This window comes from Molothrus ater, chromosome Z (assembly GCF_012460135.2).
Source record: "Molothrus ater isolate BHLD 08-10-18 breed brown headed cowbird chromosome Z, BPBGC_Mater_1.1, whole genome shotgun sequence".
Lineage (NCBI taxonomy): Eukaryota > Metazoa > Chordata > Aves > Passeriformes > Icteridae > Molothrus > Molothrus ater.
In genome coordinates this window covers 325,168-468,565 of record NC_050511.2, presented here as the reverse complement: position 1 = coordinate 468,565, position 143,398 = coordinate 325,168, and the positions used below count along the sequence as shown (strand labels likewise).

Below are 143,398 nucleotides of genomic sequence, written 5' to 3'. Positions count from 1 at the left end.
GGGTGAGCCACTGTGGCATTATCAATGTCATTCCCCAGTGTTCTGCTGAGATATCCCCTGTGTGGGCTCACTCAGCCTCTCCGTTCCCTCTCCTCTCGCTGGGTGGGCATGAGGCAGCTCCTTGGCAGGGCCTGCTCTGAGTGGGAGCTTTGGGGGTCACAGCTTGGCTCCATCGAGGGTGGGCATTGGCCAGGTACTCACCGTGCCATGGGAACGCGTGGGACGGGCCCTGAGCCCAGGGCTGGGGCTGCACAGATAACGGGAGCTGGTCATCAAGGTCAGGGACCAGAGAGTGCTGCTGAAAGATAGGAGGGAATCCTACTGAAAAGGGTGTGGGCCAAGGAGGGCCTGCACACAAAACAGAGATTACTCCGTGAATAGGTCTTAAATAAAAGTGCTTCAGAGAGGTCATAAAGGGTGTTTTCCCACTGACTCTAGAGGACATGAACCTCACAGAAAGGCACAAATTCACTTCTGGGTTGCTAAAATGCATAAGCTTCCTGTAGAAAGAATTTCTGTGATTATAAAATCGCTTACAAAGAACGTGAAAAACAGAGATCACTGCTTAGAGTTTTTAAAAGTTTAATGATAATAATAATAATGATAGTAATAGTAATGGGATAAAAAAGGACAATATTTCCAGTGCTGCGGGGGGGGGGGGGGGGGGGGCATACAGACAATGTTATCTTTATACAGTTACATCAGTAAGATACATGCATATTCTTGTGTTTCATGCATTATTCAAATGTTCTTTTGAACTTTCTGATGTTTTGAGAACTCCTTTGTTTGACTTCTTCATACTCCAGCTTATCTGCATGACATGCTGGGTGTCAGGTCAATATATTTTATTTCTTTTTGTGTCTCCATCCTGCTGTTTCACATCCTCTGATAAGATTTTAGTATGTCCTCCTTAATTTTAACATGGTATTCTCTAATTGTCCTCCGGTGCTCCGGTTTGTGTCATGGTTATCTTATCACTTGGACAGGTTGGTCAGTGGATGACCTTGCACTGTTTTTGGTTACACAAAAGCCTTTTTTTCCCACATCTTATGTTTTGCTAAGGTCTATAACACAGTACATTCATCACACTATTATTTCCGTAAGTGATACATAACTATTATATTCATTACACTACTATTTCTATGAGCAACACAGTGCATACTTTAGCTGATAGATTATATTATATTAACATGCAGCTAAAACCAGTTATAATTGATACTATTTCTAAATAGTTATAATCACTAACAGCATGCATAGGCTAATACTTAAATGCAAAAGCCAGTATTGTCTAGTCATTTTTCACAGGAGGATTTTCATTTTGGTAATAATTTAATAAAGTAGGTAAAATGTGATGCAAGAGAGAAAATTTAATGGCCACTTTTTAAGTTTAATCAAGTTTATATTTTTCGTTCGTTAATTTTTTTTCTGACATTAGGAATAATCCCTCTGAAATCACTAGAAGTGGCTTTGTCACCAGAACTACCTAAAAAATATAAAATAATTTAATTTTTTTTCCTTCCATGTTGAAGTGTAATTCAAAACTGTTTTGATCTCAATTGAAATAAATTATCAAATATTGAACATATTTAATAATGTATAAAAAATAAGGTTCAATTGGGAGTGATGTCATTTCAAGGAAGATAATATTGAACAGTCAAATTTTATATTTAGAATTGGAATTTCAGACAATACTTTCAATATGAATAGTGAATAGGCTTTTCACAACCAATGTGGAATTATGACAAAGTATGAATTTTAAATGAAAAATCTCTTCTGGAAATTGACTTGAATTTGTTTTATTATATATATGCCTTACAGAAATGTTGGTGATTGTTTTATCCATTTTGATGCTTTTCCCAGCCATTCTTTTGTTAAATACTATTTGAAATGGATTATTTTTCACAAATCCTGATAACTTCCTGCCATCAAAGGGTTTTGGTGAAGCAGCTCCATCTGCCTCTTGCTGCCTTGTTAATCTGACTGTTGCAGGTTTGCATCAGTTCAATATTTCTCCTCAATCACACCCAAGCACAGTTGTCAGGTTGCTGTTCTCATGCTGCTCCCAGCTTTGTTCTCCCTTAATCTCAGTTCCCAGGCACTGAGCTCAGGCAGGAGCAGACCCTGCTGAGCATGAACTTGTGTTTCATTTGCCTCAAGGGCTACCATAAAAATTCCCCATGGTTCTGATCAGAAATGGAAAATCTGTTTACAGAAGATTCGAGAGCCAAACCAGGCATATTTCCTGCCATGACCTGCTCAACCTTGTGTGTGAATTCCTCCTGTGTGGCTGTGCTTCAAGTGCCTCCTGTTGTGAGCCAGGGCCTGATCATCACTGTAACATCACTGGTTTTCAGAGTGAGAGTGGGGACAAGCAGACACAACACCCTGACATGTTCTCGTGTCTTCTGCCAGCAAGCGTTCAACTCCCAGTTTATCAGGAAGTGAGTTAATTTCAGGTTACTGGTCAATAGTTGATGGTAAATTACCATGGTCTCTCCCATTCCTCTTCCCTTTGGGAATTTCACTGTGCATCCTCTGTCACAAGTTTTCCTGATGAGCTGAGAGGGTATCGTACTAGAAGTTCTCTTTCCAGTTTCTGTCTAAATTCAGTAATTGGATTTTTAAAAAATCTTAATACTTTCTACTTTCCTCCTAGATTTAAAAAATAGTATCTCTTTGTCTTGGGTGGAAACACATGCAGTTTTCTCCTGGAATGTTATTTTGCTTTCATTTATGTGGTTGTGTCTGACAGTGCATGGAAACCCAATGTAATTTTCATATGGAGAAATCTTGACAGCTCTTTTCCCCTCAATGTCAGAGTGCAGCCAAACTGAGACAATGATAACTGTCTAGTACAATGGCCTTTAGGAAAGGCTCTGCATTAGTCAATCTGCTTTAAGAACATGTTGCCAGAGCTCTTTTCAGCTGGGGAAATTACCTGCTTTTAAAATAATTTGCAACCTCCAAAAGAGAGGAGAGAGCCATCTGGTCTTCTGAAAAGGAAAAATGAGAGAAGCATTGAAACAATGCAACAGGAAACATTAAGCAAATGCATATTTACTTAATGAGGAGAGGCTGAACTCTGAAGGGTATTTCCATGGTACTGTAATAAATGGATGAGGAAAAGATTAATCCCTACTGCTCTGGTTTTGTCCTGTTAAATATATTCCTTGGAGTTGAAAAGGAAGGCAGTTTGATCAGAAAGGCTGCTCTGGTTGCCCCATGTGCTGTTTGTCTGGGCTCCTTGCTGTACATGGACTCAAACTGTTTGTCACACATCTAATGTTGTGCCCTTCCTGTTAACCACTTTTGTTCCCCACTTTTCACCACGCAGGTGACTGTGGAAGAGGTGCTGGTGGCAGGTTTGCCCAAAGGGAACTAAGGTATCTCTGGCTGCTTAGTGCTCTTTAGGGAGAGGCAGACTGCAGCCGGCTGTGCAGCTGCTGCTGTGTCACCAGCAGGCTTCAGCCCAGCTCCATCTCTCTCCCTCCTGTGGCACCGAGCTGGGCCCTGCTCTGGAGGCAGTGCTGGGGGCTGAGGGGCCAGGGCAGGGACATCGGCTGGAAGCATCATTCCAGCAGAAGCAGGGAGAAGGAAAAGGAGAATGAATAGAGGTGTCTTTAAATGGCTTCATTGGATTACACAGCAAGAAAGCTTTTCCTACTGCTCTTCACCGATTCTGGAATAAATGTAGTCACTTTTTTTCAGAGCCCTTAGTCTGGCATCGTCCAGGAGGTCAAATTGACTCAAAACTGCTACAGTACTTTTCCAGTGCTACCATGTCACACCTTTTTCAAGGTGACTGATGAACCAGAGTGCTCCTAGCAGTGTACAAAAGCATCTCAAGTATCTAAAATCCTAACATTTGGGAATGCTAGGGAAACAGGGGCTTTGTTACAGGAAGAGAGAAATTATTCCACATTTCTTTGGATTCAGCTGGTGGAAGCCTTTTGGTGTATCTCACTTGGATTTTATGTGAATTCAGCATTGCCACACCACCGTGCTGCTGCACACCTGCTTGAGGGGAAAACTTGATATGAGCAGGAAATTGAAGCAAGCCTGCCTCATTTCATGTTCTTTCAGCACAGGAATGACAAATATCAAGCCAGAGCACAAGAGAATTTCTTTAAACAGAAATTGCCCTATAAAGTCTAAGCAGGCTGGTCGTTCTGGGTATTTCTACAAACAGAGTTTGGGATTTACGTCCCTATGATGCCAATCCAAGGAATAGCCTGCTGTTGTGCCAATGTGACCACCAAAGCAGTAGGTAGCTGTAGCAGTGGTGTCTATGTGGAAATGTACATTGTCTGCAGGTTCCTCTTTGCATTTAGAAAAGTTGAAAGGCTGTGTACTAGAGCCCCTGTCGAGGTGCCACACGGATGTGTGGGTGTGCTCAAGGTTTTGTCCTCCTAGCACAGATCGGTCCAGACACTTGGCAGTGTGCTGCCAGTGTCATTGCATAGACAGCCAGGTTAGGGTTACTGCCCTAATGTCTGATCTTGGGTCTTAAATAATGATTTCTTATTTTGAAAGTGCTTGCAAATATGTGTCAACTGACCACCTTTTAGAAAATATCTATAGCCATTTCAGAAGTAATTTTAAGCTTTGCGTTTCTTTTACTTGCAGGTACACAGAACAAGATCTGCACTTCATTGAGAGCTAGAATGACTTTTCTTGACCCAGAACCACATACAAAGAACAAAACTTGTGCAGAATTTGTTGTTGTCCTAAATGAACTTGTGACAGTCTTCAGGGTAGAATGAGGAAAATGGGAAACATTTTGCACAATGCAAGAGTTTGCCCTGTGAGGGTGAGACTGTGTTGATTTCATCAGGTTCTGACTCTTCAAAAATTATTCATTTACTGCTTGAGAAACTCAGCAAAGCAGGAGTTTTGTCTCCACTTGAGAAATCCCTCAAGACACTTGCCTAAAACAGAAGACAACATGGATGTTAAGAATGTAGTTAAATCCCAGGCAACTTTTTCCTGCCTGAGGGCTTTGTCAGAGGATAGTGATGACCTGCTTCATTTTAACGGTGTGGTTGATGTCACTGCTGGAAGAGCAGAGGAGTACTGCAGCAGACAGGTGCCTTCCCACCCCACAGATGTAACCTCTTGTCACACAGGCAACTGTTGCCTTAACACACAAGACTCTGGATCTCCTCAGTCTCTGGCCGATGTCCAGGCATGTAAAAGGACTGGGCTGGGCAGACCTCTAAGCACCCTGCTGGGTGAGCAGGCAGACACTTCCCTAGGTAATCTCACTGATTTTGGAAAATATGGCTCTGAAAATTCTGCTGCTCTTCTGGAGATTTATGCAGAGAAAGTAACAAGCATAAGTGATGACTTTTCTGATGATGACCTGGAGTACTTTGAATGTTCAGATGTGCTTACAGTGCATGAAGATGAAATCTGGAGAAAGAAATTAGAATTTTTATTGGAAAGTGATGAAGATGATCTAAAACTGGGTAAGGATTGTGATGGGTGTGCTTACTTCCTCAGTGAAATGCCTTGTGTGTTCCAAGTGTCAGATAACACTACGCCTATGGATACCCCCATTGGCTTCTGTGAGCATCAGTCAAAAATCAAAGGAGTAAACGTAAGGAGAGACCCCTCTATGTACAGCCAGTCATCTCTGCAGACAGAGATGACTCTCACTGTTGGACAGCACCGAGATAAAAGTGCCATTTTGAAAGACAAAGAGAAGAATCAAGTGCCTGTTGCTTCTGCAGCCACTGGAAATGAACATCCCAGAAGTGAAGAAGAGACTAATGGAAGTGACCATCTGGCTGCAGGTTCCTCAAGGGACGGACCAAAGCCCACGGACACTGTCCCTGCCCAGGTAGATTCCTCTGCCCATGGCATAGGTGCTGCTTGCACTGATCAGGCTTTCAGGACAAGGACAGAAACCAGCCCCGATGGGGACATGCTGGGGGAAAGCTCACTGCTGCTGGAGGAGGGGAGAAGGAATGTGCCAGAGGGAAATGCACGGCACGCTGTCTGTACCTTAACAGAAAGTCTGAAGAGAAACCTTTTCAAGCTGTTAAACCCTATAGAACTTTGCAGATATGTAAGTAGTATAGGACAGCCTTTCCAGGCTGCAGCAGCAGGTAGGGAATCCAGAGCTCCGTCTCCCAGTCAGGAAGGTGTCTGTGCAGCACAGATTCCCGAGAAAGCAGAGAGTGTGCAAATGCAGGCTGCTCTGTGTCCGACAGAAGAGGCAGATAAAGACAGTCACTGGGAAAGGAAAAGGACTCAGGGGCCGTCTGAGCAAAACCAGATGCCAGATGAGAACATCTCGTTTGGGGTAAGTAACGTCTTTATCATTTAACACAAAGAGCTGCTCTGCTGAACTCAATGCAATTTATTCCTGCTTGTCACAAAATAATGTAAAATCAAAATTACTTTGAAAGATACTATTAATGTACTTCTGAATGACAGCTACGGCTGGGAGGGAAATCTGGGTTTAGAAAAGGCCCAAGTAAAGCCTAAGCTGTTCTAATTATAGAGTGAGCCTGATAATGGTGAGAGGCACTAATGGGCCTCTGGACAGCTGGATAGAGAAATCTGATATGGAGGGTATTGCACAGGTCTTAGCAAAGTAATGCTTCTTTCAACCCAGAAAGTTTCTCAAATACCTGTTGGTATTTGAGCAGAGAATGCTTTGATTTACTTTCTTTTCAATCTATATGCAACAAACAAAACCATTCTCCACTAATGGTGCTGGAAACCTAAACCAAATCAGCAGGGGTTTGCTCTGGTTTTGTAACAACGAAGGGAATTCAATGCAGAGAGTTCATGTTACAGAGGTGAATGGAGCTCTGTGATTTTTAAAAATAAAACAATGAAAGAATTGGATATTACAGTTGAAACATACACACAAACCAATTAAAAGTTCAAACCCCTGTGGTACTGTCCATGTACTTGCATATTTTATGCTGTTGGTAGAAAATGAGCTGGAGAAATCGCCACAGTTGTAGAGACTGGTATGATGCTCTACCAGTTTTCCTAAGTAGGAAAATTGAATCATCATTTTTATTTCACACTGTAAGGACTCAAGATATATAAATACTATTAAATCATGAATAATCTTATTGTCACCAGTTTTTCTAGCTTGAAGCTGTGTAGCTAATTGCACAGAAAAAACCTCATTTGTCTCAAAAAAAATTTTTCCAGTTGCACATGCTTTTCTTTGTCTGATCATTTGGGAAAAATATCTCCCAGTTCTGTAGTGTCACAGTAGAGTGACTTTAATCTCATCACTGGGTGATCTTCAGCAGTCAGAAATCACTGAATTCTTCTTCCTGAAAAATGCTCATAGGTTTCTCTGGTTTTATGGTACATAAAATTCCAATCCCATCTGAGGACCACATGATGTCCTTATGATGGGGAATACCTCTCACTGGAATTAACCTCCTCAGAGCTTCCTGACAGGGTGTATGGCCGTGGTTTGCCAGAGGCTGTGTTTGCTTTCTTTTCCCCAAGTCCAGTGCAATAATTTAAATCCCAGAAGCCTCTTAGTCAAGAGCAGCTGTCAGGTGCCTGGCATAAATTTCAGAGCAGCCCCTTAAAGTCTTGTTGTGCCTAGTCAGTATGTCTGCATTTCCATGGCCAAAATTTTTCACTGGATAAAAAATGAGTATTGTTGTACACAAAAGGATGAGAGCTGGGCACAGACCAAACCCTATTTTTAAACATGTGTGTATGACAGTGAAATTCAGGTGTAGCTTCAAAATTATGTGGTCTTGAAAATGAGCCAAGCAAAAGCATCCCGCCTGAATACTGCTCCCTTTTTTGGAGCGCTAGAAAAACGTGGACAGCTTCTCACAGTACCCATATAGTAAGCCAGAAACTCCTCAGAAATCTGCCTGTGTAATCTAAGAGAGGTAAGAGCGAATCTATTGCTGCACACGGGTTTCTGTAGAAGTACCCTTGGGCGTTTGCTGGAGCCCAGAGTGAGAGTGCTCTGCGGGAGCAAGGGGAGGGGCTCACAGCAAACCCCGCAGCTGACTGCTTTGGAAGGGTGTGATATTTTCCCTGTCCATGTGGGAATCAGGTCTGCTGAGGGGTACTGAGCAGCCACGGGATCACAGCACTAATGACCCAAGGATTTACACTTCCCCTTGGCGCCAAGAGTTCAAACTGGAACAACCTTTGCAGTGTGTCTTGTGCAGCACCTGCTGTGCTGAGTGACTTCTCCTTCCATTAGGCAGTTAAAGTGGGAGCCTCCTCACTCCTTTCACGACCTCATGGCCTAGCCTCAGGTGAAATTCTTTATTTACCTGCTGCTTCAGAGCAACTTCATTAATAATAGGTCCAAGACACCAAAGGTGCCAGCTGTGTGATGTTACATAGTGTACAGAGAGCCCAGGAGGCTTTTCTGGCTGTCATTGGGAATCTGGTTCTGTTAGCAGTCACCCAGCACCCTGTTCCTGTCAGTGTTCAGCCAGAGCCCTGTTCCTGTCAGAGTTCAGTGTTCAGCCAGAGCCCTGTTCCTGTCAGTGGTCAGCACCCTTGGGTCCCTGTCAGTGGTCAATGTTAGCACTCTTGGCACAAGGTGCTCCTGTCACTCCTGGGTTACAGAGCCATTATTCTCTTTTTTTCCATATCAGAACAGCCTGTTCACATAAAATCTGAGATCTTTGGTTTGACCTTGCCAAGACAGATTTCTGTCACTTTTAGATAATTTTGAATTTTGTTATCCAAAGGGGGGAGAAGCAGAACTGACACAGGTAATTGGGCATCTGGCTGAGATGAGAGCTCGGTGCTGCGAGGCAATGGTCCGGGCCTGAGCCGTGCCAGAGCGGCTGCAGCTCTGTGTCAGAGCAAGCAGGGGAGTCCTGAGTGGAGTCACTGCAGCTCATGACACCAGCCCTGCTCATTCAGTAGGATCTACCCTAGGAATGACAGTGAACATCCCATTTTGTTGCCCATGTCTTAAGTTGGCTCCAGTCTTTCCTGGAAGACACACCAAGAAAAAATCCCTTAGAAAATCTATACTGCTTTAGAGCATGGACTCCTGACAGCTGTGCATGGTCAGCCTGTTGCTCTGTGTTGTTGGCCTTTAAAATATTATAGTTCTTCACTTTCTGGCCTTTAAAATATTATAGTTCTTCCTCTTTTTCTTCCTTTGAGCAGGAATAGCAGGAGGCTGGCAGGATGTGCCTGTCACTCTTCAGGATAAAGCACAGCTCAGGTCTTTTGTTTCACCTGTCTAAAGCAGTTGAAATAACTACAGATATTGAGGTATTTCAGCTGCTCCAGGGCAGGTGTGCCATTTAAAAGAGAGTGTCATTTTAGGAAAGGGGAATTTGAGTGGTATTGCATGAAACAGGGAAGTGGTAAGATCCACTAAGGCAGATTGCTGGAGAACAATATAAAGTAAAAGCAGTCCCAAATCTAGTGGATTTGAGGGAGCTGAGATCCAGAGACAGTGGGTCTGTATTCTAGTCTGTATTCTGGGGATTGTTTGTTACACTCCATTTGTACAAACAGAGGGATATAAATATAACATGGGGACTTTGCTTGCAAAGGAAAATTACCTTGCAAAACTATTTCTGCTTAAAAAACAGTGAGAAACTGTGAGGTAGAATTGATTAGCTTCATTACAAATCCTTCTCTAAGGAGCAACACTTTCAGACTCAGACCCAGGAGGTTGATTTCAATCCATTATGTTGATAGTTACAAGTCAGAAATTTGACTATTGACAAATATATTAAAAAAAAAAAGTTAAAAAATGCAAGTCTTTAGGCCTGTGTCAAGCTGTAGTTCTAATTTTTAATTACGTTGCTCTATTTTCCTTCTTTGAAGAGTCAAGGTGCTAATCTTAAAAGCGTTACCCAGAATTGTGAGAACCTCTGTATGGAGCCCAGCACAGAAAAGGAAGGCATCCTCAGCACTTGTGAGAGTGCAGGAACCAGCCAGCTCTCTGCTGAAAACACACTGCAAGTGAGGAATGCAGATTTACAGATCTCTTCTCTTCACTGTGCTCCTTGTGAAAAGAGAGAAGGTTGTCACCAACAGGTCTTCTCCGGACAACATATTATTAGGAATGGCAAAATGTCAAAGAATAACATTTCTCCTTCTCGTCTATGGGATATGGACTCTCTTCCTGATAAACAGGAATGCTTGTGTGCTGTTCTCTCTTCTGCAAAGCTGTGTGATGAGCCAGGGGAGGGAGAGCAGAGGCCTGGGCTTGACATACATGAGAGCAGTAACCCAGATATTCTCTGCAGCGCATCAGCCGATGAGGCTGTGTCTGAAGCTAATCCCAAGTCAGTCCTGGAATCTGGAGAACCTGAGTGCAAAGGAGATGCTGATATATCTGCAGTGCATGACAAGCTGTGGAAACTTCTTCATGAAGATGACTCAGACTATCAAATCCCATTTGAAAACAGAGGCATCCCAAGTTTAGGTACGAGGCTGACAGATATCAAAGTCACAGAACTGAACTTTGTGCAGGAGACCTGTTCCAATCATCCTTTGCCAATGGATTTGATAGAAGAGCAGGGGCCCATCACAGAACCAGCTCATAACCCCAGAGCTGAGAAGGCTGACTGCAATGTTTCTGATATCCTCCTGCAGAGAGCTGCAGCATGCGAGAGTGCATCCATAGGACACATTTGTCTTGCACAAGTGGTAGGAACAGATGGTGTCTGTCTAAATTCTGGCATCGGGAATGAGAGGGAAACACCATCCATTTGTGTTTCAGCAAGCAGTGTCCTCCTAAGTACCCAGGAGTGCTTGGAGCCAAAGCCAATGGCCACGGGCAGGAATGGATCCACTGTGGCTTGGGAAGGGAAGCCTGCTGTTAATAGTGCTGCCCAAACATGTGAAGCAGATTCTCTTCAAGGGTTACAAAGTACTCAGAGTGGTAATTTAGCATGTCCCAAAGCTGACATACCAGATATGTCACATGGGACAGTTGGACAGTTCCTTCACACTGAATACAACGCAGCCATGACAAATGAGTCTATACCTGGAGAAGGCTGTCATTTTACAGACTGCTATCCAGTGAGAGGAGAACGGGCGTATTTCCCTGAAGAGGAAGATATTTTCCCCAGTGAAAATACCAGCCAGTTTACACATGCAGAACACTCTTCTGTTAACTCCATCCATAAAAGTTGTGTAGTGAATTTACAAGAAAAAGGAAATCATTCAGGCTTGAGTGCACCAAATTTCACTAATTCTGACGGCTACCATCTTTCAAAAAATAATGGCTGTCAGGATTTTCAAATTGTTTCTAATACACAGAAATACAGTAATGTAATGCAATCGCCTAATTTAATTCAGATTCACAAAACCATAACACATAAGAATCTACCCCAAAATACAGACCAACTGACAGAAATAGCAAAACAAGAAGGGGCAGTCTCTCCCTCTTCTGGGGAGCCATTTTTAAGAGATTTTTATCTAGAAGTTCCCAGCTGTGAGCCATGTAAACCAGGAGGAGAACAGAGAGAGATTTGCATACCTGAGGAACACAGGGCTGAAGCTTCCTGTGACTCAGGAGTTAGTCAGGTTTCAGAGAGTCAGATTGCAGCTTCCCCTTGTAATACAGCAGAACAGCATTCATTTTCTGTAGACAGCACCTTCAGGTCTGATGAAGGGTTAAAAATAGATTCTTCAAAAAATCCCACCTATGCAGCTGGAAGTGTAACATCAGCCAGTGCCCCGCTGCCCAGGGAGGCTCCAAGTGAGCACCACAGCACAGCAAGTGGGGACGATGGAGGTGCCCGGGATTGGCTACATTCCCAACAGCTGCTTGGAAACAAAACCCTGCCCTTCCCCACATCTGTAAGCCACTCAGAGAGCCTTCCCAGTGGATCTGCAGTGGCGTGTCCTGCCACAAGAAATGAGGGAAAAACTGGATCCATACAAACTGGAGTCAAAGTAAACAGAAATTTAACTACATTGGAAATTTCCTGCAAGTCATTGAAGGGTCTGTTCCAGAGGGTCCCTGGAGAAACCAAAGGAGAAGCAGCCTTGTGTGAAAATGACCATGAGATTCCAAGAGCTATTGAAGATAACCCAGATGAAGCTGAAGCAAAGGCTCCTTTGCACACTTTGACTGGCTCCCAGGCTCCGAAACAGATTATGAATATTAACACAGAGCAGACTTGTCCTGACTTGATCCCTTCCAGCAAGATAGCCAAGGCTGAGAATTCAGTTAAATCCACTGAGTATGATAAAATGGAGGAAGTCAGGACAGAAGAGAGTGTGGTAAGTGGTTTAGTTAATTTGCCACCAGTTGATTCAGGGAACAACCAGCGTTTTCAAGAACAACCACCCCGCAGAAGAACTCCATCATTCTCTTTGGCGTGGACCACGCTTGATCCATTCCCAGTCAACACAGAAAGTCAAAGAAATCAGGAAGGGTCAAAATCCTGCCAGATACCAGTGGCTGCAGAGCCTGAGCCCATCAAATGTAAAGAGGACACAACAAAGAGCGGGCATGTAGCTGCTGGAGCTAAGAAGAAATTACCACCAGCAACTCTGTCCAAAAAACCCAGGCTGGAGGAGAGGGGAAGTGTCAGCAAGGATACCAGCTGCGTTAAAAAGTCTGGCAAGAGCGAGGGAGGTGTGATTCATAAAGAGGATAGAAAAGAGCAAAGGAAACTCATTTTGAAAAAAGATAGCAAAGGTAAGAGAAAATGGATTTTCTTTTCTGTCCTTTGCCATCATTCTGGCTACAGTAGAAAATTAAGATTATTGAAAGGCACTGCAAGCCTCTTTCAGACTGACTCAGTCAGCTAAAGGTGTCCTGCCCTCATGGAGCTTTATTTCCAGATTTGTGCACTTAGTAATGAGTGCTGTGCCCATGCCACAGAGATAAACCCTTTTCCCAGCTGGCAAGTATATTCAATTCATGAGCTTTGTAGCCTATTTAAAATAATCACTGCCTCATTGGCCTCTTGGAGTAACTTTGCATGGAGGAACAGCATAATGGTGCCACATAACTACACACCACGTAGCAGCTGCAAGCCCACTACTTGTTCTCTTCCCACAGGGCTGTGTTCCCAGTTATGCTCCTGCATTGCAGCTCCCAGCTGCAATTCCCCCCTCTTGGCTACCAAAGGATTTATTACTAGCAAAGTATTATTGTTAGCAGTAGGGTACCACTGATAAACAATGTTTTGAGGTCCTGTGTGCTGACTTCTGACTGGTTCTGCATTTCTTTGCCCTGCTGCAAAAATGACACGGATGAAATGAGTAATATTAAACTGACAGAGGAAACATATAATGGAAAGGAGATCCAGGTTGCTGCCAGAGTTTCTAGAAGGTTGCTAACACTGTAGCAGGGTTGTGACTGCTGGGCAGATGAGGGATTCATTGTTTCTATGGGTAGTTTGCAAGGACCAAGGTCTTATTTTTACCTTCTGACATGACATTTCATGTTCACATCGTAAAATGATTTAATAGTTCAGAGCAAGACTGAACAGTGACTAAAGGTAAGCTACACATTTGTGGAGCTTTTCACACACTCTAATTACTGTGCGGTCTCATGAGACTTCTACTTTTTCTAATCACATTTTAAAAAACCCCAGACTTGTCTCTGTTCAAAGATGCATCCCTTTTCCAGATGTGTGGGAGGAGAGACACATTCCTTCAAAGCAGGGCAAGCAAACTGCAGTGACTGTGTAATGCCTGACCTGTTTCCATTGCTTGAGGCTGCACTTGCAAAATGTTTTAAACATTCAGGCTGCATGTGAATGCAGTGAATTTTATTCACCTGTTTCTGCTCTGCCTCAGTCTTGACTGAAGTATGTCTGTGGTCTAGAGCACAGTTGTGGCCCTTTCCCTGGCATTATGGGAAGGCTGGTTTGGTTGCTGTGGAATATACTCAGTGTTCTTTTGCATTATTTCAGCTGCAGGAGAGAAGGCGGGCCAGGCCAGGAACCTGGAGCCATTAGTTCTATTTCCAGAGCTGTCAGGTCCTGTCTGTGTCACTTTAGCCCTGATACAGCGAGGTTCACATGCCCCAGGACTCAGGGACTGCTAGTCCAGTGGGGAGACCTGGACTGGATGGGGCCTGGAACTGGGAATGGGGAAAACCATGGCAGTGTGCCTGACCCTTTAAGTTGCGTGTTACTGGAGTAACACCAGTACACAGCAATCTGCAGGAATGGGATCCCCGAGGGGCACATGCCATGCTACCTTGTTTAGAGTGCAACAGCTCAGAATTAACACAGTTGGAAACGAAACATCTTGCATTTTACATCTCTTGCATCGAGCAGGGATGTGCCACTTGAGGCGGGGCTCTGTTGTGATCCCAAAACCTTTCTCTAAGTCCATGTCAATTCCTTTTCTTTCCAAGTCCCCTCCAGCCCCCTGCCCTGCACCATGACCATGTGCAAAGACACTGGAGTGTTCTGTGAGGCCGTGAAAAGTCCTAGCAGAGGTCCAGGCTGGCAGGACCTTTTGGGACTTTTCCCCAGGCTGTGATCAGCCTAAAAAATTCTACTAGTTATTAGTATTGAGACACAAGAAGTCATAATTACTTACCGAGGATTTCAGCATTTGTGTTCTTAACGTGAAATGTTAAAATGCCAAAACAATGTAATTGTCTTCAAATCCTAAACTGTGGTTCTTCTGTTTCAAGCCCCCAGGCTGCTGAAGAAGATCCAAGCAGAGTTATTCCCCGACTGCTCTGGAAGTATTAAGCTGTGCTGTCAGTTTGGTGACATTCATGGTGATTCCACCATCACATGGACTAAAGATTCCCAGGTACTGGCTCGGCTGCAGAGAAGGTAAGGGAATGCTTCTGAAGGACTGGGAGATTCGGGGTAACTGCTATCCATAGGAGGCAGATCTTCTCACAGTGCATTGAAACTGCTCACAGTTTGTGCTACATCACCTCTCAGCTTGTTCATAGCCAGTGTCATCAAGATTAAAAAAAAATATCAAAGAGGTTTGAACCTCATTTAACCTAGAGAAGGGTGGAAATAAAAACTTCTTAAGGGCATTAACAGCATCTACCCTTTCCATTTTAATGAAATTAGTTATTTTCCTTGTAATTCGGATATTTTCCTTGTAATTCTGTATTCTGATCTAAAAAACTCTTTAGAATGTTTCAAAAATACAAAATTAACATTATCCAGGAAAAAAAAAAGAAAGAAAATACATTTCCATCAAAATGCTCACTTCTGAGAAAATGAAAAATTTTGTAGGAAGGATTCTTCTTAGATGTTCTTTTAAGTGGAGAGAAAAAGTTGCATGAATTGCTTAAACTTTCTATTCTGATTCTTCTTGTTTTAACTCTTCTGATTTTGATTGTTGTATTGCAATATTAATTGCAGTATTAATACATGTCATTATCTGCTAAATAATTGTGCTGTGTCTTAACAAATAGTGCAGAGAGATCAAATTTATCAGTTTTTCCAGTGGAAACAGGTAAAATATGTGATAGCACAAAATGCTCTGTTGCAGTGCCCAGGATGACTCTCCCGTCTCTCTGGAAATAGCTGAAGCCAGTTACCAAGACCAGGGGATGTATTATTGCTGCTTGAATAACATGTATGGAAAGGTGACTGCTGAATTTCATCTGACTGCTGCAGGTAAGCCCCACTTTAGAGTTTTGATTAATAATAATGACAATGACAGTTTCCATTCAGAGTTTTTTACTACAAAATTCTTTTTTTTTTTAATTTTGTTTCCTCCTAGTACTGGAACGTCTTTCAAGTTTTCTGAGTTATGAAGGTAAATATAAAGTGAAGTAGCATTGCATGGCATCATACAGAGACACACACATCCACACACTGGCAGCTCTTTGGCACAAACACATGGTTCTTGCAGGTCACCTGCTGTGTAACTGTATCCAGGAGCAAGGCGGGCATGGAGCTTTGGAATGCTTTCCCTGTGTGTTAACTGGTATTCAGTGACACCGGGCATGTGGCCTGTGCTGCAGCTAAAGATAGTGCCTTGCCAGTGGGGTTGTCATTCCTGAACAGCCTGCAGAGATCCAGACCTTCAGTTGGCATGATGACTTTTCTTTCTTTTCCTTGAAGAATTAAAATTAAGCATTTATTCTGTTGTGCAAAATAAAGACAGGACTTTTCATGTAGCAGCACTGTATAACTTTTAATCAGAGAATTTTAGGTGGAATTAAGGAGTGTTCTAATTCTGGCCTTATCTGTGCAGTGTTTCCTTTGTGCTTTGAAGAGAAGCAATAGTGTACAGAGGCTAAACCAGAGGTAACTGCAAGGGACAGCTGGAAGGAATTCTTTGTTGTGTAGTTCAGTTCTCCTATTTATCCTCTTTACTGATGGTCCTTGAAATGTTATTATTAGAGACACTTGAAGTGCAGTTAGGATGTTTTAGTTTCTCTCAGTGCTTAACTTTTTTCCCCCTTGTGAATTTTTTTGCATTTGGATTCCAATGATCATTTAAAGGGGTGAAGTCCAGAGTCTTCCTTGATTTCATCTGTAACAGATTTGCTCGCTGCACTCTGGCTTCTCTCCTTATGATCCTGAGCTGCCACCTTTCTCCATGCTGGCTTTAGATACAGGCAAGCAGCTGCCTCTCAGGAGCTGCTTGGGGTCCCAGCCCTTAGGAACACAATTTGTGCTTCCACTGAGCATTTTTTCCTCCTCTCTGGAGAGATGCATCTGCTGTCCCATGCCCACCCCTCCACGTGCCTGCAGAGATTCCTGTTCTTTTTTAGGTGTGGAAGAAATCGAATTCATGCAGCTGATGTTCAGAGAAGACCCCCTCAGCTCCAGCTACTTTGGTGGGACACTGCATGGAGCAATAATGACAGAGGGGCTGCACTTCGGTGAGGGGATGCACCGCAGAGCCTTCCGCAGCCGCGTGCTGCAGGGGCTGGCGCCCGCCTTCGCCCCCGGCCACCCCTGCGTGCTGAAGGTGCACAGCGCCCTCACCTACGGCACCAAGAGCAGGGACGAGCTGCTGCAGAAGAACTACAGCCTGGCACTGCAGGTGAGCTGCCTTGGCCTCTGTCATCCAGACTTGTGGGCCAAAGCTGCCCTCAGATTCAGACAGATGATCTGTTGAATGTTTTGAGCAATATTCGCATAGGCATGTCTGTTGTAATACAGGAATGCTATGTCCAAAATACTGCGAGAGAGTATGCAAAGTTATATGCAGCTGAAGCTGAACCCTTGGAAGGCTTTGGAGAAGTACCAGAGTGAGTATAAATATATATTTTATATACATATATGCTTATGTATACCACCCTGTGCCATGGCAACCCACTGATTGCTAGGACTAAAGAGGAAAGAGGAAACCTGGGACCAGTGTTACAGCTCTTCCAGCTTGGTTTAGAGTTGGTAGCTGTTCATTCACTCTCTGAGATCACTGGCCACTTTTGTCTGTTTCTTATCCTTTTACTGAAAGAATTCTCAGGATTTTATTAGTTTCTATCCCTTGATTTCAGAATCATTCAGATTTTTCTTATTCATCGCCCTGCTAATAACATCCCCTATGCCACAGTGGAGGAGGAGCTGGTTGGGGAGTTTGTGAAATACTCTGTCAAGGATGGCAAGGAAGTGAATTTCCTGAGAAGAGACTCAGAGGCTGGCCAGAAGTGTTGCACCTTTCAGCACTGGGTGTATGAGAAGACCAATGGGAACTTGCTTGTCACTGACCTGCAAGGTGAGTTGTCTGAGTAGGGGCAATTTTTATCAAGCTTGTGTTCTTGTAAGAGGGCAGTTTGGAAAAGGAAACTAAATCTTACACTCTTAATGGAGGAGTTGTTCTTTTGCATGTACCTTAGTGAATCTGGGCACTCAGTATGAGCCAAATCCGCCTTTTTCTCTCACTACCCAGAGATTAATGAAATAGCTGCTGAGCGAAAGACTTCAGGTGTTAATGACACCCTAGTCCTTCCCCTTTCTTTGCTTGTATTTGAATACTCACCAACAATCGCTCAGCAGTGGAATGCTCCACATTTGGGTTCTGGCTAGTTTTGAAGAAATATGTTCCTTCAAAAAGAATAGTGAAGAAACATCCTCATGTTTGCTAAGCTCCCATGGGTGTGACTCCTCTTCAGTCCTGCAATATATTTGGAACAGGGGAAGAAAAACAGAAAAAGCTGGAATCTTAGGAAACATCCTATATTCTTTTACATGTGAAGGCAGAAAAAATAGCAAAAAGGCATCTAAACAAGATCCCTGAAGTAATTTAAAGGAAGGAGAAAGAACAAAATCCTAGCACAGGAAACAAGCTGTGCTGTTGATCACCCTGACAACTGTAAAATAGTGGCATGAGCCTGACTTCTAGAAACTGCTGGTGACACAGAGAGCATCCTCTTCTTGACTGGGGTGCTTTAAAATGCTTTGAAAAAAAAAGTGACAAATAATTAAAGTGAAAAATGTGACTCACTCAATAAATAATATTTAACGCCTCCATATGTGAATATTGTCCTAGAAATTCCAGTATAAGCTAAGCTCTGTGTTTTCCTTGCTGTCTTGCAGGTGTAGGGATGAAGTTAACGGATGTTGGCATAGCAACCCTGGCCAAAGGGTGAGTGAACGCGATTTCTCAGCAGCATGCTTGTGCTTTACTCCTCTGTCTCTTCACAGTTAAATGTGGATGGGGGAGGGTGCACTGGAAATTCATTCTTGCTTTAACTTTAGAAGAAAACAGTCCTTATCTAAGTGTTTTAACTTCTTCGTATTCATATTTATGGAAAACCCGCCTGTAAAGGTGTAAAGGAAACACTTTTATTTTGTTATGAAAGAATTGGGCTACCCTGTAGATTGAGCTTTGTTTTTCCTGCATGCCTCCCTTGAAACGGGCTTGTCCAAAGGGCATTTCACAAGTGACACGAAGGGTTCTGATGACAGCAGGTAAGGCTCCTGGTGGTCCATCAGCTGGAGGAAGGTAGGGCTGAACACACGAGGCCAGCACTGGCTGCAGTCCAGCGTAAAAGGCGCCCCGGAATCACTCCCGCAGCCAGCAAAAGTGCCAGAACTTTGGGATATGTATTTGTGACACAAGCTTTTATAAAGACTCTTCTCAGTGGGATGCTGTGTTTTGGCCACTTCCCTGATAAACAAGGACAATTGTGAAGGGATTTGATGGTATCTCTCCCCTTTCTCTCTCAAAAACAGCAGTTCTGAGCCTTAACAAAAGATTATTCAGGGCATTGCTAGAGCCTATTTTCTAGTGGTGTTGCAAAGGCTTCAGCTCTTTTGGGGAAACTTAAGTGTATGTGTAAAGATGTAGACCTGTAATATTCTAACTTTAGTCCACTTCTCTTAAGTTAATTAAGGCTTCTAGTTGTAACACAGGCCAGCAGAGCTGTGGATAGGAGTAGGCAGTGGCTGCTGGACAGGGAAAGGGGATGGGGGTAAGTGCTTTAATTTCATATTCTCCTTTGAGAATCTGGCAGGAGAAAGAAGATCTGATCATGTGTTCAGCCTTTGTTCTAAGGACCTTGTTGGTATACCTGGGATACAAGAAGAAACCTCACAATATCATCTAAATTATTAGAGTGTTATTAATATTATATTATATAACAACATTATTAAAAATGTGACTCTAGAATATTCTGGGAGAATCTTGAACATTTTCAGGCTGGCATCCATTCAATTAGACTGATTTACTGATTTACTCTTGCAGCTGTAGATCCAAAGTAAAAGCAGTTGAAATGAACATACATCATCCTGTTACAAACCAAAAGAGTAATAAATGTTTTATTTAGGCAACACCGTTCTCAGGAATCAGAAGATTTATAAAAATGCTTCAGTGAATGTTGTCCAGCTCACTGTGGGAAGTGATTCCTATAAAAACACACATTGTGTTGGGGAGGATGAAGTGAGCACACAATGCAAGCTGTAGTAAGGATCACCTCAGGCATATAGAAAGGAAAACAATTTCTCTAAATGAACAACCTCCTGAAAATGTTGAGTATAATTTTGTTTGTTATTTAGCTAATGGTATCCCTGCAAGATGACAGATTTTTCCTGGTCCTGTATTTTGTTTGCATGCTCCTTTTCTGGAAAGAAGATCTCTGTATTAATGTCTGCAGTTGGATTTTTAATTCTGTGAACATGGGTGGGGAAAATCAACTCAGTGCCCAGAACTCCTGTGTGTTGCTGGGTCTTGCTGCTTTGGGTGTGTTCAGCCGAGCTGCTGAACACACCCAACCTGGTCCCATGAAGGGGGAACACATGGTTCTACTGAGCCAGAAATGCAGAGTGGGACTGGTGTGTCTTGCACCGTGCTGGCAGAGGGGACATAGAACATATCTCTTCTGTACTCCAAAACAGAGTCCACGATGTGTGGAGGAAGGAATTTTGATCTATTGTCCTCGCTCTGTGTGTTTTGCCAGGGAACTGAAAAGCAGAGGAGCCCAAAGCAGTGGTGTGGTGAATGTGCTGCAGGAGCTGCACTGCAGTTCTGTCAGGAGAGGGCGAAGTGGATCTAGGAACGCGAGGGAAGCATTTTTAATGCGGCCACAGTGCTGCTCCTGAGCCTTAAAATCAGCTGCTCTGTAGCCTCTCTGGCGAATGGAAACAAAAATGTCACAGCACGGTGCCTGGCTCTGTGCACGCAGTGTGCATTAGGGCCCAGAGATTTACCCAGGAATAGTGCACAGAAAGGAGGGAATCAGGAGCACAGTAACCCATGGTCATGGTCATTAACTGGAGTGCTGGTTGCCAAGTCTGGATCTGAAACTCTGCCTGGTTCCAGGGCACTGACAAGTTTAGATTTACTCCACATGGTAACAAGAGGCACTGGGGAGTTTAAGCCTGAGGGCAAATCCAACATTTCCCCTTCAGATTTGAGGAAGATTTAGTTTGGTTTGGTGCTGGATAGAAGAAATTCTCTTGATGAGAGCAGGTTTGTTTGCCTGTGGAATTCCTGTTCTGTGGGTGTGTCTGGTGCATCCACCAACACAACACATATCTGTGAGCTCTTGAGAGCAGCTCAGTGAAGTCTGAAGTCTCTGATTTCTCCAAGGCAGCAAGAAAACCATTGATGACCCTGCTGGACTCCAGGATACAGTCTTGGGGTAACAATGACATGGCTCTTCAACCTGCTTTGGTTAAACAAACACAGAGAGGAGAGGAGGGGAAAATCCCTTCAAGGTTCACCTGCTGTTCAGGGCCAGCTGAGTGGGGTCTCCAGAGCAGGGTCTGTCTGTCAGCAGGAGCCTGACTTCTCAGAGCAGCAGTATTCTCTCTAGCACTGTGTAGTCTGCCTGAGGAAGGATGTTCTCTGGATGCTGGGAATGAGCATCCTCTGTTCATTTAAGAACCAAATCTTATTTGGTTGGCTTTGTGCAGTCACAACTCACAGTTCACCTCTGAGGACACTGGATGTCCAGCAAGCCAAGAGAACAGGGTAAAACAGGCTCTGATTAAGGTTAAAAAAGGAGAGGAGCCCCCTGGCCTTTCTTTTTCCTTCTCCATCCTGAGAATTTAACCAAAAAGCCTCCTTTGAAGAGCAGGTGCACCTTTTAAAATAAGCTGATGCAGCTTAAAAAGCAGGCCCTGGGAGGACTGTCAGCATCCAGAGCAGGGTGAGGAGAAGAGGGATACATGTGCCCTGTTCTTCTCATGGTGGGAGGTACAGTGGGGGGTGGATGAAACTGCCTTCCTCAGGAACATTCCTTCATCTTCCCTGAGGGGCTTGGCTCCTTGAGATCCTGTAGGCAGCCAGGGGAAGGGGAGCAGCATAGCCTGGAAATGATGTGCATGTTTAAATGGAAACAGCTTCTAGTTCTGAAACTCCTTGTACAGCAACCTTGTTTCTTCATGGTGGCCACCAGAGCTGTTCATAGAGAATGATGTAGCATGGATTTCCTGTGTGTGTGTGTTACTGAGAAAGGTAGCCAGCAGACAATTTTATTCCCAACTTAATGCCATGAAAGACAGTGCCAGGACCCAGCCCAGAGAGCTTTGCTTCTAATGCTTTTCCCTCTTGTGTCACCATTTGTTATCTGGTTCCTCTCACCTCCCAATGACCCAGTCTGAGTTTCTTTGGCAGTTGATGCTTCTCAAGCCAGCATGGGTAAAAGAGACTTGCTTATTGCTTTCAAGTTGCTTATGAGTCAGCAGTCATGCTCTGCCTCCCTGTGCTGAAAATGAATCTTGAATTCCCATTTGGTTTGTTGTTTTTTTTTTGTTTTCCCTTTGTTACTACAGATACAAGGGGTTTAAAGGCAACTGCTCCTTTTCCTTCATTGAGCAGTTCAGAGCCCTTCACCAGTGCAATGAGTACTGTGAGATGCTGGGGCTGAAATCTCTCCGAACCACTCATCAAAAACAGAGGAAAGCAACACCCACTAAAAGCAAAAATCTGCCAAACTCATCAACAGTAAAGAAAATGGTGCCCAAGAAGGCAAGAGAACCTAGAGACTTCATTTCTTCAGAGCACTGAGTCTCACTATCCCACTTATGAAACTACTCTTGAGGACATGGAGCAGTGATATGCACCAGTGACCTGAGGGGATAACTTTAGTCTTTTGCCTTTTGACATTGTTTTGGAATCATCCTGATGCTGATGCCAGCAACCAAGGAAGAAGCTGATCCTCTGCTCTTGGTGCCTGAGATTTAACACTGGACAAGGTTTTGGAAACAAATTAAGCCATCTCCTGGATTTCCTTACAGACTTCTGTAGACTGGTGTTGGAGAAGAACATCTCGGTGTCTACATCCATGGCCCTGTGGTTCAGCTGCTATGGAAGCATCAATATATTTAAGATGCCAAGTACAAGGTTTGCACAGTATTGCATATGCATGCATGCTGGGTTATTTAGAACTAGAAGTCAGGAAAGGTGAAATTTGGAACACACTGATGAATATTAAAGTTACCACTTCCATTGCAAATCAGAGCATAACAAATCTTGGACTGTTCAGTGGGATTGAGGCTTCTCAGTGCACTGCTGGTACCTGGCTTTTGGAAGTTCCTACAGATGATGCCTATTCTTTACAATAGCGTTCAGAAGAATTTCTGTGAGGACATTGTGACTGTTTCCAAAACAGGAGGTTTAGAGCATAAGGCAAGGGGCTTGAGCATGGTGGGACGGGAACAAAGCTGAAAGCATTGGATAAATGGTGTTTCAAGTTAGAGGCAATAGATTTTTATCAGAATTTTGGGAAGTGTTCTGTTTGAAAAATGCCATGAGCATCTCAGCCAATTAATATTCCAAATGTATTTTGTAGTTTGGTCCCAAAGTCAGAGATGGAGTTTCATTCTATTGGCTAATTGCCTTCAGCTTTATTGTCCTGGTCAGTTCAATGAAAATCACAAGCTGACCTCTCAGAGGGAAACACAGCCCTATTAATGCCAAGGAAATCCACATTCCTAATGATGACAGAATAGTGATGATTCCTTAAGATGTCTGGTGTGCTTTACAGTTGGGATCTGGAAGTGCATGTGTGAGAATATGGATTTCTCCCATATTCTGGTGCTTTTGCCTCTAAAAGAAGGAGCGGAGTCATCCTCCTGTGCATGTACCGCGGTTATTTATTCCTCAGCACGGTGGGAAGATGGACTGCAAGAGGTCCCAAACCTTCCTGACCCGATGCCTTGTCTGCCAGGAACTATTTAGTGTGATAATGGCGTTTGATAGACTGGACACAAACACCATTGTCACACTCCACAGCTCTGGGAGCAGGTCCTTAGCCTGGGGAAGGAGTGTTGGAGGCACACTGCAGATTTCAGCAGAGGGGGTTTCAAAGACCTGCAAAACAGACACAAGACCAGGTTTGTGCATATTTAGATGTGGCACAACAGGGCCCTCACAAGGAGGCAGGACACAGGATCCTGAATTGGTTCGAGGTGAATATTGTGTGTCTGCTAGCTGTGAGAATGTAAAAGCTAAGTGGCTTTGAGTGCCCTTACAGACAAGGGAGATGGACAGCACCTGAGAAAGTAATCTGTACTATTCTAGAGGCAAATTCCTGAGGAGAGGGATGAGTCATTTCTGCAAGGGCCTGTGTCTTCCTCTAAGTGGTGGAGTCAGCCCAGAATCAGCATCAGACTTTTATAGCTGTGTCAGACCTGAGGAATCACAATGCTGGGGATTATATTTGATTTTCATATACTTGTTTTTAGCAGCATTTTTGAGTAGCCCACATGCAAGACAGCCAAGTTGGTCTATAGTCCTGGTCCTACTGCCCCTGTGCTATTCCATGATGTTCTTCTGGGACACATCAGCACCTGTACATCAGAGAATTAAACCCTAGTGTCCATAGCTGCGGTGCTCATCTCTGCACAGGCTGGGTGTTTCAGAGTGTTTCTCTTGTTATTTAGTGTGCTAGCCAAATAACATTTCTGCACACTCCCAGTCTGAGAGTAGAAAACATCCCATAAAAGATTATGTGGACTAAGGAGTGGATTAAGAGCGTACAAGTATGCTGCACAGGGATTTGTAACCCATGGAAATTCAGTTATATGCCATCATCATATCTGAATGCTGCAGAGAGGCAGAGAAAACAGAGAAGGAGGAGCACGTGGAAGGGGGGAGGTTAGAAACCAGGGCTGGGGTGAACAGCAGTAGCCTTTATTTTTTCTAAGTACTGAAAATTGAACTTTCTGGCTCAAAAGATAATCCCCTGTGGACTGGTTAGAAGCCTCTTGGGAGAGCAGAGAAATGGACCTTCAGTGTCTGGTTACCAGATCAGGCTGTTTCATTTCTCCATGTGATTATTACAACAGTAATAATCTGGCATTCCCATCCCTGCCATGAAAGCAAGCCTAGAAATGCTCAGGCATGGCTGACATCCAAGGGGTTTTCATGTCCCACTGGTTCTGTCTGTGTTTTGAGTCTGTAGTGCTGCAGTGGGACAGTGCTGAGCATTTGAACACACATACAAAACAGGCAGATGTGCAGATCCACAGGTCAGGCTCCTATGCAGTCCCAGCTATGAAGGAGATATCTCTGAAAGAAGGAGACGAGCTGCAGCACACCCTGAGCATCACATGGCACTGGGTCTTTGGAATTAATGATGGCAAAAAGCCAGTCATGCCAGAACATTCTGTCAGTAAGGGTGGAGCTGTGGCCCTGAGGTCCACAGGGCTGGTTTTGGTAAATGTGCCTATGCTGCAGCTGGTGAGAGTGAGAAATGAATGCCAAAGGGACAGAGGTGCTGTACCTGGCTTTCTAATTCACCTCAGTGTTGCTGTTTTCCCTTTCCTCAAACACATTTTACTCAGCTTTCTCTCTGGAGCAGAGGGGAAGGATCATGCAAATTCCTACTAATAAAGCTCCCTGAGGAAAAGGCTGGCAATCCTGTGCAGAGCAGGAAAGCCCAGAAATCCAGGCAGAAGGACTTAACTTCACTGCAGAACATGTAAGGAGAAAGCAAGGCAGCTGATGCCACTGCAAATAGCAATTTTTAGTCCCTCAGCTACGTGGAAGCTTCCAGCAAATCAACAGGAATACTTCCAAGACAAAATAGCATGCAAGAAAGAGAAATGGCCACGAGTTTTTAGTACTGCAAGGGGAAAAAACCCAAAAATAATAGGAAAGTTACAGGGAGAAAACAAAGCGTAAACATCAGAGAAAAATCCCCCTTTTGCTTCTCTTCTGCTGGGCATCTGTGTAAAGAACATCATTGGGATGTTCCAATGCAGAGGGCATTGTGAAGAACAAATGTGTTTTCAAGAGGGTTTTTGAGATGGGTCACAGAACCTGTCCTTCCCACGTGGCCAGACCTGGAAGCATTCCTGGTCCCCCAGAAAGTCTGTCAGCTTCCCCACCACCTCGTTTCTTAAAAACAATAAACAGGGTGGCTTACACTACCCTAACAAAAGCCTAATCTCTGTCCAAGTGCAGATAGAGATCACTAGGTCCAAGACATTAAATCTTGTTAAATTACACAGTTGAGCCCTGGGTATGTGTCGATATTTTAGTATGCCAAAGTGCTTAGTGTTGGAAATCCACCTGCACTATTTTATTTTTGTTAATCTCTTTCAGCATTTCCTCACATGAATTTCGCTCAGGAAGGCACTTACCATCAGAGACAACAGCCAAAGGATCCTCTGGTGTGTTGTTAGGGCTTGGCAGAACTGGGATTCTCTCGCTGGACGTTTTGCTGACTGTCTGTACTCGAATCTTTGGAGTCGTGGTTTCTTTTCTGAGTTCCCAGCAGTGGGCAGCTGCTGCAAGCCTCTGCTTCCAGTGGACACCTTTCCCTCTCCCTTTATGGGATCCTGAGGTTTTAAAGTAAACAATTCATTCTTGTTCTGATAAGTCATATTAAAATATTGATCTGGGGGAGGGAGATGACCCTTGCTGCACTGAGCCGGAGTCACCTTTAGTCAGACTAAAGAATGGAAAAAAGCTCAGAGACTTCAATTTTCTCTGTTCCTTCAGAGAGCACATGTGGGGAGGGAAAAATGCAAAAGATAAGGGGGTTTCAGCTCTTTGTTTTGCTGAACCCTGAGATGAAGAGTGTTTACTCTGGCTGCATATTAATTGCTTACTTCTGCCAGTGAGACTGATTTCGTCAGTTTCTCAGTGCTCATCTCATGTTCACTGCTGAGGCTTGCCAATCTTTTTTCTTTCTTACATTTTGATGTACTGTCTGCTTTGCTTGGTAATTTTCAGGTTTTACTTTTTCCGGCACACCTGGGAGGTAGGGGAAAAAGCCTGGCTTCAGTTGAGCCTGTCTGAACAGCACTGGCAAACCCAGGAATGGTACACACCACCCAGAACCTCATCCAACAAAGAGACCATTGCATAAACCTCCAGTTTAGGGCCTGATGAATTTCACTTTTTAGGCTAAAATAGGATTTGAACCTGAGATTTTCTCTGAACATAAATTAAAGTCACATTTTGGGTGTGAGAACATTTGCTAGTTAACTAACAGTTGTTTCATCACTTACTTCCATTACCACTTGTGTTCCATTAGAACGTTTTGGAAAAGTCTGAAGTAATAGTTTGGGGGTTTAGGAAGCAAAGTTTTCAATATAAATACTTCACAAAAGTGAGGAACCAGGTAATTTTACTGATTTTGGCTGGATGTTCCATCCAGCAGCAGAAAACCACCATGAAATCAAATTTGGAAAACATTCTGTGTCTTGCCCTCTCCTCCTTACACCCTCTTGGTTACCAGCTGATGACACATCTTTTTTGCTTAACTCTGTCTTGGACTGCAAATTTGTCATGGCATGAATAATCTGTGGTTTCCTAAAATGCTGATTTCTAATCCCAGTCCTGTTATGTAAATAGTAATTCCTTGTTTGGGACTGGTACATGCACACAGTGTAAAGATGACAAAAATACTACTTCTACTAGTTCAGAGTCTGCCCTAGTAGTAGAACATGTTTTGGGAAAAGTAGGTATCTAAAAATGACCTGTAAAATTATATCAGCATCCTGTGTGCAAACTCCTTATGCTACTCGGAGCTGCTCTGAAAGTACAGATGTGCATTTGAAGTCTACAGAAGATATATGACAATATGCTTAATCAGAAAAAACGAGGACAATATTAGGTCAAGAAGACCTCATATTAAAAAGAAAACAACCAACCCAAAACCAAAATGCCACATGTTGTCCAAAACTAGCAGAAAAAACCCTCAAATGTGCTACTTTTAATCACAGCAGAAACACCACTTATTTGGTGTCTGTGAGTTGAGTTTCTGGGGGAAAATAAAATCCAGTTTCCCTCAAAATGGGGCTCTGTAACTGTAGGTGAAGCACTGGTCACTCCACAGGGAGCCTGGGGAAAGTCTGGAACTGCATTGCAACATCCAGTACTGCTGCAGACTGGTTGGGGTCCAGTTCTCTGAAATGAAATGCCAAAGTATTGGGAAATTCCTGGAAAAAGAAAAGGAACTGGTTTGTTTAAATGTTACTAAAGGTGACACAGGGGCAGATAATGCAACATACATTGCACACAGACCTGAGGGCCAGATTCTTCCCTTGGAAATATGTACCTATGACCCCAAGCAAAATCATCTAACTTTGAAGTGCAGTCTAACTGTGAGGCTGGCACTGCTCAGAGCAGAGGACTGAGTCCTGTGAGCTCCAAAAGTCCCTTCCAGCCTAAATGATTCTGTGCTTCCATTTTATATGCAGAGTTCCTGGTGAGTAAGGTGTCACTAGACAAAGGACATGATTTGACCCCTAAAAAAGCTCCTTCCTCTCATTTATCTTATATACAATATGAAAGATATGTTGAGGGAAATGGAAATCACAGGGATGGTGTGTTTTCTGTGCAGAAACAGTGGAAGAACAGCTTCAAAGCTGAAGGAATAACTGCAGGGGCAAAAACCTGAGCTGTATCTTTGTGGCTTTACTCCAGCACATAATACTCTTTAACTGATCTGGGGCTGGCTATTATCATCTTTGGAAAAATCCTGCCACTGTCCCACCAGCTGTGGGCATGGCTCCCTTGGCCTAAACTTCCAGACAAATCTGGGTCAAAGATTTAGGCCAGAATCTTTTATGGAGAAAAATTACACATATCCAACAGTGGAACTTAATTTATCCCTTTGCTTTCTGAATGTCAGTGACTGTGCTGACTCACATCACTTTTGGATATGGCCATGTAATTTTTGAGAGGACATTGCTACAGGAATTCTTGGGCTCAGAGTAGGCAAAGGTGGTGTTTATCAGCTTATCCCAGAGTACTGCAGCATTCAAAGGGCATATTTACCACAATCTCATGGACAGAGGTAAGGGCTACAAGTGCTGGGACAGCTCAGATCCCAGAGGAGAAATGCTGTGATCCTTGTCAGTCAATGGCCAGAGGTTAAAGATTACCTGTGCTGGTCACTCCGATGGCTGGGTGGAGAAAGATTAACTCAGAGTAGCAGAAAGTTGAGCAAAGGTCTTTAACCTGGAAGCCATGATCTCTTCTGATTTCTGCTGGGGATCAGTAAACGAAATTGATTTGAGTTTCCCAATCATCAAACTCATTACATCAGTTCTGGATCACCCTGGCATTTCCTGTAACCATTTACCCTCTGACAGAGATGGGTTGGGAATTATCTTCAGATTAGGAGAGTAAGGTCTGGCTGACAATGTACCCTCCATGACATTGCTTCTTCCCCAGCAAAATAGTTGTGAGCAGAATTTAAGCAATTTTGCTGTAAACAAAAGGCTAACACAAAAACCTTGTATTTACCAGTCCCTCAGGGTGACTCTCCTTCTCCCAGAAGATCTGCTGGCTCTGCAGACAGGGCACACCAGTGTACAAAGGATGCCCTAGGATGGGTTTGAGGGAGCACTTCCAGCTCTGTTAGTCCCCTGTCCCCTGAGCCACACAGGAAGATAAGCAGCTTTATTAATTTTTTTGTCTCTGCAAGTAAAAATTCTGTTTCAATCCACTTCTCAGAACTTGAGGAGACTTTGGTGCCCTGACCTCTGTCAGTCCCTAGCGCAGTCTGTGCCCGGGGCTGAGGGCGGCTCTGCTGAGGGCTGCTGTGCCCTGCCCCTGTCCCTCCACGAGCCCAGCCCCAGCAGCCAGGCCTGGGGCAGGTCTGAGGCAGAGTTTGGGGCAGCGTGGACAAGGCTCTTGGTGCCCTTGGCTTGCTGCAGCCAGCTGTAATTGACTGCTGCTTGTTTGAATGGCAGCGCTGCAGGACAGCCAGGAGCAGGGTGACTCCCATGGCTCAGGAGATGCCTGAGCGAGTTTTGCTCTTTTGAGAAAAGCAAAAGAATCAGTTTGGCCCCTTGAAAAATTGCAAAGACAAAGTTTTTACAGTGGTTTTATAACTCCGTGCAATGTTCTGCCTGGGTCCAGTGGTGACTGGAGGAGCTCCCTACAGCTAGTCTGGCCACCAGAAGGACTTAAAGTCAGGGGCCCAGAAGTAGCCAAGGAGCCTCAGCTTAGCACGGGCTGGACTTGGCTTTCCTTTTCTGTACTCATCTGCTCCTAATTCCCCAGCTACACAGAAAAACAGTGTAGCTGTGATGGTGGAAGAAGGACTAAAGTGGGGAGGAAAGTGAGGCAGCAGCTTTTGTGAGAGAGTTAAAGTGTTCTCTTTCCACAATGAAAAATATTTCTAGCATTGGTAACTGGAGAATGCTCCAGAAAGGATTTGCTCCCAGTGGGCAGAGGCCGGTTGCCAGTGGCAGCCTGAGCCCCTGTGACCTGGCCAGGGATAACTGGAAGTTCCCGTGTCAAAGCTAGAGAATCCCAGAATGGTTTGGGTGGGAAGGGACCTTAAAGATCATCTCCTTCCACCCTCATGGGCAGGGATGTCTTCCACTCTCCCAGGTTGCTCCAAGCTCTGTCCAATGCGGCCTGAGACACTCCCAGGTATGGGGCAGCCACAGCTTCTCTGGGCACCTATGCCAGGGCCTCATCACCCTCACAGCTGAGAATTTCTTCCCAATATCCCATCTAATCTTGCCCTCTGGAAGTGTGAAGCCATTCCTTGTGTCCTGTGAGTCCAGGCCCTTGTCCCAGTTCCCTCCTCATCCCTCCTGTGAGCCCCTTAGGTGCTGCAAGGTTGCTGTGTTGCAGGGAGCTTGCACACAGAAACAGCAGGGGGATGAAATACAGATCTTGAGCTCAAAATAAAGTGAGCATTGGCAGTTCCTGACCTAGCACTGGGAATTGCAACATTATGTATCAAAGGAACGGAAAGAAGAATTATTAATGTCTAGTACAGGCTGCAGAAGCAGGCGTGGGAATTTGCACAGGTGTTCAGGCATGCTGGAAGTCAATTAGTCCTGATTAGGATCAGGTGTGGCTCAGGGACCTTCTAACAGTTTTTTAGTCTAAAGTGATTGTCAGTGTGGTGAGGGCTTAGAAGTGCTTCTGCCAAATTGGAGAAGCTTATCCATTGCATTGGATATTAAATTTACTGGATAACAACAGCTCTGGAGCTCCTGAGACTGCTCTTCTAGACTGACTTGCCTGGAGAGACTTAAAACTGACAAGTAAGTGGACTTCTATTTTTTGTGGTTGGAATGGGGTGACTGAGGTTCCTGTACTCAGCAATTAAAATAGGTGGTGGTGTGCCTTGGTATGTATTAGATTTGGTGAGCTTTATAGAATGATTATCTGTGGGAAATGTGCTGGATCAGAAAGAAATTACCAGAAAACTTTTTGCCTGCCTGCCAGCATCTTCATGCTCTCCGAGGATAGCTTAGTAAGAGAAAAACTGAAATAAAACAGGGTGTGGTTAGGGAATCAGAGGTGCCCTTGTGTATCAGCCTCTGGATAATCAAGGGTGATGGTGTCTTGATCCTGGACACTTCTGCCTGTTTTCTGAAGCCTTTTTCACAAAATCCTGATTTCAAGACCTCAGAGAAAAAGAAGTTGCTATGTTTTCCCAGTCTGTCCCTGTGGGTAATCCAAACCAACAGGTTTGAGGGGCAGGCTGTGGCTGCGCAGGTGCAGCTGGTCTGTAATTACTTAGGTTGGTGCAGGTGCTGACCATCAAACATCGTCAGGTGTTCAAAGATAGTTTTGAATGAAAAGAAGGACTAAAGTGGGGAGGAAAGTGAGGCAGCAGTTTTTGTTCCAGGGAATTGCTTTTTCCGGATCAGCTCTTGGAAATCAGTGGGCTTGTACTGTGCTCGCAGAGCTCCCAAAGGTATTTAGCTGAAGTGTAATCCCAAATACTGTGTGATGGACTAGGCTGAGGTATTCATGTGCCTGCACTTCAGAACCCCCATGTGAAGTTTGGACCCGGCATCTGCCTCAGTGTGTGAGAAACAGGAGCAGTGTGGGCCCTGGAGTCCCAGTCCCTGGGACAGGTGGTCACTTCCTCCCTGTTTGGGAGCCCTGGGCTGGAGCTCAGTGACATGGGCATGGCCTGAGGGTGGCTGCAGAGTGCCGGCTGTCCCCAGGCACCCGCTCAGGTGCGCTGTGGGGCTGCGGGAGGGCCGCAGGCCGTGCTGTGTTTCCAGGCGGTCGCAGGGCGCTCGGGGGCTCAGAGCAGCGAGGGCAGGGCCCCTTGTGCTGCCCCGGGGATTGTGGCACCTGCCTGCTCCACGGGGCCAGGGTGACCTGGAGGCTGCTGCCTCTGGCCCCCGGGCACTGGATGCTCCTGCGGGTGAAGGGCTGATGCGTCTGCTGGCACTAGAGAACAAAGAACAGCCTCTCCTCTCCCTCGCTGTGAAAACAGACACAGTCACTAACCTGCTGCTCCGTGTCCGCCTTTGTCCCGCACACCGTGGAGATGTCACTGGGCAAACGGGGCTGGCCGGCGCCGAGCTGGGCTTAAAAGGACACGGGTTCTTGTTGGGTGGGGAGGGGAGGAGTGCCCAGCTCTGTAAGGAAACATCTGGCTGTCTTTAACCACTAGGAACTGCGTGCACGACCTGCCTGTGTAATCACATACCAGTTCAGCTCACCAGAGCTTGAAATCTATTGCCATAGCCTCACAAGGTTTCCCAGTTACACAATGTTGTCCTCAGAATACAGTTAAAGAAAAATTATTTTGAGAATTCCTTTTTATGTGTTTCATTTCTTACTGTTTCACAGGGTTAGTAGTATTGGTGTTTAAGAAAGGAACTAGTTTGCTGGTTAAATTAATTTTTTTTTTAATGGAGAAATGAGATCCATCAGTGAAAAGTGACCTTTTTTAAAAGAAACACAAAATAAGGGGGAAGGGAGGAAAATTCTGTTTGATTTCCAGCAAATGCCCACTTTAAATATCAATGTATTGATATTCTTATTTGGAGATACTGCTAAGGTGTTTCAGTAAATTTTTTTTGGACCAAAGGTACCTGCTCTGTCAATCTGTATCAGTCTCACCAGGGATTATATGGCACAGCCACTGTAGAACCTGTTAATGCTGTATGGGACCCCTCTTTTGCTGAATCATTGGTATCAGTTTGCTGTATTTAGGAGTGTTTTTTATTTTAAAAGCTAAAACTTTCTACTGGCTCTAAAACAAAACATTTTCCAGCCTGCTGGAATTTTCAGTTGTATTGGAGAACAATTCAACACATGCAATTCTTGTTTTAGTGATCTTAGTGAATGAATCTTTATTTTCATTAAATAGGAGTAGAATGTGCCCATTTAAAAATCAAGAAACAATTAGTGAATTTCATGTCCAAGTGAAGACTCTTAAACTATGTAATTTGCAGTTGTTTCAACATTATTTGCTTCCAAGACTTATTCAGGGATTCAGATATTATTCTCTCTGCTTACCAAGAAAAACCCCCAAGTTTTAATTAATGCTTGCAGGATTAATTCTGTATGAACTGAAGTTTAGAACTCACCTGCTGTTCCTAGAATACTCCTGAAAACTTGGTTTTCTTCCTCAGAAGTTTATTATGACTAGAAAAAACCAAAACACCACATATACAAATCGGAATCTTTATCCCCAGTGGGAAGTGGGTTATTTCCTCCAGATATCAGCTGACACTTTTCCAACTTAGGTGAGAGCTTTCTGCCCCTGCCCAGGCTGTGGAGGTGTCTTTGGCGTGGGATGGGGTGGCCCTGGTCCCTGCCAGAGCCTCCAGCTGCGCGTGTGGCTGGAGCTGGGCTCTGGGAATGGTCCCAGAGAGTGCCCTGGCTCTGGCTGTACCGAGGGCACTGTTCCCAGGCTGGCACCTGGGCTGCTCTGTGCCCCAGACGGGCTGTGCCAGGGGGCACCTGGGCTGCTCTGTGCCCCAGACGGGCTGTGCCAGGGGGCACCTGGGCTGCTCTGTGCCCCGGGATGGGCTGTGCCAGGGGGCACCTGGGCTGCTCTGTGCCCCAGACGGGCTGTGCCAGGGGGCACCTGGGCTGCTCTGTGCCCCGGGATGGGCTGTGCCAGGGGGCACCTGGGCTGCTCTGTGCCCCGGGATGGGCTGTGCCAGGGGGCACCTGGGCTGCTCTGTGCCCTGAGATGGGCTGTGCCAGGGGGCACCTGGGCTGCTCTGTGCCCTGAGATGGGCTGTGCCAGGGGGCACCTGGGCTGCTCTGTGCCCCGGGATGGGCTGTGCCAGGGGGCACCTGGGCTGCTCTGTGCCCTGGGATGGGCTGTGCCAGGGGGCACCTGGGCTGCTCTGTGCCCCGGGATGGGCTGTGCCAGGGGGCACCTGGGCTGCTCTGTGCCCTGGGATGGGCTGTGCCAGGGGGCACCTGGGCTGCTCTGTGCCCCAGACGGGCTGTGCCAGGGGGCACCTGGGCTGCTCTGTGCCCCGGGATGGGCTGTGCCCCGGGATGGGCTGTGCCAGGGGGCACCTGGGCTGCTCTGTGCCCCGGGATGGGCTGTGCCAGGGGGCACCTGGGCTGCTCTGTGCCCTGGGATGGGCTGTGCCAGGGGGCACCTGGGCTGCTCTGTGCCCTGGGATGGGCTGTGCCAGGGGGCACCTGGGCTGCTCTGTGCCCTGGGATGGGCTGTGCCAGGGGGCACCTGGGCTGCTCTGTGCCCCCAGACGGGCTGTGCCAGGGGACATGTGGATGGAGATCTTTGGGGCCTGGCTGAGAGGGGCTCTGGGGTGGCAGGGACACGGGGGTGTGGGTGTGGTGACACCTGCTGCTGGTGGCACAGCTCATGTGTTCCCAGTGTGCCTGGTGAATTAAGGTACCATCTGCCCATGGCTGGCATGTTGGAGCTATTTCACATGTATGAGCTGGAGCATGTTAAACATTAATCATTCCTCTTGAGCCTCTGTGGGCGTGGGCCAGGGCTCTGCTTTACCCAGGTCAATGAACAAGGCTCTGGGGCCATGTTTGAAGCTAAGTGGTTGCGTGGCAAGATTATGCATGTTTCACAATTCTTAAATGCTAGTAGAACATTCCTGAGTGCTAGTGGAGTGTAAAGTCCAATTTTAATTTAGGATCAGTGAGTAACTTAACTAGACATGAGTTCCATACTGCTGTGACAAGCAGTTGGGAATTCCTGAAGTTTGTTGAGGATAATTTCTCATCACAAGTGCTCAGCGAGCCAACTAGAAAGGTGCTCTGCCACAGGGGTTTGTGAATAGAGGACTCATGGCAGGAGTGATGGTTCTGGTCACAGTGACCATGAAATGGTTTGATTTAAATTTTCTGGTGTAGTTATAAAAAAACAGTTGTTGCCCTGGATTTCAAATTTAAGCTGCCAGGGGAGCAGTTGGCCACATCCTCTGAGGAGCTGGTCAGGAGGCCCTGAGTGCTGGTCAGGTTTGACTGAAACGTGCAGGAGGCAATGCCATTCAGGCAGAAGCCAGGTGGGTGGGGGGGATGCCAGCTTGGCTCAACAGGGCATGCTGCTCTTGGCTCTCTGGAAGCCAGGCCAGTTGCCACAGGAAGAGGAGAGCTGTGGTTTGCCAGCAGAGTGCTTGGGTCTCAATCCAAGGGCTCACACTGTTCAACGCTGTTATCCAGGGTCTGGGTGCAGGAGTGAGGTTGCTGAGGATGCTGAAGTGGGAGGGCTGTGGGCTCAAGGGACCAGAGGCCTTGCAGAGGGATCTAGAGAGGTGGAACATGGGGCAGTCATCAGTGGCAGGAAATCGAACAGAAACAGCAGCGCTGCTGGCAGGAGAATTCCTGGTGGTTTCTGCAGGGGCTGGATTTCACCCAGTATGTAGTAGTGCAGCGCTTACTGTGTGAATTATAGGATTTTGCTCAAAAGCATAAAGATTAATGACTGTACCTGCTGGGAGCATGGGATGGAGTTCTCTCGAAGTCAGGCAGTGGCAGCCACAGGTTTGTGAGAACTGGCTGACTCACCTTTATCCCAAACTGGGAATTTTTCATCAAATTAAGTTTTCCTGAAATGCATCATTTGACAAAATATTCCTACTCTACTGAAATGGTAACTTAATAAAGCTTCTATTTAATTTGTAACTGTATTTTTATTTAACTCCTGAAAGCTGGCATGAATATGGCAGTTTGAATTAATGTTGCTTTTTAAGTGTTGTTTAAAGTTGTGCTTTTATTTACATTAAGTCTTGGGGGTTTCATGGTTGGGTTTTTTTTAAAAGTGAGCTTTAGACAGTACAGTTTGAACATAAGAACAGGAGCAAGCTGAGTGAGGGTTGCTATGTATTGCTTATGTGTGTTTGCTGAACCAGCACCTAGTGAAGTAACGGTGCCGGATTAAGTTTTTGGGGTTTTTTTCCCCAGCACTTTCTAAAGGCACCCAGTTATTTTCAGTACCAGATAAATAATAATTTTGGTGCTGTGCTACATGTCTGAACTATGCTTTACTGACAGAGAAGTTTCCACAGCCATGCTAGTAAACGGAGAGCTGTCCTGGCCTCTGTGGGGCGGCCCCCTCTGTGCAGGCAGGAGCTGTAGGAAGGCCTTGCATTGCCTTGTGCCTCTCCCAGGCTGTTTCCCCAGCAGTCCCTTGCCCTGCTGAGCTGAAAGGAGCTCAGGAGTTGATGTGGCACTTTCTTGGTGCCTTTCTTCTCTCGTGGTGCCAGGTGAAAGCTCTGAAAGGTGTTGTTAAGCAAACTGAGTCCAAAATGTGTGTGTTGTACCCAGCCATTGATAAAACATAGAAGCACAATTTATACTTGCGTTATTATTACATAATTGGAGATGGTGAACCAGCTGCTTGCTTGCTGAGGAAGAGGAACTGTTTCAAACTTGACAATTTTCTTAAAAGCTGCTGTTCACAAAAGTAATGCACTAGGGCAAAGGAAATTACTGGTGTGGTAGGGAAAATGTTGTCACTTGTGCAAACAGGTGGCCCTCAGTTCCCTGAACTCTAGGTGGGCTGTGGAGGAAAGGTAATTACTGGACTTACACTATGTTACCTCACTTTTAGGCAGCTAGAAGTTATTTAATGGTTGTGCTCTGTGAATAACCCCTTAAAACTAAATATCTGTGCTGCACCAGCACACTAAAACATGTAGAGGTACACAAGCAGAGATGTATCTGCCCGTGGCATGCAACTAATATTTGCCAAGTATTATCTAGTGTGCATCTCTTATCTTTTAGCCGTAGTCCAAGGTTCAAAGTTTACCTTTTGTTTAAAAACTGATTTCACAGGGAGGTCATGTCCCAATCCAGCAGCAATAGAGGTCTGTAAAATGGAAATTGGGTTTACCACGACTTGGAGGAGAGCCCTGAAGCCCGCATGGAAAGCCCCTGTGGCATAGAGGTGTATCCACTGACATGGCAGTATGCAGAGAGCCTGGACAAGTGACAAAGTGGAGGAAATAATTAGTCTGCTTTGGAATGTTGTGGTGTTGCCAGCCTCAAACCAGGAGAAGATAAGCCCTGACCATTTGCTCCTGACCCAGGCACACCCACAGCCCTTCCCAGGGTACTGGTCACTCATCCCCACCTTCATATTTTCACTGCAAAGAGTCAGTTGAAATTATTCCCAAATAGCTGAAACCCCCAAGCACACTGGGAAAGGCAGGTTCATCACAAAATAAATGGCCACAAGAAAATAATAATCTAATGTAGCAGAGGGTGTTAGTTTTTACTTCCGGTTTTCCTTTCTAAAGTTATGTGCATTTGTATATAGCAATCTGTAAATAGGGGTGAGGAAAATCTCTCCCTTTAGAGGCAGAATTAAGTGATTATGCATCAAGAATTTACTCACAATTTTAAAACTGAAGCAAGCACAGAGTAGTTCCTGTCCACACCAAGTTTGGTGCATTTCATTTCTTTTTAAGTGGCACTGGCCACTCTGGCCAGGGTTGTCTCTGTGTCTCAGGGACTGCAGTGACCAGGGCATGGACAGTCTAAAACCAGAGCAGATCCCTCTGGATCAGCAAGCAACACGCTGGGGACAACAGGGGACAGGAATGAGCAGAAACCATCAGCCTCTGGGACAAGGACTTCATTTTAATCACACAGATCATGCCCCATGTAGGGAGGCAGATCCTCAGACCCTCTTAGCACAAAAGCCTGTTCTGATCTAGTTCTCCTGTCCTCCACAAAAACCATAGGAATTTGAATTTTGGGCTACCTTTACAAACTGCATTTAAGCTTTGCTAAAGCAAATCCCTGCAGGCCCCTGCTTTCCAGAGCACCAGTCCTTACTGATCTCCAGTTCCCTGGAAAACCTGCCCCAGTCCCAATCTGAGCCAGCGACAGCCACAGCCTGGCTGAGCAGGAAAGGTCAGAATGCTCCCCTGGACTGCTGTACTTGGAGTGAGATCCAGCTACAAATGGAGCTCTGGAAACAGCCTCCAAAACGTTCTAGGATCAGGCCTTTAAAATGGCTCTAAAGAGCTCCAGCACGAGTCCTTGTCCCAGCCCTGGCTCACACACACACACAAGAAGCCAAGGGTCACACAGGCCCTGCTTGCAGAATTCCTGATCCAAACCCCCACCGTTCGTGGCCAGCACTGAGGGAAATCTGACAGAGGATTAATAAAGTACCTTTGCAGAGAGCAGTCATCACCCCAGGCCTTCAGGCTTTGGCAAGATTTTGTAGTGAACGGACCCAAATTCAATTCTTTAATCTAAATCTCTGAAAGTCTTGTCAGAAAGATACCAGACAGTCACACAGGCCACAGAATTAAAAGCCTGCAGAAGGAATAAAAGAAGCTTTTCTAGTAATAAAAGAAGTGCCTTTCTTCCCTCATCAGTCTGGGACCACAGGACTAAATCTTTGCCAATGCTTAAACCCCTCACGGGTATTATTTCTCAGAGCTGGGCCGGTGCTGAGCTGCTCCCATGTGCCTGCAGTGCTTTGGGGAGGGGCAGAACAACATCCCACTTCTGCCTGGATAAATTTCAAGCTCATAGGAAGTAATTTCCCTTCTCTCTCTCTGCCCTGTAGTGCTGTAGGAAATGGTGCTGAGGTGGTGGGGTCTGGGTTGGGGTCGGGTTAGGTGCCTTTCCGTGCCATTTTCTGTCCCTACCCAAAACAGCACCGCCCTCTTTGGAAGGACACCCAATCTGTGTCTCTGGTGTCAGGAATTGCACTTTTCTCACCGTGCTGGCTTCTGACAGGAGCCACTGGTGGTCACTTGTGTGGGTGTGCTGCCGGGGTGCCAGGCAGGGCAGGGCTGGCTCCAGCTCCAGCTCTGCTGCTGCCAGGGCTGCTGGATTTACCCGTGCCTTGCCAGGACAGCCGCAACAAGAGGAAACGGGCTGCCAGAGCTGGGGCCCACCAGGCTGTGTTTCCCTCTGAGGACAGTCTCCATCTTTCTCTGGAGAAGAGAATGAAAAATGGGAAAAATGAGGTGATGAGTAGGGAAAATTGTGGGAGTAAATCTTGAGAAAAGCTCCATGGTATTAAATAAATATTTTGAAGTAAAAATGAGGGAATTTTTGGAAAAGTAGGGGAATTTTGGGGGATAAAACTTTAAAAAAAATCTAAGAATGAGTATTTTTGGGTAAAAAAATAAGGTAAGGAAAATTTGGGTTGTAAAACTGGACATAGTCCCTAGAATAGATTATTAATATTTTCTTGTAAAAATGAGAAAATCACAAGTGGAAAGATAAGGAAAATTTGGGGAGGAAAAGTGAAATAATCCTCAGAGATTCAGGAATTAAGATCCTGAGGTAAATTGAGGTCATCAGTTGTGGACATGGAGCAAAAATTTTGGGTGTAGAAATGGATATTTTCTCCAAGATGGAGAATGAACATTTTGAGGAGAAAATAGGATTACTGGTAGTGGACAGGTAGGGAAATTTTGGGGACAAAGAGTAATCTACATGGAATAAGTAGGGGATGTTTTTGAGGGAAATTGGGCCCAGAGGTAAAAGTCAATCCAAAACCAATCCTGCTTCACCTCTAAATCCCAGGATAAATTCTGCCAGCTGAGGGACTAAAAATTCATAAAAATGGAGCCAAGAATATTAAGGTTTCTAGGAATCCCATCCCAGTGTTGTCATTGAATTTTTAACAGATCTTGAAGCTTTGGATGACAATAATGCATTTCTCTGTTGGGAGTACTATGGACTAAGTGAACCCTCAGGACTTGTTTTGCTCATTTCTCCCTGGAAAATGATGTTGCACCTTCCGAGCCATTGGGGAAATGCTGGAAAGGGCAGGAATTTAAGGTTATTTGGAGGAGTTGTATGCTGTCTTGTCAGGTGCCAGCCAGTTCTGCCTTAGGGTCGTTCAAGGGGCTTAGTGTGTAAAACAGCATTAGCAGAAAAGAAGGAGCAGCCATTCCCATCCTAGCCCTTTCTCATGATCCCAAAACTTGCTTAGGAGCTGAGAATATGAATATTCTGAGTTCAACCCCTAGATGGGCCAATTACTTCTCATCGTTTGATCTGATGATCCTTGGGGGTCTTTCCAATTCAGAATCTCCTGTGCTCGAGAAAAAAGGAGGTAACAGGTTCCCCTAGCATTTTAAACCCAGAGGTTTTTCCATTGCAGAGAGCCACAGAGAAAGCAGGGGAGAGGAAGGACAGCATCAGGCCTCACCCGGCAGGTATCGGATGAGCGGCCCGAGCAGGGCCCCGCTCTCTCGACCGGGCGCGGTCGAGAGCGACAGAGGGGGAACGGCTCCCTCTGCCCGCGGCGATCCAGCCCCGCTCGTTCCGCTGCGTGCCCCGGGGCTGCGGCGGCCTCGGGGGCCCGGGGCAGGCTCGGTGTCCCCGAGGGGGCTGCGGGGCGGCGCCGTGTCCGCCAGGGGGCGCCACGCGGGGCGGGCGGCGGGGCCCGTGGGGTCCCGGGGCTACCACAGGCGGTCCCTGTGCCCTGCCCGCTGCCAGCCGCGATCCGGCGGCCGCTCCAGGGAAAAGCGCCTCACACACCGCCCGCCGAGGAAGAAGCGGCTCTGCCCAGCTTCCACAATAGGCACCGGCGGGACCAGGACTCGAATCCCCGGGCCCAGATCCCGGTCCCGGCCCCACCGGAGCGCCTCGGGCTCCGCGCAGCGCCGGGAGCAGCCCCCGGTCCGAGTTTCCGCACAGCGCCGAGCGACGGTCCCGCCACACGCCGAGATGAGCATCCACCGCAGAAAGCGGGGCGGGCGCGGGTCCGCCGGGATTTACGGGCGCGGGCGGGGCGTGGCCCCAGGTGGCGTGGCGTGGCCCCGGGGGGGCGTGGCGTGGCCCCGGGGGGGGGGGGGGGGCGGGGCCCCGGGGGGGGGCGGGGCCCGGGGGGGGGGGGGGGGGCGGGGCCCCGGGGGCGGGGCCCCGGGGGGCGGGGCGGGGCCCCGGGGGGCGGGGCGGGGCCCCGGGGGGCGGGGCGGGGCCGGCACCGGTGCACGGCGCCCTAGAGCCATTTGCTCCTCGGCCCTCGGTGATTGACGCTGCGGCCGGCCGGGCTCTATATTTCTTTTTCCCTGTATTTTTCTACTGTGTTTCTTTTCTTTTGTATTTCTTTTTCTCTGTACTTCTCCTTTCTACCCTCCCTTCCTCCCTCTCCCCCTAGCCCTCCCCCCTAGGCGCTCCCCCTACCCCTCGCTCCCCCATCCCCTACTCACCCCTACCCTACCCCTCCATCCTCTCCCTCTTGCTTCCACCCTTCCTTCTGAAACGCAGTAGAAATTCTCCAGAGTAGAAATACATTTTGATTTAATTGAAATGTACATCTTTGAGTCTGTGGTTATAAAATATAGCTATGTAGCCTGACTGCAAAAGCCTAAGCTCAGAGAAACTGCTTCAGTGAAAGACAGATAAGGAAGAAGAGACTGAAGGTGATAAAGAGAGACAGAGAGACTGCTGTGAGAGCAGGTCAACCTGACCTAAGAATTCTTTCTGATAAAGAAGAGCTAGCGACAAATGTCACGCGAAATTCGTAAAAATGAATATGTATTAACCTATTGTGAAATTGTATGCATATGTATTTGAGTGGGAGATAAAAAGAGACCTGAAGTTCCCAGAGGTACGCATGTCTTTTCAAGAGAGTAATCTCCACATGCGTCCAGCGCTGTAATAAACATACCGGCTTTACAACTTTCACAAAGTTGTAGAGTTTTTAGTTATCTCCGCAAAACCCTTCCCTCCCCAGCCGGGCTCCTCTCTCTGCCCCCTGTCCCTGCTCCCCTTTCCCCCCCGCAGTCTCTCCGCACGTGCCCTCTGTCCTTGTCACCTTCCTCTCGACTAGCGCCTCTGCCCCCCTATTTCCAGTCTCCATCTCCTGCTCTCGCTCTCTCTCTCTCTCTCTCTCTCTCTCTCTCTCTCTCTCTCTCTTTCCTCGCAGCCGCGGGGCTCGGGGTGCCGGGCAATAATAAAGCCCAGAGGGCCGGAGCCCGGCGCCCCCGCCCTCGCTGGGGTCCCCACACGGGGCCGGACGCGCTCTGCGGGTCCCCCCATTGCAGTGCAACACACCGCCCGACACCGCCGGGGCTCCGGCTGTCCCTACATCACACTGGGGGGTGGGGGGTGCGGGTTACAGCGGCCCCCTCATTAGGAGGGGGTCTCGGGGGGGTGGTGGGGGGTTAGGAAGGGTCCCCTCCGGAGGACGAGGTCCCGGGGGGGATCGGGATGAGCCCCCTCCGGAGGAGGGGGGCAGGGGGGAGGAGGACCACCCCCCTGCAGGCCCCGCCCCCTTCCCGGGGACCCCCTCCTCCGGACCGGGGCCCAGGGGGAGAGGGGCGCGGGTGGTGTGGGGGAGACAGACGGCAGCGCCGTTCGTGTGTCTGTGTGGGTTTTTTTACGTCTGTTCACGCTGCAGAGTGACCTGTCCCCCCCTGATTCCCCCCCAGCCGACTCGAGGAGGGGGTCCCCGGGAGGGGGCCCGTCCGGAGGAGGGGGTCCGGGGGAAGGGGGCGGGGCCTGGAGGGGGTGTGGCCCCCTCCGCCCCCCTTCCCCGGACCCCCTCCTCCGGAGGGGACCCTCCCTAACCTCCCCCCACCTCGGAACCCCCTCTCAAGGAGGGTGCCCCCGTGTGATGGGGGAAGCGGTTGGGCCGAATTCGGTGCCGCTCGCTGAATTCGGCGCAGCTCGGTTCGGTTCCCTCAGTTATTTACTAGTCAATAATTATTATTATAATTAATTCTTCTGAAGGCCATCATTCTTATTACTGATTTACTACTTCAGGAATAATCGTATAATTATTATTCATGAGGTCACCATTAATTCTTAATTATTTACTACTTTCCAATAATTTTATCATTAATGAGTAATTATAGCTCATTATGTTATGAATAATTAATTATTCCCTAATTTTAAAATTAATTATTAGGTAAAGAATAATTACTACTAATAAAATTAATAATTAATAATTAGTAGCCGAGTTTAGCCGAACCAAGCCGAATTTAGCCGAAGAGCCGATTGTGGCCGAGTTTAGCCGAACCAAGCCGAATTTAGCCGAAGAGCCGATTGTGGCCGAGTTCAGCCGAACCAAGCCGAATTTAGCCGAAGAGCCGATTGTGGCCGAGTTCAGCCGAACCAAGCCGAGTTTAGCCGAAGAGCCGATTGTGGCCGAGTTCAGCCGAACCAATCCGAATTTAGCCGAAGAGCCGATTGTGGCCGAGTTCAGCCGAACCAATCCGAATTTAGCCGAAGAGCCGATTGTGGCCGAGTTCAGCCGAGTGTAGCCGAAGCGAGCCGAAGAGCCCTGCGGGCGGGGCCCGGAGGCGGGCGGGGCCCGGAGGCGGGCGGGGCCCGGAGGCGGGCGGGGCCCGGAGGCGGGCGGGGCCCGGAGGCGGGCGGGGCCCGGAGGCGGGCGGGGCCCGGAGGCGGGCGGGGCCCGGAGGCGGGCGGGGCCCGGAGGCGGGCGGGGCCCGGAGGCGGGCGGGGCCCGGAGGCGGGCGGGGCCCGGAGGCGGGCGGGGCCCGGAGGCGGGCGGGGCCCGGAGGCGGGCGGGGCCCGGAGGCGGGCGGGGCCCGGAGGCGGGCGGGGGCGGGGCAAGGAAGTACCAGGGGCGCGGCTTCAGGGGCAGGTGCGGCTCAGGTGTGCAGGGACTCAGGGCGGCTGCGCGGGGCGGGGCCGAGGTGATTTAAGGCCCAGAAATCTCCGCGGCCGCCATTTGCTCAGCTTGAGCGCGCTGCGGACGGGTGCCTCCTTGTCCGGGCTCCGCAGCCCGGGACAGGACGTGCTTCGGCCTCCCTTTCTGTCCCCGCCTCTGCTCTTCCTTCTTCCTTCTCGTATTCCCCTTCTTTCTCTGCCTTTCCCTCTACTCCCCAAAGCCCTCTCCTTTCCCTCCCATTTCGGCCTCCCCCTCCATTCTTCCTTTCCAATTCCCCATATTCTCTTTCTTTCTCTCTCCCACCCCCCTTTCCCTCTTCTCCCTTGTCGGCCGCCCCTCCTGTCCCCCGCTCTACCCTTCCTTCCTCCTTCCCGTATTCCCGTTCTTTTCCCCTTAACCCGACACCTCCCCCCCCCCCCCCCCCCCCCCCCTCCTTCCTGTCCTGTCCCTACCCCGCTACTCCATTCTGTTCCCTCTCTCTCGCTCCTCTATCCACTGCCCCTCTTCCCCCCCTCCCGGGCTTTCCTTCCCCTTTCGCTTTCCTCCCTCCTCTCTTCCCGTTCTCTCCATTCCTTCTTTCCCCCTCAGCCGCGGGGCTGGGGGTGCCGGGCAATAATAAAGCCCGGAGAGCCGGAGCCCGGCGCCCCCGGCCCCGCTGGAGACCCGGGTGGTGTCCCCATGCAGTTCCATGGTTGTGAACGTGAGGGACACCGCCGGGGCTCCGCTTCCCCCATCACACTGGGGCCCCCTCCTTAGGAGGGGTCCTGGAGGGTGGTGGGGGGGCTAGGAAGGGCCCCCTCATTAGGAGGGGGTCCTTAGGGGGGGGAGTTAGGAAGGGCCCCCTCATTAGGAGGGGGTCCTTAGGGGGGGAGTTAGGAAGGGCCCCCTCATTAGGAGGGGGTCCTTAGGGGGGGGGGTTAGGAAGGGCCCCCTCATTAGGAGGGGGTCCTTAGGGGGGGGGGGTTAGGAAGGGCCCCCTCATTAGGAGGGGGTCCTTGGGGGGGGGTTAGGAAGGGCCCCCTCATTAGGAGGGGGTCCTTGGGGGGGGGTTAGGAAGGGCCCCCTCATTAGGAGGGGGTCCTTGGGGGGGGGGGTTAGGAAGGGCCCCCTCATTAGGAGGGGGTCCTTGGGGGGGGGGGGGGGGTTAGGAAGGGCCCCCTCATTAGGAGGGGGTCCTTGGGGGGGGGGGTTAGGAAGGGCCCCCTCATTAGGAGGGGGTCCTTGGGGGGGGGGGGGGGTTAGGAAGGGCCCCCTCCGGAGGAGGGGGTCCCGGGGGGGGCGGGGCGGGCCCCCTCCGGAGGAGGGGGTCCGGGGGAGGGGGGCGGGGCGGAGGGGGGCCACCCCCCCTCCAGGCCCCGCCCCCTTGCCCCGGACCCCCTCCTCCGGACGGGGTCCCTGCCCGGCCCCCTCCCGGGGACCCCCTCCTCCGGACCGGGGCCCGGGGGAGGGAGGGGGGCGGGTGGGGTGGGGGGGGGGGGGGTAGCAGGAGGGGGAGCGCGTCGCTCTGCAGCGTGAACAGACGTGAAAAAGAAAAATCGCCAGACAAACGAACGGGCCTCCCCTCTGTCGTCCCCCCCCGGGCCCCGGTCCGGAGGAGGGGGTCCCCGGGAGCGGGCCGGGCAGGGACCCCGTCCGGAGGAGGGGGGTCCGGGGAAAGGGGGCGGGGTCTGGAGGGGGGGTGTAGCCCCCCTCCGCCCCGCCCCCCTCCCCCGGACCCCCTCCTCCGGAGGGGGCCCGCCCCGCCCCCCCCCCCCGGGACCCCCTCCTCCGGAGGGGGCCCTTCCTACACCCCCCCACCCCCCAAAGGACCCCCTCCTACTGAGGGGGCCCTTCCTAACACCCCCCCCCCCCCCAAGGACCCCCTCCTAATGAGGGGGCCCTTCCTAACACCCCCCCCCCCCAGGACCCCCTCCTAATGAGGGGGCCGCTGTAACCCGCACCCCCCACCCCCCAGTGTGATGTAGGGACAGCCGGAGCCCCGGCGGTGTCGGGCGGTGTGTTGCACTGCAATGGGGGGACCCGCAGAGCGCGTCCGGCCCCGTGTGGGGACCCCAGCGAGGGCGGGGGCGCCGGGCTCCGGCCCTCTGGGCTTTATTATTGCCCGGCACCCCGAGCCCCGCGGCTGCGAGGAAAGAGAGAGAGAGAGAGAGAGAGAGAGAGAGCGAGCAGGAGATGGAGACTGGAAATAGGGGGGCAGAGGCGCTAGTCGAGAGGAAGGTGACAAGGACAGAGGGCACGTGCGGAGAGACTGGGGTGCGCAGGGCATCAAGGGACGGGGCTAGGGGGATGGCAGGGTGGAGAAAGGAAAGGAAGGATGGAAGGCAGGTTGAGGGGAAGGAGGTGGAAGGTGTGGGGGAGAAGGTATCATGGAAAGCAGGCAGGTGGAGCCGGAGTAGGGGGGAAAGGAAGAATGGAAGAGGAAGAAGAAGGACTGAAGGCAGGTGGGGAGAGACTGCGGGGGGGAAATGGGAGCACGGAGAGGGGGCAGAGAGGAGCCCGGCTGGAGAGGGAAGGACGGGTGGAAGGAAGAGGGAGAGGATGGAGGGACAGGGTAGGGGTGAGTAGGGGAATAGAGGGGGGGGGCGGGGGGCAGCCGTAGGGGGGGAGGGAGGGGAGGGCTAGGGGGGAGAGGGAGGGGGGGGGGGTTTGGGGGGGGGGGGAGGGTGTAGGGGGTGGGGGAGGGGAGGAAGGGAGGGTTGCAAGGAGAGGTGTAGAGAAAAAGAAATACAAAAAAAGAAAAAAAGAGATACAAAAGAAACACAGTAGAATAAAAAGAAAAATATAGAGGCCAGCCAGCTGCAGCCTAACTCACCGAGCGCCGTGGAGCAAATGGCTCCGCTGGGCCCTCTCCGCGGTTTAAATCCTCTAAGCCCCGCCCCGCGCAGCCGCTCTGGGGCGCCGTGCACCTCTGCACGTCCCACCCGCCACACCTGTGCCGGCCCCGCCCCTCGCACCTGTGCCGGCCCCGCCACACCTGTGCCGGCCCCGCCCCTCGCACCTGTGCCGGCCCCGCCCCCCGGGGCCCCGCCCCGCCCGCGCCCGTAAATCCCGGCGGACCCGCGCCCGCCCCGCTTTCTGCGGTGGATGCTCATCTCGGCGTGTGGCGGGACCGTCGCTCGGCGCTGTGCGGAAACTCGGACCGGGGGCTGCTCCCGGCGCTGCGCGGAGCCCGAGGCGCTCCGGTGGGACCGGGACCGGGATCTGGGCCCGGGGATTCGGGTCCTGGTCCCGCCGGTGCCTATTGTGGAAGCTGGGCAGAGCCGCTTCTTCCTCGGCGAGCGATATACGAGTCCTGGGGCCGGACGATCGAGGCGGGCTTGGGGCTGGGATCAGGACCGGCATCGCCGCGGGCGGGAAGAGCCGCTCCGGGACGGGCGCCGGGACCGAGCCTAGCGCTGCTGCTCCGGCCGGCGTGGGGCTGGGGTCCCGCCGGGGCTCCGACGACGCAGGGAGCCGGGGCTGCGCTGCTGCCGGGCCCACCAGGAGGACGGCGCTTTTCCCTGGAGCAGCCGCCGGCTCGCGGCTGGCAGCGGGCGGGGCACGGGGACCGTCCGTGCCGGCCCCGGGACCCCACGGGCCCTGCCGCTCCCGCCGCGGGGACACCAAGCCTGCCCCGGGCCCCCGAGGCCGCCGCAGCCCCGGGGCACGCAGCGGAACGAGCGGGGCTGGATCGCCGCGGGCAGAGGGAGCCGTTCCCCCTCTGTCGCTCTCGACCGCGCCCGGGGTGAGAGCGGGGCCCTGCTCGGGCCGCTCATCCGATACCTGCCGGGTGAGGCCTGATGCTGTCCTTCCTCTCCCCTGCTTTCTCTGTGGCTCGCTCTACCCCAGTTTGGGGGAAGAGAGACGGGGGAGGAAGAGGCAGAAAGAAAAGGAATACGGGGAGAAGGAAGGAGGGCTAGGTGGGCAGGGCGGTTTTGGGGGACAGGGGAGAAGGAAGAGGAATACGGGGAGGAGAAAGTAGTGGTAGAGGGGGGAGAGGAGCGGTGGTTTTTGGGGGGCCGAGGAAAGGGGAAAATGGGGAGGAAAAAGAGGAATACGGGGAGAAGGAAGGAGGGCTAGGTGGGGAGGAAGGTGGGGAGTTTTTGGGGACAGAGGGAAGGGGGGAGAAAGAGGAAGAATATGGGAAGAAAGGAGGGGGAGAGGTGGGAAAGCCGAAGCCCCCACGACTCACCTGGGAAGCCGGGACAAGGAGCTCCTACTCTCACCGCGCTCATCGTGAGCAAATGGCTGAAGAGCGAGTTCCGGGGTTTAAATCACCTCGGCCCCGCCCCGCGCACCTGTGTCGGGCCCGCCCCTGATGTCGCCCGGGCCCTGCCTCTCGGGACCCTCCGGGGTTCCGCGTTAGAGTCAGCTGTGCTTAATGTACAGGTCAGTGGGAATACCTGGATTTATCTCTTCTATCCCCAGAGCCAAGCAGTCAGTCCGGCATTCCTGTCTACTCTGATGCCAGCCACTGTCTTGTGTTCCAACTCGCTCCTCAGATGGAAAAGGTCAGGCAGGAATGTCAGGAAGCATATTTAATAGAGAAGGAATCTTGGACTGCATTCAAGTACTGCCCTAATCTTCCTCAGGACTGGGACCATAACTGCTGAATGCTACTGGCAGTGAGGCTTCTTCCCAGCTGGGTGATGCTGTATCCCAGGCTCCGCAGCGTGGCTGGATGCAGGCTGGACACGCAGGTAAGGCTAGGGCTCAAAAACTGTTGGCGGTGAGGTGGAAGTTTGTTTTGGCAAGTGGTGTCATCTTGCTTGGATGCTGGGGAGCAGGCTGGGGCAGAGCTGCAGGTCAGTGGAACCAGCCCTGCTCCAGCAGTGCTGTCACCATGTCACTGCACTGGGGCAAGCACAAATCTGTCACCTTTAATCTGCCAGAAAACAGATGCAACTCAGACATTATAGATTAGGCATGCAACATGTCATAGGTAACAAAATGAATTAGATAGCAGCGTATATTAAATAAATCTTTGTAAGTAAAAAAGAAATCACAGAAACAATTACTGAGGAACACGTCTGCAGGCTCCGGTCTAGAGCTGGTGGGGTTTTCTTTTACACAGGAGCAGCCAAATTCACCATACAAGGACATGTGTAGTGGGAAGGAGTAAAATCCCATTAACTTTATGCTCAAACCACGTCTGCCTTCCTGGTGGTACAGCAAGTGCCTTCAAAGTCAGTGCTGTTAGAAATTAACAACCTCAGTGTTAATTAGGTTCATTAGCAACTGCACACAAACAGGAGCCAGAACAGAGCTGTGTTCCAGAGTGCCAGATTTCATTTGGAATGCCTCCATTGCAAACAGGAATGCGGAAAGGATGGAAAACGAATCACTGTACAGAGAGAATGACAGGGTTCAGCACGTTCTCCTAAAAGGCTAAATGCCAGCCCCAGCCCAGATGCTTTGTAGCACATGTACAGCTTGGCAGTAACGAGGCAGTTTCAGTAGAACAGAGATCTGGACATGCTGTGTCAGGGCTCTGCTGTGCCTTGACACTTTTCTAGTACTTATACAAAAATGCAACATCCAGCCTATACTTCTGGATACAGAACAACAGTGATGTGCTTAATGAAGAGAGTTGCTTTTGAGAGACAGCCTGTGGAGGGAAAGCTTCCAACAGAGCTTTTTCCTACTCTCCTGGTTTAGGAACACAAGGCTCAATGTGCTTTGAAAAAAAAAGTCTGCTATGAAATTAAGAAAAATGCTCATTTTTCCAAGTATATGATATTTAATTGTAATGAAATAAAATCTGAAAATGCTTAAATCAATTAAGAAGTAAACATGAGTTGTAATACTATACCTGTAAAATGATTAATCCCGTTCATTGCCATTAGAAATTGTGTAAAATATTTATTAAGGGCTTTGCCTACAGAGGCACAACATAAATAGAGTAAGTCCTGCTGAAATGTGATCAGTTCGCAACTGGTGCGGGAACATCAGCGAGGCCACCCCAGGTGCCAGCCCCAGCCTCGGGGCTGGGCCCCCGCACTGCCGGGCTTTGCTCCAGAGCCAGCGCCGGGCAACTGCTGTGCCACAAGCCCTTGAGTCCCTCGGGCAGGTGCCAAAGCCAGCAGAACGTGCTTGGAGAGGGAATGGCTGCTGCCAAGTTAATCCACCCCTTCAAACCCTTGGGCATTCTCCACGGCCATGAGGAGCTTCTCCCGCAGGTCCTCGAAAGATTCATACAGAGGTAAGTCTAGGCGGTTAAAGCTGGAAGGGACAAGGAAAGCGTCACTCAAATAATCCACGGGAAAACAGAGTTTTAAAGAACTAGAAAAGATTAAATAATTAGGGGTCTTGATTAAGAGTGCAGCTTGTGGTCCACAGTGTTCCCTGCATGCTTCACACCTGCCCAGGGTGAGCTCTCTGTGTGCTGCCTTCCTTTGGAAAGCTGGAAGTAGGAATTTGGTAAGAATCATTTCAGAGAGGAAAAAAGCCAACAGAAAGCCCTTCACTGTATTTAGATGATGGAAAACAATATTTGTCAAAGGACTGATTTCTTGAAGCTCAGCAAAAGTTATTCTGGATTTAGAGGACAGATCCTTTGCTCTCTGGAGGGGAAAAAGATTAAACATCCAAGAGTAAATCTTCTGAAGGTAAAAGCTAGCAGAGAACTGGAACCCAAATAGGATGGGTTGATTTTGGAGTGTGTTTAGGGTAGTATTGTTGTTTGTGTTTGGTAGGTTTTGTGCTTTTGTTTTCAGGGTTGTTTTTTGTTTTTTGTTTTTTTTTTTAAGCTCATTATTCTATGGAATTATTAGTTTCACAGAAAGATCCCCTAGTCTGTACTGATAGTCTATTCAGCACCATTTTTCTTTAAAAAGCCAGATTCCTGAAATGTAACAGAGCAAGACAAATTCGTACTGGATGCTTTCAATATTTGGAAACTCTATAAACCAGGGTTAAATTATTTTGTAATCTTACATTTGTTTTGAATTCTCCAATGATTTATGGGCTTTTTATGGCTGTTTGGTGATGTCTGACTTGCTGTAGTTCATTACATCCACTTACTAGGATGTGGGAAATAAAATAATATCCTTCAGTTCCTCAGTTTGTGAAGGCACTGGGGACCCACAGGATCAAATGCTGTTTGATGCAGAGCTGAGCATGGTCAGCAGCATGGCCCTTCTGGCAGAAGCAGCTCTGGAATTTGTGCTTTGGTGACTTACCAGGTGTGAGCCCGGGGCAGCTTATCAGGACTTCCCCACTGCTCTATTGTAAACAGCTGAGGACCATTTGAACCTGGGTGAAAATGAAAACCATATGAAACGGAAACTGCTGGATGCTACAGAGACTGCCTCAACATTATTTTTAACGTGAAATGTTGGCATCAATTGTGGGCTGGATTCTTCACCTGTAACAGGTACATTAAAGCAACATGAATGCGGTTCTTTCTTTCCAAGCCCAGTGAGCTGGTTTCAGAGCTTGCATAATGCCAAGGAGCTCAGCTCAGAGATCAGCATTTCCAGCTGAGTGCTGTGTGTGGGTCAAAGGCTGGCTGGATTGCCACGAGCAGCTCACCATAAAGTTCAGCAAATCCGTTCATAGGCACGCGTGACGTCCCGGTCACAAACTGCAGGAGCCGGATCCGTTTCTCAGCATCCATCAGCAGAACAGCCTGTTGGCAAATGGACACCGTCAGTCTCAGCCTCCTACAGCGGCCTGGATGGGCCCCAAGAGCAGCCCAAAGCCAGCAGGAATCACCTTTTGTATGAGCCACCCCTCTGGCCACAATGGATCCTCTCTGCTCCAGGTGCCATCTGTGGGCTGCTCCAGCAGGAGCTACGCCTGCCCTTGCCTGAGATGGGAGCAGGCCCTGCCCCCAGCACAACACCCCCCATTCTTAGCAGTTTGCATGAAGAAAAATGATTGCAAAAAAGGGCAATAACTTTCACTTACAGGACCAGTCAGAGGTGGTGCCAGTCTTACCTTCCAGAACCACTGGATAACGGGATGATTTGGGCAGTAACCATTTTTATAGATGGTGTGTTGTCTCCAGTCATTGACATCCACATCGCCAAGGCCACACATCAGTAACTGCAGGGAACACAACGGTGGGATGCGAATTAGTGTGTTTCCCTGCACTCATGGGGTGACAAGGTGTCACTGCCCCTCAGGACTCTGACCTCCAGTCATTTATGCACACACAGGGGACAGTCAGAGCTTCTTCACAGAGTATTCCAGTCACTGCAGAATGGCTGCACACTGCCATAATGTGACAGCAACTTCCACGTGTTTGGCTCGAATGTGACTGGCATGATGGCACTTACCCACTAAGCTACTTCCAGGCTTTCAGAGGCACACCCTCAACCACCTCTCTGAGTGCAGTTCTTTGCATGCCATGAGTAGATTTATTAATTAGGAAGAAACATCTAATTTCCAACTCTGAGCAAGACAGCTGCGTCTGCGCGTTCCCTTAGGGAGAGGGATGGATGACTGAAGAGCCCAGAACATGGTGTATCTGTCAGAGAACTGTCAGCTTGGGGCACCAAATTGACTCACCTCCAGTTCATTTTCATCAAAAATTTTAATCAGATCAATAGGAAGCAGTTCTGTGAATCCCTAAAAAGAAAAAAAGCAAAGTTAAAACTCTCATCCCACATAAATCCTAATTAAAAACATCAATGACCAAATTACTTCAAGCTCAAATAATTAAACTTGAAAAGAGAATGACCTTATTCTCATAAGGGAAAGATGATATATTCTTACACAAGATAAAACTAAAAAATCATAAACGTAAGTATTCTATTTGCATTCCCTGCAAGCTCCCCGCTCCCTTTTCACAGACACCAGTGGGTAAGAAATCTGTGTTAGAAAAAAATCCCTACTTTTGTGAAAGAAAGGAGCTAAAGAGCCTCACCTCCAGAAAGGCATTCATTTGTTTCTGCACTCTGTTGACAAACCGCCACTGGATGACCAGGCTGCAGAAAGAAACAAAACCCCATCAGAAAAACAAACTCATTAGCAGGTCTCAGCCAAGTGTTCAGAGGTTTCAGCAACCCCAAGTGCTTTCAGTTTGTCATTTACAACAATTCAGCAACTTCAAGGAACTAAGCAGCTTTCATCAGTTGTTGCAATTTATTGGCTGGTGTCTGATGGAATTTTGAAGAAACAAACCAAAAACCCCAGTGACTATGACCAAATCACAGTGGGAATATTTTCGCTCCTGTAGGTACCTACGTGAGCAGACATTTTATTCTTCCAGAGCACTGAGTAATTAAAAATTCCCAGCAAAGTCTGCAAGCTCTGAGGAGAGCTGTCAGGACAGCATCTCTTTATTTCTATAAATAAAGAAATAAACTGCAGCATCAAGGGGACACCTTGATGACACCTTTCAGTACCAGTCACCCACAGCACAAACACCTCACAGGTGCAGGCACAAAAAATCAGTTCCAGGCATGGAATTGGTCCAGGTCCAGGCACTGGAAATGAATTCCCAATTTGCATGAATGTATCAATTTTAATGTCTTTCACTTTGGAAAAGGCTCTGATTTAAAATGCCAGCAGGTATAAGTGAATTTAGCATTTTACATCCTGGTAGGCAAAAGAACTGGGAAAGCTGAAAATAAAACTTAGTTTCAGATTTGGCCAATTTTTGCTAGGAATGCTGGCACTGGAATCCTGGCTCTGGTCTGTGACTGGCAGAGGAGGACAATGGGATGAAGGTCAGGCTGGAGAGCACCTTCTGGCTCATCTGATCTTGAGCCAGATGTTGGAGATGCACGTTTCCATGTGGGGGAATTTCAGGAGAACAAAGCATGGAATTTAATTTACTCTTTGTTCTTATGTCTGACTGGATATATCCAATGGTAACAGTAAGCTGGTTTTTTTTCCCAGCAATCCCTGATGCTCTTGTGCAGTACAAAGGACAGGAATTGCAGTAGGGTCAATTTTAAGTACAACTGCTCTTTCTTACCCCCAGGCATGTTCCATAATGATACTTACTCAATGTATTCCCGCTTGTTTTCATTTGTTACCATGATTTCGGACCCATTGGGCTTCAGATCCACTTGATATGTCTGTATTTCAGAAGACCAAAAAACCTCCCGTTATTTGAGGACATTTGGGATTTTCTCCCAGAACCCACTCTCCCTGAGCAGCATTTTACAAGCAGCATCAGGAAATCATTAGTAAATTGATTTACACTTTTGAACAAACTTGTGCAACAGAAAACTGGCAGAGAGAGGCTGGCCATTTACTAATAATATAATTTATAATAATAAAATGATATATTTATATAACCACTAAGTACGTACTTTACATATGCAAAATTATAATAGTTTTTATAATAAAAGAAGCTAAATCACATATTGAAACTGCCAAAGCCAACCAGTATATTACAAAACCTCTCTATTCTGTGGCTTCAATACTCTCCCTAGTTCTCCATGTAATCTATAACCTTATGTTGCTTCAGGAAAAAGGCAGTATTCACTGAAAAGTGGATCAGAATGTTTTTGACAGGACATTGAGTTTGAATTGTTGAAGTAAGTTTTTATAAAAAGCCCTATAGTCCCCAGGTCCAGTCATACCTGGAGCCAGGATCTAGGTCTCAGAAGTAAACAAAGGGAAGACACTAAAAAAGGTCATAAAAGCCTCTAAGCAAATCAATTTAATTTAATGTCTACAACATTTTCATTTGTAATGGCAAAAGTTACCCATTGACTGTGACCCTTTTAAACCTGGCAGCTTCCCCCTGTCTGTCGTACCAGCTGCCCCTGTGACAGGCAGGACAGAGAGGACCTCCCTGGCATCATTCTGCCACTCTCCTCTGAGAACACCTTTGACCTCAGAAAGCCAAGCAGTCCCTGGGCTTGCACCATGTCCCAGCTGGACTGTGGGACACCTTTATTCCTCCTCATTGCAAGTGTTTAACTCAACTGCATTTCCAGCTTGTCCCAGAGATGTCAGAGCTCCCTGGCGGGAATGTGCACCCCCAGTCCCAGCTGGGAACACAGACAGGTGAAGGCTGATCAGTGCATTCACCACCACGAGGCTCTGCTCAGTACTGAGGTACTTGTTGGCAAGAACCAGTTCTAAGATGTAAATAACCTTTACATACCTGTCCAAAGTTTTCCTCATCTATGCAAAACATGAGATCCAGCTCTGTAGGGTCATTTTCCAGGATCCACTTCAGAGAGTTGTAGTATTCGCTATCCTAGGGCAGATCACAATTAGGCAGTTTGAAAATGGGCAATTAGTGCAGAGTGGTAGAAACCCATGGCCTGTGAGCCCTGGCATGGGTTAAATGGAGACTTACCACTGATTCCATGTCCTTCAGCGTTATGGGCTTGCCCAGCATCATCTTGTAGAAAGGTCTGATGAAGAAGCCTGTGAGAGAGAGGAGAGCGTTACATGCCCTGCTCTGCACCTGCACATCCCATAAAGGTAAGACTGCTTGAGGGCACCGCCCCTGGCATTTCCTCTTACTCCTGACTGTAACAGTCCTGCAACTGCAACAGCATCATAGCAGCTCAGCTTTATTGAGGCACAGAAAGTCCAGTTTTTCAGTTTCTACAATTATCCACTAACTACCATACTCCACTGACCACCCTAGCATTAATGGCAGAGAGAGCTGGGGCACTGAGCTCAGGGCACACTATCCCATTTAAAATCACTGCTCCTCTCTCCAAGGAGCTGCCTGAAAACCAGGCTGCTGAGCTTCCCCTGCTCAGGATTCCTCTGTTTCCTCTTCTGCACCAGGACTCAGGAAAATCTGATCAGTAAAGTCTGCCTGGTGTGAGATTTCAAAATGCAGCAGAAATTGTAATTAAATCCTTCAGCAGTAATTCTACATATCAAAATATGCTGCATTTGACCCCCCTAGTTTGGCTGCAGGTTTTCATGGAAATGACTGGTACAAATTCCATGCTTTTCCTTGAGGGACAGTGCTCATGCTGGTTTTAGAGTTTTAACTTGAGTGGGGAATGGAGCAAAACTTTGTATGAAACCCACTTGTTGAGTAAGCCACTGTAATTTTGTGAATCACCATTTAAGTCTCAACAGTGCCAGTCCCAGACTGTCCCCAGGGCTCCCAAGCAGGTGCATTTCCTTCCCAAAGCCCCGTGGCAGCAGCAGCAGAGCAGGACTCACCGTCCAGCAGCTTCCCGTGGTACACAGCCAGGCCGGCCACCCGGCCAATGAACGTGAAGTACGACAAATGGTCTTCGTTACAGAGACCTGAATTAGGATTAATCTGAAGTGTATAGTTGTCCCTTTTTTGGGGAAAGAAAAAAAAAATAGCTAAAGAACCAAGTCTTTAAATAAGCACATACTCAGATATGTTAATAAATAACTTGTGCTTAGGGGCATGTCCCTTCAACAGCGCCATGGGGCTGTGTCCAAGTCCTTTCCAGTCCGTCCCACCATGGAGCCACTGAGGGCTGAAGGGCTGACCCAGCAGCAAACCAAACCCACTGTGAGCAAGAGACGCCCTCTCCCCTTGCACTAATGCATTGCTCCGAGATTTTAAAGCTGGGCAGCCCCCATTTTAGAGTTCTGGGAGGCCACTGCTGTGTGAACGAGCAGCTGCATTCTGAGCTTGCTCTACAGCAGTGCTGGAGCTCTGGGCAGCAGAGGAAAGGGGCTTTTCTGTGACATTGGTCCCTTCACCATTACTGGCCTCAAAAACTGCAGTTTTGCTGCCCTGGATATTGTCTGAGCAATGGAAATGTTTTCTGGGCTCTCAAGGAGAACTCCAGAGGCTCTCTGAAGGGCAGTAGGAACAGGGTAGTGGGGCTGCCCAGGAGACCCCAGGAAGGAGGAGCTACTTCTGCCCACAGCAACTTTGCCTCTTATGCAAAATGTAATGTATATCCCTTGAGAGTACAAATATTTAATGGACACTTACGTTGCTGAGTATTCAAAGAGACCATAGTAAGGGTTAAACATCTCCTTGGACAAGAGAAAAAACCATTCTCTGGCCACACCTCCATAGTCAAGTCCTTTTTCTGACTCAAATTCAATCCAGAGCCTGGCTTTTAGTACATCAGGTCTCTTCACAGACATGATTCTTCTGTAGGACTCCTCAAAAATGTTATTTCTGTGCAATTTCATCTCAAATCTGTTGGGTATGTCAGCCTGATGAAAGAAGATTAGATTACCCTTGTTAGTCTCAAGAAATAAGTCTTTGGGCAAATTACTGGTTGACAACAGCCCAGTGACAGCTCAGAAACCTGGTGTTCCAGTACCCCATGGTTTTATTTCCCAGTGCTCTCCCAGTCCACAGGCTGAGAGCATGAGGGAAACCGGGCCAGTTCCAGAACAGTGCTGCAAACTTCTATAGTAAATATTTGATGAAAATGACAAGAAAAGTATCAAACAAACAAAACAAAAAAGGACAAACATTGACTGTGCTCTATTTTAAGGGCATTTGCATTTATCTAGAAAAATGTGAGTCTCTAAGACTTAGAAAAGCTTTTTGTTGAGAAACCCATCAAATTCAAACTTTGCTTCATGTTTTTGGCTCCTACTTGAGCCCCTGATGAGCAGCACAATGGAGTAACCTGGCAGGCGTGTCCTGCAGCCCCCGAGCTGGTTCTACTCACAGGTTTCTTGAGCTTCTTGCGGAAATAGTCGTACTTCTGCTTGAACTCCCTGGAGTATGGCACCGCCTGTTGGGAGCGGTGGGAGGACGTGTCATTCCTGCTACTCAGCACTTCGGTACCCCGCAGCATTCAAAAGGGATGTACAACCCACACACTGTGCTATGGGCTCCCCTGAACCCACCCATGAGGCACAGCAGCCAGGAGAGATTTAAAAATCCCACTAAATGACATCATTTTACTCTGTTCATTTTACTGATGTTAATATGACTTTACTACAGCCATTAAATAATCTTTCTACATGTTTCCTTTATTTAAACACCATGTGAAATGCAATTTAAGTAATTCTGTTTGTCATGGCACCAGAAATATATTGAAAGCATTCAGATGAATCCTTAGCGCCTCTGTGAAATTGATTAGCTCCTGCTTTCTCTTAAAACCAACAAACAAACCACTGTCAGTTGCTCAAGGAGACTGTGATAATTTCATTTCCTTCAAACAAACTTTCTCAAATAGTCTCTCTCATTTATGCTCAGCGTTTCTGGGAGAGGCCTATTAGCAATTTGCACAGTGCTGTGTGTGAGGATCTCCAGTTTTAAATGCCTGATAAATGAGTAAATCCCTCCAATAGCAACTATGGTCAAAAAGTGACTATTATTGATATTATTACTAAGCAAGTGGAGTTTAATCCTGCAGCAGGCTCATCTGCTGAAACTCTTAAAGGTCCCAAGGACTTATGCAGAATAAAAAGGTACTCTTGGTACCAGGAAATATCTTGGGATTGAAGTCTGATCACTCAGAATACCATAAAATGGCATAGACTGGCATAACCCAGCAGAAAAAGTCAAAGAATCACTCTTTGATATTTTTAAAATTTGATACTGAAGTAAAATGCTGTGTTTATTTTTTTCTAAGGCTGATAGTCTGAAACCTCTGTTTATTTGCATGCAGCTTTATGTCTTTTAAACTGACAGACCCATTTTGTGTCTTTTTTTCCACACTTTGAATCTACATAGGCCCACCTCTCTCCTGCCAAGTGTAAAGAGCTTTTCATTGCCCAGAGATCCCAAAATCAACAGAACGGTGTGTCAGCTCAGTAAAATCCTACTGTCAGTAATGACCCAGGTCATGGGTCAATAGGAGCACTTCTCCATGACCATCCCCAAACCCTGGACAATCTGGGAGACTGCCCAGAGCTTGGTGTGACATTCCCAGCCTTTTCTAACTTAGGATGTGGAGTGGCAGAGCTCCTGCTCCCCAGGCTGCCCACCCCTGATCTGGGGAGCAGGCAGGGCCTGCTGCTGTTCCAGCTGTACCCAGTCAGGATATTTCATGGAAGATCCCACAGCAGTACTTACTGGGCCTGTGATGGCTGGGTTCTGCAGTCTGGGGTCTTCCCACTGGGTAATTTTATTATCTGCAAATAACAAAAGAAATTATCCCATGGCTTCTCTGGTACCACACTGTGAATTTCTGTTGGTTTTTTCTGCCTAGCGCTGCTCAGGTCTGTCAGGGTTAGCAAAGGCTTGTGTCTCCCCACCCTCCCCAGCTCCAACACACTGTTTAGTTGAAAACATTCACTAAAAAACACAGAACTACCCCAGAACCCAGGGAACTTGCACTGCTTTGATGGCAACATCTGCAGGAGTGAGTGAACATGTTCGTTTGAACACAGGCTGGGATTGGAGATGCACAGCCTGACAGGTAAAGGAACCCAGAGCTTTTGGCAGTGACACCCTAAGTTACTTTGGAAATTTTGCATAGACAGCTAAGTATCATACTTCTAGATTTGGAGGGAATAACATTTTTCCTATACTGATTTAATGAGAAGATAAAGGGAGGCAGAAATGTCCTGTTTTGGCGCAAGAAAATCACCCAGTTATGACCAATGGAGATGCTGGCAGTGGCGCAACACAGCCCAGTTCTTTCCATCTACAGCTTTGAAGAGCACCAGGAGGGTGACAGGAAAGGTTCTACAGGACCATGGTGGGACTCCCCTTCCCTGCCTCCAGACAGCTGCTCCTCCCAAGATTCTGAACACGACAGAATCACAACAAAACAATGGTGTTGCAACAATAAGACAATGCTCCAAACCCCGTCCCAGGTGCCACCTGCAGTGGCAAGGTGCTGGTCACCCTTGGCCTGCCATCCCTCTGTTTGTTACAGACACTGCTCTGGGTTAGGAACTGGGTATCAGGAATCAAGATTGCATTTTCCACGTCTCTAGAACTGGAAAAGCCCTGTAAGTTTGCATCCCAAGCTGGTTAAAGAGGGACTGGGATTTGAAAAGTGTCATTCAGCAAATGTTAACTGGGGAAAATTCTAAATGATTGCAAGCACATTTCAAGACATTTGATCTATTAGTTAATTTAATAGTAAAATGCTGTTTAATTTCCCTTCACATATGAAAGCTATTTATCACTTATGGGAATGCTGGAGGGCTGCCAGCCTGAGCTCCAGAGACCCCAGAGATTCATAGAGCAGAGCTGCTGCCAAGGTGGACACCCAGCCTCACCCTTTCCCTTTTCAACTCCTACACTGCAATTCCCTTCTACAAAGTTCTCTGGTCACCTTCTTGACACCAGCAGCCACAAACCACAGTGCCAGTTTTTTGTGGAATCAGAGGTAACTCAAGTGGAAATGACTGACAGTGTGTCAGCTCTTTGCTCTCTGTACTTCAGGGCATGCGATGGCACCAACGAATCTCAGTCTAACTTTCATTTGAGTCCTACAGGGACTCCATATTTAAAATGGTGTTCCAGGGCTACAAGGGTCTGGCATGAACCACTTCACCTGGAACTGTAGCTCAGGATTCTCTGTCCTATCCCAAGTGGACATGAATAACAAACTCATTCTTTTTGAAGAACATTTTCAAAAATTTCAAAAATTTGAGTCTTCCCACCAATACAATTCTTTGTCATAAACCAGGATCAGGCCTTTGATGATTCCCTCTTCTCCCTGCCTTTCCAATGGGGCCACTATTTCCCTGAAGTTTGGGACCCCCTGCCAAATACAGAACTCTCACAGCCAGACATTCCCAGTGCTGATGGCATCAGAATGGTTACTCCGGGTTGGATTTAGGCACTCCTGTCAATACATCACAGGGTGAGATAGCTCATGACCAGGTGATGGTATTTTTCATGCCCTTTTCAACTCAAATTCTGCTAATTACTCCCATTCTGAGTAACACTGCAATTCTCCTTCCACAGCCTCTTCCTGCACACTGCATGGCCATTTGCCAGACTCACTGTGACTTCCCATCCCATTCCAGTGAGCCCCTCTCCCCTCTCCTGCCCTGCTGCTTCCTGCTGAACTAAGGAGTGCTTCCTCCTAATTCCTTGTGTAAATCACTGATGCATATTGTGAATATCACCACGTGCAGGTGGATGTGGACAGACTCTGAGGGGAGCCCATTCAGTGTATTCACCCCCCTGTCTGTGAGTTACTGGTTCAGAAAATGGTTGCAGAATGGTTGTTTTCCCTTCTGATCCCTTCCAACAGGCAGACAGCACATTCCTGGGAGGCTCCCAGGAATGGCAGCAATGTGCAGGGAACAGGGAACACCAGTGTGTCCATGGAAGGTAAGGGCCCAGAGAGCCAGGGAGAGGGTTCACTGTCACACCCAGCCTCTGGTACCAGAAACACGGGGGTGCTGCATCAGTACTCAGTGCTCCTGGGCCCTGTGCACAGCACAGGGGCTGTGCTGGCTGCAGGGACTTTGGCACTTTCTTCCAGGGATGAGAAAAACATCTCAAAAATAGGACAAACAGTGCTGGAGAACTATGCAGCAGAGGTACAAAACGTAGCAGGGAAGCAGGACATGACCAGCAGCTGACTCTGTCACACTTGTCCTGCTGGGTTTGTGTCCTGGCAGTGGCACAGCCCCTGGCCCTCCCTCCAGGCCCCCCAGGCCAGCCACCGCAGCAGTGCCCAGGCACCAGGCTGGGACCAAAGGGACATCTGCTGGAAACAGGCAGCATTACCAAAAGCTTCCCTGAACTTTTGTGAAAAATGCTATATAAGAAGCTAAATCCACTCAGATCAAAAGAGACTAGCGGGAGAATTCAGATGCACATAAATTTTGCTTCCTAACAAATTCTTTGAGGAATTCTAATTAATGTATGACTTTAACATTCCGTTTCAGAGACTAACACATGCTCAAATAGCTTTAGGAGACTGAAAAATTAAAGAGTTTTAAGAGAGATTGGGAGGCTCAGCAGCTACACAGGTGTTTTAAATGGGACAGCTTTATCCTGTGACTCCTTAGTGGCAGCAGTTTAGAATCACTGGCCATAGTTATATTTCCAGATCTCTGTTGGGAAAAACAATTACAGAAGGGATAAAGGATAATAACTCTGTACTGAAGTTTGGAAGAGGTTCATCGGGTGCTTAACAAGTATGTTATTTGTAATGTTTAGTTAAAAGTATTTATACCATTTCAAAATTGGTATTACTTTAAAATCAGTCTTTTAATAATGACTTAATATTGTCATCTCTAAGGATGAGTGTGGGAGTCAGCAATACTGGGGGACAAACCGAATTCTGTCAAACATGGTAAGTTCAGGTTTTAACTCTCTGTGCACACTCCTCTGATGGTTATGAGAGTTAGCTATGGCTGTGAAGAAATGTCTTATTATAAGAAGACCCAGCCCAGCCTTTTGTGGGCTGCTTTGTTTCCAAACACCAACAAAACTCACACAGCAGTTCTGAGATGCTCTAGGAAGACAAATCTACAATGAAACATCACTTACACTAAAACTCCACTAACAGAACTGGAGAATATTAATGGGCTGGTGCAGTTTCACATGCTCTAAATAGGAAATAAGATCAGAATCAGCACTGCCACAGACCTGGAAGCAGAGGAAAGTACTTCTCAGTGCTAATTGCTCCACTGCCTATATGTGGAGCTGTGGCTACAGGATCTTTTCTCATCTTATTTTCTATTCCTAGTTTATATTTTAATTTATTAAGTGCAAATAAGCCATGGGATCATCAACAACAACAACAACAAATCCAAAATATCAACAAGAACAAAATAAACCACAGAGAGGAAATGTTAATGCTTCACAAGTCAGAGAGGGACAAAGCTTGATGAGCCAATTAAAGCAAGCTTCCAGTGAATGTACAGTACCGTAGGAGGGCACTAAGTCTCTGGTATCAATGTCTCCACATATCAACACCTGGCTTCCTAAATGAAGAGTAAAATCACAAAGCTTTCACTTCAATACTTAGTACCTCCCTTTGTCTGTTTGCTCTAGTACCTGAGTGCTTACTTACTATGGTCTATATAAAATGTTCTTCCGTCCAGGTGTATTCTTTCCTCCCAGCCAGGCTGGAAATGGGAAATAAAAACAAAGAAAAGAGAGAGTAAGTGAAATAGTATCAGTGTCACACAGCCTGAAGCAGTGCATTGCTCACACCTACTGGACTTGTCTCAAAGATGCTTATGAGGTAGGAAACTCCAAGAGACCAGATGCATAATGGCAAGGCCACACATCCAGGCAGACTCAGACCTATATAGGTGACTGCATCCTGTGCAGGGAATGTTTTTTATAGTGGAAACCTCTTGCCTCAGGATTCCCACCATTTCCTCTGTGAGCAAACAATCACAGAGAACAGATGGTCCATCGTGGCTTAGTTGGAAAGTTTCTGCTCCTGCTTCTGAAAGCCATGTGGGTTATTTACTGTAAATGTGTAACCCAGGCTCCCTGTACAGTGGGACAAGAATGTCCTAACCTAGTCCTCAGTGCTTCCCTTTTCATCCCTTCCCTTTTCTCATGTCCCAAGTGCCTGCAGTGCAGAAAGGAGAGTGGATGGCAGGCTGTAGGGACAGGCAATGCTGGCCAGCCTGGGCTGCCAGAAAATACAGAGGAGAAATTACTTCACTTCAGTCTTGTTGGAGAAACTCGTGTGAAATTCTGTAGCCATCCCAACCTCGCTCCCAACCAGGAGGTTTAACTGAGGTGAAATCTGTTACTAACAGATTTCTGTTACTAACTGAAGTGAAATCTGTTACTAATAATCTGTTGCTAGTGACAGGTCAGGCTACCCTGGTTTCACTGCATGTTTCACCCCTTGCAGTTAACAGAACAAATTGTAATTGGGCCTTCGGTGCCTCCAAGGGTAACACACGCCCCATGTACCTGGACAACTGCAACAGCACAGCTGTTTCCTAAAGCCAAAAAGCCTTCCTGCTGCTGTGACCAGGAATGTGTCAGCTTTCACACATTACTCTCTACCTTTAAGGGCTGGGAGTACTTTAAAAACAAAGCAAAGCTCTGCATTTGACATGTCTGTAAATCCCCATTATACTTTGATTACAAGTATGACAAAACTTCTGACATTAAATTGATGATTTGCTCTGCAAAATATGGAGGTTTCATTGAAAAATCAAAATTTATTCTGATTTCTAAATGCTAGAATATGCTGGTGCACTGATAGAGCTTGCTTGGCACAATCTGCTCTGTTTTTCCTAAGCAGTGATTGTGATTATCTAAAAGCACAGTCAGACACAGCCCAGGTAAGAGTGTGCAAAGCTCAACACCCCAGTAGCACAGAAAAAGACCATGAGTTAGAGCCTCCTGGGCTGGCTCTGGAGGGCCTGAGTGAGCCCCAGGGCACAGCAGGGCTTCAGAGCTTCCAAGAAGAGCTGCAGCAGCCTGTGCCCAGAACGGAGCAGAGCCCTGGGACAGGAGGTGTAGGTTAGAACACAGGCACAGCATCACTTACAGGAAGAGGGCCCAAATCGTTGGGGTTCAGAGACGCTTTGGATCTCAAATGCACTGGAAACTTCAGCCGCGGATCCTCCTGGAACACAGGTATGCAACTGTAAATCCAACAGATAAGGCAGATCTACAAAGTCAAGCACAGACTTATCTGGAAATCCTCCTCTGTTACAGTTATTCTTTTCTTTTCGGAGAATAAAACAACACATGCCTTATTAGGATTCTACAGGGCACTGAATTTTCCAGTGCTGAATAAGCAAGGGTGATGTAAGACCTGACTCCATTAAATGTGTGCTGTATTCAGGGATATGCTTCAAAACCCACAGGCCTGTTCTTAGGATGCCTGCACTCTACAAGGGCTTTTACATCCACATGCACATTTTTGGCTCTTAAAACCACAAAGACAAGTGCCATGCTGGAATAGGGGCATGCAGCAGGAAGGCAGAGATGGGACCATGGCCCCGGGGCCTCGGTTGGAGTGCCCTTACCCAGGTGGTGGTCTTGGTGTTGTGGTCGATGAAGAAGGGGCGGCCGTTCGGGGCGATGCGCATCTCCCAGCCCGGGGGCAGGAAGCTCTGGGCCCCCTTGTGCTGGGGCTTGGGGGAGTTGTAGGGGGACGGCTGTGGGGACTGGGGGTTGGACAGGGTGTCCTTCACTGCCCTGCGCACCGGAGAGTCCTTCATGCCCTGCGGAGAGGAAACAGAACCACTGCACACACGGCACTCGGGGCTGCAAATCCAACCCAACCTGGCTTCACAGCAAATAGCTTTTCATTCCACATGGAATTAATACCACAGTTAAACGCTGGGACTGATTTACTGGAACTTAATTAGCTCTATCTGTGCCTTCTAACATGCCCAGTCTTTTGCTGTAAAGGACACAGTGTTCCGTGCCTTCCTCTGCAATAACAATGTCTCCAGTATTTACACCTGACTGTACCTTCCTCTGCACCTGCCCTGGATGTGTCCACATTTCATTTTACCAAGGAAAAGACAAAAGCAGTGTTTTGTGCTTCAGGGGCAATACATCTCATTTACAATAAAGCCTGTAAGTGCAAGGCTGTGTGAGCCACAGCTCTTCAAACTCTAAAGCATGAAGAGGAAATCTGAAGAACTAGCTCTCTTCAGCACAGCCATGAGTAGCTGAGACAAGAGTTTGAACCACACCGCCACAAGTCAAACACGCACAGGCTTTGATTGCGTAGGGAGCCTATAGTTCAGCTATTCCTTAGCCACGTCACGGTGAACATCAGTCCCCAGCATTTGGAATTCCTTGGGAAGACACTAGAAGCAATGCAGGGAGGAGTGTGGGTGCGGGGGCTCACCTCGAGCGGCGCTGACAGGGTGACGGTGGGCGAGCTCAGGCTGCGGGGCCGCCGGATCTGCGGCTCGCTCAGGTGGTTGCTGCTGCTCGTGCCCGGCCCCACCATCCCGTCCTCAGCGAGCTGTGCAGAGCAAACAGGTCACAGATGTCACAAACACTGCCCACGTGTAGGATGTGATAAAACTGATGGCATTGTTACCATCACTACTGTTCTGAACCAGATTTCCTTAAAGGCCATAAAGGGTATTTAATGTAATTCCACTGGAAGGGCCAAGAGCCTATGGTTCTATTAATAGCTCGAGACAGCTTTCACATTTAATCCAAAGAACGCATCTGCCTCCTTTTAAGAGCTCTTTTGCATCTCTGGAAATTCCTTCTTTTGCAGCAGTCACCTTAACCCTGTGCCTTGACATAATTAAAAGTAACCAAACCCATCCCAAATTTTTGCAGCTTTTTATGATTCATCTGGATTGTCATGACAATGCTTAGGATATTTCCTTTCAATTTCAGACTTCTGGAAGCTGCCCCAGCTGAGTGCCCCTCAGGCAAGCCAAGTGCTGGCTCCCAGGAAGCAGCAGGGTACCTGCATGATGGGCCGTGTCCACGTTGTGGTCCGGTTGTTGTGGTTGACGTAGTAGGTCCGGCCCTTGGCGTCCTTGCGCTCCTCCCAGCCCGAAGGCAAGCCCGGCGTGGTGTGCACGTAAGCCACAGAAGGCTGCTCAGGCAAGAAATCATTGAATTCTTATTTTATGATCGATAAAAAAACTTTACATTTTAAACTCTGGTTTGTAAAAAAAAAGCAACTTGTTAACTTACACTCTTATTAATCACAACAACCATATGGAAAAATCCAGTTTCTGATTTAATTTAATTCAGGCTCTTTATCATGTGCCTTTGAATCAATTTTTTTCTCCCAAGAGATCTTTTGGGTCCGTTTGACACATATTCAGCAAACAGACAAGTTTATATGCCCTCAAACATTCTATTTTGTTACACATAATGACAAAAAGGAACTCTATGTTTTAGTGAGTTTTCCTTAAAAGGCTGAGGTTTCTTCCTTTTATCAGGATGGATAAGTAAGAGTTAAATAACCATGCAGCCAAGGTTATTAAGAGTTAAATAACCATGGAGTAAAGATCTCCCACGTCCTGCTCTCTTCATTACCCCAGAGTGTCTTGATTCAGTTGCCAGAAACTACTGTGGGGTTTTAGAAAGTTAATCATTTTGCTCTGTCACAAATGCTGCACTCAGGGCTTCTGTGTCCCAAAGACACCAAATAAACCCAAACTGAAGCCTCAACTTCAGCATGACAAAAACTTTCAGTAAAGTCTCCACAAGCTCCCTGTTCTAATAGAAGCACACAGGTAAGGGAAGAGTCACGTCCTGCTGCCCACAGGAACTGTCTCTGCGTGTGGCTGATGCTCTCTCGTGTTCTTCTTGTCCCCAAAATACCCAAGCACGAGTTCATAGACATGAGCTAGGAACTGGAACCAAGTGGGATGAAGGACCTGCCTAATTCAGAGGCTGATACACTACAAGCTCTGGGCTTTTGCCATGAAACAGAAAGGCCTCTGAAGGCTCCTGCTGAAATCCAGGACACATTCTCTTCCTCCTCACTACATTCCTTGCTTCAGCAAGATAATGAACTTAATTCTTGTTCTTGCTTCATCTCTGCCAGACCTTTCCCAGAGCAGCTGCCATGGGCAGTGCAGGTGCTGTTTAAGAGCAGAGCACAGTTGACACAAGGAACTGGACAACTGTGGGGATAATGAAGAAAGGAGAGGAGAAAAGATACTGGATGGGTCAGGAAGCTGACATACTCCAACAGGGAACAGAAAACAGAGGGGAACAGATGAGAACCCAAGTGCAGACTCCCAGACTCATTTCCTTCTCTCCTGAAGAGCCAAGAACTATTTTCCCCATGTTGGTCCCCAGAGCTGGCAGGCCATGAGGAGAACACCTTGCCCCAGTGGCTGTCACTCAGTTACAACTCAGGGACGGGGAGAAGGACACTGCCTCTGAGCCTGAGCCTGGCTCCTGCTCCAAGGAGGGGGTTTGAAGGGATCCTGAAGGCAAAACCAAGGTGACCAGAGACTTTTACTGCTGACAGGTTGCTTGTCTGCAAGAATCAGGTGCCCAAGGACCCAAGAGAAAGTAGCCTTTGAGGATAAAGGATTTAGACCATGACTCCTGTGTAAGTCCCAACTCCTCCACAGATCTAGGACTCTGGGTGTAAATGCTGAACAAAGACAGGGGGGAATTAGACACTGCAGCATGGTGACATAAAACATCTTGGTATGGCTACAGTAACGATGAGCCAAAATATTAATATTTTGCTCTAAAAAGTCTAATCAAGACAAGATGCTCTACCAAGGGAGTACCACTACCGTGCAAGTTCACCTAGCACTAACTACTAATTAGTCAGGCATTTTATTTAGAGTTTGCTATTTGCAAGTGTGCTCCTCTGGTTCTAAAATTAAAAACCAGTGACTATAGACAATATAACAGAATGATGCATCAACACCCAAAGTAAGATTTATTTATTTCCCAGATGCAAATAGCAATTTATAGCAAGTAAAAATTAAATTCCTTTCTCTGAAACAAATTCTCTAGGAGGGCATAAATTTATAAAAGCCATTTATGATAGTTACTGTAAATGATTTCTGTCAAATAACTCACTTCAGACTGGCAGTTAATTAGGTTAAAGGTTCAACATATATAATTAGATCAAAGTTCAATATAGATTAAACCCACTTTCCTTGTATTACACTTTCAGCAAAGCATATCAAGAATTTTATGGGATGATCAAACTACAGTCTTGGACTGCTGAGGAACTGCTGGAAAATGAAACTGGCATTCAGTAAGACCATTAAGAGCTGTATGCCATATCACTGTACCCCCAAGGCTCTCAAATAAGAACCAACTTTAAGAATTAAAATTAATTCATCTGGTGGAGAGATATGGGAAGACAAGAAGACACAAGATGCAAATACAGCAACATGTACAATGATTTGATGTCTCTAGTCACTGCAGCTTCCAGTACCTAAAAGAATTAGCTGTTGTAGCTCTCAGAGCCCATGGCATTTACTTAGTCCACAGCTTTGTCATAATTCAATGTCACATCCATATCCCTAAACCATGCCAGTATTTGAGTACAATTGCAGTGTTTTGAGAAATGTTGAGAAAATTTGGGACAAAAATATGTAAGTTTTCATTCAATAGCTGTACTTCATTCAACACATGGCTGCTTTTTTAAAAAAAAGTTCCTCATTGTACAAGACCTAAATGTTCCCCCATTTTATTTAGAGATAGTGCTTGATAAAGAGTTTTATTACCGTTGGCTCCTCTCCCCCTGTGACAGTTGAAGAACGAGCTCTCCTAGAGGGACCATTCTGCTGCTAAATGATAATTAATGTTACACAGATTTACTGAAGAAGGTCACATGTTACTGTCACATCTTTAGGAGCAAGGCATCAGACACATTTGCCAAGAGAGAGCAGTTAGATGGGTAATAGCAAATCTGAAAGTCATTAGTCACTGGTTACCAAGCCAGAATCCCAGAGGAGCGCTGGATTTAGGAAGAACGTGTACTCAGTTGCCAGAAGAGAAATGATCATTAGCTCAGGGAGGATGAGACGTGGTTAAGCTCAGGTAAGGTGATGTTTAAGGCAATGCTCAGTGCTGCTGATTTGAACAGAGCGTCCCTCAAGAAGCCCCTGTCTGTCCCCAGCCCACGCCCAGCCCCTGGCTCCAGCATGCTAAACACAGCAAGAAAGCAGCACAGCAGCCCCTGCTCCCCCTGCAGCCAGGCACAGAGCTGCACTGGGACTGTACCCAGAGCCAGGGACATGCTTCAGCTACGCTAAATAACTGCTACAGCCAAGAGAAAACCGCTGTGGTTTCTGGAAATGTTCACCCAAGAGCAGCAGAGAGAACAAGCGACACAGACACACCAAACTTCTTGGTATGCACAGGTTTTCTATTTGCACATTCACATGGGACATATTTATAACTTTTAAAACTGAATAAAAAACTCTTGGAAGAAAAGTATCATCTTTTGAAATATTCTTTTGCAATCTGACCAGTTTTATACAAAAGCACACCTTGCACACTGCTATTTTAAGTGGTCTCTGTACCTACTGCTGCGAGGTGGCAGAGAGAACAAACCTGCCACCTCTGCAACCCTTGCACATGGGCTGTAGGAGAGGCACCACATTCTGTCAGCTGGAGCACAGTGTGCATGGTTCTGATAGGAGAGAGAAGCTTTGTTTACAAAACAACTCTGTATCTTTTCCTGTTTGAACAATCTCCTTAAATAAACTTGCAGAAGTTGCCTCCTTTTCACTACAACCAGGCAAAACACTAATCCTTTGGGATTTTAGACAGATTTATATATTGCAAGCAAAATCAACTTATGGGCCACAGAAATATGTCTGCTATCAGAGTCCTGTGGCTGCTCCAGTTCCAGGTAGAGCTGGCTCTCCTGCTCTCTCCTCTCTTGGAGGAGTTTCTCCACTGAGTGCACATAGGAGTGCAGTAACCTAAATTTCCATGGTAAATAACTGAGGAGAGGGTGACTTGCTCAGTCTCCAAACATTTTCCTGCCTCAGGAATATCCTACTTTTTAAGCTCACATGAATTTGGTTTGGGACAATCAGATGCCCACCTTGGTGCCTGACTAGAGCTGGCCCAAGGCAAGGTGTTATTCAGAATGAGAGAATCCACCCGAAAAGGAAGGAGCTCTGGCTTACCAGGGATAACTGGGACTGCTCAGCGACTGCGTCTGTCACACTGCAGGACCTCAGTCGTGAGGAAGGTTCTCTTTGCTGCAAGGAAAAAAACAGAAAGATGTCTCCACGTTAGAGTGTCTTAAAACATGATACTGAAGTTTATTCAGAAAATTCAGTAATTACAGGTACTAACCTCAGAGAGCTCAAAATCTTAAAATTAATTGACTTAAAAATTTATGGTATTTCTTAAAAAAAAATAAAATCTGTTTCAATCTTCCTCTTTGCTGCTAACTTTTGCATTGGTTATGTCTTTTCCCAAGACACATCCTTCATGACTGTGAACTAGAAACAAACCCCCCCTAAGAAAGCAGACACACATCATGTCTGACACTACACTGTAATTCCTCCGCACCAGTCCAGCTGGCCACTCCAGGGCAGCAGTGTTTGGGAAAACACAGCACTGACACATCTGCAGTAAAACAGTGGGTGCTACTAAAACTGCAGTTCTCAACACAAGCCCAAGTGCCTCTGCATGCAGATCCAGGAGAGCATCAGAGCTGCCACTGGCTGACCAACCTCCAGGTGAAATTCCCATCAGGCAGAGACCAGCTGCACTGGCTCTTTGGGAAAAATGCACCTAATCAAGATTCTGGTGGATGAGAACAAGAGTATTTCTTATCTCTTGAACTGCAGAGGTACCTTGAGAGCATCATACTATGAATAAAAAATAAATAAGAGTATGATGCTGTGTTTAATATTTACAATTATTTTTGTAATCAAAGAGACAAAACATTCCCCCAGTTGTACGTGCATTATCCTGATTTTTTAAAGGCACCTGACTAATGCATAACACAAATAGACAGACCATTTCTTTGTTTTTCCCTTTCCTTTGGAAATTCCTAGCTTGATACCCTCGACTCTCATCTATTTTGTTTCACTAGAGGTCTAACAGTAGCAGAGTCTGAAGTTAAACTCACACAGAACTCTTGAAATCTGAACAGAGGAATTCTGTTGTCTGAGGCAGTTTGCTTGCTGGTGAAGCTGTTTTTTGGAAGGGAATTTTAACTATATGCTCAGATTTTCCTGAGCCCAGCAGTCACTCCCCATGCATGAAGTGGTTCAGGTTATGCCAAAGAAATGCACATTTCTGCACTAGAGCTTTACAGATGACACATTACGTACAATCAAAGAGCCGAGTTGTTCCCCATTGGAATCAGGAGTGACCTGGAGTCTTCTGCTCAGCTCCTCAGACAGCTCCTGAGGACTGGTCCGGGACACCGGAGATGCAGGAGGAGGTGGCAGTGACAAGCTCAAGGAATCCCCACTGGCACTTGCCTCCTCTGAAATGGTTTCCCAAGGCTAACAAAAGAGAAGAAATTAAGTTCAGGTTTTATACAGACTGAGTCTTCTTTCCCTTTCCCTTCTGTGTGATCCTCTCACTGTGCCCAACACACAAACAACAGCCTCTCTCCACCCTAAATCAAGGCACTACAGAAAACTAAGCACAGGGCAGCTCCAGCCCTTTTTTACAGGGAAGCTACACTTCCCTTTTTTTTATCATTTATTCCACTGTTGTTTAGAGCAGAATATGAAAGTGTTTCTATCAGTGTATGTAAGATAAGCAATTTGGAATGATAAATGTTTCTCCCAGCATTGACACGGGACTCAGTGCTGTCCATAGGCCAGCAGGCAGCTGCAGCTGCACAGGAGCCTGGCAGTGTGCCTCTGGCTGCACTGTCATTGTGCTGCTGGCATCTTCCCAAGGCAATGTCCACAAACGCCGTGTAAAACCACGACTTTCTGTGCAGCTCACGTGTGAGAAGCACAGCAGCTCCAAGTTTAGTCAGCTCCTCAAGCCCAAGGCTTGGGCTTACCTCAGGAATGTCTCCGCTCTCCACAGGCTCTGGCTCCAAATCCTCGCTGATGTGGCGCCGAGAGCGGAAGCGCCTGTGAGCTGCCTCTTGGTTTATCTGTCTGATATTGTTATCGGACTCGGAGCCCACGTCGCTGCAGGGGGGAACCCAGCACAGGAAGGAGAAAAGAACAAGAAAATAACCCAAGTTAAACTCAGCCCCCCATTTTGTCCATTGCCTTCAAAACCTCGGTAATGCTTTCAATTATAAAAATCATTATTCATGCATGCATCAAGCTTCATAACTGGGAGACTGTTTAATCCCTCAGTTGAAAGAAAATAAAACTGGAAGCACTTCACAAATATCACAGAACATAAGGTTGGGAAGGACCTCAGGGGTCATCTGGTTCAACCTCTGCTGGCAGGGAAACCATGGCCTAGACAAGATGACCCGGCACTCTGTGGAGCCCAACCTTGAACGTGTCCAGTGCAAGGGGGATCCAGCACTTCCCTGGACATGGTTTAGCAGTGGCCTTGGCAGTGCAGGTTAAATACATGATCTCACTATAACTCCTAACAGCGTCAGTTATTCACTCTGTAAAATGTAAGCTTACCACAGCTTTCTAAATCTAATCTTGAGAAGATATTGCCACAGAGCTCTCTGACAGCACATTCTGGGAACGAAGCCTATTCACAGAATAATAACCAGTATCTCCTCAAAGCTAATCTGTTCAATTTCATTAAAACGTAGTAGAGTTGACTTTTTTCCTTACCTCTTCAACAGTCTCTATAAACAAAGTAATTTACTCCTGTTAAATTACTTACTGAAAAATTCCTTCTCTGTCTCCTAATATTCTAAGGTGCTTTGTTAATGCACTGCCTTCCCTGGCATCCCAGAGCTCCTGGAATTTCCCAGGATACTCTGTGTCTCTGTGATCTGCTGGGGGCAAGCAAGTCTCTTTCAGGCACAAACAAAGCACGTTTTCCTTTGTGCCTCGAGCCTCAGCCTGGCTCTCCATCCTCCCCAGCCCCAGCTGCTTACATGAGGCTGGGCCGGTGCCACTGGGTGCTCCTGTTGTTGTGGTTCACGTAGTAGGTTCTCCCCAGGTTGTCCACCTTCTCCTCCCAGCCAGGGGGCAGCGGAGGAGGAGGCAGCTCCTCCTGACGAGACGCGGCATCGCTGGAATCCACCACGTCCCAGCCGTGCTTAGGAAGGAAGGAAAAAGACCTCTGTGGTTACAGTATGCACCTCATTTCAATGAGAGAAGAGCTAAATCCCCAGCGGTCTGCTGAAGAGGGATTTCCAAAGGTGGCTGGGTGGTGGCTTGGTGCCAAAGAGAACCAACTGCCAACTCTGTTTCCAGGGCTTTATCCTTCAGCTAACTTTTATCCTTTATCCTGCAGCTGACTTTACAATTTTTCTTGAATCCTTCCTTGAGGATTCAGACTTACCTCAGAGTCATCCCTCTGATCACTATTTTCTTCCTCTTGGCCACCATTTTTGGGCATATACGCCATCTTCAGTCTCAAGAAACCCTTCACACGAGATTTGTGGCTACAAGACAAGGAGGTACATTGCATTTAAGAACTCTTAAATAATTGCAAATAAAAAAATCATGAAGCAAAAAATGTTTTAAAGTCCTCAAATGTTTTAAAGGTCCTTCCTCTCACCTTCTTGGTCTGAGGAGGAAATCCTTAAATGTGTACGGCCTCTCCATGGTTGGGTCTTCAGTCTGTAAGCAGTGGAAAAAATGGCAAATTAATGGGCTTGCCCACAAGTCCAGCCACATAAAGAACATTCACACATCAGGCTGACAGATTACATCTCTGATTTCCTAATCCTAAGTTACCTAAAGCCTGGAATCTTGAAAACTTTCTATTCCTTGAGAATTTCAGCTTTCTTACCAAGTAAGTCATATCCTTCACATGTGCAAACACACAGCTGCTGTGGGCACAGAACTAGGAATTTCAGATGCCAAGGGAAAAGGATGATGAATCCATACACACACTTCCCCTGCTGATTGTTTGGGGAGCTTTACTCTAAACTTAAAGCATGAGCTGCGTTACACTTGGCAGCCAAATCCCACACAGCCTCTCCATTCACTGCCTGCCCCAGTGTCCGCTTTCTCTGGGAGCGACACGTTGCCCGTTCTGCTCAGAGATGGCAGATCCGAACAAGCTCACCAGGACGCCAAGGCATGCGGGATTCGCACTGCTGCTCAGTGCTCAGCTGGAAGGGACGTGCTCCCAGTGAGGAGCTATATTATTTACCCAAATTCTGCCCACAGTAATTAGCTGGTATTGGAGAAACGAGGACCTCGACAAACAAACCAGCAGGATGAGAAAGCTGATTATTAATTTGTTAAAAATACATCCCAATAGCTCCTACCAAGGTAAGGAAGGATGAGTGCAGATGTACAGTGTGCCCCCACACCTTCCCAACAGGTAACTCTCTCCTTGGAATGGGGCAGAGCAGGCAGGGAAGTGCCTGCAAGGTCACAGCTACTGAAGGAAGAACTGCTCTGAGACACAGCAGCTTTGCCATGGAAAATGTCTGAGGGGGAAAGGACTCTTCCCACTGCCCCAGCAGGGCTATTTAGATCATGTCTGTGCACAAGGATACATAAATGGAGATACCCACACAAGCCCAGGCCAAGCAATCCTGCACAGCACAGCTGGGATGACAACAGCTCCCATGAGAAGGGAGCCACTCATTTGTCACCACAAGGTGTTCCTGATCCTTCCCTTGTAGCTTTCCACTGTTACAGTTTATAACCCAACACACTCCAGATAACCATAACAGACACATCTAAACAAGCATCACAGTGCAAGTCATTACAGAGCAATTTTTCTCCTACAATAACATCCATCAATAGCAAGAAGTCAAAATCGGACACAAAAAGCCAATTATGCTCAACTGACATAACTGGCATATGTTAAGATTCACATGCACAACATTTAAAAAATATTAACTACATTCAGCCAATGTTAGTCATCCAAAACAGTATATAATATCAGAAATGTTTGTACCAAGGCTAACGCAACCACTGTATATACATACACATATATATTTATTCTTATTTATAAATCTATAAATAGAAGTTGCACTTAATTTAGCATCTAATTTTACAGCCCACGCAGAATCCTGGCTGCTGGGGGGAAACCAGACAACTTTACAGAATTACAGAGCCAGCTTTACACTGAATTCCTCCATTAATTAAGAAACAGAAACAAACATTACCACCTTCAAACCAAACACCTCAAATGTCTATTGACAATAAAATTATTCAAACCCTGTGTCAAATTATTTTCAATTGATTGCTATTGAACTCTTACTGTTGGCAAAGAATTCAATTTCAGCTAAAATAATGAACGGATGACAAAGTTCTGGCAGCCTTTTGGCTTTCCATGCATTTGCTGAAGCAAACCTGCTCTCATGAAGCTTTTTTTTGCACATCTCTTCCATGCACAGCTGATGATGCATCTCTCTGTCCCTGCTTAGGTGAGGCTTGCTTGTCCACAAGAGTTTATTTTAAGCTCTGCTGGGAGCACTTGCTTTGAGAGAAAGTGCAATCAGCTGTACACAGCCCCAGGGGTTCCCAGAGATCTGGAGCTTACCGGGAGGTGACTGAGCGGCACATCCACCTGGCCCAGGAAGTCGTCTCGGGTCTGTCACACAAAAGTAAACTTACATCAGAAAAGCAAAAATAATAAATATCAATCTAGGCACAATGAGACAGAAATAAAGATGGTTGAGTACCATTACTTTAGGAAACACTGGTTTCTACCCCCCCCTTATTGTTGCCCATTGTTTGTCGCTGTAATTCATTTATCTTAGCACAGTATTTCTCGTGACACTCCAAACAGGTTTCTGAGCCCACAGCACACGTGGTGGTGCTGACACATTCTGCCTGGGGGAACCACCAAAGCAACCCAGAGCCCCCCAAGCACTGAGGAGCCCCGGGTGGTTTCCTGCTGAAGGGGGACAGGTCCAAGCTTTCCTTCATGGATGACAGTCCTACACCTACCCACGGTGGGAGCAGCTCAGCCAGCAGGGTGAATTCCAGCCTTTGGGGCCCTGCCTCGAGGGACACTTGGGATCACTGGGGCAGGAACTGTCCCCATCAAGCAGTTGTGTTCTTCCAAACCCAACCAGGGAACGCAGCTTCTGTTCAGATACTGTTTGTGACACCAGATACCAGCCCCAGTGATTCCCAAATAACCTGCTGCCTATTTATAACCACGCTATGCTCGGAATTCCAGGAAGTGCATGCTGCTGCTGCACAGCCAAGTTTACATATTTCTCATAGCAGAGCATTAAGTTTAATATTAAAATTCATATTTTATATGATAACCTCATAAGAATTCTGTTTCTACTACAAAGATAGGATGACGTTTTGTGATCCCCACAGAATGGACACATCCTGCTGTGCTGGATGCTACAGAGCAACAAAAAAGCATTAAGGAGACCATGGTTTTTCCAATTTTAAGTAAAAAACAGGGAGTAGATTTTTCATTACAGAATTTTGACTATTAATCTTCTTCCTAGCAAATACTAGAAAAACCTGGTAGCATGCCCTGTTTTTAGGGAATTAACATGTTTTCCCCTTAACACTGGCAAATCCCACGTACTCGCCACCTCCTGCTTCAGTACAGTCACTCCAATAACAACTACTCCGAAGAAAATACACACCTATTGCTACATCTCTTCTTGCAGCTTTTAGCTCAAGAAAAATACAACTCATGGATACAGGAAATGTTCAGGTAAATTAGAAACAGCCTCAAAGAACCTGAACCAACAAAACATGCTTGTTGCTTACAGTGGAACTGGAAACCCCTCAGTCCCAGCCACCTCTGTAAGCAGAATCACTTCCTCATCTAATTCTGCATGCATATGGTCACCTTTGCCAGAACTAGGGCTCTTGTAAAACTCAGTCTTTATGTAACAGTTGACTGTACACATCCATCTGTAAGAAAAGGGGGGGAGGCTAGTATATTAATATTAGTATTCAGTATTTTTGTCTGTGAAAAGAATTTTTTCTTGCAAGCCTCCACAGCTCTAAAATTTAGAGCATTCTCACTTTGGGGCTTCCTGCTTCCAGCAAAGGCACCTCATGAGCCACAGGAATCTTTTCCATTGCCTTCTTTTTCCATTTCTCATTATAATGATGCTGTTTGGGGTTTGCCCTTTTTTTCCTATCTTCTCTATATTCTTCACATATATATTTGTAACTCTGTCACCTATCATATTAGTAGCCAGATTTCCCAGTAGTTTTCCACAGCCTTTCCCTAAGCAGAAAGACAAAACAAATTCCAAAGCTCCAAGCCGCAGGAGGTAAAAGGCTCCAGTACTATCTTGGTTCTCCCTGGGAATCAAGGCTGAGAACAACCCTTCGAGATACATTTTCATGGACAAAGTACAACTAGTGCTGAAGGGGGAGCTCCAGAGAAGGGGCTTAACTGGGGGAAACTGCATCACCACTTTCCTCCTAATTGGTGCTTTTTATTAATTATGCTAATTTCCTAAAACCTATAAAGATGTACTCACCCCTAGGGGGGTAGGCTTTTGTGGACATCTTTCTATAACTGTTCCTGAAGGCTTTCAAATAAAGATTACCTCCTTACTGAAATTATTTCCAGGTTGGGAAAAAAGCAACAATAACAGTGTCTGTTTTGAGAAACTCTCTGTCATTAAATTCCACAGAGCCACCCAAGGCACCAGCCTGCTCAGCTGTGTATCACAGTATCACACTGCTAACTCCTGCTCCAGTCTGATCCCCCCAGACAGTGAGTAATCCCTTCTCCACCACAAAGGCACAGGATGCAGACGCACACCTTGAGTAGGACTTTCCCAGTCAGAAGGAGTGACCCCTCAAATGCCATTGCTCCCGTCCCACCTGGAATGTGGCCTCTGTGTGGGCAGCAGGACAAGCACACGCAGGCAGGGGTGGGGCAGGGCTCAGATGCTTTGTTAGAGTCTTACTGCAAAGCCCAAGTATAGCAAAAGCTATCCCAAAATTTCCTAATTAGCCTTTAACACTCACAGCAATTTTACCAAGTTTCAGCACCCCCGGTCCCCCCGTTGGGTTGGTTTAGCACATTTGTTGTGGAACAGAAGAAAGTCAGACATTGTCCTATTTTCCAAGGAGCTCTCTTGAAATGAAAGGTAATCACTGCAGTGTTTTGGCAGACATAAACACCCGTCTGTTCAGGAAACCCAAATCTGTCCAACCACCTCGCTCATTCATCCATTGATCCTGTGGGAAAGCAGCACCAGGCTCACACACACCAGCCATGGCAGGTGTTCATTCTGTGCGCTGAATTTTCCTGAGTGTGTGAGGGACCCCCTCACACCTGCACAGACACTGCAATGAAACCTGCTCATCACTGCATCCCAAGAACAGCCAAGACCTCAGCTGTCCAGTGAAAGACAATGGAAAAAAACAAGGAAACACTTCATTAAGTGTAAACAGTACTCAGTGACCGAAAAAGCTTCAAAAACCAACACAACTACTTGGAAATTCTAACTTGTGCCAAACACCTCAGAATGTAGAACAACCCCCTGTTCATCTTAGGAGACTGAGGTGACAAAGTGACACTCCCAAGCCAAATGTATGTAAAAATGAGGCTGCAATTTGGTGCCTGTCCAAGCTGCAAGCCAGGAAGAAAAGCCTGGGATAAAACTGTAGTGCCCTAAACACCCTTAGTCTCCAAAGCAGCAGAGAAAGGAAAAGCATCCATTGACAATTCAGTGCAAACCAGAACGTTTAGCTGAGCCTCAGGATTGTATAGACACACATCAGCTTTACTTGGAACCACACAAAAGTATGAATAAACTTTTGCATTGATGCTCATTTCAATCACTGAAGCTTGTTGATTTCCAGAAGGAAAAGCATCAATAGTTAACAGTTCAGCTGTTAGAGACTTGCTTATTTCAGCTCTGGAGTGAAAGGTAAATATTACCTCAGATGTGCACCCATAAAGTAAAACAGACATTACAGCTGGGTAAGAGCTGAGCACACGAGCAACTACAACAGGCAACTCAACTCCGCTTAGCTTTATTCCAGCCTGAACAGAAATCAGAAGTTGGAAAACAGCAGAGGCACAACAGGTTAGTCAGGACTTTGACTAAAAGGTCACACAGACAATGTGAAGGATCTGCAGGAGGGGCCAGGTCTCACAGGGACTAAACACTATTAAGCCCCCCCAAATGTGTACACAAGCTGACACCCCCAAGGAAAGGCTCTACTGCTGCCATGCAGCACCAGGCCAAGCTGCAATGCTGTGCTTACCTGCTGCTTCCTTAGACCAACTAAATCAGGACAGCTCTCCCAGCTGCCCTGCTCCTGGACTTTTCCTGCCTGTCCTAACCTGGACCAATACACCACGCTGTTACAGCTGGTCACCAACAATGCAGAACAAACTCCTGAAAGTGCCTGAAAATTTCCTAAGGTTGGGAACGATCCCAAAGGGGTTCCCGTGGAATGCCCCTGTATGAAAACGTGATCACCTTGGCCTGGGAAGCAGCAGGAGCCACAAACCACAGAGCCATGGCTCACCCCAGCTGAAGCACTGGGCAGAGCCAGTGACGAGCTGTGAACAGAGGAACCCCAGAACCCGTACTGCTGCCAGCTGCCAGCCAGGGCTGAGGCTGGGGCGCTGTGGGTACAGAGCTCTCAGAGGTGCTTTGCTTCCCTGGCCAGACACCAGGCTGGGAAATAACACTCCACCCACCTGCAGTTCCCTTGGCATTTTGAGATGATCAGATCAGGACGTTCCCACCTTCCTGACCTGAAAATTGTTGCGTACTATTTCTGGGCACTGTTTAAAGAGATGCCGTATTCCAACCCAGATATTGCTTAATTTCAGAGCAGGCAGACATGGTCCCTATGGTAAATTTAACTGGTTTTTAGTGCCTTAAAGTAAACCAGAGTTCACACCTTTCTCAGACCACAACCACCCTGTGCCGTGCTTCAGCACACAGCTATGTGCCTAAATTATTATCCAGGTGGAAACCCAGCTGAGGTTCAGAGCCCATCTTCTCTTGACATTTATTCTAAATATATTACAGCCATGTTATTTCCAAACTTTTCGAATCACTGCAGCCCTGGTGGGTAACACGGAGCGTGATGAGAGTGGCTGTGAAGGGTGCTCATGGGAACACCATGTGGAACACCATGTGGAACACCATGTGGAACATGTGCCAGCAGGGGTTTGGTGGGAAAGAGGAGAGAGGGACGGGGAGCCCAGCCCCTGGGGACACGGCAGCTGGCTTAAACCTGCTGATCCTGACAGCTAAAGGCCAAAGGCACCGTGCAAGATCGGATAAACCCACTTGGCAAAGCCAAATCCCAGGCTCTCAAGAGGGCGTTCTCACCTCCACTGAGCACTCAGCAGCCACTCTGGTATAACAGAAGTGAAAAATTAAGCACGAATTAGGCCAATTTTCCTGATGTAGTACTTAAAGCCAGCACTTGAGATGTGATGTGCCTTTGCTGCCAAGTCCTGGAAAACTGCTCCAGAAGTCTGGCTCAGACAGCACCACATTTCCCAGCACAAATACAAGAGCTGCACACAGCAACAGGAAAAATACAAGAGCAGAAACCACTGCTGCCTTCTCAAAGAGCTACAGGAAATCACCTGTCTCACCTGGAAAGAAAACTCTTCTGAACTGTACTTTTACCAAAGGCTTTAAAAATGAAAAGGACCCCAAAAAACCAGAGAATTTGTGCTCATTAAAGTATTGTTGATTATCAAAAAAAAACCCAAAAAGACCTAGCAGCAAAACACAATTTTATTAATTGAAACAAAGCACATTTAATTGCTCTTGACTAAACCTGAAAGTATTAATTAGCCATCATAGATGTCTCTCTACACCTAAGGCTTATTAACACTCTGATCTCATTCTCATGAAAAAAGCTACAATGATACTTTTATGACATTCCTCTATCATTTGATTATATGATTACTAAAATTCTTAGCTGGAAAGTTTCGGCAATCTTTCTTTCTTTCTTTCTGAACTGTAATAAAATTCTCTTCATTCATATAAACTTTCAGAAATTCTGCCACTTGCCACTGTCACCACTTCTTTCTCAAGCAAAATATTTTCAGCAGCACTTCCCAAGTATAACTCAAATTCTACCTTTCATTTGCTAATAATGGCAACTGACTATACTTTTGCAGTGGATCTCTGCAATCTGGCTCTGATATTTTCACTGATATTCTTAATCAAGAATATTGCACTGTAACCACAGAAAAAAAACCCTAATTGATGTGTGCGGGGGTGGTTTTCCTACTCCAAATCTGTAAGTGCAGGTAGAACAAACAACACGGGTGGCTTATTTCTTCAAAAATGATCTGTTATTCTTTCCCACCAGAGTAAACAAACACTGACTTTTCCCCCAGGCAGCTCAATACAGCAGTGTCAGATTGCACTTTCCCTGGTGCCTTCCCTCTCAACTTTCATTTTACGGCCCCATTACTGCCCCTGGGGTGTCAGTGCCAAGCCTGGAGCACAGGGGAGGACGAGGAGCTACACGAGGCTCCCAGGGTCACACGCACTCCTCGTTCTCCAGCCTGGGACACCACAGAGCCAGGGAACACGCGGGCTGCTCCCGGGAGCCAAACCTGAGCTGAGATGAAGGAATTATGTTCTGAGCTGCAGTTTCCCAGATGAGGCAGTGGTGCTCCAGAATCGGCACAGCCAAGAGACAAATGTCTCCTTCCTGGCACACACGGTCAACCACAACTGGATCAGTTAAACGGATTAAGCAAATCGCAAGCCATAAGCGCCAATTATTTAAATCCTGAATTATTTGTCTTGCACTGCTGCTGCTTATTTAAACATAACAAAAACCCAAAAACCACCAGGCACCTCTGCCAAGATCTGCTATACTCCTGAAACCCAGTAACAGCCAAGAAAACTGCGGACAATTTTTGGGAAAACAGAACTACTTGAGCCTTACTCTGTTCGTGACAGGAAAATGGCTTCCTACCGAGCTGCCCACTGTAATTAAAGAGTGACACACAGGAGGGCTGCAAACTGGAGCTGCTCCTGCTCTCAGCTACCAAAGGCTCTCTACCTGTGATGGACAGAGCAAATGCCTGCTGCTATTATCATGGCTACATTACCAAGAGCCTCTGGAAACATGGGAATCCATTCCTCCTTAGACACTTAAAACAGGCCTGAGCTGTGAGAGGATGTGGAAAATGTACAAATGTGCTAGAACAGTCTCTGTCCTGTGTTCTGTAAGAAATGAAGGCATTACCCAAAAAAAATCTCTCAGAACAAAAATTAAACAATCTTCTTATGAAGCTTCATCCTAACTCCCCAAGAAAGAACAGTGAGGCACAACAATGGAATGGGCTCAAATTCCCAGTGCAATAGTCAGTAAGCACCACTAACTTCTAAACATTCTGCACATAATCTGCTCTGTGGAGTAACAGAAAAACCTGCCCTCTGCAATCCATGTAACTGCAGCCTGCGATGCCCAACCAGCCCTCGCAGAGCTGCAGCGTGGGCAGGAGCACAGAGGAGCACAGGACCCTGCTGACGTGGCCAGAGCAGTTCATGCCTCTGAAGCCACCCGTGAGCAAGTGCCACCTTGGCAGCTCATGCTCAGAGCTCTGCCCAGCAAAGCCAACCTTCCCCTGCCCACACCACGCACACTCTGCCACGCAGGAGAAGGGCACTGTGCCAAAAACACTTTTCCAAAGAACTCTGGCTGAAACTCTTTGCTCAGAGCCCTCAAGCCACCTTCCTTACTGGAGTTTCAGAGCCAGAAAATCATGGAAGTATTTCTCATACCAAGTTTGGGAAACGCTGCTCTTCAAAAGAGCAAAGAAAGGTGTTTTATGAAGCAGCAGCAAAGTACATAGAGTACGTGCAGAGCTGTGGCACACCACGTGTAACACAAACACCTGCATGCCTTTGATAGCTGAGGATTCAAAAGGTACAGAATTTCAAAAACAATGGCCTTCCAGCTGAGAAACTGTAGAGGTGAGGTCAGCTTGGTAAAGCCAGCAAGTGAAACAAAGGCAAGTTTACAGCAGGAGGATTGGTCCAAGGAAGGGGGGCTGTGGCTTTCCAAAGCACCAACAGGTGCCTTTTACTGCTTGGAACCTGCACAGGGCCCCCCAATGCTCTGGTGGCTCTGCTGCTGCCTGGGGAGGGTGCCCAGAGCACACTGCAGCACCCCTGACACCCAGGGACTCCCAGCAGGAGCATTCCCAGAGGGAGGGGCACCTGGCGCTGGGACCTGCTCCTGCAGAGCCTGGCAAGCAGGCAAGGGAGGCTGGGGAAGCTCTGCTGTGCTGTACAGAACTGAGCAGAGCAAAACCAGTGTAATTAGCTGGCAAATAGTTCATTAATGCTGTCTTGCTGCAGACACCAGGAACCATGCAAACAACAGACCTCTTACTGTCTCCACTGCCATTTCTTCTCTGCACTAATCTACTTATCCACTTATCCTACCTTTCTCCTTCTGCTCAGAGAAATGTCCTACTTTCTGTTTCTTTTTCTCAATAGCAGTTCAGATTTTTGGATATATTCAGACTTCTGGATTCCACTATCTGTCATGACCAATTTTTCTGTTTAAGTGCTTTCTTGGCAGAAAGCAGTTAAGAAATACAACACTCAGAAAAGCCAAGTACTGTTAGAGTAGAAATGCTCTTCTGTGCTAGGGGGATTTATATTCCCCCTAAAGCTATTCCAGTGCTTCTAATATATCCTGGAGAACTGCAGCAACTGAGATCTGAGGGGCCTGAGATGCAGAATGTATCCAGCTCCTGCAAGCATGCTGGAAGATGAACAGCAGGATAGCTAGCTTTAACAGGAAGGTTAAAATGGTCACCTTTTAAAACACTTTCACCTCCTCCTGCAACTTGAAGGCAGCTGAGAAAGAAAAAAGATGTTCAGACTGTGACTTCTGTGGGAATTGAACAGAGACAAAACAGAAGAAATCCATAGATTCTCTCCCAAAATCTGTCAAAAATGGAACTGCTGTTTAAATAAATAGCTTGAAAAACAGAGGGGTTAGGGGAGCATCACTTCCAGAGGCATAAGGTGTACATATTCTGCATAAATATGCTGAGTAAGCAAAATTGTGCACATTGGAAATTTTCTAATGAATGATTCTTCTCTGTGCAGCTCTTCTATGATTCTGGTCAAATTTACTGGCATTTTTCATACAAATTAGAATAATTCTCAACTCAAGAACTCTGCAGCAAAGAACTGGTCTTGAAGAACAATGAAATTTTAGTCATCCATCACACTGACGTAACATCCTTCATTAGCGAGCACTATTCCTGAATATGCACACTGCTCGTTGCAAAGCAGCGCTAAAATAATATAAAATGACTCATGGCGAAGCAAAAGTCCCCAGCAGAGACACTCCTTTCTGCCATTCCACCCTCCCCTTTATCCACACCATGCACTGGGCCGTCAGCCACTCCCAACAGTTCAGAGCAGCCTCAAATGCCTGCAACAATCCCCACTGTAACCCGAGCACGACAACCCAAGCTCACCGGACCAGGGACAGTTAGAGCCAAATGTTTGTCTGACCCCTCCAGAACCGCCAGTAACCCCTGTGGGCACAGCAGCTCACACACACACGAGCTGTGATTCCCCTGCCAGTAAACTCTCATGGGCACACCAGCTCACACTTACACAAGCTGTGATTCCCCTGCCAGTAACCCCTGTGGGCACACCAGCTCACACTTACACAAGCTGTGATTCCCCTGCCAGTAACCCCTGTGGGCACAGCAGCACACACTTACACAAGCTGTGATTCCCCTGCCAGTAAACTCTCATGGACACACCAGCTCACACTTACACAAGCTGTGATTCCCCTGCCAGTAAACTCTCATGGACACACCAGCTCACACTTACACAAGCTGTGATTCCCCTGCCAGTAAACTCTCATGGACACAGCAGCTCACACTTACACAAGCTGTGATTCCCCTGCCAGTAAACCCCTGTGGGCACACCAGCTCACACACACACAAGCTGTGATTCCCCTGCCAGTGTGGTGGCTGTGTCCAGCTCACACAGTTACAGCTCCCTGTGTGCCCAGCTGAACTCCCTCTCTCTGGGGAAGCTGAGGGTGCACATCTTTACCAGCAACAGTCCAGAAAACTGCAGTTTAAGTTCACCTCAGTAATCATGTAGGATCAGGCCTTTGTCTAAAAATGACATGCTAGGACTGCAGCAGTGCTGTGAAAGCTCTGCTCTCCCCAAGAGTGTGTGAGTACCCTATAGACTGCCAGGGATGAGCAGAGCAGCAGCTCCAGCCAGCACCTTGCTGCAGCCCTGTTACATCAGGAGCATCACCAGGCTTTTCTGGATCATGATGCAGTGCTTTAGCTATGTGGGCTGAGGTTAAACAACAGAGAAGCCGTGGCAGGGAAATCAAAGTCGTGAAAGGCTCTGCAGGCAGGGAAATGAGATTGCTGGAATGGAATCAGGGAAAGCACGCTGACATTTATTCAGCCTGAATTTTCCAAAGGTACTAAGTACGTTCTTTCAGCTGGCTGATCCCAGCAGCACTTACACTCAAGAAGGCATTAGGCCTGGCAATATGTGACATCATATTTTTACTTTAATGATTTTCCTAATGTTATGGAAAAAAGCAAGATCCACTGTAAGAGTTCTAAGGCCGCTTTTCTGTGACACAAGACTTTGTTCTACTGGGTAATAATCAGAATCCTGAGGGGAAACATGGCTGTGCACTGACCAGAGGGAACAGTAAGGTACTTCATGCTTAGGCCACTGACATGCTAATTAGTGGACATTAACTACTCCTAACTTCTGCAAATCAATAATCATTTACACCTACACATGTCCAAGTACTTTTTCCTTGCTGAGACCAAGAACCTTCACACCTGCTTGATTTTCAAGCAACACATTTGTTTGTAACAGAAAGGAGAGCCAAGATGATACTGACTTGTTCATGGGGATCAGTCACTAATATTTACTGCCAGATTTTTTATGGTGGATAATTTAAATTGCAGTCAGTTGAAAACCCAGTGGCTAGCTGGTAATATGAACTCTCTGGGTGAAATTTCAAGAACACAGGAAAAAGCTTGAAAAGTTTGTTCCACTCTTTTTTTTTGTTTGTTTGTTTGTTTGTATTCTGGAATTCTGCACAATGATTTGATTAGAGCAAAAACCAGAAAAGCCAGAACTCCAGCACTATTGGCTGCAAACGTCTGGTCAGAACGGCCAATCCCCATTAAATTTAGGAGCATAACAAAAGGCAAGGAAGAGTTCTGGCCAGCTCCAAGCTCCCAGGAAGCCTCTGCAGGAGCCTGCCTGTGCTGGGAAGGGAACACATGGTGCCAACTCCCACATCAGCTCCGTGGAGAATGGAGCTGGCCCTGCCAGCCGGCGGCTCCGCATTCTTCCCTCTCTCCCTCCCCTTCCCGCATCTGTTTTGGCTGCACCTGGCACAAGGAGCCCAAGTGATGTCACCTGCCCAACCAGGCCCTCTGGAACCCAATGCTGGGACACAAACAGTGCCCAGCACAGCCAGCTTGGCACCTGGGGGCACAAGGAACCCAGAGCTCCGGCTGCCATCCCCTCCCAGGCCTTCCCGAGCAGTGCCAGGAAACGGGACCGAAACATTTCATAGGGATCGGGTCCTACACTGGGATAAAGGTGCATCCATTCAGGCCCTACAGAGGGATAAAGGTGCATCCATTCAGGCCCTGCACTGGGATAAAGGTGCATCCATTCAGGTCCTACAGAGGGATAAAGGTGCATCCATTCAGGCCCTACACTGGGATAAAGGTGCATCCATTCAGGTCCTACAGAGGGATAAAGGTGCATCCATTCAGGCCCTACACTGGGATAAAGGTGCATCCATTCAGGCCCTGCACTGGGATAAAGGTGCATCCATTCAGGCCCTACACTGGGATAAAGGTGCATCCATTCAGGCCCTACACTGGGATAAAGGTGCATCCATTCAGGCCCTACACTGGGATAAAGGTGCATCCATTCAGGCCCTGCACTGGGATAAAGGTGCATCCATTCAGGCCCTACACTGGGATAAAGGTGCATCCATTCAGGCCCTACAGAGGGATAAAGGTGCATCCATTCAGGCCCTACACTGGGATAAAGGTGCATCCATTCAGGCCCTACACTGGGATAAAGGTGCATCCATTCAGGCCCTGCACTGGGATAAAGGTGCATCCATTCAGGCCCTACACTGGGATAAAGGTGCATCCATTCAGGCCCTACACTGGGATAAAGGTGCATCCATTCAGGCCCTACACTGGGATAAAGGTGCATCCATTCAGGCCCTGCACTGGGATAAAGGTGCATCCATTCAGGCCCTGCACTGGGATAAAGGTGCATCCAATCAGGCCCTACAGAGGGATAAAGGTGCATCCATTCAGGCCCTACACTGGGATAAAGGTGCATCCATTCAGGCCCTACACTGGGATAAAGGTGCATCCATTCAGGCCCTACACTGGGATAAAGGTGCATCCATTCAGGCCCTGCACTGGGATAAAGGTGCATCCATTCAGGCCCTACACTGGGATAAAGGTGCATCCATTCAGGCCCTACACTGGGATAAAGGTGCATCCATTCAGGCCCTACACTGGGATAAAGGTGCATCCATTCAGGCCCTGCACTGGGATAAAGGTGCATTCATTCAGGCCCTACACTGGGATAAAGGTGCATCCATTCAGGCCCTACACTGGGATAAAGGTGCATCCATTCAGGCCCTGCACTGGGATAAAGGTGCATCCAATCAGGCCCTACAGAGGGATAAAGGTGCATCCATTCAGGCCCTACACTGGGATAAAGGTGCATTCATTCAGGCCCTACACTGGGATAAAGGTGCATCCATTCAGGCCCTACAGAGGGATAAAGGTGCATCCATTCAGGCCCTACACTGGGATAAAGGTGCATTCATTCAGGCCCTACACTGGGATAAAGGTGCATCCATTCAGGCCCTACAGAGGGATAAAGGTGCATCCATTCAGGCCCTACACTGGGATAAAGGTGCATTCATTCAGGCCCTACACTGGGATAAAGGTGCATCCATTCAGGCCCTACAGAGGGATAAAGGTGCATCCATTCAGGCCCTACACTGGGATAAAGGTGCATCCATTCAGGCCCTACACTGGGATAAAGGTGCATCCATTCAGGCCCTACACTGGGATAAAGGTGCATCCATTCAGGCCCTACAGAGGGATAAAGGTGCATCCATTCAGGCCCTACACTGGGATAAAGGTGCATCCATTCAGGTCCTACAGAGGGATAAAGGTGCATCCATTCAGGCCCTACACTGGGATAAAGGTGCATCCATTCAGGCCCTACACTGGGATAAAGGTGCATCCATTCAGGCCCTACAGAGGGATAAAGGTGCATCCATTCAGGCCCTGCACTGGGATAAAGGTGCACCTACTCAATGAGAAAGGAAAGTTTCTCACATTCTTACATACAGGCTGGCCAAAGTCGGGCAGTGGGTTAATTACACTGAATTCACAGGATTTACAAACTTAGACAGGGACAGCAACCAAAGCCCCTACAGAAACTCTTCTCTCCCTCCTCTTTTTAACTGAACCTGTGTGAAGGGACAACAAAATACCCAAACCCCAACACAATGCAATGTTAATTCCCTAAGGAAAAAACCCTGTGAGGCTTACGTGGGGGAGGGCAAGAGCAAGATTAGATTGATTGCAGCTCCCTCACTAAATATAAAGCAGGTACGATTTGCTTTCCTGTAAGACATTTGCACTGGGGCGCTGCTGCAAGGCCAAAAAGATATTAAAAAATGGTGACATCAGACCAAAACAAATCTGTTAAGACCAGTTCCCACAGTGCAATGTTTCCTGGAAGGTTTTCCCTACTCAGCCAGTGTGCCATTCCCCACATCTGCAAACAACAATAGAAAATTGTATTTCATTTGCTCAGTTAAGATCAGGTGTTTTTACACAATAAATTAAAAACATGTAATAGACCTCAAATAATGTCACCACAAATTAACTGATTACTGAAAACCTCTTTTTCATACTTCATGTGTTACTAAACCCTTTCAGAAATTGCTGGTATCCAGCCTCACCTCAGAGACAAGGCAACTGCTCAAAAATGGAAATAGAATTTATTTCATTATGCAATTTTTATGCACAGAGCTGACTCACAAAAGTATACTTAGGCCCCAGATACATCCAAGCTAATAATTAATTATGCTTTAAATTACATGCAGTGTAATTCCTAATATTTCTCATTTTACCTGTTCTTTTTTAATGCTGTAGGTATGACTGCACATGACTCACTGTGAGCAAAAAGGGCAGAAACAAGAAGAGACTGACTATTCGATGGACACATGTAAGAGACAGAAGCAACCACAGAGTCAGCATCAGATTTATTTTCTAAAATAAATCCCAGGTTGAAAGGGAAGCTGCAGTTTTCCACCAAAGCACTGACAGCTCTGGACTCACACCACACCACAAAGTGCAAATAAAATTTCATTTTATTTGAACAACTCATTCTTTTGCCTTCAGCTCTGAAAGCCTCTCCCATACACCCTTTTCATTTTTTCATTCCTTTCAGAGACAAAACCTGGCTGATCATAATGCCAGTTTAATTTATTTTTCTGTACCTAACTGCTGACTTTTGGAAGCTCCCAATGTCATCCTGGTATTCACCCGGGACTTCAGATGAAGACATTACATACAGTAATGTATTTTACAATGAGACTTAACCTGGAAACTAACTAAACAGGATAGATTTGGCTTTGGAATAGCTGCTGAACTAAAAACTTCAGTTCGCGTGCAGAACTTCTGTTCTGTATATGTGTACAAAACATGTACATTCTGAAACTCATCATTACTTGACAGCTTTTCTCAAATAGAAAACCAGCTGAAGAGCACAAAAAGCAATCAACACTCTCTGCTTTCTTATCTGTCATTTTCTGTGGCTAGATCCGCACCAAGGCAGCTCCGGCTGGCACCTGCAGCGTTAAACCCGTGTCAGCATTTCCATTATAAATTCTCCACTTTAGAGATTGCTGTGTACCCAAACTCACATACAGATTTTCCATGCAGGAGCAAGGAGTTTATTACTGCTATTTAAAAAAGTGATACTATTTCCATCTCTGCTACTCCAAGTTTTATTCTGGTTTCTTCACAGAGAACTACCAACAGATACAGTTTTCAAGGAGAAAAAGAAAATCCCTGACACAAAATTCAGAATCCCAGGGAGCTCTGGGAATGTGGAGGGATGAGGTAAAAAGACAGCATTGCCAATTCTTGACTCTCTGAAAACTTGACTAAAAGTTATAGATGGGTTTCTTAATTCTGCAAGCTAATTTACACTACTTGCCATGAATTATTTGTCTCCCACCCAGAGAGGGAGAAGAAAAAAGGTAGAATTTATTCAGGTCCTCGGTACTTGCTGCCTTGAAAACCAGCTCCTGCTCTGCCCAGGTCTGAGTGTGCCACCTGCCCCTTCCCCAATGGCCAGAGGGCTCCAGAACAGGCCTGCAAGCTGATGGACACCAGAATCAAGAGGGTGATTTCCTGTTGAGAAGAACTGATTTTGTCCTTAACAGAAAAGCTAGAGACCCAAGGAATGGAATTCATCATCCTCTACCTGCAGCTGTTAACAAAGTCCTTATCTGCAGAGAGCAAAGGCTTTCCAGATGGCCATCTGCACTCCTTGCAGAGCAAGTGGAGAGCCAGGAAATTCACTGCGCTATTCATTTGGACCATTTAAACCTCCAGCTAAGGCCACATGAATTATCTCCTAGAAATGTCTGTTAGGGGTCCAGGTAGCAATCCCTGAAGCAGAAGCAATATTTATTCTAAAATGATTTCAAAGAAAGGAGAGGAAGAGCTGAGCTGTGAGAAATGCGGGCTTGCCAAACCCAGAGGTGCCACTTCTGTTTGTTTACTAAATATAATTCAGTCCTACTCCTGCAACACTTTGTTAGGGCACGCTGGTTTTTGCTCACAAAGATGCCTTTGTCAGCTCTCTCCAGCAGTTGTCCAATACATTTTTGAAGTGTTTCCCACAAATGCAGCTCTGCACTCACAGCCCCCAATGATAAACAACAGCAGTATGTGGGATATGCACAGTGCACAGACATTCTATTGCACGGCATATAAAATATCAGAGCAGGCAAAAGAATTTGCAACAAGGCTTCCAAATAAAATTTTTCACAGCTTGACATGAGCTCAGCCTTTACTTAATATTTTACCCTGTCTGGTAATGAAAGACATCCTGCCTGCCCCAAAGCGCTTGTGTAAAAGAGCAGATATTTGAAAGGTCACAACCACTCGGAGCAGCAGGACTGCAGACGCCCGCTCGGATGTTTGCTCTGAGATAAATCAGGCTGCAGCAGCTGCTGCTCCCAGCCCCGGCCCAGGCCCTATATCAATCACATCCACATAAACTTCTTGCACTGGGACACACCACAATTATTTTCCTTTCACACTATCAACTATAAACCATGGCAACCTCTCCCCTCAGCTCAAGAGATCAGGTATATCAGGCACTCCCTTACTCACATCACAGATCTTTCAAACAAACTTCTGTGGGACAGATTAAAAATGGCACCTTAACAAGTAATGTTCTGTGGTCAAAAAATGCAACAAAACTTGCACCAAAATGCTTCCATCCCCCACGCTTCCCATGGCATCCTGCCCAGTCCATCACCTCTACCCACAGTATTTCTGGATTTACTACAAGGATGAGAAACAACCCAAAAATGTTTAAGTTTCAGTTAGTTCTTTTCCTTTGAGAGTTTCTGCCCTGCAGGATGCAGTGCCACATGGGCTGGGCACCTCTGTGCCTGCCATGCTGCACAGCTGCCTCAATCCATTCCTCACGGTCTCTCAAACCAAGAGCACAGAGGAACGAATTTCCTCATTCTCCTCTGGGAACACTGAAGCATGTCCTTGGGATGGGAATTGTTACTACAGGAGGGATGAAAGCTGGGACCTTGAGGGGAGATGCTTTAGGAAAATGAGAACTGCTGCACAGACCCCAGGGCACATCTCTGCAAACCTCTGCTGCCTCTGTGCTGGGTCTGACACCTCACAACTCCTTATAGAACTGGGTCTCCATGAATGGCTGATCTTGGAAAGGAGCAAGGGATAATAAAGAGGAAAGGGAAAATCAGACATACTTTTTTCTGCTCCCTTACGTGTCCTGGAACCAAACCTGTACCAGGAAGGGATTTCTTTCTATTTTACAGTTTCAAGAGCTCCCAGAAAGAAGGCTGGCAAAACACGGCGTCCAAAAGCTTTTCCATGGGAAAGCTGCAGAGTCAGCCCTGGCCTTGCTGCAGGGAGCAGCTGTCCCTGTGCTGCATTTCAGTGCCTGAGAGCACAGGAGCCATGGAGCCTGAAATCTCCTCAGAGCCCGTGCCACAGCTGGAGCCAGAGCTCGCTCTGCTAAATACAGCATCCCCGAGCTGGGAACTCGAGTGGGCCGTGTTGGATTGCACAGCAAAGCAATTTAAGCAAATGACTAATCCAAACCCTTCAGGTTCGTTCCTACTTTGGGCGCTGAAAAAGTGGCTGAAAAACATCAACCATTGATCCTCACCTCCTGTGACAAAGCAAACCCAGAAGATTAATTTTGCCATCCTAACACCAAATCTAGGCAAATCCAAACAACAAGACTGTTTACTGAGTTGTGCCAAGCCACTTGCACTTGGACTTGGATCAGGACTTGTGGCATACAAAAGGCATGACATGTTTTTCACTTCCAGAAGGAAGAAAGAAAAATTACTATAAAATTACTATAAGAAATTACTAAAAAAGATTTTTTTTTCCCCAGACTTCCTGGTATCTTAACTAAGTCAGTACTTTGATTGAAATCACCCTAAGATTCCCAGAGTTTTAACAACTACTTCATTACAATACACATTTTAGAAGTGTGTAGAGGTACACGTGTGTCCATTACATTTAGAAAGTGCCAAAGTATTTGCTTTTAAAACCAGAGCGCACAAAGAGTTCTTCATGCAGCAAGATCCCAGCCAACTAAACTAACAGGAACATTTAATTTGCTATTTGAATGCTCTGATTTAAAAAAATCTTTCCAGCTGACATAACAGCGAATTAAGAAACATGTGATAGTAAGATCTGAAAATATTACACTGGATGTAATCATAACTGAGAGCAAAGTTACATTAGATTAGAAATAAAGCTGATTTGTGGTTTTCTCCACAGAAAGGCAGAACATTCCAGCACTACCAATGGAAGCGCTGCAGTTGGCTGCAGCCTGGCAGCCTTTGTAAGGCAATCTGTGTTTTAGCAGCACAGCACACCCAGCATCATACTTACTGCGGTGCCGGCTGCCGCAGGACACGGGGTGCCACGACCCTCCTTACCAACACCCTGACTTTGTTCTTCCGGCCCACGCGTGACAAGAATCCTGAAGTGCTGCTGCCTCATGTTTTGATCAGGTCTGATTTTAAACAAGCATCCCTGCCCTTGAGGCATCCGCTCTACTGAATTGCTTCTAGGTATTTCTGCCCTGTTCCTGCTGTTTCCAGGCAGCTCCAAATTCAGCCCATCACCTGTGGGGCTAATTCCTTCTTCTGGTGGCTGGACAGGGTAGGAAGTACTCCTTTCCAGCCGTATCCGAGGGTACCTGACCAATCTGTCCCCTTTTGTTCCGGTAAAGCCAAAGTTACCTCCACCTCCTGGGCCCGTACTGCTTGCCTGTGGCTGCTGTAACTGGAGAACAAAGAACTTTTTCCCTGAATTTGCTGACACATCTGGCACATGCTGCAAGGACCAGCGCCGGGGTTCAGAGGTGGGAGCACTATTTGGAGCCTCAGGACCAAAGGGAAGTAGAGTAACTTGAGGCACCTCAGCACTTGAGGCCCGATGCTGAATCCTCACACCGCTTATGTTTAAACCTGAAGCCGCTTCGCTCGCTTCTTCTCGTTGGGCAGTCGGCAGAGCCTCCTCGCTCTGGGGATTAGCACTACAAAACATTCTACGGTTACAGCAAACACTTCCATCTGTCTGCTGCCCTAACTCTTCCAGCAGCCTGGGCGAAGAACTTTCAGCAGTCACCTGTGGAGCGCTCGGAGAAGAGCGCTTTTCAGCGGGGGATGTGTAATGCTCCCTGAAGTCTGAGAATTTCCAGGGGAGCATCTCCTCCGGAGAGTCTGGGGCCGCGCACTCGTCGGCGCAGCCGTCGGCAGCCTTGCGCTGCAGCGAGATCTGCATGGACGAGCTCCTGGTGGGGCGCGCGTCGACGCCATTCAGCAGCTGCGGGATAAACATGGATGTGCTCCTCTTCAAGGAACCCGCTTCGTGCAAACCTCCATCGCCGCCGTCCTCCGCTCCGTGCCGCGAGAACGCGTGAGGGCTGCTTCTTCTCGGCAAGGTGTGGAATGCCATGAAAAAGTCATCTTCTCTCTCCCGGGCGAGGATCTCCGATTCGGGGGCTGTGTTGCTTCTCCCAGAGCCAAAATGAAACCGCAGCCGATGGGCCATGGTTTTACAGAGAGGAGAAAAGGAGAGGGAGAACAGCAACAATTCAGGCACTGCCAGAAGTTAAAAACCAAAGACATAAACTCCGAGAAAAAGTGTCCCATCTGCCAAATGGTTAGCACTGCAGCCCTGGGAGCGACAGATAGCAGAAATAGCCCAAGTGGCAAGCGGCATTCCAGGCATGATTGGGCAGGAGCAGTCAGCGCTCCTACACACACGGTGACATAGGGTAGGGTGGTGGGAGTCACGTGGCCTGGTTCCCCCTCTCCAATGTAAGTGTGTGTGAGGAGTTTGTTTTTTCCTTTTTTTTTTTTTTTTTTGTAATGCCAGCAAGAGCCTGAAACAGCACCTTCCCAGCTGCTCCTTTTCCATCAGGGAGGAGCGGCCCCAGCGGGAAAGCTCTCGCAGCTGACGGAGGCAGCGAATACACTCAGCACTGCTATAAATCTAAACCGCATCAGATTCACAGGGCAGACTTGGAGAAAGCACTTGCAGAAAAATGTAACTACAACAAAACACTTCCATTTTGTGTTAAAAGTTTAAGTCAACACCACATGCAAATGAGGAAAATTCTTTCAAGCATAACACTTTGGTGTGTTACCGCTCTGGGCTGTCATGGCAGGACAGGAATAAATACAACATGGTTATGCTTTCCATTTTAACCATGCTCATAACACAACTAAGCAAAAAACTTTTGCCTTTAAAAATCCCCAACAGCAATATAACCTGCAGTTCTCTTTGAGCAACTACAAATTAAAAACAAAGCAATCATACATATGGCAAAGACCTCTCACACAGTAAAACCAGCAGAAACAAGCAGGAGAGCAAGACAGAAAGCTCCTTTTCCAGATTTACCAGGCAGTACAGGTGAGGGAAAAGCGGAGCTGGGTGTTGCATGTCCGTTTGTACCGATTTGTCTCAGACCCTGCACAGAACTGCCTGCTCCTGGCTGGCCTCCAGCGAGGGAGTCAGCAATGCCACCACACGTGGCACTGCCAGCACGGAGTACAGTTACACTCTGAGAGCCAGAAGAGCTCAGGAGGACAGGCAGACAGGATACACCAGAACGTGAAGCAACCACCCTAAATCAGCTCTGCTACAACAAAGATACTCAGTGCCCTGGGGGCACTCACACGTGAAGGGACACTTCTCAGCACATACCAGATAAGAAACTCTGGTTAACCAGAAGTGAAGCTCCATCTCAGGGCCTGGACAGCTGTTCCCTGCGAGAACTGGAAAGCCTAAATCTTGTCAACAGCTCTGAAAACCTGTATGTGGCAGGTCAGTCCTCTGCCATCTGAACTCTTGCTTGCAAGCAGCTTGCTTTCAAAAGCCAGAAAATTACCAATCTCAAGAGCAATGGCAGCTCAAACTGATCAAACTGCCAGCAGCCAGCACAATCCCACAATTTTTTTATATGGATTATGAGACGCAACAAAAATGTGAACAGCTTCCACACAGCAATGGTCTGGAGATTGCCTTGTAGAACTAGCACAGGTGCTGGTATTACCTTATTTTTCAGCTAAAACATATTACTCAATAACACAGTCTTTGCATCCAAAGTTAGGCTCCATCACATTTACTCTGTTGAGATTGGGAATAGAAAGGCAAAGACACCTGCAGAGACAGAGTGTGCTTTGATAATTCGGGAAGAAGAAGGAATAAAGTCATTCCAACAAAAGCCATTTAAGTATTGACAATAAGTATATGAGAGTAAAGCCAAAATAATCAGTTCAGTGTCTTCTCACTCTGTAAACACAACCTGATGGAAACCTGCTATTCCAAACCCCCAAAGCAGTCACCTTGCCATAGACCTCCTGCAAGGAAAGCCATGGCTCCTAACCCCAGGTGCTGCCTTGGCCAGAAGGTTCCAAACCAAGGACAGACTGACTTTGGAGGCAGGACCAGAAGGAGAGTACACACAAATTGGTTCAACAATAAAAAGTGCTGAAACTGCCAGGGAAAGGCCAGTACTGCAAACCCAAACTTGAAAATCCAAAACAGCATGTCTGAAATGAGTATCCCAAACCTGTCATTGTCCAGCTGTCACTGCATACAAGGTTTTTCTCTAACCCACCTCCCTGCTCCTGTGGCACCTTTGCATTCCAATGGCACATGGCAGTTTGAGTAGCGCAAGTGGTCATTATGATCATTATATACAAATAAATATGCTCCTGGTCAGCCACTGTAGAGGCACAGTGCCACCAGTTCACCAATTTACTTCCTCCTGAGGAAAGATCCAGTCATTCAGCTGCCAAGTCCTCTTTCTCCCCAGAACACAGCTCGTGTGGTTTCCTTTGCTCTTTATTTATTAGGAAGATAGAAGGAAAGAACCTATTCGTTGAAGCCAAATGCTTTTACACTGTCTTTTTTAATGAAAGTATCTTTGCAACTCTGATCCTAATCTTCAGAAAGTAAACAAGTTTAGTAAAGGTTGTATTGCCCCCAGCCCAGAAAATGTTAATTCCTGATCTCAGGAACAGAGATGGTGTTACAATGTTCAAAAGGCAGACCCCCAAGAGCCATCCACCAGTGTGCCACTGCACTGGCACCTTTAACCCCGGATGTACAGAGGGACACTGCCACTTTTCCCATGGATCAGAACTGTAACAGAAGCTATAACAGCAGCAGTCAGATGGTGAAAGCCTCCTCCAGAAAAGCTACTGCATCAGCCAAACACAGTGTAAGACAAAACCCACTAACAACATGTGAGCGTTGTGAAGCGGAGATGAAACCCAAGGGAGCATCATCCTGCCATGACCTCAAACCTTCACACATGCATTGTGCAGCTCTGAAAGCTGATGCATCTCCCCAAGCAGGATGCAGAAACATTAAAGGACTGGAAAGGGACATGAACATGATAAAGCTGCTGCTTTATCAGCAACTAAAAGGGTCAGGACTTTGGTTTGAGTGGAGAGGCCTGCAGAAGGACAGACTGAGGGTTTTGCTGTCAGAGGGCTGGGTGAGGATGACCATTTTGGTCTGACCCAGAAGGGCACTACTTTAGTGCCCTTTTAGTCCCAGACTCAAATGGTTTTTACACCTCTATTTGTGTTTCTGGGCACACTCACTGAAACAACTGTCTGAAGACACCTCTAGGCTGTGTTGTGTTTCTATCAGCTGTGGCACACAGAGCCTGTGATTAGTGTAACACAACTAAGACAAGTACTCACCAGTCTGTTTTCATCAAACACCTCGAACAGAAGCCGATGGTTGGTTGGGTTTACCTGTGAGAAAATCCAAATGTCACTGCAAGTTCAGGAGCTGGACAGTAACAATCTGGGTACTAGATCAGGCAGCAGTCAAACCAAGGTAATTAGGACAGGACTAACAGATCTGATGTAAATCTTTACTCGAATTGGAGCACCAGAACCTTACTGCAACTGGGAAGAGCCTGGCAGTTGATACGAAAGCTTTTATTTGCTGTGCCCAGTTACTGCATTTCCCTGGCAGAGGAGCCCAGTCCCAGGACAGACCATCAGGGCTCCCTGACTGACTGATTTACAAGGAGCAAGAGTTTTGCTGCATTTCCTTCAGAATTGCATATTCAGCTATGTTTCTAACTGTCCATTGCTCACCATCTCTAGCCCATTTAGCAAGCACCCTTGGAACACCCAGCAGAAATCTCCCCAACACATAAAACAGCAAATATACCTCCAGAAAACTATTTACTTAAACTGAAGCAGAAAGACTGCCAACATTTAAAAGGACAAAATCAAACATAAAAGAACGCTGTCAGAAAGACAAAACAGCTGCTATTAAATGACAACAAGTTTTATAATGTTTGATCCAGTTGCTCTATTTTTTCAGAAAATCTTTGCAAGCTTGGTTACTATTACCAGCATGTTTAATTGAGAAAATCTAGAAATAATATGCCACAATTCTGTGGGCTGGAGATGGACTTCTCAGTTTTGAGAAAATCAGAGAACTGTGACACACATAAAAGGGTCTCAATTACTTTACAGGTCCCATTGTTTCTGAGGACATTCAAGATGTTTTAACAGAGCATCTGTGAACTACACCAGAGGTTTTGCAGCAGTGTTGTGCATTCCCTTTTCCTGAGATTTTAGATCTGCATTACTCAGAAAAGCTGGTTGGTGCACATGTCCCAGAAGCATTCCCATGGCACATTCCACTGGTGGCACTGCTGTCCCAGAGCTCCCCATCCTGGCAGCAGCTCCCCACATCCACAGAACTCCCGGCCGAACAATCCACCACATCAGCCCTCAGGCACTGCTGGAGATTAATGCCTGAAACCCCCTGAAATTCTGCCTGACCTGCTTCTGCGGGAGCTACAGCTGCACTAAAAGTCAAAGCCAACTGTTATTTGGAAAAATATTGTCTGCAACTGAGTAGCAAAATTACTGCCCTTCACAATTATATAATTGCAGGTTGGGAAACAGTTTCCAAGGAACACGAGGCCAATTCCTGCTGAGCATTCCATCCCCTCAGAAACACAACAGCAAGTACATCAGGGCAAGCAGGTCGTCTTTGGAGTAAACATATAAACAAATACACAATAAGATCAGCTGTACAATCCATTTGATAAACAAAGAGAAAACAAGATTAGCTGTGCATGTTCTAATAATGACTGCAAATAAAGAGAAACTTACTCTGAAGTAAAACTCTTCATTCCATTTAGGGTTCAGTGTCTGTAAAAGAAATAACAATATTTACATCAAATGTTTATATTTTCTGGTGTGAATTATAAAAACATACATGCAAGTGACAGTTTTCTAGGGAAATAAAAGAGAAAGAAAAGCATGTAATAAAAGAAATTGAAAAATATACTGCCAACTAGAAATTCTCTATTGAGTTAACCAAATGTGGGAGGATATTTGACTCAGATGATCCTAAAATAGACATTAAATAAAAATAGAATTTGATGATTAAAAGACAAATCATTGAGAACCTATAGAAATAAAATCTGAAGACATTTCATTCTTGAGATTCATTTAAACCCAGATGAACTTTTTAAACACAAAGGTAACTTTAGGGCTACAAGAATATGCTCAGATTTATACTGTGAAATAAACAGAAAAATTTTTTAAAAAACCAAAAAAAACCCCAAAACCAAAACATAACAAAAAAGGTTATTCCTTGGACTAGGTAAGATATTCTTCCAATGTCCTCCCATGCCAAGGATTTTCATTTTAACAACCTGACTAAAATGCACAGAATGAACGTGCATATAGATTGCCAGCTGAAGTGAGCTCAAGCATGACATAATAAATTGACAAAAAGAGATGAGAACTACAAACAGTAATTTGGGCAATTCAAGCTTGGGTAAGTATAAAAACAATTGGACAATATGTCCAATGTTTTTGTGCTCATGCCAAATCATTCCCTCATGCTCTCACACAGCAGAGATTTATGGGCAGAGCTGACAGGAAAAATTGGCTTTACACCCACGACAATTCTGTTTTAGCAGAGAAGGGGAATCTTGGCTGTTTATCTTACTCCTTGCTACAGATCCAAGAGATTCCTCATATGCAGGGCATGAGGGCTGATTATACTGCATCTCTCTACAAACTGGGAATACAGGAGCTCATGGCAGAGCAGGAAACACTTCTTGAAAGAAAAGACCACTGGAAAGGGCAGGTGAATCAATGACAGGAAGAGCAGGGATGGGCTTGTGGGCGCAGAGAAACTTTCAGCTGTTTTCCCTGAAGGAGCACAATGTATTCAGTAAAACATAAATTAAAATGAAGCAGTAAGGAAAACAACGTTACATTTTAACTACTCGTATTCATCAAGTGCTACTGCTGTTGCAAGAGAGGGTACATACAATTTACCAAACAAAGCACTGGCTTAACCTGGGTTTTGAGGGCACTACTGCCCATTGATAATCCATTCATTCTGAATGCTGCTTAACCACAGAGTTCAGGGAAATCTGATGGACAAGGCAGCAGAGTCTTTGGTAAATGCCTGGTAACTCACAGAAATCTGTCCCACCTTTACAGGCCCCACTCTTAGTGGGCTGAGTCAGAAAGTGCAAACTTATCTTAGTGCCAGCACAGGAGAAGGAACTGCAGGAATGGCTCCATACAGGACATGAGCAGGGAAACAATAACAAAAACTCAACCTCAAGAAGAGCCACATCCTAAAAAGGGCAAGCGCTGCACACATAAAGGACTGCCAGCAGTCAAGCTGAGCTAGACCTTCCTCGGGTAGTCAAAAAAGGGTTTTCATTCAATCCTGCACAGAAAAGGAGAACATGGAGAGAAATGATGCTCCTGAACACCAGAGCTCAATGGGGAGACTGGGCATTCTCAGAGATGGAGGTATTTTTAATATTCCATATGGGAAAGGTAGAAGTCTTTGGAGCTCAGCACAGTCAAGGTGAAGAAATTGAAGAAACTGGATAATCTTCATCTGAACTTTTAAATTCCAGCAGGTATCTAAAGAACACACTGAGCACATTACAGGAGCAAAGCCAGCAAACAGCATATACAGTTTTGTCTGCTTCAGAAAGAACCTTTTCAGCAGGGCATTCCAAACACAGCTCCAAAACGAAGCACAGAGCATTAATCAAACCTTACAGCTGTATTAACTATGGAGGGAGATAAACTGAAACAAAAAGCCTCAGAAATTTAACCTGGGTAGATCATGCCACATGAAGCTGATATTCTTCTGGTAACTTTATTTTTTCAGAGTAAGGAAACAATGTGCATTTAACCCCTTTGGCTGTAATGAAGCACTTCCAGAAGCACAGTCCAGCTGTGCAGTAGGATACAGGACATGGAAAAGGAGAACAAAAAGGGGACACTGCAGTTCCTTCTGCTGCTCCAAAAGCACTCCTGCAAGGCAGTGCTGCACAAAGTTACCCACTCAACTGAGGAACACAAAAACAAGGAGAAAAATGAGAAACTTGTGAAGGGTTAGACACAGTTACAGAGCTGAAGGAGGTAACTGCCATGCAGTCATTCCTCAGATCGACTGTACTTGGTTGTTTTAAATTTCCACCTTAGGAAAATACTTTGAAAATGGAAATTTTGAACAGAATGATCATTTTTGTTGGAAGTCAGATAAATGATAATTAAAACAGCATTTCTCAGCCCTTTATTTCAGCCATGTCTTCCAATGAAATATGAATTTGCAAAAAGAATCTGTCAATGATGCAGCCAAGCTTTGGGGAACAATATGCAACATCAGGTGCAGTCTCCAGGCCAGACAACACTGAGATGCAGGCACTTGTTCTCAGAGTTTGCTTAGGAGACAAGCACATTATCCAGCTGCTAGACATGAATGTAATGATTTTAATTAGTGCTGCATTATGTTATACAATTGTGTTCCAGTGTTCTTACTCCTTCCGAAGCCATGGAATTAGAAAGAGTATACACATACCTTTTTGATAGTTTTTGTCTGCACAAGAGCAAGTTCTCTGTTCTCATCTGCTACATACAAGGAAAGTTTCACGTACGGGTCACTGTAAAAGAAGACATCAGATTTAATGGCCTACAATTGTACAGCCAAAGAGCATTGCAGAAGGAATTTTTCATTTAACTGGGTAACAACAGCACCTCCAAACACTCCTAGTGGAATTGTCTTCAGTGAAAGCTCAGAACTCTGGTAAGCTACTGACACATTGAAAATGAGTGTTTGAATGTAAAACCCTGCCCATAGCAGCAGATCATTCCCTGCAGCTCTGTCCCTGCTCCCACACAGCTCCTGCCCACAAGCATGCCCGTAGCACTCCATTAAAACCAGGCAGGGAAAATGGGAGTCTGGAAGAGACTGGCTGCAGCTAACCCCTGGAGGCTGACACAAGTGCAACAGGAAGTATTTGGAAGCAGTGGTTATAATTGTTTTGAACCATCAAACCGAGCTGCACAGCATCAGCAGCGATTCAGACAGGGCAGAGAGTAACCTGCTGCAGTAGAAGCTGTTCCTGCCCACAGCAGAGGGTGGAACTGGATGGCCCATAAGGCCCCTCCCAACACAAACCATTCCATGGTTCTGTGCTCTAGAACAGCAACCTGTAAGAAGAGATGAACCTCACACAGGTACAGCGTCAGGAGGTGGAACCAGAGCAGAGCCTCTGCTTGAAGGGGGGAAAGGGGTGCCTGAGTAAAACCAGGACCCTGACCTGCTCTGGTGCTTCCCTCTCAAGGCTGCAGCACACTCTGCTGGGTGGTGACCCAAGGTTTCTTGAAAGTATCAATGAGAGACACTGACAGTACCACCAGACACTCAGATTTACCAACCAAGTCACTGAAATGCTGATACTTTCTGAAGTTAAGGAACTATTTTGTGACAGTATCACTACAGAACAAGCAGCGCTTGCACGTTCATTATACTGGATGTTCCATGTATTGAATACAAAATGCCACAAAGGTGGCAACAAGAATAAACAAGACATCTTGTGGGATTGATTATTCCCATCAGTAGATGCACATAAATGCATCTACCTCATCTGCAATTAAGTTGAGCATTAAGCAGCAATGTTTAGAAGAAAGCAAAGCATCATTTTGATTATAAAGAGATGCTGGTGCTGCTTTGAATTGCCTCATGTACCATACTAATATTGATAGGTATCCTCCCAGATTTGGGTTATCAATCCATACTTAGACAAGGCTCTTTTCAGGAGCCCTTAGAAATACTGCAATTTTTTAGTGCTAAAATACCCTGGAAGAATCTTCTGCCTACAGAAAATGAAAACTGTGGCACAGTGGTAAAGATTATTTTTAAAATCTATTTCTATTTTAAAAAACTAGAGAATAATTAAGTTTATTACAAATTTCAGTAAGGAAATTTTGCTTTTACTGAACAGACTACTGACATCTCTGCCTGCTCTAAAAGCGGGACAGAGTGAGTCAGACTGAGCTGAGCAGCCAAGCTCTTGGTCCTGAAGTTGAAGTTGGAGTTTACTCAAAGGACTGGATATTTGAGACTGTTTACTTACATGCATTTGTTTACTCAAAACGATCTGGAGAGCAAGGAAAGCTGACACTGCCCCAGGTGGAAGTGTCTCACACAGCCCCCGGGCTGCCCAGCCCCAGCGGCAGCCCAGCTCTGCACGGAGCTTGCACGGGAACGCAGCACAGAAGGGGATTTAGAAGGGCGTGCTGGAAAAGCTTAGGAGTCAAAGTGACACTGGATGAGCAGAATGAAGCCCTTCCACTCACACAGATAACATCATGTATCTGACATATGGAACTGACAGTTCTGCACCTTGCTAGGAAAGCTCACTGCAGAGGTCACTTGGAGGAAAAGTACTGGGTTTGCCTGGGGAAGAGGAACAAGGATTCAATGTGGAAATGTCGCAAACCAGAAAACTACAAGTAGAAAACTTTCTCTACATCAATTTTTACACTAGTACCAGTGTAAGATGGCTAAAATGCCATCTTAGTGAAACCTGCGGCACAACAAATTGGCAGTCATGGACTGCTAGGAATCTGTTAATGTAGGAAGTCAAGTGGAGTCTACACGGTGTTCTGGTAGAATCACTGTAACACCAGAAAATGGACACAGGAAACGAACTGCAAGCCTGGAGCCTGGGGACATTACAGACGGCCAGCACATCCCCAGAGTTCCACTGGCAGCACTCAAACAGGGGCACCAACACAGGGGCACGACAGACTGACAGAGAGCTGCCCAATGCAGCGCAAGGGGCGACCCAAGGGAAGCCACAGTGATAACAAACCTACGCGCAGGGCAACAAAGAGAAATTTCAAAGCACCAAGTCGTGTTTAAATGAGAAATGAGCCCAGTCACCAGCATACCAGTGACTGGAGATGAAGGGGAGTTGGTTTGTGGACACCTATCTAAAATGCTCCTCGCTACAAAATCGAAAATTATTAAAAGCACCAAATCTCATCTATCCAAACATGATTGGCCAAAACCTAAAGAGAACATCAGCACCTGCCAAGATCAGGAGAACCTTGAAGCTGGTAACAGTTCTCTAGAGAATAAAAGGAAATCCTAAGAAAATGATGCTAATAATCAAAGTTATATTAATCATAATCACAACTTAGTACAAAGAGAGTTTTGCAGAACAGCCATCAAAACAATCTGAGGGTTTAAGAAATCCTTTTCCTGACCTCAGGAATCCCTCAGACATCCAGAATTAGCTATTTGCCATGGTTTTGTCAACTTGCAGTATTTGGCATTTTCTTAAAGCTCATGCAACTGTAGATATATAATTATCATCTTTCATTTGAATCTCAGCATGAAAAGGCACGCTTCCAGCTCTTCTTCTGGAGGACAATAAAAGCACTGATGACTTAAAAACTCCAGCAAAAAATCTCAAGGAAGATCAGCCTCCTTTAAAAATCACATTACTTTAGAGCAGTGTGAAATGAACAGTGTCCCATTTGTTCACTTGAGTCTGGAATCACATTTGCTCTATACTTTTGAAACAGGTTTGAAAGCAAGTCTCAAACTAGCTTCTGCCAGTGACATGATGTATTATTTACTTATTTTAAGCTCTAAAAGAAGGGGGTGGAGAGCACAGGCACACGTAAAAGAACAATGGAACTACCAAGGCCTACATGGCTCTATTTTTATTTTAAAAGCTGAAACCGCCTCCCCACACATAAAATTTAGTAACACTTGTTATGCAAGTGCGTGAATGCCAGGCTTGTCACATGCAGGCAAACTTTGCATTTCAAAATAGCCCGACTAGTTTCCTTTGGAACAGTCTTGCACAAGATAATTTTGCTTCTGTAAGAAATACAGAACCATTCCTTTTATGCTACCCCTTTTCTGCCTCACATATCTGAAAGAATTGATCAGCAGCTCCTGTAATTCTGGCTGCAGAAATACCAGCACACTCCAACATGAAGGCAGAGAAGCCTCTTTCTCAAAGCCACATCCCAATCAGATTCTTTCCCTGGTCTTGAGGAGACTGCTCTTTGGCTATCAGTTAATCTTCATCCATCCCCTTTTCCCACCGCCTCACTCCATCCAGCCTAGCTGCACTCTCCTCAGTGCAGGTACACACAGAACAACACCCTTACTGAGCCCTTAAGGCACGTGCCTCCTCGTACTCCTAAGTCAGAGAAGTTGAATGTTGCAAAAACCCCCAAAATGAGCACCTTCAGATTTCTGCCAAGAAGAGCAGAAGACCTCAGGCCACCTCCTCCCCCCGGGACTGGATGGCTGAGGGCTCTGGGCTTGCTGCTTTGGGGATCCCTCCACCTGTGGGCAGGTGTGGAGGCAGATGTGCCCAGTACTCAGCGCTGCAGGGACTGAGCTGCTGCACACGGACACACTGGTAAACCTGCAGACTGGGGGCTGTACAGGGGAAATGTGCTTCTACACACACTATGCCTCCAAGAACACCAAACTCTTACAAACTCGGATCACTGACATACACTGTCTTCAAGGAGTCCCCACAAAATTATGGGAGCCCTTGGATAGCAGTTAACATCAGAGCTGAAAAGCAGGTTGTGCTTGGCAAAAGGAAATTCTGTGAACCTGGAAATGTTTTTCAGAATCATTTAATCATACTTAGAGAAACTCTGGCTGTGCATGCACTTAGTGGAGCTTTAAAAACTCCAAAATTTTTTTAAACTCCAATGTTTTGCTTAGTCACTTTTAGATCCAAAGAGATGAGGATCTAAAGTGACTAAGCAAATTCCCAAAACACACATCTTCAAAGAAGATTAGAATTATAATGAGACACTTCTAACCAAGCTTTATGGAGAGCAGTAAAAACAATGTTCTAAGGCAGAGCCTCTTACAGTCGCTGTCATTTTATTCCAATAACCATTCCCCCGGTGACCTTCCCCACCCTGCACAGTAAGAAGCACAATAAGAATACACAGCAATTAACTACAAGGAATACTCCAGAGCACACTGGCTGTGTTTGCTCCCTGGTTTTATTTTAGCACGAGCCTTCTGGGTTTCATCTTTCTGCCTGTACTGAGTAACATCCATTGAGAGTTTTTCTCAAACAGAAGGAAGATTTTGACCTCACTGCCATACAAGTCTCATGTCCTGCGACACAAAGTGTCCAATCACACAAGGATAAAGGAACATCAACTTCTGAAAAGAAAACAAAACCTTACCTTATCCTCCACCGCAAAGTCAAACTTGCAATCCATTGTGCCTAAGCATCCCAAAATCTCATTCTTCCATACCAAATCCCAGAGTCATTTTACAGACCTCCCATTTCCCTTCTAGTGTTTTATTTTACAAAGAAAGGCTCACACTTCTGACTCTACAAGAAATGTAGCAAGGCTTTAGCAAAGAGCTGCTAGAGATAATGACTCACATCACAGACAGCTGCGAAGAAGTGCCTGTGGGTGAAAAAAGGAGTTAAAAATTATACCTCAAACCCCACCTCCAGTGTCTCCACCTTCCTTTACCATGTTATGTTCTAATAAGGAGTAACGAGATGGATTCCTTTTGTACTCCTGCTCTCTTGGAAGTCTCCCAGAGCATAAAGAATATTTTAATCTTCCAAAACAGATGGAAGTGTAAATATGGGATTTTTTCCTCCCTGAGGCCATTTTTTTTTTGCAAAGGTTAAATGAATACTCTAACAGAATATGCATACATCAGCCCCTGGAGCTGAGGGACTGATGTATGCATAGATCTTCCTATGCCATTTCACACTCCCAAAATACCTTAACAAGTTCCAAAATCCAGCGGGGGTGGAGAAGGAGAGAGAGAACTCCATGACACCTGGCTTTTGGAAGGGAAAAGCTCAGCACAGTAGTTCTGTCTTAAATATTTCAGACCAAAATATTTTCCTTAGATGATTTTATTGATATGCCCCTTTTTTCTTTTAAAGATACCAGATTCAGGTAATCTCACAGCTCACAGTAGACAGCAGGCAGGTGGGAAAGCTGAGGAGCTGAATGCAGAAGCTTCTTTTCTTCAAGCAACAAGAAACATTTTATGTAACAAGAAACATTTTATGTTTCTGTATTTGTACAATTTTTCCATTAAGCAACTATCTGATGAGAATTATTTTTCACTATGACATTATAACTGTCAGGAATTATTACCAACTCCTCTTATTAAGTAGCAAGACCACATCCTCGAAAAAGCAGCATTTCTCCATTTAAAGCTCCTGAAATATATACCCAGCGCATCCTAAAGACCACAACATGTAGGAATGGGTAAAAAGCTGCTGATTTTGGTGGAAAACGTGACAGCCTAATTTGGTCGGAAGCCATCAGGTACCGGTTGGCGGCGGAAGCTGCGGAAACTCTCTGGCACCCTCTGCTGCCAGGCACAGCCCCGGGCCCGCCCGCACCGATGTAAAGGATGCACAGATACCCTGCGCCGACACCGGGCAGCCCAATATTCATTTCCCACACCTGTATGGGCATCAACATCACGGTTGCACGAACAAAACTATCGACTATCCAGCATACTTCTGCTCTGCAGCCAGCAGTGACTGCACTCGTCTCAGCATTGCCCCCGGCTGCTCCCTGCACCCCGCGGCTTTTATGGGAGCACACTTCATTCCCCAGGGAAAGCATGAGCCACGTGGGCTTGCTGCTCTCTTTCCCTCCCCACACTGGTAATAACATTTCATTTCCACTACACTGGACAAACTTCCACTGCAAATCAGCTAGGAAAAGGAAAAAGCAACAACAGAGTATGAACTCTCCCCTACTTGAGCAGCTGCCCTCTAGTCAAGTGGCTCTGGGAATTCAGTCCCAGAGGCCCTCCAGGACCTCCCTCGGCCAGGACGCACGCAGCACTCTCCCTCTGGCACATGTGCAAGTGCTGAAGAGGCATTCAGGAGCCAGATTATTTTTTTAATTGTTTGATTCATTTATGATAGCACCTCCCTTCAATGGATTTGTCTCTGCTCATCAGGGGAGCCATCGTACCAGAAGGGGAACAGGCTGTTAGCCAATCCAGTTCCAAGGCAGCACACATGCTGGAGAAGATAGCTCCAGATCCAGTTTTCCAATAGTTAAAACCAGACATACCATAACTCAAAGCAGACCAGAAAAGTGATAGCAGACTTAAAAGAATAAGTACAGGGTAAATATCTGCCATCTCTGTCGCCTGCAAAGCCACAGCCACATGTGCTCTCCTCCCATCAGGAACCACAGTGACAGAACACACATGAATTAAAGAATTCAGCCACATTTCAAGCAGCCTTGCTCACAAAAGGAGTATACAGCATGACTTACAATCCTACCAGCAGCCTGGAGCCTGCCTTCCCCAGCTCCATCATGGGTCCTGGACACATGAAATCAAACCAGAAAAAGGGCTTTTCAGAAAAGAGCAGGTAAAAGCAATAAATCCAGAGGCAACCCATAACTAACTCCTATGCCATTAGAAGCACAGCTCCCTGACAATGAAAACATCTGCAATTTTAACTGAAAAGCACCTCACATTTTCAACTTCCAGACAGCCACATTTTCACTTACTTCACCATTTAGAAGGCAAAATACAGCAGCCAAGGCACCCCATCAGCTCTATCTTTACAGGATACACACAATCTGAGTTCAGCCACTACCTGGATTCTTGTATGACATTTACTAAGACACTTCAATTAAGAAGTTGGAAGGAAATAAATGTCAAACATTCACACATGTAAGCTGACACTAAATCCACAAAATCCCAATCTGCAGTATCTACAGTTCACATCACAGACTTGTAATTTTACAGAGCAAAATAGAAAGCTGGTTACAGACCCCCACTTACATCTACACTAACCAGCCCCTTGTGCACACCTCCACTGCATCTATGCAGATGAAATGCCCCACATTTAACCATCACCTCAGGGTGCTCACACTTACTAATGCACTCTACATTCTAGTTGCTTTGTGTCATTGCAGTTGTAATTCCATAAATTTCTGAACTATTAGGGAAAACATAGCAAACTATGAGGTTGGAAAAACCCTCCAAGATCATTGAGTCCAGCACAAGTCCATGTCCCCAAGTGCTACATCTAACTGGCTTTTAAATCCCTCCAGGGATGGGGACTCCACCGCTGCTCTGGGCAGCCATGCCAGAGACAGGCAGCCCTTTTGGGAAGACATTTTCCCTAATGCCCAACCTAAACCTCCCCTGGCACAATCTGAGCCCTCTCCTCTTGTCCTGCCCTTTGTTCCCTGGAAGCAGAGCCTGACCCCCACCTGGCAGCACTTTCCTGTCAGGCTGCTGTGGAGAGCAAGGTGGTTTCCCCTGAGTGTCCTAAGATATTCTTACTTGCTATTAAAATGATTTCCTAAGTCAAAAAGAAGCCCAAAAAAATCAAACTCAAGAGCATTGAGATTTCTTTACTGTTACAATCCTCAGAAGAAAAGTACAAGTTTCTCCAGCGCTCGACACTGTAAGAGACTTTCCTTAGATTTAATCAAGAAGGAAATGCCTTTCAGATTCTGCAAGCCCACCGGCAGTGTTTAATAATGGTAAAGTTGATTAAAAGCGGGCACAACTTCCCACTGAGATGCAAACCACAATGTACACCTTGTAGCCAATCCTTCACAGTCAGGCAGGAACATAGTAACTGTTCGGCTCCAGTCTGAAGCCCTGCACAGCTCCAGCACGCAGAGGCACAGCAGCTGCTGGGGCCACAGCTCTGCAATGCCAACGTGTTTTCAAATCACTGTACGTTAACTCATTTCAAAGATTCAAACAAATTTAAAAACACATGTAGGGAGTGTTTTGAACTCTGTTTTTATGGAAATCCTACTGATCTTGAGACCAATTTCCTTAAAATATGTTAACGGCCGCATCAATAGGATTCAGTACTAACTAAACTTAGATTTAACTTCATGCATTTTGAAAGATAAAAGTTATGTTGCTTATGGTCAGCATCAAAAACTGTTCTTCAAAACAACACATTTGGAGAAAGAAAATAAAAAAGCTTTGGCATACCATATTCTGCACATAGCTACCAAAGGAACGCTTGTTGCAAATTTCACCCAAAATACTAAAGTTGATTAAACTTTTAATTGCCGCTTTCATGTAGTTTTAAGCTAGACAAACAAGCTAAGGAACAATTTGTAAGCATCATTAAATAAATACAGGAAAATCTATAGGGAGGTTCATTCATACATTAAGAAATTAGTCATTTCAATAAAAGCTAAAATTGGCTACCACTAATTTCCAACAGATAAAACCCTTCTAAGTAGATTGGAACATTTGCAGCAGAGCACTTTGTCATGCTTAGGCTTAAGAGAGCAGGAATGTCAAGCCTGAATTAACCTTCAAAAAAGAAAATCACTGGGTTTGGGTTCATTTTAGCTTCAGAAGCAGCTTGTCCCCCAGCTATTACCTGGCTGGGCTCTGCAAGCCTGGGCCTTGAGCTGCTTCCTGGGCTGGCAGAGCGGAGGGAGGGAGCGGGCAGGAGCAGCCTGAGCTGCATGGCAGCTGTGCCAGCGCACGCCCAGCACCTGCAGGGCCCTGGCCCTGCCCAGATCATGTTCCAAGGATCACAGGCACTGCACAACACCCACCTGGCTCCAAAGATGTCCTTCTTGGCCAGATCGATGCCAGAAACCACCTTCACCCTGAGGATTCGAGACTCCTCCTGCGACAGAAAAGAAATGGGTTTAATGTTTATTCTCTATGCCATTTGGCAGATCAGCAGCTGGCAAGAGGTTAGCAGATAGCAGGAGTCTGTCCTAGGGAGGATTTGGAAAAGAACCACCTCTTGGAAGGCTTATCTGAATGAGGAGTATTCGACTCCAGTCAGAGCTGTTAAGAGTTCAATAAAGGCAGAGCAGAAGTAGATAACAGTAATAACATCATAGCAATAATACTGTAAAAATAATAGCAATAAAAGCAGAAGAGTATTTGCTGAACAGAGCCATTTCACATCCTGAGTGATCCGTATACCACAAATTCATTCTGCATTGACACTGAAACCCTTCAAACACAAGGGAAATTATTCATAACGTTTTAGTAATGAGAGATGTCTGCAGTGTAAAAATCGAGGATGCACAGTTAAAAATAAATACTTAAAAGGAATTTTTTAAGCCTGTCTCACCACCTTGGTGTACGTGGAGAGCTCAAAATCAGCGTTCACTGACAGATGGCAAGTCCTGCAGATGCACATCACTGGAGCATCAGCCTGATGCTCAGCTTATCACTTCACTGCACGAAGCGCCTGAGGAACATCAGTAAAAATGGCCTTTTTCCACCTTGGTTTTTTTCACTGCGTTTGAGCAACAGGAAGAGGCCACCAAAACGAAACCTGGAAAGCCTTCTACAGAAACAGGTTCTGCAGTCCCCCATATCAGTGATACCTTCTCTCCTCTGATAAGGCTCCCAGAGCTGCAAGATACTGGATTCAATTTCAGTAACTTGAGACTCTGTTCCTTGAAGCCTGTTCAGAAAACAATTACACTTTCCCACAGGTTTCTCCTGGTCTGTTTGCTTTAGGCAGCTGATAGCCAGACACAGCTTTGTGTCAGCTGTCTTGGCACGGATTTTTCCAACTGTGAGGAAGGTCAGGACCAGCCCCAGAGTAAAGCCATACCCGGGCAGCCCAACTCGCCCCTCTGGAAGGAGGCGCAGACAGAGGAGCAGAAAACAACAGTCCCATTGAACCTGTCTTCAGGGCAAGTTCCACCCTGGCACATGTCCTGCCTGAGGAGCTGGGCTGCAGCAAAACAACACTTGAGACACAAATCCTTCCTGTAAACCTGGCCTTTGGTATTCTCCCCAGCAGCACTTCACACCACACAGTACTTTCTAATTAGGGAACAGGATTTTTTCCCCAAAAGAGCCCAAAGCTTACCTGAGTGGTGACAAAACAGCATGTGAAAAAGAACAATCCAATGGACTCACAATAGTGGATATTTCCTAAGTACCATGTGCCCAGTTTTCTAGAGCAGTTTTAATATACAAAAGGCAATGAACTTGCAAATTGTGATCAAGATAATTCCTTCAATGAGAGAAGAGAGCATAGAATAAAACACAAGCAAAAACTCAGACTGTTCAGACCTCATTGAAGTAGAGCTACAGGGGAAGTTGTAATAGTTGTTTCTATCTGAGTGCTACTCAGATTCCCTCTAGCAAAGTCCAACATCAACTTTGCTAGAGTGGCATCTTCCTCCTCCTGAGGGCACCTCTGCATATTAACCGATTCAAAAGAAATCAAAGAAAAACACAAACAAACAATCCCCCCACCATCTTTGAAAGAGAAAAAAATGCAAGAGGAGGTCCCAGTGCTGGAGGATCCCCAATTGAGTTCTGCAAGATACAAAAGATAATGCTGTAGATGATCTAAACAGATGCTCAGAAACATACCTGAAGGGTCACATCCACTTTAAGGATCCCAGAACCTATGACCCTGTTCCCTCCTGCCAGAAGGCTCTCAGCCTCTACTCAATATTCCAATTTAACAAGCAGAACAAGTGCTTTTGCAAATGTTTGCTCCAATTTTCAATATGCATACACATATATGTAATGTTTAAAAAAAATTAAACCACCTCCTCAGTTAGTGATGAGGTCTACCATATGCATTAACTTTTGCTGACTCCTTGTATCTCAATTTCGCCCTTTATTTCCAAGTGTGCTGTGTCTAGGTAAAAAAGGAGTTAAATGATTACAGCAGCAGTGAGGTGATCTCACTTCATTGTCCACCAAAAAATCAGATAAAGGATTGCTTGGCTGGGCACAGCCTGAGACTCACAGAGTACCAATTACCTGATGCAGGTTTCCACCCAGCCCTCTCTGAAAAGGCTCCAAAACAAAATTGGGATTTTGGTCGGTTTTTGTTATAAACCCAGGGCACCATGACAGGATCACTAACCACAGAAAAATTCTGTGTGAGAAGACCCAGGATTCAAACCCCAAATAATAAAGGGATCCCCAGCACAAGCAGAGAATGGGATAAGGAGACAGATTGGGAGGATTAAGAAGAAATGGGGATCTGACATGGCAGACAGCGAGGCTGAAGGATAACAAGTATATAGCTGGAGTCCTAATTTTCAAGTAAACAAACAAGAGCCAGCAAAGCAGGGTAACCAGGCTGATCAGAGACACAGCAGAGCTCTGCGGGACTCGAGGCAGGGAAGCAGGTACACACACGGCAGGAGCAAGGCTCCCTGGGGAGGAGCCACACGGAGGGAAATGAGGGCTTCCTCCAGCACCCGTGGCTGACCGACCACAGACACCCTGCTGCACTCTAAAAAAGCACTTGCTCAATTAGCCCAGCCATATCTTCAAAAGGAAAGAGATGCCAGAAGCAATGGTGCAACTGTGAGTTCCCTCAGCTGAACAGCTTCAGTACCACATGAACTGACACTGCTGCGCACACACACAGACTCACAGTCCAGACCACAACCCAATCCACACAAAAACTGCAGAGCACGATTTACTGGCAGTCAAGTACCCTGACTGAGACTTCCATCAGTGATCAATCACCTAACAAATTCTTAAAGAGCAATTTCTCAACACAAACTCCCATCTTCTGACCATCCAATATCCTTTGAGTCAGCAAGCAGTGGAGGCAACTGTACACTACAGGCCACAATCTTGGGATACTCCTTGACTTCTCCTGCACCCAAGAACCCAGCACGCACCCTCATCTGCTTATCATCCCACCCCATCCTTCCATGAGCAGCCAAATTCTCCTCCTTGCAGCATCACAGAGATCAGGATGCAGGAAACGGCAACCTGGGAACAGTTAAGGGGAGACAAGTCTTCAGAAGCCACTTGCCACTTGAGTTGTCATTTGTCAAGGGAGAATCCTTAGTTCTGCCCAGAGCTGAAACTACACAGCAGAAAGAAATTCTCTGGTGATGAGACTAAACTATATTCACTTGTGCAGGAAGAGAACACCTGGCTGCAATTTTTGTGTTCCACTGAATTCCCTGTGTTCTGTAAAGCACATATCCTAAGCTGCTTTTTGAAGCACAGTTTGAAAGAGAAGTTCAGCTCACGCCACAGAGACATTTTTCTATCCATCCTATTTCAGCCTTGCCTGGAGCATACCGAGCCCAGAAGGGGCTCCAGGTGCTGCCTCTCCCTACCCTGGGTGGCTCCTGCTTCCCCAGGCCAGGGCTGTTCTCAGTGCAGCCCCAGAGCTGATGCTGCAGTTCCATTCCTGCCTCGCTCAGGTTTGGCCCCTACAGTGCAGAACACAGGCAGGGATTCCAAGCAGTGCTGTCCTGAGCACTGTGACTCAATCCACTGGCTGCTGGGAACAGAGGCTGTGTGCGCAGGTGGGGATGGCGGTGGGGCTGGCAGCACTTTGGCAGCTCCCTGTAGACATTCCAGCAGCTGTCCCTGCCCACGCTCCTGTCCTGCCCCCAAACACGGCCTCCCCAGCGGCTGCAGCAGCCTGCCCTGAAGGGCCTGGTTACCTATTAGTGCTGAGCTCCACTGCGCCGCACGTCCACACCAACTTCTGCTTTGTCCAATCATTAACATGAAGTTTACATATTCCTGCCTTCCCAAAACATGCCAAAGGTTACAGAGTTCTCCTCTCTGCTGAAGGAGAACCTCTACACAGTTTGTGGTCTCCTAGCTGCAGTTCACAGTGCCATTTCAGAGGACTCAGCTTATTTAGGTGGAACCAAGCTGTGGAACTGGAAGCCTATTATAGATCAAAACCCAGACTTCATCAACAGTGAACAAACCTCAATTCACCTCAGAAAAGATGTAGGAAAATAGATGTATTTCCAGATTTAGTAGACCGTTGTACATATATTTATCTGTGTTATTCACATTTTGTTAGTTCTTTGTTAAACACACACCACATTCACTTTCTCCAGTTGCTGTGGAACGCCAAGTAATTTCTTAGACCCATTAAAGTACTGGCATAAAGAAAACTTATTAAGTTCTCCCCCTGGATTAGTAAAATACCCTGGAGCTGGGGAGTTTAGAGAAGAGCTGCGACAGCAGAGAGAAAGAATGAAGGCCAAACACAGCGTCCCGAGCTGCTTTCTCCCCCACAGGCAGGGTGAAATGCTGCCTGTTCAAAGGGTGATCCAGGAGACGCAGCTCAGCCAGCACCAGCTTCACCGACATAGAAGTGCTGTAAAACCAACCTGAAAAAGCTTTGCATTACACATCTGTATGTTCTGAATGCACAGAAAAGAAAGCCACAGCAATCCAGCCTGGCGTAAGAAGGAAAGCTGCAGATGTCAACTTCCAACAGGACAAACAATCCCATGACACACGTAGCGTACGCATTAAGAGAACAGCCTGAAAATAACAATCGATGGGGGTATAAAATTAGAAGGTTGACTCGTTTAAATGAACAGACAAGTGTGAAAGGCACAACGGCTGGATCAATGCAAGCCAATATTTGAACAGCTGTCACGCAGACCAGGAAGATTAAACATTTAACGTGTTTTTCCAAAGGTATATAAACGCGTCTCCGAGTCAAACAGCCCGAGGCGGGCAGGTTTGTGCCCCTCCGTTCTGAGCCGCCCAGCCCGTGAGCCCAGCCAGGCTGTGCCCCCGCAGTCACAGCACAGCCTCCGCCCGAGGGGCGCCGAGAGCTGCACTTACCGCCGACCCCGCGCCAGGAGCCCCGCCAGGCACCGCCGCTCGCCCGCCGCCTCCGCCCGCACACGCGGAAGTTCAGCAACGGCGGCAATAAATGACCATCGCCAAGGCAACGAGGGGAAAGGCCGGCGAGCTTGGGTTTCACCGGAGAGAGCTTCACCTGAGTCACGGTGGGGGAGTGTCGGTCGGGTTCAGTTGGGCTACTTTTTTCCCTTCCCTCTCTGTAGAGACATTTTTGATTCCAACCCATGATAGGCGCCAGAGAGGTAAATTTCCACTAACTGCGAGGAGAGAAACCAGATCCCACTGGAATGTTACCTGCACATAGAGACTCTGTGAATCCGGTTTCATCCACTGAGCACCTCATCTCTAGTTTCATTATATCTCAAAGTTTGCAAAACATAACATACTAAAAGATAACAGATCTTTAAGTCAGTGTTTTGATGGCAAAACAAATCCAAATGGAAAAGACAACAAACCTTTAATTCAGTGTTTTAACTGTGGCACTTCTGGTTTCCTGAATGAAAATTCACACACAGAGCCCTGTGTGCTACACACCCAGAATCACCCAAACACACACTGCTCAGAATTCTCCCCATTTGCAGGGGATAAATCAACCCTGCAGTTGATTGATCTGCAGTTCCAAAGCCAAATCCACTGTGTGTCACCTACTTAAGGGACAGAGTTGGCCACAGCAAGCCTAGTAACCATGTTAGGCTTCTCTTAATCTCCCAGCAACTGAAACCAGGTTCAGTGGCAGAAGAGTTGAACTGATTCTTACTTTGATTTGGTGGATTGAACCAGTCCACTTATAGCTGAGTGAAAAAAAAGTGCTTTAGGAAGCTATTCCACAACACCCTCCTGCAGAGAGTATTCCCAAATTGGCTTATCCTGTTCTGACTGGCACCTCCCTAACATCAAACAATGCTGGGCAGCCCAAGAGGGAGAATCCAAGTGGGGTGTCCTGTCTGGGGGCTGTCACCCCAGTCTGTCACCCCAATCCAGGTGGGGTGTCCTGTCTGGGGGCTGTCACCCCAGTCTGTCACCCCAATCCAGGTGGGGTGTCCTGTCTGGGGGCTGTCACCCCAGTGTGTCACCCCAATCCAGGTGGGGTGTCCTGTCTGGGGGCTGTCACCCCAGTCTGTCACCCCAATCCAAGTGGGGTGTCCTGTCTGGGGGCTGTCACCCCAGTCTGTCACCCCAATCCAAGTGGGGTGTCCTGTCTGGGGGCTGTCACCCCAGTGTGTCACCCCAATCCAGGTGGGGTGTCCTGTCTGGGGGCTGTCACCCCAGTCTGTCACCCCAATCCAGGTGGGGTGCCCTGTCTGGGGGCTGTCACCCCAGTCTGTCACCCCAATCCAGGTGGGGTGTCCTGTCTGGCGGGCTGTCACCCACAGTGAAGGCAGCTGAGAGCACCCCAAGGAAACAGCTCGATCTCTGATCACAGTGACTTTCTAAAGGCCATAGCAACAGAATGTGGAAAGCCTCCCTGTAATTCCTGCAATATCTTACTAATCTTGAAATTATCAGTGGCAATTTTGCCAACAGTGTTTGATAAAATCTCAGTTGTGCAATGCAAACAAAACCATGCACCAGGGCTATGACCCAAATCTCCACTCGCCTCTGCAAGTTCAGCACAGAAAACAAACTTAAAAGGTCACTTGGTTACAACTCATCTGGCTCAAACATTAAAATCTCTTTTCAGCTTCACCACAAGCAGCCTAGGAACACAGCTCAGAACTTGATTCTTGCATGTGTTCATCACACTCCTCACCAAATCCAAGAGTAAATCAAACTGTGCCTTTCCTTACCCACAAAGTTCTCAACCCTTGCTGCAGGATGCAATGCATTTGTAAAAACCCCATTATTTTCTCCACAGATCACAAAATTAGAGCAACTAAACCTAAAAGCTTTTGGAGAAAAGAAGGCTATGCAGTTTGGATCATAAAGACCCTCCTGGCTGAAATGCATTGGTCAGTTCATGGAGCATACCTGGTCCTCTAGAGCACTCCTGGCCAAGCAAGGATTCTCACACAGAAGGAATCATAAGAGGAAGCAAACACCAGAAAGCATTAAAAGAACTGCAGAGTTTGGAGAACTATGGTATTCAAAAGCTGATACAACAGAAAAATAGTAAATGTTTTACAATAGCGATTTAGGTCCTATTTCAGACCTCTAAAGAAAAGGGACTATATTCATGTTTTCCTTGGCTGGAATGGCATACTCAGCAGAAAAAAACCACCAGGCAGAATTTCATCAAGGCACCAGTTTGTCTTAAAGGGACATTATAACGATGCTGCTCTTCCAAGGGGACAAACCAGAAGGAAAGAGCACACAAAACTGGAATGAGCAAGTTGGAACACAGACACCAGGAGTGGTGCATAGGGATCAAAGGTACCCACACACCAGTGACAGTGCATGGGACCAGGAGTCCAGACACGCAGCCCAATGCCGAAGCACACCATTAACAAACAGGCTCAAACCACAGTGCTGCCTTCTGCATCCAAACTGAGCATTTACTGTGAATTTCAACAGAAAATTCCTAAAGACAATCTGACAGAACTTCTCTTCCTTCCCTCTGGGGATACAAAAACCAAACTGATTAACTAAAACATCAAGGTTTTATTTAAACAAGTACCCCACTTTCTGACATGCACAAACTACCATAAACCAAAGGAACGATGATTCTCTGTGTAGGATTCTGCCAGTGCCAGGACACTGGCCCTGACACTGGCAAAAGAACAAGGCAGGCTGGCTAATTTCAAATCCTCATTATCCTCAGGTCAGGGCCCACGGGGATCCATTACTTTCCAGCAGTACTTCAAAACTTACTAGGCAAAAGAGAATCACTAAAAAGCCATGTCCCCAGTGGATGTGTGACAACCCCGTCCAGTAACAAGAAAGGGTCTGAATTCCCAATTAGCAGCCTGCAGCAAGGACTCACAGGAGGACTTGCTTTCAAAGCAGCTGCTCTAGAACAACACAAAGGTTTTTACATTTCACTAAATGAACCTCTGATACATTTATAATTTAATTATTTTTTTAAAGAAACATTAAACATCTTGAACTGGTGTTTTCTGATCTCATGAAATGCACTAGCCTGTAACATTCAAACTTTTAAAGAGTGAAAAATTATGCCTTACACTTAATACAATAATCTCCATTTTTCCTGTGTGAAATGGCACACCAATCCAGTGTAACGTTGTATTTTAGACAATCAGTTCCCACAAAAATCCACCAATGTATCCAAAAGCCTCGCTCAGCGCTCAGCAGACACACCCACTCCCCGCCCGAATTCAGCAGCGATGTCACTCTGCTTAATGCCATTCCCAACTCGGGGCCAGGCCGGGCGGGGCTCGGAGCAACCTGGGCTAGTGGAAGGTGTGGCAGAGCACGCAAAGCTCCTGTGTCAAACAGGGGAAGTGGAGCTGCATTCACTCCGCTAGCCCAGCTAGTTGCCAACGGATCACACAAACATGTTTATGTAACCACAATCTATACTCTTGTTAGATATTTAATGATTCCAGACCATAAACCATCAGTGGCTGCACTGTTTAATGACAAAACACACATTCAATAAAACCGTAATCCAACAATAAACTGTGATTGGAGGCTCATTTCTAACCCAGATAACTCCAGGGATCGATTCCACAGCACACACCCACAGCCCAGAGCTGCACCACTGGCTGCTTCACCTGGAGAAAAGTTGGACAGGGAGCTGCTTAAACAGGCTTTGCTGGAAAAACCTTGAGAGAAGGAAAACTATGCCAACTGACATGAAAATGCCAGTGTCACTCTTAAAACCTGAAAGAGCTCTCAACTCCTTCAGTCTCGGAAAGACACAAGGCTCAGGTACCTGAGGTGACGGACACTCAGCCAGGCTGGGAGAAGTGTTTGCCAGAGGGAAGAGCTGGCTACACTGCAACTACTTTGGGACACCAGCACCCACCAGTCACCTCTCCTAACAGCCCGTGGAGTGTCTGATGTGAGGCAGTGCTCTTGTTACTGCTCCACAGAGGCTGGAAAAATGCATTTACTTGTGCCTCAATGGGCAAAGGGTGCTGGGGGCAGAAGCAGAGAGGCTGAAGGAGGGGGGTTTGCTCAGACTGGAGAAGGCAGTAACTCCTAATTCCTATGGATCACAGCCTGACACCTGCAGGGAATTCAGCCTGTACTTTTCACTTTTTAGCTGTTGTAATAGCTTACCTGCAGTAGCTTTAGCTCAGAGCAGAAGTTGGGAATGTCAATTTTCAGAGACACCTCATTTTCTGACACAGTTTGTTTTGTTGCATGAATCATCCTATTATCCAACCAAAAATTAAATTAGATCTTCCAGCTCTTGGCTGCAGTTAATAATTAATGTTACCATATGAGTTTCCAACCTCCCCTGGTGAAAAAATTCTTCCAAACACATTAACATTTCAGTGAGTGGTGTTGTCAGTCACTCCAGCAGTTCACTCCTTTGGCTTCTCTTCTTCACCTTGATTAAGTTTCTTTTTCCAAAAGAATAACAAGTCAAAGCCTCTAGCAGTACCTCTTGTCCCGTAAGGCTTTCCTCCCCAGGAATTTCACATTTGGGGGAAGAATCACTCCATTACAGCCTCTGCCCCCCCTGCCCCCTTACAGATTAGGGGACAAAAACCAGCCACTTCAACCAGTGAAAAGGCCAAGCCAACAGGGAAGGGATCTGCTCCCACCAGAAACATCTCGTGGCAGGCTTTTGGATCCTGGTTGTAGTCCTGGTGTTTCCAACCTACTTGCACACTATGTTCTACCACCTCCTTCTACCTCTTCCTTTCCTCCTCCCTTTTTATTACAGCAGCCCTTGACAAAGCTTTGACTCTTTTTGTTCATTATAAGTATTTATTTGTCATATAAATGGATAGCCTAGGGCTAGCAGGCTCTTCCATCTGAGAACTGGTGTCTCACAAAGAACAGGAAAACTGTTCAGTTACTAATCCAGGCTTAAGGCTGACTAGATTTTGGCAACTGAGCAGGAGCAAGCACAGCCCCTCCTGGTTGGAAAGACAAATCTTCTTCCCTTCTTCTCCAGGGCCTCCAGTAACATACAGGGATATGTTATGAACAGCCAAAGATGAGAACAGAACTTAAGTTCATGTGAAAAATAATTGGAATGAAAAAAAATTATATTAACAAGAATATGCCCAATGCAGGAGACTGAGTAATTCAGCTGCAGAAGCTCTCTCCTATGTATACATGCATTGAAGGTGCTTTTAAAGAGGATAAGTAGGTACTATCTTAATTTAAAGGCATTTTCTTCTTTTAATGGAATATGCTTGTCTTTCACATGCTGTAAAAGAACAGACTCTAAAGTAAAACAAATACAGTGATAGTGATACTGAGTGCTTTTTTGGTTTGTATCAGTTCTGCTTATATATTGACGTGGAAGGCTTGGAAGTGTTTCAGGGAGGGTTGGAGTGTTGCTTGCATTGGATGCTGGATTTGGAGTGGCCATTTGTTTTGGGTTTTTTCGTTGTATTAATTGTTTATGGGAAATTCCTTCAAAATTTGTGAAATTCTATCAATAAATGGATTGTTGACAGACCAAGCTCAGAGGTTAGCTCAGTCACTTGTTCCCAAAATGGTACTTGACACTGACTAGACTAAGAAACACTCATTAAAATATTCACCACTCATTATCTAAAACAAAGGCTGCACTTTGTGTCCTGCCAGGCATTCTGGATGCAAACTGGGGCTCGATGCCCCAAACAAAAGGCACATTCAGAATCCATGTTTTGCAGAAGCGCTGCAATAGGGTCAGTCATTCAGCATCCCAGAGCAGGACCTTGTCCCAGGGAAGCACAGATGCATGTTCCTCAAAGAGGCAGAACAGGAAGGGAGCAGAGGGCACAGCAATGCTGAATTCCTCAGGCAACTTACAGGCAGTGGCTCGGCTTCCACAGCAACCAGCTGTGTAAAGAAACTGTTGCTTCTACCTGCTTATTCCTGACCCCGTATCACATTGCTACCTGCAGAGATGATGAGGTACACACAGGGCTGGTTGCTCCTGACACCACAAGGACTTTGAGAGGGCTCAGTCAAGAACTTGGGAATAAAGAAGAGGATTTTTCTTCCAAAACCACAAATGCATATTACAGTGACTGAAGTACAGCAGTGAAAAGCTCTTGGGGTCACACAAATTAACACAAGTCTGAAGAACAAACTCAGTTTCCTCCAGGCAGGTTTCAATGAAGTCACACCCCCTTCTAGAAATAACAAGATGATCTACACAAAGTCCAAATCTGCTGCTAAATGGTGACCGTGCTGTACAAAGCAAAGGGAGAAAACCAGCTTGGAGCTGCAGAGCCCAAACTGCAATGGCACAGAACTGCTTCCTTTAACAGGCTCCCACTGGAGATAGGCTGAGGCTCCACAACAACAGACAACCTAACACATTCCATGAGATGGCATTTGTCCTGCATGTCCCCCATGCCCATACTGCAGCTGCTTATACTGAACACAGCAAAATCTGCTCCAAAGATCAGAAAACAAAAATGCTGGTAAGGAACTTGTGACACTAAGAAAAGTGCTAAAGTGGTCAGTGAAAAAACCAAAGTTGCCAGGCACAGCAATGCCCTGAGGGCAACTAAATCAAACCACACCACCACACCGGGGTCAGCAGTTTGGTTTGTGAAGACTTAGTCTGTGTTAAAGCACAAGACCCAAAATATGAATGAGGGAGGCTTTTTTCTAAAAAAAAAAGTGACACAAGTAGGCACATGATATGAGAAGGTGACCACAGGACTTGAAAACATGTTAGCTACAAACTCCAGCATCTTAACTGTGCAGACTTTGAGGCCAGTCGCTAACAGTTGTGAAGGGCCCATGGTTTCAACAGCTTCCAAAGGGGCTCCTGTCAGGATCTTGCACGAGGAGCATGCAGGAACATGGTGACAAATGACCTGGCAGGTAATCCACACCCCGCCTGTAACCATTTAGCACAGTCCAGTTTATAATGTTTGACTTTCAAACTACAACAGAAACTAGTTAAGACAAAATCAAAACCTGACTGCAACTTGATTTGGCACAACCTCTAGTACAGCTGCAGGATATCCCTGGAAAAAACAACTCCGACCTTGCTCCCAGCCTGGTCAGACCTGCCCAGCACAGCACCTGCAGGACAGGGGGGGTCTGCTAGCCTTTGCTGCAACCACCTGTCCCATTCTGGGGTTCCAGAGTGCCACAGCCACCACCCTTGGGATGCAGCTGGCCCTAAAACAGGGATAAGTAAAATCTCAGCCTCAACACAGGGGAGGAAAATGCAACATGTTCTTTATCATGCTAATCAGAACACAGAATGAGAAGGCAGCTTCTGGAAAAGAGAGGTGACAGAAGCATAGGATAATCCACTTTGTACGAAAAATAAAATTTGGAAAAAATATCTGTAGTGCTACCTTAAAAAGAGAACAATCCATTTAGGTTCACTGTCCCTTATGTCTCCTAAAGGCCCACATCCAGCTCTGGTTTCCAGACCTTCAGCCAGCCTCCCTGATGGCCAGGGGAAGCCTGTCCTTGTACCTGCACCTCCAGGGAGAACCCAGCAGCACTGCTGGAATCCTGATATCATGGCCACAACCAGAGAGCGGCTTCCGAGGAAGGAAAACACACCTCTGGCACTCTCAGGCTACCTGTGCCATGGGAATAGCTGGTTTCCAACGACAATGCTCTCGTCTCCTACAAGCCTCTTAGCAGCATGACTGGTAGGAGAGGATCAGCCCCAGAGCTGTGGGCGAGAAACAGCACCGGAGCCAGCCGAGGCAAGGACGGCAGGACTGGCACGGGAGAAACCAGCCCTCCCGCTGGGCTGGAGCGGCCAGGAGGCGCTGCCGACAGAGAAGGCAGGAAGCAAGATTCATCCCACCCGCTGCGCTCCCAAAGCGCCCTGCTCCAACAGCAGGGATGGCGAGTCACAGCACGGACACTGGCAGGATCCCGGTGTGTCACCGCATTGCTGGGGACAGCCTACCCTGCCAGGGAAAACCACACTGCAAGGCTCCCTCCCACAGGGAACAGAAAGGAGAAGTGCCTCCTCGGGCCACGGTAGCAGGAGTGGTGTTACTCACACACAGTCCAGGCCAGGCATGCACAGGAATACACCTGACCCTGAGGACTCAATGTTTTTCTATAGACACTGGGAACAAGGAATAAAATAGTAAATGACCAGATGAGACTGAAACAAACCAAACAGCCAGCAAGGATAAATGCAGAGGTCTTTCTGGCACCCACCCAGATGCGTGCCTCCAGCACTCATCCTACTGAAACAAGCGCAGGCTGTGCAAGGAACGTGCCTCTCACTGTGGCACACAGCACCCAAGCTGCCCAGCTCACTGCTCCTTGGATCGGGCAGCTCTCCATCCCAAGTGTCCACCCACCCAGTGGGACGGGTGTAAACTTTAGCACTAAGACTGCCTTTTAATAAAGAGGTAGGGGGAAGGCACATATGAAGATACCAAGTGAGGCAGGGAGGTGATCCTGCAACCCTGAACTCCAAACAGTGACACCATTCCCTCAGCTATAAAATGGAGCTGCATCTACACCACTGCTGCGTGCTCTCAGTTCACTAAAGCAAGGCCTGTCCAAGACAGAGCATTTTCAAGTTCTTTCAGCTCAACTGTTACAAACAATAGCCAAGATTTTATAATACCTCGAACATCACTGTACCAAGAGCAGAGGTTAAGGAAGCACATCCATTGCTCATCGCTGCACAGCAAAGCTGTTGCTTTGTTAGTGAGGCTGAATCAGCACAAGCACAAAGCCCAAACTCACAGTTTTGTCCACTCCCCGCTTCTCCCTCTTACCACGCCCTTCACTACAAACAGCAGGAATGGTCAACTCAAGAAATCTTTAAAGAAAGGTTAAAAACTCCACTTATTTGTTAGGGAATTCATCTATTTAACATTCTGCTTTTAGGCAAACTTGTCAGAGACTTCATCAGGGTCAGGATTCTAGCCAAAGCTCTGGATTCAGGAGACCTACACAGCCAATGTCACAGCTCACAGCCACCAAAGAGCAGGTGCCCTACCCTCCCTTCACACACACCCTCCACCACCACCCCAGCTGCTCGTGCCACATACCTCTGACTTCCACCACCTTTCCAGAAGTTACTACAATTCAACAGCCCTGCAAAGACATGGGATGCTGTCCACAGGTGGTCCCAGGGTGTACAAGAGAAAGCCACATCTCTCTTTCAGCAGTGCAAATCCACTGATTTGGGTGGGCTGCTCCAGAAGCCATCAGCCTCGACTTCTCTACTCAAGTACAGGGTGGAGGTGCAAGTAAACTGTCCTGGGATCAACCATTGACACCAGCACCAGCTGAAGGTCCTTAGCACAGATCAAGCACAGCACCAGCTGAAGGTCCTTAGCATACAATATTAAATATTTAATATTAAATATATAATATTAAATACCAGCACCAGCTGAAGGTCCTTAGCACATAATAAGCACCAGCTGAAGGTCCTTAGCACATATCAAGCACAGCATCAGCTGAAGGTCCTTAGCATACAATATTAAATATATAATATTAAATATATAATATTAAATACCAGCACCAGCTGAAGGTCCTTAGCACATAATAAGCATCAGCTGAAGGTCCTTAGCACATATCAAGCACAGCATCAGCTGAAGGTCCTTAGCATACAATATTAAATATATAATATTAAATATATAATATTAAATACCAGCACCAGCTGAAGGTCCTTAGCACATAATAAGCACCAGCTGAAGGTCCTTAGCACATATCAAGCACAGCATCAGCTGAAGGTCCTTAGCATACAATATTAAATATATAATATTAAATATATAATATTAAATACCAGCACCAGCTGAAGGTCCTTAGCACATAATAAGCATCAGCTGAAGGTCCTTAGCACATATCAAGCACAGCATCAGCTGAAGGTCCTTAGCATACAATATTAAATATATAATATTAAATATATAATATTAAATACCAGCACCAGCTGAAGGTCCTTAGCACATAATAAGCACCAGCTGAAGGTCCTTAGCACATACAAGTCCAGCCTAGAAGCTGCAGGGGTGAATTCTTCCCACAAAACCCTAAGATGTAATACCGATTCCCTTCTGACAGATAAGCTCATTCAGCACTCATAGCATGCCTGGTGATATTTTCAGAACAAAACACAAAAAATCCCGTCAGAAATCTGTTAACCGTGACTCCCAGTGCAAGCCGTGCCCCGGGGGTGAGGTGCGTGCTCATCAACAGGTGTGGGGCTCACAGTCCATGTTTGCTGCCCCGGAAAATGGCCTCTGTGCAGGAACGGAGGAAAACCTCGAGTTCCCATTTCTTGTTAAAGAGCGCCCTCCAGCGGCCAGCCCCTCACATGACACCCAAGGACCGCTTATCCCCCTTCCCCAAGGCAGCAGCGGAACCTACACACCACCCTCAGAGGACAGGCAACAGCCAGGGGACACAGAGCATCTCTGAATGGGGGCATAGCTAGAACTAACATTCCTCGTCTCCCTCAGACCCTCATCTTACTACAAGCCTCCTTCAATGTCTTTACATTAATTTTATAATAAAACTAGAATTTACTTAGTGTCAGCACTAGTGACCAAAACATGCCGATAACTCATCAAAAGCTGGTTTAAAATGCAGGCTGTTATAAAAATCTATTGACCTCCTGAGAACCACAGCCTATTTTGATATTCTGCCACACAAGTAGATATGCAAGCCCTGTCATTTATGAAATGCTTCCTTACCTGAACTTTTTAATCATCATCTAAGGTTTACATGCTAGCCCTGAAGTCAGTGCACTTAGAGTCTATAAAAAAAATTCGGGGTCAATAAAAAAGTCACTATTCTGAATTGCTTATTGCTAAGACACTGTCAGTGCTGTGACCAAGGGAGGCCCCTCTCACACTCAGATGGCACAGTGAAGCTTTTATGTAACTGAAATATTCAGAGCAGAAACAACAGAGCTCTCATTTAAAGGGTCTGTGCAGTGGTGGTGACAAAGGGTGCATCTTCTCAAGGAACTCAAGGGTATTTTCACATAAAGCCTCCAGGTTTCAAGAACACAGTGGGCTGGGCTGGAGCTCATGGGGCCAGGGGCACATCCCTGGGCAGACTGCCCCTTTCCACCTCACAGCTGAGGAGCCACAGCCACCCACAAGCTGCTTCTCCAGCACCTCAGTGCCCTGGTCCTTCATGCAGCACTCTTCCAGTGCCACAGCACCCGGAGCTCCAGTGCTGCCCCAGGAGCTGAGCTGGGAATGAAGGGACGTGGCTCTGGAACCCCTCCCCAGCACCTGTCCTGGCAGGGGCTCCGTGGGGACAGCCTGGGCTCAGCAAACATCTCTGGCCGTGCCAGCACACCGCGGAAGCCGGGTGAGCTGCGAGGTAGAGCCTCACCGTGAGACCACACAACAGAAAACATCACCCAAAATCTAACTGCAACCATCTACGACACTGACACTGCCCAAACAACTCCGCATTGGCATCACTTCCAAAGTTTATGGTTTGCTTCAAATGCAAAGTAGAGAGATCCGGCCCTGAACTCCCACATGTCACTGCTGTCACCAAGTCCAGGGAGGGAGGGAAAATCACAGCCCTTTTCCTCCCCAGTAAATCCTGCTGATAATGAGCAATAACACCTTCTTGAGGCCTTTGCAGCCCCGTCTCATGCATCTGTTAACATGATACTCGACTACTGGGAAAGAGACACCCTCAAGGGAGATCATTCCAGAGCAACAAATCCATCAGGAACATGTAAACATGAGGCACAAAAGCCAACCTCCCATATGCCTCAGTCTGAAACAGTTTACAGACAGTTTATCCATCACAGCACGAGCTGCATTTCACCACAGCACCACTGTAGCAAATCCTGGCTTACTCCTTACCTTGATGCCAGATCCAGTACAGGCGAGCCTGTGCTCTCCTGTCCATAGGAACCATTTCCATCATACTCAGAGCTGGGTTTGTTTCCCTTTCCCCAAAGTGTGTCTCGGTAAAGCGAAGCACAGGCTCCTGAGGTTCTGAAATCTTTCAGGGTTCACTCTTCAGGCACAAGGCTTTGCCCAGCACAGCACACCACAACAGTGATGAAAGGTTAGGCTACAGTGACTACACACAGAATTATTTATCTTGAGGCATATGGGATTGTATCTCACACATCGAGATATTTTCAGGAACATAAGATCCTTTTGACAAATTCTAAGGCATGACAAAATGTCATCTCAGTAGGAAGCTTCTAATTCCAATTGACTCAATCACAAGTCACAGAAGTTGAACAGAACTTAAAGAGAAGAAAGCTGGAACTGCAGAGAGCAGTTTCACATATGAACCTCTTTTCCTCCTAATATTTTAAAGTATAGAAAGACAATCTTCAAGGATCTTTTTTCTGAAGTTCTGCTTTTTATTAAAGCAAACAAGTTCCAAGGAGCTGCAAGTTTTGCTTCCATCCAAGGACACTCAGAAAGCAAAATGTTTGTGGATTTGTGTGGGCAACATCTGACTCTCAAGAAACCCAAACTGAAACAAACAAAAGGTGCACTTCATTCACAAATATTTTCCACTACAAAGGGCTGTAAGTTTTTATATACACTGATATTTAGAGATTGCATGAAAGTACCTAAGCTTCCAGGAGCCCATATAAATACTATTTCACAGAATCACAAAGAGGTTGAGGTTGGCACAAGCCTCTGAAGGTCACCTGGCCCACCCCTGCTTAAGCCAGAGCTGGCTGCCCAGGCCTGTGTCCCAACGGTCCCAAACAGCCCCAAGGATGGAGCTCCAACAGCCTCTGAGCAGCCTGGCCCAGTGCTGAGGTCATCCCAAGAGTGAAAAATTGGCAGGGTATGAATCTGATTTACAACTCATTTTAACTAATGAATATAAAACACTTTACAGTTCAGGTTTACAAGGAGGCTGATCTATGAACACAACATCATCTGCCATGAAAAACTGCACTGGTTGGCTCATCCCCTGTGACTCGGTGATCCCCAAATCCCCAAAAGGCCTAGTGTTCCAACACCTGTCAGAGTCCTTGGGCAAAAGGAAGCCACATTCACATGGAAGGCAGCCCCGCGCACAGGGACGAGTGCAGGCCCACATCTGCAGGCACGCCGGCACACGCAGCCCGGGCCTGCTGCACGCCTAGCACACACACCAGCTGTGCAGCGGGAGGGAAGCCTGTGCCTCTGCTCTGCAGGAGAGACTGCTGCTTCTCTCTCTGGAGAGCCACTCAGCGAGTCCGGCTCGCATGTAAATCACTGCATTTTCCAATCGGCAAATGTGCCAGCAGTGGAAGCATTGTGCAAGGCCAACTCAAAGCCCTCCAAAACCCATCTACAACAGATCTGCAAACTGCACTTCAAACCCAGGCAGGAACAAAGGAAATGAATAGGCTGAATATGTCCACGTACGTAACTCAGCCTCTCACAGCTCTCTCACAGCTAATAGAGCTCTGCTTTCCAAAAAATGATGAGCCAAGTCCAGGCCAATGCTGGAGGGAAGTCATTACCCACAGGCCAGCATGCAAAGAACTGTCAGCACACCTTCCTCAGCCCACTTGAGCTTTCCCTTCACTAGAGCTTTCATACAGCCACCTTCCTGAGAGAGACCATCCTCCCCTCCCTCCGTGCTCTCCTCTGCCCATTACTAGAGACTCAACAGTGGGTCAGGCTCTCAGGGTCATGAAACTACAGCCCAACAGGCTGTGAGGATCACCTGCACCCTTCTCCATGCCACCCCCTCCCTCAGACCCTTTTCCCTCTTTCTTCCATCCTATTTCCATCTGTGGACTCCCACTGTAGTTTTAGATGGTCACTGCTCTTCCTGAGAAGCGTCCAGCATCAGCAGATGCACAGCAAAGCTGGAGACAAAGCACAGTCTGCTGTCCCTCAGGCAGTGTGGCTGTGGTCATCACTGCAGCTGTGACATTGGTCACTGCTGAGAGACCAAAGCCTTTCTTTTCCCAGCAGCTCCTTTTCTAACAGCTTGGTTTTGCCTCGGGAGGTAAAACCACATCTCCTTGCCCACTGCTCCACAGGCCAAGTCCCCAGCATCTGCTGGGGCTGAGCATCATGGCAGGAACAGCCCCTGCTGTCCCAAGATCCCTCCACCTCCAAGCCAAGGTAAGAGCAGCCAGCAGATTTCTCCCTGTATCCATTTCTCTTTAGCATTCTGTGCAAGTACCAGCATATGTCGAGGCAGGAGGCAGGGACAAAAGACACAGCCAAGCGCACGCACAACAGAAAAGGCAGCAGCCAAGCTCCAGCGTGATGTTCTCAGCCACCTCCCTGGGACCTGGCAGGGTGGCTCCAGGCTTCCCTTCTCCTCACAGATCACACTTGCTAATATAAGCACAAAAGCACCTCCAACCAAATGTCTTGGAATGCCCATTCTGGGACAGCAAACCCCACTGCCTTTAGCTGTTCCCTAAGCGTGTGCAAACCCCCCAGCAGCAGGCAAGATCACCACAGGCCCTCTGGAGCCCAGGACCTGACAGGATTGCTGCAGGCCCCCTGGCAGCCCCGGAGCAAGCAGGGCCCTGCAGATGGCCCAGCAGCGGGCCCAGCTACCTGCAGGGTGAGGCAATGCACCGGAGCTGGCCCAAAGCTGCTTGGGGACTGCTGCCAGCCACCGCTGTGCTCACGCGAAGGCTTATGGAAACAGCCCAGGGAGGAGAAGGTTCTCCTCTGCCGTTGTGCTCGCTATCTACATCACCCAATGCTCCTGCAACGCCCTCTCCTCTCCCCTACCTTCACACACACGCAGAGCATTTGCAATCACTCTGCTCTCAGCTTTATAATTTAACAACAACAGAATGACACCCCCCCCCCTTACCAAAACACCCACTCCTGCCCAGGAACCTCCTTCCCAATGAGAATTAAACATTACAGTCATCCAGACCCGGTGCCGCTGAAATACACCAGGTAAGAAACGCTGTCACAAACCTCTGCCACAAGACAGAGGATGTTTTTAATGTTTCTTCTACACTACATACAGACTGACACATAACCAGTGTCAGTGGGCAGTTTTCCCACAAAACCGGAAGCAATGCTGTTATAATTACTATTCACGCCTGTAAAAATAAAAGATATACATGCGCTCCTAACAACCGATACCCTGAAACCACAGCCCATAATGCAGCCTTGCCCATTGCTGATGCTCTATGACACTGGCTCCTAAGAAAAGGAGCACCTGACCAAGGCAACGAAACAAAAAGGGCATTAAGTAAGATTTTTAACATTCACCTAAAGTAAACTGGACTATTCTCCTAATGCCTGTATGATTTGCTTGATTCTGCAGAAGACATCGGCTGATAAAGCCGGCACGCGGTGATTAGTTATCGCGGGTCCTACCCCGCTTATCAGCTCCATCTGCATTGGGGCCAGGCTGTGTCTGACACAGTACCCGGCGCACCGGCCCGGCGGCTGCTCCGCTCCGGCCCCGCGGCCGCTCCCCTGGGGACACCGGCAGCGCTGCGGGGAGGAGGCGGAGAGGGGCGGCCGCCCCCGCCCGCAGCACCGCCGGCCGCGGCTCTTTGTTCGCCGCCGGCCCCACCGAGGCACCCGCGGGCTCCGGGCGGCCGCACCTGCCTGGGGTGCGGGCAGCGCTCCCCGACCCGGGCCGCCCCCAGGCAAGTGGCCGCTGCGGGAGGGGCGCGAAGCCCCGAGGGGCGGGCAACGCTTGCCCTCCCGGACCGACCGTCGACCTTCGCCCAGCTCCCGAACCTCAGCCGCGGCTCCCGCGGACGGGGCCCCGGCACACCCCAACCCAGCCCGTCCGCGCCGACCCACCTCGTCCTCCGAGAGCCCGTACACCGGTTCCGTCGCCGCGGTCGCCATGGAGCCGCTCCCGGGCCCGCCGAGCCGCCCGCCGCCGCCTTCGCCCCCGCCGCCGCCTGCTCCTGCTGCCGCCGCTGGCCCGCGGGCGGCGGAAGACGCCGGGAGCCGAGCCCGGCGGAAAGGGGCCGGGGGCGGGGCCGCCGGGGGCCGCCCGCGCTGCCGCCGCCGCCGCGGGCCGGGGCTGAGCGCGGCCGCAGGGACGGGGAGCGCCGGCGGGGCGGGGAGAGCGCCGGGCCGGCCCAACGGCGGCGGGCGGGGCGCGGCACAAAGCGCGGGAGGGGCCCCGCTCCGCTCCCGCACCGCCCTGAGGGACGGGCGTGAGGGGGCGCGAGGGGCCGTGAGGGGGCGCGAGGAGGAGCCGTGAGGGGGCGCGTGAGGGGGCGCGAGGGATGCGCGCGCGGAGGGGGGAGGGGGGGAAGAAAGGGGGGCGCGAGGGATGCGCGCGCGAGGAATGCGCGCGGAGCTGGCGCGCGGGGGCAGCGAGAGCGTGTGGGTGGCGCCCCCCAGTGGGCGGGAGCGGCGCCGCTGGGCCCGGACCGCGAGAGCGCTCCCCGTGTGGGACCGGGCCGTGTCCCGGGCCGTGTCCCCCTGCGGGACCGGGCCGTGTCCCCCTGCGGGCAGCAGCCCCTGTCCCGGGCCGTGTCCCGGTGCGAGCCCGGGATGCGCAGGAGCGAAGCCCCCGCTGCTCGCGGCTCTCCAGAGCAGTCGGAGGTGGTCGCTCACTGTGGCATTTCTTCCCTCCCCATCACAAGTTTTAGGGAAACAAAACACCGTGGGCCCTTGGAGTGAGGGCACTTCTGGGCAAAATCAAGTCCCGCTTTAGCTCTGCATGAGGTTTTGATTTGGTTTGTGCCCCTGAGCTGGCTCTGTCCCCAGCCGTGCCTCTCCCTGTGCTAATCTCCCATTTATGATCTCTCGCTGTCTCCTGGCAGTACGGTGGTGCTTAAGTGGAGGCTGTTGAGGGAGTTCCATGGCAGCGGTGCCCAGACACGTTTATGCTCTGCCACATTTACCTTTACGTGCACAATGTGTTATCAAAGGCACGTGAGGCTACTGGCACGGGACAGATGTGTCACCACAGCCCGACACAGGGCTGTTCTGGGCACTTAGACAAGTGCCACTGGCTTCAGCAGCCTGCCTCTGTGTGCTCAGGTGCTTTGAGCCTCTTTCTGTTCCACAGAGCCGAGCAGAACGGGCACAAGGAGATCCCTTTTTCTGGAGAGACCCCACAGCAGACTGTAGGCCAGAAAGTGTTTTGCCAGCCTTTCCAAAGCCCTTTGCGGGGCAGGAAGGATGTGACCTCTGCCCAGGCAGCAGTGCCTCGGAGCTGTTAAAGTCCAGCCGGGGGAGACATCAGCCTTTGCACTGGCCCGGTCCCTCGTGGCCATAAACACACGTGATGCAGGCAGGGCTGGGCTGCGCAGGGGCTTCCCCAGCAGCATGGCCAGACTGCTCCTGTTTGCCTGGCCGAGGCCAGCCCTGGCATGGTGGAGCCCACAGGAGCACCTGGCACCGGGCTCACTCCACATCCTCTCTCCAAGATACATTCCCTTTGATTCTTCTTTGTTCCAAGCTCAGCAGATCATTCCCAGCTCTGGATGTAGCTTTGGCCCCCTGCTTTGCACTCACCTACTTGGTTGCCTTAACAGAAGCATCTCCGCCAGCTGTCATCCCCTGGATGCCATGGAAAACCAGGATTTCAGGAGTCCTCTCATTCAGTCCACAAACACACCTCAGTTCTTTGCCTCCCATATCTTTCTGTGCTGACACCAGGAGGTGGAAACCATCAGGAACCTACATGTTCCTATCCAAGAATGTTGGTTTCTGAAGGGCAGAATGAAAAAGAAACAGTTGTTGTAATTCACCATCTGTAACTGGACTGTAATTCCAGCAGGTCAAGATGGTGATACATGGAAGTCTCAGAATCCAGATCTTTTCTGCAGCACATGTTCATGTCTCTCTAAAGTCACATTCACGGCTTTTCCCTTGCACCTCACCGCACTGGGCTGCTGGTGGTGTACAGTCCACCCGCATTCCCACCTACAGGTGCTCCCCAGGGAAAAGTACACCTGTACAGGAGCAGGATGGAGGGATCTCTGAGGCCAGAGCAGAAAATTAGCACCTCTAACAGCTCAGTTGGGTTGCAAAGCTTTACTATCAAATCCAGGCTGAAGATTGCTTGTTTGTTTGCCTGTGCATGTCACATGCATAACTCCTCTTTGGAATTGTGTTTACAGTAATAGATGGCCCTGGAGAGATGTAATTCATGTGATAATGCCGACATCAGAAATCTCCAGGTGCAGCTCGGATGATTTATAACTGGCCTCTTTATAGAACCAAGCCCCATGAATTATTTACAATTTTCTGAGAAAAATAGATTTAGTGTGTTTGGGGCTGGCAGTTTTCCATCCACCTGTGCAGGAGGGGAGCAGCGGCAGTGGGGGATGCAGCACCCCTGCCTGGAGGAGCAGCAGCTGCCCCCGCTCAGCAGGGGCTGGATGGGCATGGGGACATGGGGACAGTGTGGAGCGATGGCTCCCTGGGCCACATCTCCGGGGACTGCTTCACTGCTTCCCTAGAAACTCCAGGCACCCCTGAGACAAAAGTGCTACCTGAACATTGCTGTGTGTTTCACGAGGAGCCTTCGGGAGCTGCCAGCGGAACCCCTGGTGAAACTCTGAAGGCTCAGCCATGCCCTCTCCTCGCAGCCACTCTGCGCTGCCAAAGCTCAGCCATTTCCAGCAACCGTGGCTGCTCTTTGTTTCCCTGCTGGACTTAACTGTACCAGCTGTTACCCAAATATTGGGAGATGCTACTTAGAAGGTCACTGTAACATGCCAGTAGAGAGACTTTACACTCTAAATCCCTCGTACTTTTAATCATCTACTGACAGCAGACACAAAGAGAATCCAAATAAACCACGATCTTCCCAAATACAGATGGTTTGGATTGTAGAGAATTGGCTTGAACAGATTAATAGAGCCCCGACCTAAGCAGAAAATGCTCTTTAGGAAATGAGCTGGATGCTTCCAGCTCACCAAACAGCATTAAGAGAGCAAACTGCTGCCAGAGGCTGCCCAGAATGACTTGCTTTTTGCTGTTCAATTTATTATTTATTTATTCTCAACAGCTCTGGTGAAATGCAAAATGGGAGTGCAGAGGTGAAAATCACCCAGACAGTGCTCCCTTTGGTTTGCTGTGGCACCAGCTGCACATGGAGTTTGGTGATTCCTGTATCTTTTAAATTATTACTGTACTTCAGTGACTGCCAAGGGGTATTTAAAATGTTCTATTCATACTGTATTACTCATTCCAGTGAACTTAACAAATCATAAAAGTATAGTGGAAAGGTACAAATCTTATCTGATTGGCTCTTCCATCATGGTTTAAAACAGGATTTCGTGATTTCTGCAGAGGAGGAAATGAAATCTGCATCACACTGGGCTGAAATGAGGCTGTGTACAGACACACCTCAGCATCGTTCAATATTTAATGGTGTTACTTAACAATTTTTTGCTGAAAAAAGGCTTTTCCCACTGCAAAGCTTCTCGCTAGTGATGATTTTTTTCCTTCCTTCTGGAAAAATTTCATAAGAAATGTTAATATTTTATCAGGTTGCTGTTGGACTAACATAATTGCCTCTGTGTTCTCAGTATATACCTTCCTTGAAGCATTATTGAAATGGCTGGGGGCTGAGCATGGTTCAGAACACAGAAAACTAGTAAAAGATTAACTATTTAAAAATATGTCAGTATTTTATAATGTATTGTTGAGAATGTCATAGAAAAAAAGCTATAAGCCAAGTTGAATCAAGCTCCCACAAAACATAAATTGTTAATTGTTGCTCAGTTCCCAGTGACAATATAACACTGCAGGCATGAGCAAGGAAAGAAAGATTAACCCTGGAGAAGTCGAGAGAAGCCCAGTGTTTCTGTCAGTAATTGGCAGTTTACAGGAAAGGAAAAACCCAACATTTTGGGGCTATTTAAAGAGTAATAATAGAATTGCACGAGGTGTGGTGCCACAAGGCTTTGGACAGGGGCTGCTAATTGTTCTGGAAGGCCTTTGATATAGGCAGGGGCCTGTTTTCCAGACAATTCCTTCCAGCTCAGTGTCCCACAGCATGGAAGTGTTCTGGATAGTGTGGGAGTGGAGGGCCAGGTCCCCAGGGAGCAGTGCCACGGCAGAGGCCAGCTGGGCAGTGCTGTCACAGGGCAGGGGCTTTTCTTCCAGCTCAGTGCTTAACCTGAGGATGTCCTACCTTGTTTAGCCCATGAGCAATCCAAATGCCATGAGATTTGTTCTGTGGACTCTTCCTTTCACTTGGATTTCACATTCTGTCTGTGTTAATACACCTTGGGTTGGTGGGGATGAGTGTGGTACTGAGGATCACAGGCAGGCATCCCTGGGGAGGACAGCAAAAGAGAGAAAGAGGAAACACACAATGAAACCTGAAGCATGTATGTTAGTAAAGTTGCTGAGATTCACGCTGTGTCAGGGTCTCTGAGCAGTGTGTGAGTCCCAGCTGCGTGTGACACTCGCTGTCTGGGTGGGCGGCAGGGAGGGAGAGCATCCTGCAGACCCAGGGTTGATTGCTGGCGCTACAGTCAGCCTCAGGAGCTCTCCACAGCTTCCATGGCAATCTGGGTGTTCAGGTGAGTCACGGGGGCCTGAGTCAGGCCAGAGCCTCTAATCTTTGGGGCATCTCTCAAGCAATGCTGTCCCTCCTGTTCCACCACACCACAAACCACGCGGAGCTCTCCCTAGTGCTCCCGGGGCTGCTCACCCCTGAGGGAGGAAAAACCCCAGACCTAAAAGACTGGTGCAGTTAACATTCAGGCTCACCATGCCTGCTCTCTTGTCTCTGGAACTGGCCAGAGTGGAAAATTACCTCCTTCTGTTGACCTCTCTAGAATTCTGTCATTTGATTTCTCCTGGTTCTTATGGTACATAAGGAGTAAGTATCAGCTGTCCATGTTTTCCAGGGATTTGTGCTTTTACAGGCCCAAAACCCTCTCCCTCAGTCCCTTTCCTGCTGCAAATCTGTAGCACATCCAGTCCCTCCGAGATCCCCAGCTTTCCTTAACCTGTGAGAGCTTTCAAACAATCTGTTTCAGTTCCAAGCAGTGCCTTTGGAATCCTCATCCTCTTTTCCTCCCCTCCCAGCCCGTTACAGGGTGGCTCTTTGGGAGTAAGAGCCATGACAAACACCACCCGGAGACAACAGACCTGCACCTTCCTGTAAAGCAATTTTGGCTGTGGATTTGGTACTTGCAGCACTGGGCTACCCCCCCAAACATGGCTTTTCTTAGCTCACATCCTGCTGAAGCTGGTGTGCCACCTGAAGAGCTGTCACCACCCCAGCACAGGTCACGGTTGCCTGCATTGCTCATTCTATGCAGGATTATCAATGGGAATTTGCACTAAAACCCCTCTCTGCAGACAAACTGGAGAGCTCTGGGAAGGAGCCCAGCTTTTGTAAATCCTCTATCATTCCTGCCCCAAACTGTAATCAGCACAGCCACCCCACCCATCCCACTGGAATTCCAAATCAGCATGCATATCTCCTTTCAGGGCGGAGATTTCTCCTGCACTTTGGGTTTCGTAACCCCAGTGTTTGGGTTGCAGCTGACAATCATTTCTCCTGTGTCTGCAGGGCACGGAATGGCTTCTCCCATTCCAAATGCCAGGTGCATCACAGTACCTTGGTGGAGGTTTACCCAAGTTAGGACAAGTCCTCCTCCTCGGGGAGGTTTTGGAAGCATGAGGATAGGAGGATGGATTTTCTCACAATGGGCTATCCCTACTTTTAATGTCATCTTTTTAAAGGAGAATTTGTTCCCTTACCTCAAATCCAGACAGCCTCAAGACTTTTGCTTCTTGTAGAATTGAAGGCAGGTCAAACTCACAGTCCCACCTGACCATGCCTGAAGGAGAAATAGGGTTATCCCCAAGATATGACCTTTAGACCCTTTAAAGTGTGACAAGCATCCAATTAGCTAACAGCCAAACTGCTTCAGCGGGGTTTGGCAAGAGATCTCAGCCCCCATCTTTGTTCCTGTCCAAAAGAGAGAGGTTTGATATCCCTCTCTCAAAAGCAGCCACGAGTTTTACCATTTCTGTGCCTTCATCTCAGTTATGTGAATTCAGACAAAACTGACACCTGAAAACTGGTGTAAGAAGCTTTCAACCATTTCCATACAGGGCTATAACGATTTGGGAGAAAAGTGTCTTTTTGTGGTTTCCTTCACGTGATGTCCTCAAATCCAATAAAATCTTTTAGGAAATACCCGCTCTTTAATTAAACATGCTCATCAGAAGAAGGATAATAATAGCCTGGAGACCCTGGAAGATGCTAGGGCACAGAAAGCAACAGCATCCCTGTTAATGGGGTGGAAGATTTGGCTCCAAGCCCACGAAGTGCTTGCCAGGCTGTGGCACCCATCCCATCAACTCACACTGAGGCATTTGGATATTCCTGTTCAATGAGCTGCTTGGTTCCATTTGGGTTTGTGTTGGCTTTTAAACAGAGCAGGGAAGAAGAGGAGGGAACAAACAAAACCGAGCAGAGGGAAACAAGAGGGATTAGTTAGAGGAGAACTGGGAGGAGAGTAGTGAGCAAAAGGGTGAGTAGGAGGAAAATCAATCTGAGCTGTAGGCGGGTAAGAGGTACATAAAGCCATGAAGATGACACCAGATTAGAGTCGTGAGTCAAGCACTAAAGCATGAAACAAGTCTACAAAGGGTATCCCAGGCTCTTCTAATTCACACAAAAACTCGGGGAAATAACCCCTCTGCCAGAGGCCTGTTACACAAACCCATTATTCATCATGTGCAGTAAGTAATGCTCAAAGGTGAGTCATGGAGCTGATGCACACATGTGGGGTCAGGTGGTGGCACAGGTTCTAAATAGGCTCAAAATACAAGGAAAGAATAGAATGGGATTAAGAACTGTGCAAAAATGTAAAAACTGAGATTACTTTGAAAGTAATTACTCACCCTGAAAAAGGAGGAATAGGTATGGTTTATACTTACAGAGCCAGCTTAGGCTCTGAAGAGGAATCAGTTCAATCCACCCAGCCTCTGACCTACACTCGTGGACATTTCTCCTCAATCAACCACACACGCAGTAGAGACACCCTGGCAAACTAAAAATGGCCGGTGCCAGATGACACAAAACTGTGATGTTTCCTCTTGCTGTAAAACCTCATCTGCCTTACTATTTATTTCTGTAAGGTTACACTTCATAGCACCCTCTAAACTTCTGGCAGCTGTGGATGCAACTCAGTGCTGAAGTGGCTGAACATCATGTGGAGACTGTTCTCCTGGTGCTGCTATGTTCATCTCCATCTGGTACCCTGGGAAGAGGAGCCAGAAGGATGCAGTAAGTGATGCCTCCTCTTGCCAGAAGAACCTCCAGGTAGCAGAACATGCTCTCCAGGGATGGGATCGCATACTTCATGTACTCAAACCACCCTCAAAAGAGCAAACTCCTTCTCTGGCACAGAAAGATCCAGAGATGAATCTTCATCAGCAAGGAAGACATACAGATCTGTCAAAAACACCATCTGGGGCTACCTGAGGTTCAGAAGATTGGCATTTCTGTGCCAGACAAACATGTTTTGCATTTCTCTTCATAAATTCTGAGCACAGTCATTTCTGCTGATGCTCACAGGGATGGCAACACATGGCAGAGGGAAGCTGGGGACAGCACAGCTCCATCCACCCGAGTGAGGCTCCTTGGAGCTTCTCTGGCAAGACAACAATTTGCAGGAGTTCTGAGAGCAAGAATTGGAAACAGTAATCAACCAGAACCTAAATGTGTTCTTTATCCGAGGGTGGAGGTTGAGCGCTGCAGGGAACCCGATGCCCAGCCTCCTAAACAAGAGTCAGGAACAGTTCTCCAGGGATGTGTTAAATTATTCCAGAGTAAGGCTGATGGCTGGCATCTGTGTGAGCCTGTGCAGCTAGTTTTCTTGCTGGGCGGGAGGAGGATTAGTGGAGAGAGAAGAAAGGCATCGGGGAAGGTAGTGTGTTGTCAGAAGCTGCAGCACGTGTAGCTGCGGGGGTGGCTGCACATCCTCCCGGAGTCCCCACGGACTGCGGCGCGCTCGGCCTGCTCTCAGCAGCCAGCGCTGCAGGCGCCTCCTGTGGGCACACACCTACAACACAAACACACCGTGCATTTCCCTCGGTCCAAATAGCAGCACTTCTGAAGAAGCTGCATCAGCTTAACACAGATGTGCCTGCATCAAGATTGCTGGCATTTTTATAGACCGACACACACAAAGCATATATCACATTTACCAGCAATCCAGTGCTAGGCATTTCCACTCTGCTTACTTTGGGAGTTTAATCAAATGAATGCCATCACCATCTAACATCATTAATCAGCCATTTAAAGCAGTAATGGGGGCTTAAAGTAGGATGAGTGAGTGAATTTCTAGTTAGCACATGCTTCTCTGCATATTAATTTTAAGTCTTGAATAGAAACATAAAATATCCTGATTTGGAAGGGATCCACAGGGATCAGCAAAGTCCAACTCCCAAAGTCCAAGGAGAGGGCAACCTCTCCTTGCCCTCGTTCTGTTTCAAATCAATCTTTGCCACAACTCCACATGAGCTCTGCCCAGTGATTCCTTTTCTGGAATACTTTCCCCTTAATTTCAGACCTCAAGCCACATCTCTAGGGACCAGCATTTCAACTTCCATAAGGCACCTTCCTTGGAGCAAAGACCAAAGGGATTTCTTTTTCCTGTGTATATGGAGCCTGCAAAAGAACCATGGGAGCTCTAAGCCAGGAAAAGAAGAAAAGGATAAAAGGATGCTGTGGCAAGCTATAAATATGTACATATATATATATACATGTGTGTGTGTGTGTGTGTGTGTGTACATACAGTGTGGCCACTTTATTGTAATGCCTCTCTTGTATATATGCATATACACACATTCATGTCTATGTAAATATATACATATATACACATCCATAGTTATTGGTACAGGCCCAGTCATGAACACATTCCATAAAATGACACTGTGAGGTGGCTAAAAGCAGCAACTTCCCTCAAAAACAAACAAACTGACTCACTTTCACATGTCCCTGGTAAAACAGAGGGATGCTGCTACATGATGCATAAACCCTGTGGGTGCTGGGGACAGCTGCCTTGCCAGTCCCAGCAGAGCTGTGGGGTCCCTGGCAGGACCTGGCTGCTCTCAAGAGGCTGCTCACCTGTTCCTGTGTGCAGGGAGCCATTGCTGGAAATGTGTGCACAGAGCTGGGTGTCCTCCTTGCACACTGCTCCTGCCATGGAGTCAAAATAACAATCCACATAACCTGGTGTTCCTTTTGTGTCTCGGGCCGCTGCTTCCCTGCCCAGACACGCTGCCCATGTGCTGAGAGAGCAATTGTAGGGCAGAATAATCCATTAGGAGCATCTGGATGCATACCCTGCAGCCACAATTTGTCTTTGGTGTTCTTATTTTCTTCTCCTTAATTGTATTCCTGGCCTGCTGCTGTGTGAGCAGCATTTCAGTGGAATCACTTCACTAGGACATATCATTGGAGTTGCTTCAGAGATGATTTAATCTTTGCACAATGCTTTGAATTCATAAGTAATATCATTGCCATGTACCTTGTTGCCTCCTGGAGGATTCCCCTACTGCTGGGAATGTTCATGGAATTACAGCTAGAATTGCCTGGCAGACTGGTTTCTCCCCTCTCTTTTTGCATGCCAGCCAGTCAGGAGAACAGCAATGTGCACTATCTGGGACACCATCCCAAAGTAAACGCCCTCACAAAGGGCTCTGAGTAATGTTGTAGTAATTCCTGATCACAGAAGTGCCTCCAGGGAAACATGAGATGGATTCCCTCTTCAAACCACATAAAATAATAGCAGGGTTTTGTTGCTGCTCTGGTCAAGCCAACACACATTCCCTTCCCTCAGAAAGTATGAAAGCAGCAAATTGCCCCAAATGGGTCTGGTTTTGTGCAGACAACAATGCAAGTCATAAAATCAATAATATCCCAAAACAATTGCCCAGAGCTGAACAATGGGATACACTGGGTGAAAGCTAAGCAGAAATAATGCTCCCTTAAGGAAAGACCTCTCACAAATCACAGAAGACAGGATGCAGCAAGGAAGAGTGACAGCCAGAAAAGACAGAATTTTGATTTGTGGCAACACAGACTCATAGGAAGAGAAAAAAGAAAAAGAAAATAAACATTCTACTGTAAAAAACAAACAAACCCCTAAAAAAAAAAAAAAACCAAAACCAAACTAAAACAAGACCCACTACCACAACAAAAAAAAACCCAAACAAAAAAAGCCCCCAAACAAACAAAAAATCAACCAAAGAAGAAAAAGAGAACTTCCTAAGTGTACTCTGGTGGGAACATTTCAAAAGGGTCCAGAGACCAATCTGTGAGCAAAACTCACCTTCCCAGTGAAATTCCAAGTGAGAACCTGAGATGGAATGAAGCGTTTGAGCACTGCGAGGCTTCAGGACTAAATCAGTCCCTCAGCTCTCCTGGGGAGAGGAAATTCAGAAAGGAAATACAATGGAAAGAACTCGGGAACTTTCAGTTCCTCAGTCTTATCCCTCATTTCCAAATACCCTACAAGACCACGTGTATATTCTACTACTCTGATGTATCACCACGCCGGCAGCATTTGTCATTTCCCAGATCCCAGGAACTGCATTCCCTGCTGTTTCCCAGCCTAATCCTGAGTGACAGCATGTAGATCTAACGCTTTCCGAGCGGTGTTTCAGAGCCAAGCGTGCTCCGTCAGGAAGGCGGCGAGGCTGGAAGCAGCAGCTCGGTCCGTGCTGTCCCGCAGAGCTCACGGCCGCGATTCAGCGGTGTGGTTCCCCATCTGTTGGCAGAAGCAAGGAGTAACACTGGAGCTCCTCAGGAAAACAGATTTGGATCCAGATGGAGCCAAGGGCCCCGTCCTGTGTCAGCCCCTGATTTCACAGCTTGGGAAAAGAGCTATTCTGCACATGGGAAACATCCCTGCCGTGCTTGGAGCAGAGGTTTTACAGAAACATAGGCTTGTATAAAACCCATGGACTTGGCGGATCACAGCAGAAAGGGGAATGCACAGGAAACATTTTTTGAATAGCTGGAGTAGGAAAACTCTCCACACCTGCATGTCCTTGCCATGAAATTTGTGTTAGGATTTCTGTATGTCTGTAAGCACGAGAGGATCCCTTACCCAGCGAATAACGAGGCACACTCCAAGTGCAGCCGCTGCTCTGTCTTTGTGGAATTCTCTGCTGGGCTGCACTAGCCCCGGCTGTGGTAATTAACAATTCACTTGGAATGGAGCCTGACTTGAAGCTGAGCTCTCTCCAGCAAGTGCCAAACGTGAGGCAGGAAAGTACCTGGGCAGAGAAAAGCTCCCTGCAGAAACCTGTACCCAAACACGTGAGTGTCCTGCTAATGTTCCTGTCCTTAGAAAAACTTTGAAGGTTCTGGCACAACATGCACCCCCCTATAACTGATGCAGGGACCATATTCCATCTGAAATATTCTCACACTGCTGTGCGAGGAGGCACTAGGGCACAGGGATCCCTCTGCCAAGGGCTATCTCTGGAGCTGTGGCTGCTATTGATCTGTTGGGTCCTTCTCTCTTAGATATTGATGTTAGGAAACTGAAACTTCCAAAAGATCTGGGCTCAGCCTCCTTGACACTGAAACAGGGCTTTAGCCTAGGAAGATCCCTAATCTATCAATTTTGTCTGAAAGTTTTTAATTTAAATGGGGAGGGAAAAAGGAAAAAGAAGAAACCCTCCACATTTTAATAAAGAAAGGCACAATTCTTTCAGCATGCAGAATTGCCACCATTTATTTTCTGCCTACAAACTATTCAAGCTGGAGCATCTGCCCTTTCTTCAAATTAATACTTTTCAAAATTACCATCTAAATTACTTTTGATTCCAGATTAGCTGAAAGGTATAGAG

General features: G+C 47.1%; 3 protein-coding genes across 6 annotated transcripts; 1 reads left to right on the top strand and 2 right to left on the bottom strand.

Annotated features, from left to right (window-relative positions):
- The first annotated feature begins 4,903 nt into the window (after positions 1-4,903).
- ALPK2 (alpha kinase 2) lies at positions 4,904-23,100 on the top strand. The gene is given in 11 exon segments (XM_036402519.2): positions 4,904-6,307; positions 9,811-12,643; positions 14,603-14,750; positions 15,430-15,557; positions 15,664-15,699; positions 16,664-16,938; positions 17,058-17,146; positions 17,396-17,613; positions 18,435-18,483; positions 22,116-22,236; positions 22,238-23,100. Coding segments are annotated over 11 exon segments (5,313 nt in total). The 5' UTR covers positions 4,904-4,945; the 3' UTR covers positions 22,292-23,100.
- Positions 23,101-42,892: 19,792 nt separating this feature from the next.
- LOC118698937 (proline-rich protein 2-like) lies at positions 42,893-47,799 on the bottom strand. The gene is made up of 3 exons (XM_036402494.1): positions 47,785-47,799; positions 46,540-47,347; positions 42,893-43,590 (listed from the first exon to the last, which is right to left on the bottom strand). Exons 1-3 carry the CDS (start codon positions 47,797-47,799, stop codon positions 42,893-42,895), a joined length of 1,521 nt encoding a protein of 506 aa, XP_036258387.1.
- Positions 47,800-48,424: 625 nt separating this feature from the next.
- NEDD4L (NEDD4 like E3 ubiquitin protein ligase) lies at positions 48,425-131,542 on the bottom strand. Of its 4 annotated transcripts, XM_036402499.2 has the most exons (31): positions 131,387-131,542; positions 110,597-110,670; positions 101,562-101,643; positions 98,828-98,866; positions 97,388-97,441; positions 75,366-75,416; positions 73,419-73,480; positions 73,200-73,302; positions 72,790-72,953; positions 71,770-71,902; positions 71,078-71,254; positions 69,917-69,991; positions 65,749-65,880; positions 65,167-65,286; positions 64,331-64,528; positions 63,847-63,924; positions 62,395-62,449; positions 62,249-62,305; positions 58,476-58,534; positions 57,121-57,186; positions 56,424-56,653; positions 55,667-55,788; positions 54,834-54,904; positions 54,636-54,731; positions 53,522-53,595; positions 52,437-52,497; positions 52,079-52,138; positions 51,506-51,613; positions 51,098-51,194; positions 50,746-50,818; positions 48,425-49,786 (listed from the first exon to the last, which is right to left on the bottom strand). In XM_036402499.2, the coding sequence occupies exons 1-31, from the start codon at positions 131,432-131,434 to the stop codon at positions 49,684-49,686; spliced, it is 2,922 nt and encodes a 973-aa protein (XP_036258392.1). In that variant the 5' UTR covers positions 131,435-131,542; the 3' UTR covers positions 48,425-49,683. The 4 variants fall into 4 exon arrangements, with proteins under 4 accessions (XP_036258392.1, XP_036258393.1, XP_036258390.1 ...); XM_036402500.2 differs by lacking the exon at positions 62,249-62,305 and having other exon boundaries at positions 131,387-131,541; XM_036402497.2 differs by lacking the exons at positions 97,388-97,441; positions 98,828-98,866; positions 101,562-101,643; positions 110,597-110,670; positions 131,387-131,542 and adding an exon at positions 93,051-96,090.
- Positions 131,543-143,398: the final 11,856 nt, after the last annotated feature.

Bases quoted from the DNA above. Each gene is read 5' to 3' on its own strand.
- LOC118698937 (XM_036402494.1), bottom strand. The intron at 43,591-46,539 runs GTGCGAGGGGCG...CGCCCCGCGCAG, and splicing joins GTGTGGCGGGGCCGGCACAG to CCGCCCTGAGTCCCTGCACA.
- NEDD4L (XM_036402497.2), bottom strand. From the start codon at position 94,217: ATGGCCCATCGGCTGCGGTTTCATTTTGGCTCTGGGAGAAGCAACACA. The intron at 72,954-73,199 runs GTAAGTCTGAAT...TTCCTTCCTAAG, and splicing joins ATCAGAGGGATGACTCTGAG to CACGGCTGGGACGTGGTGGA. The intron at 65,287-65,748 runs GTACCCTGCTGC...TGCTCTGCACAG, and splicing joins GGACACGGCCCATCATGCAG to CTCGCTGAGGACGGGATGGT.